The 113,787-nt window shown below is 37.6% G+C and overlaps 5 protein-coding genes across 8 annotated transcripts in view; 4 read left to right on the top strand and 1 right to left on the bottom strand.

Annotated features, from left to right (window-relative positions):
- The first annotated feature begins 1,710 nt into the window (after window positions 1–1,710).
- Window positions 1,711–41,228, top strand: tfdp1b (transcription factor Dp-1, b). Its single transcript, XM_026255027.1, has 12 exons — window positions 1,711–1,886; window positions 13,221–13,286; window positions 14,658–14,724; window positions 16,369–16,478; window positions 16,881–17,005; window positions 24,960–25,122; window positions 25,194–25,340; window positions 25,417–25,485; window positions 37,358–37,509; window positions 37,580–37,746; window positions 37,904–37,958; window positions 40,544–41,228. The coding sequence occupies exons 2-12, from the start codon at window positions 13,275–13,277 to the stop codon at window positions 40,665–40,667; spliced, it is 1,191 nt and encodes a 396-aa protein (XP_026110812.1). The 5' UTR covers window positions 1,711–1,886; window positions 13,221–13,274; the 3' UTR covers window positions 40,668–41,228.
- A 1,398-nt stretch (window positions 41,229–42,626) lies between these two features.
- Window positions 42,627–53,186, top strand: grk1a (G protein-coupled receptor kinase 1 a). The gene is made up of 7 exons (XM_026254959.1): window positions 42,627–43,422; window positions 45,182–45,309; window positions 47,201–47,358; window positions 47,453–47,536; window positions 50,588–50,712; window positions 51,885–52,086; window positions 52,612–53,186. The coding sequence occupies exons 1-7, from the start codon at window positions 42,721–42,723 to the stop codon at window positions 52,902–52,904; spliced, it is 1,692 nt and encodes a 563-aa protein (XP_026110744.1). The 5' UTR covers window positions 42,627–42,720; the 3' UTR covers window positions 52,905–53,186.
- Window positions 53,187–55,218: 2,032 nt separating this feature from the next.
- cenpe (centromere protein E) lies at window positions 55,219–81,815 on the top strand. Of its 4 annotated transcripts, none has more exons than XM_026254860.1 (57): window positions 55,219–55,374; window positions 56,143–56,249; window positions 56,323–56,412; window positions 56,576–56,694; window positions 56,936–57,055; window positions 57,135–57,216; window positions 57,304–57,371; window positions 57,450–57,524; window positions 57,636–57,687; window positions 57,944–58,031; window positions 58,118–58,247; window positions 58,334–58,453; window positions 58,544–58,696; window positions 58,779–58,926; window positions 59,079–59,178; window positions 59,603–59,954; window positions 60,111–60,167; window positions 60,290–60,478; window positions 60,624–60,698; window positions 60,795–60,863; window positions 61,211–61,342; window positions 61,426–61,603; window positions 65,329–65,474; window positions 65,556–65,849; window positions 65,930–66,151; window positions 66,238–66,396; window positions 66,540–66,749; window positions 67,077–67,157; window positions 67,460–67,543; window positions 67,625–67,918; window positions 67,999–68,220; window positions 68,306–68,374; window positions 69,358–69,441; window positions 70,466–70,621; window positions 70,775–70,996; window positions 71,227–71,415; window positions 71,490–71,708; window positions 72,193–72,414; window positions 72,502–72,660; window positions 72,888–72,977; window positions 74,030–74,113; window positions 74,197–74,313; window positions 74,403–74,582; window positions 74,690–74,842; window positions 75,196–75,276; window positions 75,358–75,465; window positions 75,555–75,737; window positions 75,821–76,036; window positions 76,434–76,640; window positions 76,724–76,927; window positions 77,214–77,348; window positions 78,111–78,223; window positions 78,339–78,436; window positions 78,710–78,818; window positions 79,570–79,823; window positions 79,898–79,954; window positions 81,310–81,815. In XM_026254860.1, the coding sequence occupies exons 1-57, from the start codon at window positions 55,319–55,321 to the stop codon at window positions 81,432–81,434; spliced, it is 8,106 nt and encodes a 2,701-aa protein (XP_026110645.1). In that variant the 5' UTR covers window positions 55,219–55,318; the 3' UTR covers window positions 81,435–81,815. The 4 variants fall into 4 exon arrangements, with proteins under 4 accessions (XP_026110645.1, XP_026110685.1, XP_026110617.1 ...); XM_026254900.1 differs by having other exon boundaries at window positions 66,537–66,749; window positions 70,466–70,615; XM_026254832.1 differs by having other exon boundaries at window positions 66,537–66,749.
- An 8,531-nt stretch (window positions 81,816–90,346) lies between these two features.
- On the top strand, window positions 90,347–105,518 carry tmem255b (transmembrane protein 255B). Its single transcript, XM_026201194.1, has 9 exons — window positions 90,347–90,523; window positions 91,262–91,404; window positions 91,609–91,671; window positions 97,200–97,289; window positions 97,388–97,465; window positions 98,729–98,814; window positions 98,910–99,069; window positions 99,799–99,948; window positions 104,939–105,518. Exons 1-9 carry the CDS (start codon window positions 90,469–90,471, stop codon window positions 105,161–105,163), a joined length of 1,050 nt encoding a protein of 349 aa, XP_026056979.1. The 5' UTR covers window positions 90,347–90,468; the 3' UTR covers window positions 105,164–105,518.
- A 1,875-nt stretch (window positions 105,519–107,393) lies between these two features.
- The window catches only part of gas6 (growth arrest-specific 6), a 20,665-nt gene continuing 14,271 nt past the window's right edge, over window positions 107,394–113,787 (bottom strand). The window contains exon 15 of the mRNA XM_026254808.1: window positions 107,394–108,026. Within this exon, the coding sequence (XP_026110593.1) occupies window positions 107,875–108,026 (152 nt within the window). The 3' untranslated portion in view covers window positions 107,394–107,874. The remainder of the gene's footprint in view (window positions 108,027–113,787) is intronic.

Here is a 113,787-nt window from a genome sequence, read left to right as displayed (position 1 = left end):
GTAATGTTGTGAAACATTGTGACAATTTCAAATGACTTTTCCATTTTAATATATTTTAAACTAATTCCTGTAATCAAAGCAGGATCGCACTCCAACATTTCATAGGCAGGTTTGCCTGCAAACACAGTCACCAAATAAATTGCAATGTAGCCTAGATGTACAACATTTAAAACTGATTAACGTTACGCTTTAGTACATTGGTAACTAAAGCTCATTTTCTAGCCATGTCATGCTAGTTAACAGTTAACATTTACAGAGAGTAATTGTAACTTACCTTTGTTAAAATGCTTTGAACACACCATCATGTGTGTTGGAGTGTTATCGAAGGTAACCTTGGCCTCCTTACCGCTGCTATCCATGCCATTCTGAAACATGGCTTGTAATATTACTTTTCCACGCTGGAAAACGAAAAAAGGATATTCCGTTCTTAAGCTTTATGCAACTTCTATCGTGAGAACGACTATTGCAGTTTATAACACAGTGAGTAAACGGTATCTTGAACACTGCGTTCTACCCTCCATGCAAAGAAGTATGGCGCCTAATGTTTGTGCCGCGGATTCCCAAAATGCTTTGCGTTCACTACTAGGAATACGTCATGATGACGACACATTAGCGATCTCTATTTTGATGATGCTTTCATACTTTTCTGGACCTTTACAGTGTAATTTACTTGCCAGTCTATGGGACAGTCACAAGCCTCCCGGTTTTCATCCAAAATATGTTAAATTGTGTTCAGTCGAATGAAGTTATTACGGGTTTGGAATGAGATGTGGGTAAGTGATTAATGACAAAATTTACATTTTGGGGTGGAGTATCCCTTTAAGTCATATCAGATACGTATTTTGTAGAGGTGCTCTCGGCCGATCGTTATGCGTATCTCCTCAGTAAAGCCGGTTTTCTAATCAGCGGTTAATTCCATCAGGTGCGTGATTTCACATAGAGCAGCTGTTACTACACAGAGCCGTTGTTAATAGAGAAGATGCGCAAATCACGTTAATTTTCAGCGTTTATTGGCCCATCTTCTCAGTTAACAACGGCTCTGTGTAGTAACAGCTGCTCTATGTGAAATCCACACCTGATGGAATTAACCGCTGATTAGAAAACCGGCTTTACTGACGAAATGCGCATTAACGATCGGCCGATCGTGATCGGAGCACCCCTAGTATTTTGATTTAGAATTTAGACATTATAAAAAATGCAGATCCATGTGTAAGATGATAATATAAAATGTAATAAATATATATAATAAAATAAACATTCCCTTTTCATTATGTTTTATAATTTATACAGATACCTGTTATATATGCCAATAAAATAAATATAATAACCATATTAGAATAATATATTACCTAATTTACTTATATTAGAGCTTCGTCACTTGCATATCTATGTGTGTGTGTGTGTGTGTGTGTGTGTGTGTGTGTGTGTAAGTGTATTCCAAACCTGCTTTTTGGAATACCCCCCCCCCCCCAGATGTAACAAAATGACATTAAATCACATGACAGCAGGGAGACAGACTAAATGTATCTTTAGAAAAGATTTGCAGTCTATTCAGCTTTCTTTTTAGTAGAGTTATAAATTAAACACAAATAGAGTTTTACATCTTCAGGAAAATGTATATAGAAAGGCTTACGTTTGCAAACTTTACATTTATAGTTTTTTTTTTTTGTCTTACGTATGATTCGTGAATGCGAGACGTCACACAGCGCGTATCCAACCGGCACGCGTCCTGTCAGGACACCGCCAAGCTTAGTTTGAATGCTGTGTGTCGCAGCTGAAGCAGTTCGCGCAGCCGATCTGAATCTTGCGCGATAAATGCAGATTTTGTCTAACTAATTGTAAATATAGACGCGAGTTATGGCGCAGCTGTAAGCGGGCTTGCTCAGGTAAGAGAAACGACGATTATCCGCGTGTGTTGCATAGTTTGTATGTTGTATGTGAGTGTAATGTAAGTTGAAACATTAGCTCGCTAGGTTCAATTAGCTTAGCTGTAACGTTAGCCGCGTCGAGCTAACGCGATACTGTCATCTGTGAACAACGCGTCAACAGCGCGATTCTCGTGGCCTGAGGATGGAAGCTTAATATGTTCACTTAACAAAAACATGTCAGAAAAAAGCAAATGCGGTTTATGTTTAACGTTATAGTACACGCATTATTCAGTGAGATCATAAATGTTCATCTTAATCTAATAAACATGTTGTTGATCTTATTAAACATGAGTTATATAACTTCATATCTGACAGAGTTTTCATAGTTGTGTGGTTTTTATTTTGAAGAAATGTACGTTAGGTCATATTTCGCATTAGTTGTCATTAGTTATGGGTTTTGTAAAGTTGTCAGGCATTTTACACAGTATTTTCATCAGCTGGCATTATTTTTACCTTTTCTCTTTTGGTTAAATGTGAACTCAAAGCATTCATCAGTGTTTTCAGGATTTTGATCGTGGCAAGCTTAAAATGTTCCCAGTGCTAACTTACTCATCATAATTGCATTTTTACTAGTAACAATTCAATTTTTACTATGAACTATGCCAATTAAATAGCTCTAAATCAATTTCTACTAGTAACAATTACATTTTCAGATCTAGCACATTCACTCTGTGTCTGCGAAACCACACTGTTGTAGCACATGCAGAATGAGAACTTGGCATTGTCTTGATTAAATAATCATGGAAAGACAGTAAGCAGTACATTTTTCTTTTCACCCATCCCATTAGCTCTGCTGCTCCCCCATACTATAGCAGCGTTTCCACCGCAGGAACCAGAAACTAAATAAAGTTCAGGGTAAAAAAAAATGCCCCTCAGAAAGTCCCTGCTGGTGAGGTGTTACTTTTTCAAAATTCCGGAACTTTTGGGGGTGGGACTTTGGCACTAAACATCCTGACTGGTTGAGTTCACGCCACATTGGTTGAGTTCAACCACCATTTATTCAGATTATTTTCAAAATATTACTGCGTCATGAAATGTAATTTTAAAAGTATTTCAGGTGAGAATGTAGTTGTTTAAAACTCAAATCTGTGGTTTATTTATAAAGACGGCGCCTATTTAAAAATGTGTTTCGTCGATCTCGGAGACTGTGAGCTCCACGCGATCATGTATCCATCTAGAGCAGCCTTACTTCGGCTAGACCTTCTGATATGTGCAGCTGTCTCTGATGTCTCTTTAGTGGTTAAACATAAAATATAATTTGTTTGGGTTAAATCTAACAAATAATATTTGGTCTGTATTCAATTTATCTATATGTTAAAATAAAAAAAGGCAAATTTATATAATATTTCGTTTCATTGTAATGTAATGTCTGTATATACACATATCCCTGAACTAAGTAAATTTCTGCAGCTATTATTATGTTCAAATGAAAACGAAAAGAGGCAGTGGTATTTGATATCATATTTCGTTTTATTGTAAATATACAGAGAGGAAAATTGCAGTAACCAAGATTAGCTGACGGATGTTATCAAGTACGCTGCTGTTTGCTGAATTACCAGATTTTTGTCATCGCGGACATAACACTGCTGAGTTTAATGCGCAAAGTCCAAACTATTGAAGATGCAAGTCCAAAATCAGCGTACTTTGTATTGAGAAACGCACACAGACCTATGCAACCAGTCTATTTGCCTAATCTTCCCGGTACTTTAGACCGTGGTGGAAACACAGAAAGCAACAGGTCTGGGGGGGAAAAAGTTCCTGGTACAGATTTTCCGGGTAATTTCGGTGGAAACGCCGCATATGACAAACATTTGCTTTTGCATGTCCTTGGTGAAAGTCTGGATTAGTGGTCGACCGATGCGTGTTTTTTGACAGCCGATGCCGATATCTTGGAAAGCAGGGGGGCCGATATGTAAAGTAAGTCGATATGATTTGTTTATTAATAAAATTATTAATATTTAAGACATTTGAAAACATTTGACAGTGGATTACAAAATAAATGTGTAAAAGAAACATACTTATGCTTTAGATGACAGTATTTTCACAAATAAATAAATATTTAATAAAAATATAATTTAAAAAGGAAGGAAACACTGTAACCAACAGAGCACTCAGTATTTTGGGAAGATTGTGTGCATTGGTAATCATATTTTTCAAATAAAGCCAGGGTAACCCTCCTTTTACATACAGCACACAGAGAAATTGACATGAATATGACAGTGGCCAAATGCATAAAGCACAGCTTAATTTAAAATCACGAGTTTAAAGTTTAAAGCATTCAATTCACACGGACCGACCGTCACAAAGAACACATGATCATGCTCGATAAAAATAAACACTTCACAAGCTCTCACAGCTGGATTCGACTAAGTTTGCAAAGTTTGTTAAATTAAATGTTCATTAGTCATTCAAAGATTTGTTTAAATTATATAAATGCGTATTTGCTTAATACAAATGAGAAAGTATTAATGTTTGCCTTTCTATTCCTAATACGCCTAATAAAAAATATAAAAGCAATCGTTATAATACTTTCTGTATACATTAATTCCATTGTTTAACCGTTCTATCTGATTATTAGACAGACTTCTATCCGTATTGGACAGGACTGTTAACAACGATGACAAACAAGACAGAGAATGTGAGCACTGTGTGCACTCAGGCACCGCCGCTCACAGTGTCATCAAAATAAAAGCCCCACCTCGAACACTTTGGGCAAGCAGAAAAACTTATTGGCCGATGCCGATATTTAAAAAATGCCAATTATATATCGGTCGACCACTAGTCTGGGTGGTCCCTTTGGTTTTTGAGACTGAGAACTCTGGCCATTCTTCCCAGAAACAAGTTGAATTATGGACTCATCTAACCACAGCACACATTTCCCATCTTTCTGACTATTTGAGATAAGCTCTGGCCCAGAGAACCCCAAGACATCACTGCATAGAATTGGTGTTTAGTTTTCTCCTAGAGTAACATAGATTCAAGTTGCATTTATTGATGCAACAGCAGTCTGTGGTAAGTGACAATGGTTTTCTGAAGTGCTTCTGAGTAGGGCTGGGATAAACGTTTATTTTTTAAATGATTAATCTAGCAATTATTTTTTTCGATGCATCAATTAATCTAACGATAAATTTTTTCAGACCGATTCGATTTTGATTATCTCCCCATTAATTGACTACTAACAATTTATACATGTTGATTTACATATCTGAATGAAAAAAACATGAATTCCTTAATATTGCAATATATGTTTATTGCTCTTAAAATTACAAAATAAAAGACTGACTAAGAATGCATTACTTTGCACTTGTATAGAGATAGCATTCAATAAAACCTTGAAGCCTTGAAAACACATAGCTTACTGAAACAAGCTTACTGAACACATAGCGCCTAGCTTACTGAAAAAAAGTTCTTCTTTCAGATGAAAATAACAACATCTTGATTTCTAGCATTCAATAAAAAAAGGTCACCCAAAATACTTGTTTAGAGCAATTGAAAGAATACAGTAACCAATGTAAACTTGAGGGCTTTAAGCTAATAAAGACAGTGCTTTTCCAAAAAAAAAAAAAAAAAAATTAACATTAGGAGCCAGCAGCCTGTCATGGAGAAAAAAAAAAATCTTCGAATGCTCCACTTTGGCGTTCCGCCCTTTTTCTATTGTGTCTAATGATTTTGGTTAATATGTACTAGAGAGAGAGAGAGCGAGAGCAAGACAGCGCTCGTGTAGTTTGAAGACTGTGAGTGCGCGAGCGTGCGTGAAACTTTGGTGTTTCGCCCTTTTTCTACGGTGTTTAATGATTTTGATTAATATGCACAAGGGAGAGAGAGAGCCAGAAGCGCTCATGTTGTTTGAAGACTGTGAGTGCGCGGCGCAACTATTCTAATATAAATATAAAAGCAATCATTATAATAATTTCTGTATATACATTAATTGCATTGATCAACCATTCTATCTGATTATCAGACAGACTTCTGTCCTTATTAGAAAGAACTGTTAACGATGAGGGCTGTGATGGTGGCTGTGACAACTGCGTCACCACCGCGGTTGTCTACTACCACCAGCGGTAGTGCATGTTACATCATGCACTCGAGGCACACTTGTTTTGTATACAAGTGTAATAACAGTTATAGTTGCAAATTGTTTTATTTAGAATTAAAGTAATTTACAAATGACCTCTAATGCCCTACACAGCGTTTCCTTTAGATTGGCAGGTTTGAGCGCAGGAAAATACAGTTAATGCATTCAGCAAACTGATTATGTGTTGGGCGATGGACCTTGTTGGGAAAACAAATACTACATCGCCGATCTAGTTCCATCTCCATTAATGTCACCCATTCACATTTGTACAAGTGTCTTCAAGTTCCTGTCATCGCAAACGCCTGTCTGGTCAGGTTTGCTAAGGCTTAGTTTGTCCAAACTGCCCAAATACAAATGAGGCGGTGATAAATGAAAGATGTTAACAATAAATGTGGCAACGATTCCTATTTCAAAAAGAGTGCATGCAGACGAGGAGTTAATGCGCCCCCGGCAGGGCTCCAAACTGCGATTATAAATATTAAATATTAAAATGCGAGTGAAGTTTTTGCTGAGGTTGCCACTGGCGACTAAGCATATGTATTTACATGTTATCTCTTAAAAAATTGCATGTAATGCCTTTTTTCCTGATTGTTTTGCATTCACATCTTTTGTCATGAATTCGAGCATCGAAATTTTAGTAGGAAAAAGAGTTTTAGGGGCCGTTCACATATCGCGTCTTTTGCGCGCTCATTTTCGTTATTTCCAATGTAGACGTGGTATGCGCGTTCATAATGGAAGCGACGCGGTTGCAACGCGCACACGGTGCGACGCGCTCACATTTTCCAGGCACGTCCGCACCCCATCGAGTTAAAAACTTCTCAACTTTTCAGAGAGCCGCAAGCGCACCGAAGGTCATGTGACAATAACTAACCAATCAGTTTCATCCTTTCCCGTTTCCATTTATCCTTTGCTGAAATTTCCGCGTCTTCATAGAGAGAGCACGTCATGGTTGCTTAGCAAAGGCAGACACCTCAGGGGCGCAACTGCGCGATATGTGAATGGCCCCTTAAACAGTCCTCATCTGCCGCGCAGCAGCACTGACACACACCTGATAAACGCACGCGAGAGAGAAATGATGGAGACTTGAAGAGAAAGTGCAGAAAAACAGCGTCTATTTCGTTCATAACTCGAACAAACTACAACAGGTAAAGCTGTCATCTGTGTGGATATTGGCAATATCGTTAATAGTTCTCGTTTATAATCATAAGGCTTCTTCTTAACAAGATATTAGTCCATGCTGTGTTCTGTTAATGCATGAACTTCATTATTTGAAGTGCACTTGCCGTCCAGTAATCGCAAAAAGCTTTGTGCTTTGTTACTTTTTAATTTACAAAGTATCAGCTTTAAAATTATTCCAAATTCATAACAAAATTCAAACATTAAATACAGTTTTGGTGCTCTTTAAGGGGCAGTACACATATCGCGCCTAAAAACGCGTGGAAAACGCAAGGCGTGCTGCTTCCTGATTTTTTTCCAAAAGCCTGCGCTCCTGACGTGTCTGCCGTTGCTAAGCAACCATGACCTGCTCTCTCCATGAAGACGCGGAAATTTCAGCAAAAGATAAATGGATTTGCAGCACTAAAAATCGCTTGCAGTAGCTCTGTTACTAAATTTATTTAAAAATGGCTATCCATATACAGCTATGATCAGCTTTTCCTTCATCTTGGCTGAGCTTTCAACGTTGGTACTGGAAAGGATGAAGCTGATTGGTTGGTTCTTGTCACATGACCTGCGGTGTGCTTGTGGGATTCTGAAAAGTTGAGATATTTTTAACTCGAAACGGTGCGGACGCGCCTGGAAAAAAACGAGCACGTCGCTTCCATTATGAGCATGCACGCCAACATTTGAAATAACGAACTTGAGCGCGCAAAAGACTTGACATGCGAACTATGCGGCAGGCGCGATCGCGAGTAGTGCCTCAGTTCAAGCAGCACGTGAACCTATCATACCTTGCTCTTTACTACTAGAGTACATAATGAACATGAATTAACATAAAAGGTAGGCTATTTTATAAGAGATTCTACAGTACAACACTTTCAAACTGCGGAAAACGTGTAAAGCTTGTAAACATTGCAACATAATATTAACCTCAGTAACCTTTCGGTGTCCATAAGCTCGTCAGTCAGCTAGAAAAATAACTAAAAAGAGGAGCATTTTGCTATATTTATGAGCTATTGAATTTTAATATTTTTACTTGTCTACATGATTCAACTCCTCCTATAAAATTTAATTTTACTAATTAAGAAAAACAGACTGAAAGTGTGAAAGACATGCACTCTTAAAAATAAAGGAGCTTAAAAGGTTCTTCACAGAACAATTTTGGTTCCACAATGGACCATTCAGTCAAAGGCTCTTTGAAGAACAATCTCTTTCTGACCTTTTCATAATCTGCTATTGTCTTCAAATGTTAAAGGTTCTTTATGAAACCATTTAGAGAGGAAAAAAAGGTTCTTCTATGGTATCATGAAGCACCTTTATTTTTAAGAGACTATGACAACATTTACAGGATGCATTGAGGAGGACCCCAAACTATACTCAGTGGCCAAGTGATGCTTATGGTCCATGATATTGGGACAGATTTTGTGTAATAAACAACACATGACTGTATATTTCAAGTTGGAAAAGTCATTTGGCTCCCACTTTAAGTGAACCTTCATTCCCAGGTCATCTACAAGATGGATTAAAATGCTGATAAAGTCAAGAAAAGATGAGACATAAACACGTCAGTATGATTAGGAAGTTAAAATGTAAAATAAATAATTTAAATAAAACACATAAAACATGTTTATTCTGTGGCACCTAAAAAAAATCATTTGGCACCTAAGTTTTTTTCTTATAGGAGCCAATGGCTCCATACTCGATTTTTTTGTTTGGAGCCCTGCCCAGGATGTATGCTTTTGCCTGGCTCTGCTTCGTGAGCCTCCACTGACTGCACACAGACCTTCCCAAACGGACAAGGCTTTTTTCAGTGAACCGTGTCTACACCGTACGAGACACCGGGTCGCAACAGGTGTGTCTAGTGTCTACCCAGGACATTTGAACTCTATGTCAGTACCTCATAAATAGTATGAGGCAGTTTACTGTTGGGGACTGTCATGTCATGCATCCAATGTAGCATCACCAATTGGTGGTAAAAATCTGCCACTCTTACAGCCCTACGAAGGACGACAGTAGCTAAACGAGAGAATGTGAGCTCAGTTGGGTGCGCTCAGAAACTGCCACTCTCAGTGCCGTCAAAATAAAAGTCCCACCTCGAACACATCGACCAAGCAGAAAAATGCCAAATATCGCCGATATATTGGCCTTGGTAATATATATTGGTCTACCACTAGTCCAATTTGTTGAATTTTACCCATTTTCAGTGTTTCAAAACCAAATGTTGATCACTTTGTATTAGTGCTGGGCGGTAGACTGGTTCATACTGACTACCGGTGTTTATTTTTCTTATGAATAATTATTATAAAATACCTTACAATACCAGTGCCATTTAAATAATGTTCGGAACGTGTCTGAGAGGGCTCTCTTTTCACTGTTGCACTGTGGCGAGGACACGGCTGTTTGTGTAACATACTAAGCATTAAGGTGAATGCGTTGCATGAGACAAAAAAGTAATGTAGCCAAAACCACTGCATAGCCGCTCAACATCAACTGTACATGCTTGTTGCTTTTATCAGATGATTTCGCGATTTATCAGATGATGACGCGATTACCTCCTAGGGAAGTGCGGTTGCTTTCCCCATACAGTGTATTCACATCAATAAACCAAGATTGCCTCACCTGGATTAAGTATTACGCTTTCTTTTTCTTATTTATTGGTATAACATGTGAAGCATAGTCATAGATGAAGTGGTAGGCCTATCTCATGCTAAGTGGCATATTTGGAGGAACCACTGATAGTAAATCAGATTCTTAAACTTTAAAGCTCTCTCACACTTGAAATAATTAACACTGGGTAATTCTAAACCCCAGGTAAATGGGATCCTGGGTAATCTTATTTTATGTTTTACTCAGTTCATACTTTACCTGGAGTTAAAGATTAAAGGGATTGTTCACCCAAAAATGGAAAATTCTGTCATTAATTACTCATGTCATTCCAAACCTGTAAGACCTTCATTAATCTTTGGAATGCAAATTAAGATATTTTTGATGAAATCTGAGAGCTCTCTGACACTCCATAGACAGCAAAGTAATTTTACAAAGTTACGAGAATACTTTTTGTGTGCAAAAAAAAAAAAAAAAAAACAAAAAAACACTTTTATTCAACAATTGTTCTCCCCGACTTTCACCTTTAATGTAAACTATAATCTGTACAACTCAATTAAAAAACTAACTGAAATCTGTTGGGTAAGGGGGAAGTAAAAATAAAAACTGAAATAATGTGGTTACATAAGTGTGCACACCCTTAAACTAATACTTTGTTGAAACACTGAGAACTTTTGCTCTTATTACAGCAGAGCACTCAGTCTTTTTGGTCATGACAGGGAACTACACTAACCTTTTCCACTGGTGGCACTTGCGCTACTAACTTTTTCAGTTACTTGGTGCAAAACATGATTTGGTTGCACAAATTATTTATAGTAATTACTGGATAATAATGAAACTGTATTGCATACAGATGTGCTTTTTATTTTACTTGCCATCTTTTAAATCACATGCCTTGTTCTATTTCTTACAGTACACACAGTGCATATCTCCGTCTTGTAGGTGGGGTTAGAGGGGCCCCGGTGCAGGTTGTACAGTGGGCCCTGTTTAAAATTGTTTAATTTGTACTGTTGGTTCATTCTATTTATTTATTTGTGCTATTTACATAATGTTTACATTTTTTAAGTTTGTTTTTGTTAATTTAAAATAGCACTGCATAGTCTTCACTGTAAAATAAAATACAGAGTCAAATCAAAATGTATTCAGACACCTTCAACATTTCTCACATTATAACAGTTTATTTGCTGTAGTTTAGAAATTGGTAATAAAATATGACAATAACTCAGAACAAATTCATCCTGATAATGTCAAATAACTTTGATAAAAAGATATGTAATGGAATCAACCAAAATTTCAGACAACTATCAATACTTTGTTGAACAGTTACCAAGCAAGCAATGCTTAATTTGGTTCAGTCTGTGGTGTGAAAAGGTTGCATTAGCAATTAAAGAAAGAAACACTTAAGCAAAACATGGTCAGGTCCCTAATTATTATTTTTTTTTTTAATCAATTTCTCTGGTAGCCTACAGTATGAAGAATTTTTGGGTATAATATTTTACAGATCACTATTTTGCCATACTTACATAAATGAACTAGTGTCCTGCCCCTGTTGAGCTCTATCGCTTTTTGCTCCTTTTTTTTATCTGTTTATTTAAACTGCGATTTGTATTTGTTCGTTCAGGTGCAGGAGGACGAAAACGTCCTGAAGGAGAGCTCTGTTCAGTATTGCTGTCTGTGAGACGCGGCTCTCTCGAGGGCACCGAACAGAGCGCGCGAGTAACCAGATGCCCAGTTCAGCTTTCCCGCATCGCGGGGCTGAAGCCAACTTGATGTGTTGAATGCTCTGAGCACGTTATAAATCGTATTCTTAAAATACACATTTCTGTTTTAATAAATGCTCATATTAAATCATAGCATAACACATAAGTACAAGGTACAATAATAATCAGTGATACATTTGTGAATCCAAAAAAAAATGTTGGTCGCAATGGCATTTCAGACGGTTGCATATGCGACCATTTTGGTCGCAGTGTAGTTCCCTGCATGAGTCTATCAGCATGGCACATCTTGATTTAGAAATATTTGCCCACTCTTCTTTTCAAAAATGCTCCTAATCTGTCAGATTGGTAGGGCATCTCCTGTGCACAACCGTCTTCAGATCACCCCACAGATTTTCAATTGGATTCAGATCTGGGCTCTGGATAGGCCATTCCAAAACTTTAATATTCTTCCGGCGAAGCCATTCTTTTGTTGTTTTAGATATATTCTTTGTGTTGTTGTTCTGAAAAATGAGCTCCTCTTCATCTTCATCTTTCCTGCAGAAGCCTGAAGGTTTTGTGCCAATATTGACTGGTATTTGGAACGGTTCATAATTCCCTCCACCTTGACTAATGCCCCAGTTCCAGCTGAAGAAAAACAGCCCAAAAGCATGCTTCATGCTTCACTGTAGTTATGGTGTTCTTTTGGTGCAGTGTTTTTTTCGCCAAATATACTGTTCTATTTTAGAATTATGACCAAAAATATCAACTTTGGTTTCATCAGTCCATAACACATTTTCCCACATGCTTTTTGGAAACTTAATGTTTTTGCTAAATTTAGCTGGGCTTGGAAACAATTGGAAGTGTTCCTTGCAACCCTACCCCATATATGGGAGATTATTGTCAGATGTTCTACATATCCAGTACTTGCCAGAAATACTTGCAGCTCCTTTAATGTTGCTGTAGGTATCTTGGCAGCCTCCCTGACCAGTGTTCATCCAGTACTTGGTATTATCACTGTTGAGCCATATTTTCTCCACTTGATGATGACTGTCCTAACTGTGTTCCATGGTATATCTAATGCCTTGGAAATTCTTTATACCATTCTTCTGAACCTTTTACAATGAGATCCCTTTGATGCTTTGGAAGCTCTCTGCGGACCACAGCTTTTACTGTAAGATGTGACAAAGAAAATGTTGAGAAAAGCCTACTAGAACAGTTAAACTTTATTTGGGTTTAATCGGAGGCACTTTTAATGATGTCTGGTGTGTACTGACTCCTGTTTAACATGAGTTTAAATGTGATTGCTTAATTTTGATCACAGCCAAATCTTTATTTCTAAGAGGGTGTGCACACTTATCCAAGCACATTATTTTGTTTGTTTACTTCAGATTAAAGTTTCAATTAAAGGTGAAAAAAGTTCTCAAATTATCTTTTCAGATAATTGAAATAAGACTCATATTTTTAGATCACAGAAACCTGGGATTTTAACGGGTGTGTTTTGACTTTTTACATCCACTCTAAGTGACCCAGATTTGGTTTTTGACCACTGAAAATGTATGACATTTACCAATTTGTTTATGGAGCTATATTTAGATTTATTTTTCCTGTTTATTACTGTTACTGCTTTGAATCGACCTGTATTATATAAAGTTATATAGAAATAAGTCTTCTAAGAAAGTAAATAGAGCTAGTTTTGATGTCTTGTTTTTAAGATTGTCACGCAGATTGTTTAATGTTTAATATTTGTGTTTTCAGCTGAACTGCAGTCACAAACCAAAGACTGACCACACGCTCGCCTGCACAGACATCATGGCTAAAGATGTGAGAACCACACTTATTACAATATTACTCAAATGTGTTTGTTGCAAACTAAAACTACATTTGAAAATAAAATTAAAACCAAATATCTGAAACTAAAATGTAAATTAATTTTTTTTTTTTAGCAAGGCAACATTTCTCATTTTAATTTAATTTTAAAGGGTTGCTATTATGCACTTTTCACTTTTTCAGTTGGTCTGTAATGTTGCTGTTTGAGCATAAAAAAAGATGTGCACAAAAGCTCAAAGTCCACTTCGAAAATAAATATTTTATTTAATAGAAATCACTTTTAAAAAATTACAATGAACGACTCGTTTGGACTACAATGCATTTTTTCTGGGATATGTGTTATTTGACGAAAAGGACAAGACCGGGTTTAGCTGGACTAGAGAAGGAAACAAGTGTTTTCACTATGTCAGGGACATGCTAGCTTTCCCAAGGAAGATTAATTTATAGTGGTTAAAATCATCCGGGTTTAAATCACGCTCAAATTGATTTGATATTGATGCAATATTTACACTGAAACTTGCAGGCGGCTATGGTAAGGGCATGACATTTCCTGACCAGACGTAGAGAGGAGCCAATCACAGCACATTTCATATTTCAGAAGGCGGGCCTTCATTTGATTCAGGAACTATTTGACCCGTTCATGCCAGACTTGGGACTTAACCTGATGTACTAAACTGAAATAAAAATTTATAAAATCTGTATCGACATACTGCTACAAAAAACTAATACAAATGACTTTTTTTTTTTTTTTTACTTTAGGTTAAAATTAGAAAGGAAAATATAGAAACTGATTCAAAATATTAATAACTATAATTGTCTCAATACTAAAATAATACTTGTTTACTGTAGCTTTTATTTCCTTGTTTACACAAGTTTACAGTTATATTTACTTGTTTACTTTACGTTTGGCAATTTTGTATTGTGGTTTAGTCTAAATTGAGCATTTAAGTAGGAAAATGTAATTCATATAAGGATGGATAAAATCAAACAAATCTAAAAGCACAGAAACGGTATGATGATATAATTATTGCTCAAGTGATCCGTGGTGTTCATGTTGAGCTGAAACTGACGCTGTATGTGTGGTTTTCCATGCAGATGTGTGCACTCACACTCACTGACATTCATGTCATTAACAAAAGCTACTAAACTTGCACATTTCATTTCTTATTAGATCTCACTGAGGAGCTGGTTTGGATGATTTTTATGGTTACACCAGAGACTACTAAACACAACCAGCAGCCAGTTATATCTCTGCATGTTTATGTTGATCCCAGCACATTTGATCATTGTAATCTTACAGAACGCGAGTCATCTGGTCATGAACATCCTCTTTAATGTGATTCTGTCTTTCTCACTGATCTTCAGGCCGGACTTAAAGAGACTAACGGAGAGATAAAGGTGTTTGTTAACCAGAATCAGAGTCCAGGGAAACGTGAGTACACGGTTACCATCAGTCATCAGTTCAGTGCATGACATCTGCGTTTCATACACAGTGTGATTTTAGAGGTTCATTACAATAACTAGTACCACATTCCCCTTCACAGTGATGCAATGATGGAAGGAGTAATCGTTCAAATACACATGGATTCAAGCTGAATTACAATAATCTGCAAACCACATGGGTTTGCTTTTCCAAAGCGACTTACATTGCATTCAAAGTAGGCCTTAGTGATAAAACGATAGCAGTATTTATCAGTGGTATACCTTAAATGATAACAACAGGAAAAATGTTCGATGTAGCCCATGATAGTATCACGCTTTTTTCATTTAACCCTTGTGTGGTGTTCATATTTTTGTTGTTCAGCCAGTGTTCGTGGATCTGGTGGACTTGCTGCATTTTTGGGTTTTTAATTCAACGCAATCAAATTTTATGTTAAAATACTCAACAGATGTTTAATTCATCCCAATTATAAGCAAAATAAACTGCAGATATGGTTAATATTTGTCCTTTATTTTTTGTTAGATCACATTCATGAATTAAAGTGCTACAACACAAAACTCACACTTACACTCTCAAACTCTCTCTCTCTCTCACACACACACACACACACACACACACACACACACACACACAAATACACATATAATAATAGAAGGCCCAGACATGAGGAGGACAGAGTGAAGGTACACACGACCTACACATTCCACACTTTTGGTAGCCCCGGGTCTAGTGGACCCGACCATCATGTATGTAATAAAAAATTTGTTCTGATATACGTTCTTCACAGAAAATGATCCAAGGCCAGTGAGTCTTGAGTTTGAAAAAATGAAAATGGGTCCCACAGACCCAAACACTATACAAGAGTTAAAGGTGCACACAGTGACCAGGAGCCTTTGAATCAAAAAAATGAATTTTAGTTGAATTTAAAACAAAACTTTGAATGTAGTTGAATTTTAGGTGTACGTCAGGGAGCCGTATCAGCGGTGCATGAGATTGCAGTGATGATGCAAGGTTCATCGTTGCATTTTAATGATTTTGTTAGTCTATCCAGTTGAGCCCACAAGATACACCACTGCTTAACATTCAAAATGTTAGACAAATATAGAAGCTCAATTCGGAGAGGATCTTGGTTGGTTAACCAAGCCATTCACACAGAGAACGCATGTTCAGTGCATTTTTGAGACCTACAACTATGATTGTTGCACTCAGGTCTCGCACAAGAGATGAGTAGAAAGCCATTCAACTCTTCTAACTTCAAAATGTCTCATTTTGTGTCTCATCTTTCTTAATGCAATCGTGTGATCGGCGCTTTTGGCTATTAAGCTATATATAAACAAAACAGCATCATGTATTTATATTGTTTATGCAATTTGCTAAATTGTATTTATAAATATTAGTTTAGATGTTATGCACTTTATTGCATTGAATAAACAGTTTAATGAGGTGGATTATTTTGCTGTGGTATCAGGTGACAGGCCAAATATTTCCTTACTGACAGAAGGCCACAGCTTGTTGGGCTCATGTGGTGACTGTTACTTCCTGACCAGTAGGAGTCACTGTGATTAAACACGCTGCACATGTTTATCAGAATTCATATCATGAATATTAATAAGATGTGTGTGTGATTGTATGCAGCTGCAGGTGTTCTGTCCTTCCTGACTGTTCGTCCAGCATCATTCACTGCAGTCAAACAGATTCTGCCCAAAACACTCACCACTGCAGGCGTTAACGTGCTGCCACATTTGGTAAGATGCTTACAGTCATGTTGTTTATTAAAGTCTCCATGTTTAAAAAATCTCCTACACAAGCATGAGAGTCACATGATGACACACAGACCCCTCTCTGGCCCGTCCCAATGTCTCCATGGGGATAAAGCCCTCCATTAACATTGTGTGAGGTGACCCGGGAGAGTCTGTGTAAGCAGATCACAGAACGCTGGAGTCAGCAGGATTACATTCCTCATCATCCTATTACACACCAGGTAGATGTGCTCAGGTGCTCGTGGGCCTAGACGCTGGACAAATGACCACTACAGACTAAAGAGTGTCAGAATCACAGAATTCAGTCTCCTGTACTTTCATTTGCATTGACTGTTTGTACTGAGAATCATAGTGAGGATGTTAATGGGCCTGTGTCTGTTCCTGCAGGTGATTGGCACCCCTCAGAGGACCAGTGTCCCCACCGGTGTCCTGTTGACAAGCCCGCAAACACCTACCACTCATATCCACACACCACAGACACAGACTCAAGAATCCTCGCCCTGGTCAGCTGGGTTAGTTAACCCGTCTGCTTTTTCACACACGTCCTTCATCCGTTACACTAACACTGCATCATCTGTGCACAACCATCTTCAGCCAGATGCATTACTCTTGTTAAAAATTGTGATTTTAAAATTTCTAGGATTTGCTGTGCTTGTTTGTGTGGCTGCACAAAATTTAGAGATTATTTTACAGTGTGGCTGTATAATGATGATAATAGTAATAGGAGTTCTTAATATAATATATAATAAAAATTTTATAATTTCTTATTACTCTAGGAATATAAATCTTAAGTTAAAAACAATATTTTTTCATTACTAAATAATGAAATTAAAATTAATATTTCTATTCAAATATTTAATTGTAAAAAAAAAATGCAGTATTCAAGAAAAATTATATATTTTTTGCATTACAACTAGGGGTGTAACGGATACGTACCTCTGTTTTAGGATCATGGTTCGATATGAGTTTGGTACAACAGGAAAAAGCAACATATCCCCAATTTTTTCCATTTACCGTATTTTCCGGACTATAAGTCACACTTTTTTTCATAGTTTGGCTGGTCCTGCGTCCTTATAGTCAGGTGCGACTTATTTATCAAAATATACTTGACATGAACCAAGAGAAATGAACTAAGAGACATGAACCAAGAGAAAACATTACTGTCTACAGCCACGAGAGGGTTCTCTATGCTGCTCAGTGCTCCTGTAGCCTACACTGAAGACACAGAGCACCCTCTCGCGGCTGTAGACTGTAATGTTTTCTATTGGTTCTTGGTTCTAAATAAATGCGACTTATAGTCCAGTGCGACTTATCTATGTTTTTTTTCCTCTAAATGACGTATTTTTGGACTGATGCAACTTATACTTAGGTGCGGTGAAAAATACGGTAGTTTGAATGGACAGTAGTGCTACGCACATGTAGTATAAGCAGTTTTTTTTTTTATTTGAATTAGATAATTTTAGAATTTCAAGATTTAAAGCAAAAACCAAATGGTTAGACTTTTTTTATTTGTGTAATCATGCTACATTAGACACCTGCACAAAACAAATAAGCAGACATGCTGAATAAAAAGGAAAATGATCTGCTTTTCTGAAAATGGCAAGTTTCCCTCATTCATTTAATAACCCACCACCCCAATGGTATGTACTGAAACTGTATATATTTGTTCCACTTTGTCGTCTTTTTTTTTAAGCTGTACATGTGGAAAGTGCAGTTTGATGACAACATGGCATGTTGTTTACTTGATGTGCTTACGCGCCGATAGCTAAGTTAACAACACAGAGATATTTGAAGCAGTTCTACTCACCGCATGCGGTTCCAACACATGATCGTGACCCTTTTTCGTTGGGACTGCATTATCCTTAAGAAATAAACGATGTGCAAATCCGGCGTCAAACTGGGCCTTGTTTGTAAAACAAGCATCTTCGAAATGCAGGGAACAAACAAAAACACTTGCACAACTCCGTTGATGCTCTGTAAAAATAAACTCCATCCACTGGTCCCTTAATGCTGTTTCTCTTTTGGTAATCTGTGCAGGGTTGTCTTGCCCTGGCAACCAAAAACACACTCCTTTTGTGACATTTCGCGTAGTGATCGACCGATATTGATTTTTTATAACCGATACTGATAACGATTATTTGCATATACCCGATAACCGATATGCAGAACCGATATTTATTTACTGTTATACTTCTGTTTTTGACAATTATTACAAAACAAATGAGCTGAGAAAAACCATTTTATTTATAACAATCACTCCCTCCTTGCATACAAAAAAAACTTTATATTTATACACAAATAAATAGAGGGGTCTGAGTCCAAAAAATTAAAGTGCACTGTTACTAAGTGTTTTTGTTTTAAAATAAAAGCTTTGATGAGAAAAAAAAAAAAAAAAAAAACAGGTAAAAAAATGAAGCACAAAAATGATTATAACATATTGGTGGGGGCGGGGGGCTATTTAGAAGTGCATAGCTATTAAGTAGTGTAACTTAATACTCCCAGTTAAGCAGAACTAGGTTGTAGTGTAGAAAACAGAGTCTTTCAGCATTCTGCCCTGTAAGTCTGCTTCGTTTGTTTTCATAAATGGCTCCCACTTCACTGAGGACTCTTTCACTGGGCACCGAAGACGGTGGGGGGCAAAGGAACTTTGTTGACAGACGAGCAAGAATGGGGAACCTTTTCACATTTTGTTTCCACCATTCAAGTGGCTTGCCCATCCTCCTATCAATCACTGATTCTGAAAGGTACTGCTGAAGCTCTCTTTCAAGGCTAGACCCACCAACTTCAGAACTAGTAGCATCAAGCAGAGTATCATACATCTCATCAATCAGTTTCTTCTGGGTTTCTTCTGTACGGGGCCTTTTTGAAACTGTGCTGGAATCATCTGACTGTGTTCCTTCACCTTGTGTGTTGTTGTCTTGCTCTAAGGTTTCTGTCTCCTCCTCAAGCCAAACATTTGCATTCAACAGTGTGGTGTCAGATGAAAAGGCATGTGCCTTGTACCTTGGATCCAGAAGACAGGCAAGGACTGCACATTTCACCTCCTCCACTTTTGCAAACCGTCGGGTGAGACTCTCCAGCATCTCCTGTCTCATTGTTTTAATCCCATGAGAGGAGGGACCTTGACTGCTAAGCAACATCTTCAGAACTTTGACAGATGGGATGATGCTGAACTCTCATAGTGACTCATCTCAAGAGTGACCTCCTCCACTGGAGAAAGTGTCTCAATAAGATTGCTGACAATACTCCACTGATCAGCACTCAGGCTAGTGAATCCACTATGCTCACTGGCATATATGTTCAGAGCTCTTCTCTGCTCTTGCATCCTGACCAGCATGTGCAGGGTGGAATTCCATCGGGTCGGGACAGCCTGAATGATGGCATGTGCAGGTAGCCCAAGATCCTGCTGGATCACTGCTAAACGCTGTTTAGCTAGTACTGAATGATTAAAATGTGTAGCACAGCTTTTCAGCACTGACAGGATATTTTGGACAGCTCTTTGTGAGTTGAGGCCGTCATTGACAACTAGCTGTAATATGTGGGCACTGCAGCTCATGTCAGGCAGTTCAGCAATTCTCATACCTTTAACAATGTTAGCACCACTGTCCCTGAGAACAAGAATCACTCTATCTTTGTCAATGTCCCATTCTTCCAGCATGCCCAAAAACATCTCGCTAATGTACTCTCCAGTGTGTGATCCCATCATGGCTTTTGTGTTTAGAATTACTTGTCTGCGAATCCACTGATCATCAATGAAATGGCATGTCAAGCTCATCAGGGATTCAGTTGTACCGGACCAGCAGTCTGTAGTAAAAGCCAAGTTATAACCTGCGTTATCAGGCTTAAGCAGTGCTTTAACCTTCTCAATGATACTGTTGTGAATACTGGGGAACATCTCTGTGCGATAGAACTTCTCACTCTTCAGAGTATATCTTGGTTCTGCAGTTGCCATGAGTCTCTGGAAGCCTTAATTTTGAAACATGGTGAAAGGCTGATTGTCTGTAGCTATCATTTCTTTAATCATCCTGTCCAGTGTTTTTGAGCGGACATCAGCCTTCTTCCACTTTGTCTGCTTTTCAAACATCATAGGAAGAGATGCTTGAATGTGGCTGGATGTCTTTGCCTCTTCAGCATCTCTTTTTTTCTTTGCCTCTTTAAAGATAGTGGAGTGATGTATCTTTAAGTGGTTCCACATGTTGGAGGTATTTTTTGTTGTTGTAGATTTTGACCCCATGCTTACATTCATTTGGCATTCTTTGCAAACTGCTACTCCTGCCATTGGCTGAGTGAAGTAAGTCCATACCTCACTTTGATTTTTTCTCCTTTCAGTCATCTTAAAAAAAGTGCTGAAAGTTAGCAGTTTTTCATGTTAAATTAAATCTTCAAATTACAATAAAAAATATATTACATTATATAATTTATATCTAAATTATACATATGATTTATAAGCATTATCAGCAACAATGTAAACAATAGGTAAAATAAATGTTAAAAGTCTAATGTTTTAAAATGGAGAAAATAAATGACAGGCGAGTTATATCACCTTTGCAGAAATGTAATTTATTTTAAACAGTTTTAGAAGGTTTATGTGCCATTTAATAGGTTTAAGAGTGAGGAATCATTCACTGGGTAATTTTAATTTAATTCACTGAATAATATTAGCTGGAATATATAACATTGTCAGGAAAGTAACAAACAAAATAGCATACATCATTTCATTTTCCAACTAGTGTTATTAATTATTATGTTTGTCGGTCTAGATCATGAAATGCTTTCTGACAAAGTGCTGTAACTTATCTATGCATTTACACAAAACAATTCAACTCAACCGTGATCGCGTGTGGAGATAATAAATAATTTCCACAGAGCTGCATTTATTTAGATTTGTATGAACTAAATAATGGTTATGTAGTAAATCAAATGATTATATAATTTAGGGGGTTTAAACGAGATGATCGTGTCAAAAATGTCATGCAGTGGCCATGCTTGCAAGTGAGGCTTCCTGATCATCAACCCATTCAGGTGCTGAGCAATATGAACAAACTTTTTTTTCCCGAGACTATATAAAGTTAAACAGCACTTGTCAGTTGGCATTTTATGATCTAGATTCAATCTAACGTTAGATCATGAAATGCCAACTGACAAAGTGCTGTTTGACTATAACTTAATCAACCGCGACTGCGCATGGAGATAATGAATAATAAAATTTCCACAAAGCGGTAGGCTATATTTATATGTGTATTAGCGAAATAATTATGTAGTAAATGATAATATAATCTAGGGTGTTTAAACAAGATAATCTTGTCAAAAGTTTCATTCAGTGGCCGTGCTTAAGCATCCTGATCATCCGTCAGTTGCACGAACTTTTTCTTCTAGACTAATGGTGAGCAAATACAACAGATAGAGAATTCAATTCAGTGCTTTTATTTTCAACATGCACTCATTCATGTCTGTTTTATTTAATTCATGTAAAGTTATGTCTTTATTGGAACAGGACATGACGAATTACACTACGTGACTCAATGATTTTGTCTCAATTGTTTAGAAACAAGCTGCATAAATTAACTGTATCAGGAATTTATGTCTCAGATCTCATTTGTGCATGTCTGTTATGTTAAATAAAGTTGATTAATTAAAGCAAACCAAGTAGAACATATACTTTACCTGTGCACTGAGTTGTTCTTAACTGATCTCCTCAGACGCCTGGGCTGCTATGGCGGAAATCTCAAAACGGCCACAAGATGGCGCCGTAAATCGGCGAATCCGATATTACAAAACCGAGACCCGATTATGGAAAAATGCTTAAATATTGGGAAAAATATCGGTAAACAGATACATCGGTCGATCACTAATTTCGTGACGCTCTCGCTCTGATCAGTGAATGTCTGTTGTGCTCTCAGTGCTCTGCTATACGGGAGCGCGCGCTCTTCCGGCAGAAGAGCCCTTAGGACCCATATAAGGAAATTCCGCTCCATCTAACGTCACACAGAGCCATACTCGAAAAAAACTTTCCGAAACTTGTGACAAACCGGAAGGAGTATTTTTGGAACAGAAATACTCCTTCAAACGTACAACTTGATTTTTGAAACTTTGTCCATGTTTAGCATGGGAATCCAACTCTTTAACAGTTGTAAAAAACTCAGTATGCATGAAATAGCATTTCACCCCCCCTTTAAGCATCTAATAGCTTCTGTTAGCATCCTGTTTGCAGAATAACTATATTTCAATTCAGGAATAAAGATTGGCCAAAATAAAACTCAAATAAAGAATTTTTCAAATTTTTGGCTTGTAGACTGGTGCATCTCGAGAACCAAAAACTTTCTCACACTGCTGATTTAAAACAAACAAGCAGTTCTTCAAACCATTGCGTGTCATCTGAATTTGTCATTCTTTTTTTGGGTTGGTGCATAGATCATCTGCTCTTTTGCTGTTTCCTGTTGTGCCAGATAGCGATGCATTTCTGTGCGCGCCACCTTCTGCATTAATCACCTGTGACTGACTGTATTCGTCCTCTGAGTGCATGAACAGAACCCTGAAGTCAGTACCGTGAAAGTTCGGGATGAATACATGTACTATTTCACACATTATTATAACTGTGAGGTTACAAAATAATATTTATATCTAAATTAAAGGGATAATTTGTCATCAACAAAATATTACACCATTTTCTTGGTTAGGTGAGTGGTCCCTTTTATGTGTTAATTTCTTTAAATATTAAACCATCAATTTTATTTTGACACAAAACTGTAAGGACCCTTAAAGTTTCTCTTTTGTTAATTGATGACAGGTTTGTAAAGATGGTTGGTGCGTTTCGTACCAAATTGCACATTAAAGTGATTCAAACACAGAGCAAATGTTGAGCTGCTCCCATGTAAGTGAACACAGTGCCGCTTCACTCTAAAACACTGCAGATATTTATTTAAATCACAGTTTTTGTAATTTTTTAATCAAGCTGAGCCCAGGGCTTGAATTTCAACATGGGTTTGCTGGTATTGCAAATATTTTACGTGTTCTTGCAGGTGCTGTACTTATAATGCTGGAAATTCCAGCAAAGTTTTCTGCGCGAAAGATGCTCAGGACTATGCACTTATTTTTAATTCTTGCCATTGTTCTCGTTCTATTTTAAACCATTCAAGCTCAATAAGCTGCAAAAGAGTACTTCGTTCAGAACTCGGGGTGCTCTCTGAAAGATAAAGCCACCTCTCGAACAATGCACATACTGAATTGAATTTTATTCTTGGCTTATTGCATATGAACATTATCATACACAGAATTGTTGAAATGCCCATCTTGGCAAGTATTTATGTTAACAGTTGCAAGAAATGCATGTGTTAAGGCTTGTTCACACCGGGACTAATATTGCGCGTGATTATCGCTGAAGCTTAATGCCTCGTGACTAAATGGGTGCCCATTTGCGCAAATCGCAAAAAGTAAAAATCTTAAAAGCATTTTTTTGCTGTGTAAAAAGTGACTAACCAATGAGATTGAAGCTTTTGTTTACAATCCTGGAGCTGCTGAAGTTACAGTAAAACACAACTTGGTGGTGCTCAAGCATAAAACGGTCTTGCCAAGCACACATTGATACCTAACGATGAAAAGGCAGTAAGTAGACCAAGATGATGCATCAAAGCATGATGAATGTAGAGCTGCTGGTCTCATTAGTGTCTGAATTAAAAGGGCTTTATGACAAACTCGACAGCGACTACAGAAATCTCAATAAGAGGGAGTTTTTATGGTGTGGGATTGCAGATCATATAGGATTCTGTGTAATGGGGTATTTCTGTTTTCCATTATCGTATTTTGCGAATGTCATAGAGTGAATTTACACGGTCACTCAACACATTGCCATCGAAAATCACTGGGATATGAACAAAAAAGATGCATCATATAACGTGCACGATAATTGTCCCAGTGTGTACGAGGATTAACAGTATTAGGTCTTTGAGTGAAGTCTTACAGCAGTCTAATGTTCTGAAAGTGCTATTTTACATTTGATAACTTCATTCAAGTTTTGAATACTTCTGATAGACCTACCTGGAAAACTTAAAGCGCTGTTTATTTCATTTGGATCTGAATCTTATTTTTTTGTGCTATTGCTTGTAATTTTTTGTTATTTCTTATTGAATTACTGATTGAGTTCAGAGTTTGAAATCAAGCTTCCTTGTGCTGTGTAAGCTACAGTGCAACAAAATTCACATTGCACCATCTAGACTTGTACACTTTCAAATTAAAGTGTCTTTCTAACAATATAAATATGAATCAACACCTAATTCTATAAATTGTTAAAAAAACAAACAAAAAAAATCCACACTGGAACATTTAGGGGAGATTGTCATTTCCAAAAATGCCCCCATCCCATTTATTTTTTTTATTTTTTTCATCTCTGTTCAAGGACTGTAAATCTCCTTTGTTCTTTGTTGTTTTTGCAACATTTAATATGATATGATTGCGAAATTCCATTGGCAGGCGCAGCAGGAAAGGCGATAAGAACGGGAAGGGTTTGCGGCATTTTTCCATGAAAGTGTGTGAGAAAGTGCAGAAGAAAGTCGTGACATCCTACAACGAGGTGGCAGATGAGCTGGTGGCCGAATTCAGCTCTGGAGACAACAACATCTCCCCGAATGATGTGGTCAGTTTATTTACTGCTGCCACACTCACTTCATTTCAGGCAGCCACTCACTCATGTTGTTTGTCCTCCAGCATGTGTACGATCAGAAGAACATCCGGAGACGTGTTTACGATGCTCTGAATGTCCTGATGGCCATGAACATCATCTCCAAAGACAAGAAGGAGATCAAATGGATCGGATTCCCCACCAACTCAGCACAGGAGTGTCAGGACCTGGAGGTCAGTCAGTAAGGAGGAGGCTTCATGTCATGTCTTGTTTTTTTGAATGTGTGTGAACTTGTTTTCTGTCCTGAAGGCCGAGCGGCAGAGACGACAGGAGAGAATTAAACACAAACATTCTCAGCTGCAGGAGCTCATACTGCAGGTACATCACTTCCTGTCTGTCACATCAGCAACAACACTTATATACAGCACACACACACACACACACACACACACACACACACACACACACACACACACATATATATATATATATTGATTGAACAATTTTGATTGAACAGCTTATTTAAGCAGTTAAAATAAATCTAGAGCAAGTGATCACTTTTTATTAAATGAACACATTTAGGTCTATATGTAACTGAAGCAGTCCAAAACAAGTACAGAAAGTGCATTCTGTCAACTTTTTAGTGCATGCAACTCATACTCATCAACAATTTATACTATGCAACCGGGTGTGCTGTTGCATACAAACAATACAGTAATACAGTAAAAAAAATAAAATACAGTACATTAAAACAATACAGTAAGTATTTTACAAAAAAAAAAATGGCATGAAACGATGTTCCTAATGACACTAAAAACCCTCTTAGATGGGGAGCTAGTTGCTGAAGCTAATAGGTGTTTCTTATATATAAATATAAATGAATACCAAAGACTTTTACACTCTCTCTGTCTATATTATGAAAACTGGTAAATACAACAGTGAAATTCCCTAATAGTAATTCCAAATGGCCATAGTCTGTTTTTCTATTCAAACATCAGCGGTCAAGTAAGTGCATTTATTCAGCGATCACTATCGCAAACAATACAGTCTCATGACAAAACACTTTCTTTATATCGCTAAACTCCAGCTTGTTAGTGTTTTCAGATCATCGGCGGCGACACTTCCGCAATGAGGAGTAAGCAAGTGCAAGTGCCAGATTGCTTAAAATAAACAAACACCGGGCAAAAAATGGATCAGTGTAACAGCAAAGCTATGATTATGGGATATTTTTGTATAGGGGCTGGGTGATATATAAAAATATATATGTATCTCGATATTGTCAAACTTCTTACAATATTCGATATGTTTGCATCGCTAAACTCTAATAAATAATAATAATAAACTTCTAAACTCAGTGCACAATTTTCCACACCACAATCAGTCAAGCTCATATCACCAACAAACATACAATCATTTACATCCTTCTCTTCACTCTCTGAGGCAGAAATCTCCAAACTCATCCTTTTAATCATCCTACTACTCCATCCTATTCCATCTCATCTCCTTCAAGCCATTTCTTCTGCACACCCTGAGGAAAAGAAGCTTAATTATAAGAGTTAATGGCAATGGGCTTTCAAGAACCATTTGTACCTGCACTCACTCACATCATTAACACATCCCTCCACACTGGTGTTTTTCCCTCATCATTTAGACCGGCTGGTGTAACTCCACTACTTAAGAAACCCAACCTCAACCCATCTCTTTTAGAGAACTACAGACCAGTTTCCCTTATTCCTTTCATTGCAAAAACACTTCAACAAGCTGTGTTCAACCAAGTCTCTTCATTTCTCACACAGAACAACCTCCTTGACAGCAACCAATCTGGTTCAGAAGTGGACATTCAACTATAACTGCCTTGCTCTCAGTTGTTGAAGCCATAAGTCTGGCAAGAGCAGAATCCAAATCTTCAGTACTTGATCTGCTTGATACTTGATCAGCTTCAGTACTTGATCTGCTTGATCTGTCTGCTGCTTTTGACACGGTTAACCTCCAGATCATCCTATCTACCCTACTGGCAAAGGGCATCTCAGGAACAACACTTCAGTTGTTTGAGTCTTACCTATCAGGTCCTTCAAAGTATCTTGGAGAGGTGAGGTGTCCAAGTCACAACATCTAACTACTGGGGTGCCTCTGGGATCAGTTCTTGGACCACTTCTCATCTCTGTCTACATGGCATCATTAGGCTCTGTCATTCAGAAACATGGCTTTTCATACTACTGCTATGCTGATGACACTCAACTCTACCTCTCATTCCATCCTGATGATCCAACAGTTGCTATTCGCATCTCAGCTTGTCTAGCAGACATTTCTTGCTGGATGATGGACCATCACCTTCAACTCAACCTTGCCAAGACGGAACTGCTTGTGATTCCAGCAAACCCATAGTTTCATCACAATTTCACCATCAAGTTAGGCACATCAACCATAACTCCTTGTTCAAGCTCTTGTTCTGTCCAGGCTGGACTATTGCAATGCTCTCCTGGCAGGTCTTCCAGCCAGTTCTATCAAACCTTTACAATTAATCCATAATGCAGCAGCAAGATTAATTTAAAATGAGCCAAAAAGAATACACGTCACACCTCTGTTTATCAATTTGCACTGGCTACCAATGGCTGCTCGCATAAAATTCAAGGCATTGATGTTTGCCTACAAAACTACCACTGGCTCTGCACCCTTTTACCTAAATTTATAACTTCAAACTTTTGGTCTGTACTATATACATGTATGTGACCCCAAAGAAAGAAGCATTTTTTTTTTTTTTCAAAATTGGTGATTTTCGTTTTTTTGCAGAATCTGTTGGTTGATATCACAAAGAAGCCTCTCCATGTTTGAGATAGCAGTATTGGTATATTTAAAAGTGTACATTTTGAGGTTGAAATCAGCTAGTTTGTCGGAGATTCTAGCACGCAGTAGGGACGTTTCATTGTCTGTCTGTATTTCCATACTGGATAAGCCGGCTTTTGTTTCTTTTGTTATTGCCCCCGCCCTCCGAGGGAAGCGTGGCTACTTAGTATGCAGCACTCTGGCCGGCTGTAGCTGATATCAAAATTCAATGAAGATGGACGCCGCAAAGATGAACGCAGACGAGCTGAACCGTGGCCGTTACACCGAAAATGCTTTGAAGTACTTCTTCGACAAGCCCGATGCTTATAAACAAGCGCTCACTGATTCTGAAGACGATCTGAGCGACGATGAAAGCGGCATAATAAGACTGTATAATATCCCTAATCTACAACTGAGCGAAGATGATGACAAGGAAGAATGTATTGGACTGGCGTCAATATCAGAGGCTATATCGATAGTAACATTTGATGGGGATAAAGACAGAGAAATGGGGAAAATCTGTAACATTTAGAGGCAAACAGACGCACAGTGCAAACTTCGGATCTGCAAGAATACTTTTCTGTTTCTTATGGGGTGAGTTTCCATAAACATCAAAGTTTGTCGTTTTGTGTTCATTCTAAGAACACACGTTATCTCATGTTTAGACCTTCCCATATCTACCTATTGTTATTAGCTAGCTCATCGGTTATCACAGAATCCTGTTAAAAAAGTCCTAATGCTACACAATGAAATCAATTCACCAAGTTTTATGTAGAAAACCAGCAAATAACATAAAATTAGCATCAATATGTACTTTTTGTTTACATAAACATTAAAATAATAACATTAAAAATGATGGCCACATTTGAATTTTTATAAAAGTCAATAAAGATAAATTACTGACATTTACAATGCACATTCTCCTTTATTATTAATAGTATGCGGTCCGATTTTTCCCGTTGTGTCTGTCGTTGCTATGCAGGTGGTATGGCTTATCTAAATGAGATGTAAATGAGCCCCATTGTCACTCGCAGCAGTGAGAACTGCACAATCTTCAGAGGCTATTTCTGGTTTTTGAGCTTTTTTGAGTGCCTACCTTCAAATGGCCACAACTTCTCCAAATATTATCAGATTTCCATGTGTTACACATAGTTGGAAAGCTTGGAGACTACACTTTCAGAATCTGTGAATAACTTGCCCCAGAACCGACTTGTGCCCCTACTTTCCGTGATTGGTCACATATATATATATATATATATATATATATATATATATATATATAAATATAAATGTTAGGGCTGGGCAAGTTAACGCGTTTTTATCGCGTTAACGCATTAATTAATTAACGCCGACAATTAGTTTATCGCGTGTTAACGTACTTTTTATTTTGAAAGTCCGTTGCTCACTGCGTTTCAATACACATAGCTAGACTGTAATAAAATAACCAAATACAACAGAAACCATGGTTCACAGGAGGGGTGGGATGTTTATCAGTAGGCTACTAGCTGCTTGGGATGAGCTACAGCGCAAAACAGAAAATCATGTCCAGAGTCGAATTCCATCTTTGTTTTTGTTTTAATTCTGCAGCACTCTCTGCACTGTGCTTAAAATGGCCCACAACCTTTCTGCATTTGGCCAGGACATTGTCAAACGCGCTGTTGTGCAGCAATCATATTTCTTGCACTATCTGTGCTAAGTGTGCTGACTTTATTTGAAATGTCCCACTGCTGTGCAACATGAATAAAATGTTTAGCGCACGTTTCAGCAAAATGTCTCTCTTTATAATCTCAATACAAATCTACTTATTTGTATTTTTTGTATTTTTTATTCTTTTATTATGTGTTTTATGTTCTGTCGCTGTCATTCTGTTGTACTGCGAAGCTTCTGTCACGAAAACAAATTCCTTGTATGTGTAAACATACTTGGCAATAAAGCTCATTCTGATTCTGATCTTAAAATGTGAATGACCTTGTGTGTCTTAGCAACTGGCTAGGTGCAGATGATTAAGTAAATGTAAAGTTGGAAGAATGGATAAATGAAGTTAATTTTGTCCACTCAACCTGCATCACTGAAAGATTTTTTTTTTTTTTTTTTGACTGAGATTCTCAGTCTCTTAAAGGAGATTGATGTTGTTACTCGGAAGGGGCCAGTTAAAATGTTATGATCGAGGTTCTGGACATATTTTTTTTTTTTTTACAAACTAAACAAACTTTAATGTTTATTTAATAAAACATTAATGTTTTAATGTTTTATTTACGTTAATGTTATATTTAATTTGATTACATTAATGTTTAAGTTAAGATTTACAAGAAATGTTAACTGCTACTAACTTTTAACTGCTGTAAAAAAGCATTTTATTTGTTTAAAGTTTTCTCAAACAAAATTTTATTGCCCTTTTGTTCATACAGCAGAACTTTGAAAGAATAAAATTACACAATACACTACTTTTGATTTCATTATTGAATTTTGCGCGCGATTAATCGCAGGAAATCATGCGATTAATCGCGATTAAAATATTTAATCGTTGCCCAGCACTAATAAATATATATATATATATATATATATATATATATATATATATATATATATATATATATATATATATATATATATATATATATATATTAGGGATGTGCAACAGTGATCAAGTACTCGAGTACTCGACCGCGACGATCGATCACGTAAACGATGATCAAAATTATTTTTATTTATTAAATTTTTTTATTGGTTATGGCAGCACGTTGGGCGGCGCCCTGATATCTGCTTGGTTAGCTTCCTACTTGATGCCTCAATAGACGTAAGAAGACAGATAATCATGGCCTCAAAATCACGTAAGTGATGGCTGGCTTCCCTTTGAGAAGAACTATGAAAATACAGTTCAGGGTAAGCTGTCACACAAATCTACAAAAAAAACAATGCGCTATCATTTAAAATGTGTACATAAAATATCTGGCGATAACAGAGCGGCAACTCAGATGAGCATTGAATCACCTGCCGTAAGACCTAAATGCAACGCAGGCAAAACCGAGAAGACGACAAAGCTGTTCGCTGAAATGGTGGTGAAAGATTTGCTGCCCATTAGTTTCAGGGACAGAGAAGTTTTACTTGTCCAGTGGTGCCTGGCTGTTCCTGCAACATCTGTTCCAGCGGAGCGAATTTATTCCAATAAATGTGAACAGGCTGTGCACTCGGCTCTCATCTGAGCACGTAGACCGACTTATCTTTTTGAATAGACATTTGAATGTTTCACCGGTCGTGGTAAATATAATATCCATTCTTTTAAATAATATTATTATTTCAGTTTTGAGCTCTAGCCATAGTTAAAATATCTAGGCTATTTGGCCTCTGTTTTATACCTTATAATAACCAGTTGTTTGGTTAAACTTGGTGAACTTTTTTTTCTTTATCTTTTTAAAAACTATGTTTCACCGCTGGATCAAAATATGCTGCTAAAGTTATACTGGAAGACAATGTTTTGTTAAAAAAAATGCAGTTGAATAAAGTAGCAAAAAAAGAAAAAGTATCTTTGTGTGTTAATTTTTAAATCACAGACAAATAATGAAATGGTCTTTATAAAATAAAAATGCACTGGATATATTTGTAGCCTAATTACATTAAACATATTTGTAGAGATGACGAAATCAAAATTATTTGTTTGACATAGTTTTTATCTATATTTTAAATCGTATTCAATTATTTAGCAATAATCAGTGATTTCCACGCTGTGAAATAATAATGTAAAGCGCAATCCGAGTTACACTTTCGGTCAAGTTCACATCTGCATCGGCGAATTTTTTTCAGATAAAAGTTGCAAGAGCTAGTGTCTGATTAATTCATAAGTCATAATGCAATTCATATGTCTTCGAACATGTGCAGGTTTATGGAAAATAAAACTTAACTTAAAAATAAAACTTTACAACTATTACACTTAATAACGTAGATGAAAATATAGCACACATCTGCCATACATTTATAATGAGAACTTTATAGGGATCTATAGTAAAATCTGTCCTTGACCATCTTTCAGCGCGCTGTCATTAAAACGCATCAGAGGTAGCTTGCGCGCTGGCCCGCTCTCTCTCTCTCTCTCTCTCTCTCTCTCTCTCTCTCTCTCTGTCTCTGTCTCTCTCTCTCGCTCGCGTTTGCGCTCTCTCTCTCTCTCTCTCTCTGTCTAACGCATAACTTAGCATTATATTGTGCTGATACAAGTTGTAATGTTACGTCTGTATCTCAGTTATCTGATTTATCATAGGATGTGTCATAGAATTAGATTCCATTTATTGGTATACTCTTCACCTCATGCAGATATTTCTTGCTCCTTTATTAATAACATTGCTTCATCATAATCATAATCTAACCTGTCCTAATCATGTGTACGTTTTCATAGATTTTCATGTCACATTATTTTTTATTTTTTTCCATTTTCATAATAATCTTCAGATTTTTTTTTTTCATTATATACATTATGACCATGCCCCCCCCCACATAAGCCCCACCCCCCATTAATCGATTAATCGTTTTTGAAACCTATCGATGATTGAAATGAGAAATTTCCCAAAATGCCCATCCCTAATATATATATAACCTCTAAAACTAGCTTGCTCTAATCTTTTTCTATTCTCTGTTTTATTTTTATTTATTATATTATTTAAAAGTTACGTTTACTTGCTATGTTTACTGTTATAGCACTTATCATTGCTCTTTGTTGTTTTTGACTGTCCTCATTTGTAAGTCACTTTGGATAAAAGTGTCTGCTAAATTAATAAATGTAAATGTAAACTCCAGCTTGTTTGTTTTTTAGATCATCTGCGGTGACACTTCTGCAATGAGGAGCGAGCGTTTGCATGCGCATGGCTGCCATATTGCTTAAAATAAAAAAAAAACACCAGAAAGAAAATGTATATATGTAACAGTGAAGCTTTGATTCGGGATTTGAACTCTTGGCAACCGCACTTATGAAAGCTTGTGTAGTAGAGTGGTGTAGAGCAGTCCGCAGTTACATGTTCCATTTTTGGACATTCGGCGTGTTCTTTTAGTAAAGTATGCTTGAGTTTTAAATATTTGATATTTGTGATATTTTCCAATTTTACATCGTTGTCAAAATTTTTGCGACATTATTGCTAGGGTTGGGTACCGAAACCCGGTGTCAAATATTTGTCCTGGTTCTCCGAAATGTACACAAGAAGCATGGGCGTCGCTAGGCTTTTTTAGCAGGACTATAGCTTTTAGCCCTATAAACTGTACACAAATTCGCGATCGCCTCTGAGTCGGTCCTCTTAAATTTAATATGAAAACAGCAGCAGACTTGGCGGAGCAGCACAAGCCAACTCAAACAGAAACAGAGGACACACGGTGTGTTTATCGATAGATTGTTACAATATCTTTATCTGTGCAGTTATTTGTCATAAATACAGTTTAAAAAAGGTCACAAGGGAGCAAACGGTTTCTCATCTACTGTAAAGTTTTCACTCTGTCCACTGCTCATCACACCACAGCTGTTTCCTCCAGCGACATTCTAGCCCTTAACACATATGAATACATACTTTTGTTTTACTTATTTAAATATACTTAATTTAATTATACGTACTCTATACATACACTACTGTTCAAAAGTATTAGGCAGTCTGTTGTCAGACTGCTTGTGCATTCAACAAACTCACTAGATTATTATTAAAATGAATGGCAAAATGAAAGTTTGGAAATGTAAACTGATATTTCCTACTGACGTACTTCAGCAAAAGATATAAATAACTGGCTTAAAACCCTTTTTTGGGGTGAAAATACTAATAAGACTGTACTTTACAAATGACTGTTGCTACTTTATAAAGAATGACCATAGTCATTCACAGAACTGATTTTAAGAAGGTGACAGCACTCATTTTAACTAAATATCAGAGTGATTGACAGAGATACAGAAGGAACATTATGTGTGGTTTTGTATTAAAGAGCCACACAGATGGGAAATCAAAAATTACCTGTATTACAGTGTATGATGTAGCTGTCCATCTGTGTAAACAATGTGCAAATAATTAAACCAAAAAGTACACGATATATAAAGTTATTGGCTTCTAAAGTAAGGAGTCGACTCTGAATCGCTGAAACGAGTCGCTATAGATTTCAAATCTTTTGCCCATCTCTATGTACGTCACTAGGAGCACTTTGCATAATAATCTCCGCCTACCGTCTTGGGAGAAACGGAACTCTGACCTGCCCCACCCCACACACAGACGCTCTGGTTGGTGTGAGAGTATCGTGTCGAGGAGACCGTTTGTTTTATTTTCACTGCCAAAGAATGAAGATCACAAGAACCAATGGCTACAATTCATTTTCACCACAATACCAGAGCAGTACAACAAATCCCTTTTGTTGTGTTCACAACATTTCACTGATGACTGCTTTTCTAATCTCTGTGAGTACAGCGGGATTTTCAAAGCGTTTGGCCATAAAAGATGGTTCATTACCAACTTAATTTAGAACAACGAGCATCTCCGAATCACAACGCGAAGTATGATTATGAAGTTATGTGTCTGTTTTCTCCCGAGCGTCTTTATCAGTATGTGTGCTGTCTGCAGTTTTTGTTTGTGCTGATCGTCATATACAAACACATCATTAAAATGAAGTGTAACTCCGTGAATACTCAACGAAGAGACATGAGAGAGATATCTATAGAAAGCTTGACTTGTCTACTTTAAAACTAAACAAGTGCTCCTAACAGATATTCTGTGATAAAGTAATCCATATGAAAACAACGCGATATTTCATATCAACTGTTTTTCATCTCTCCCTTCGTTATATCCAATGTGACCAAGCCCCCACGCTGAACGCGCTATTCAGATTTAAACTGAAGCGCGCGGCTTGAATACACCCACACAGAAGAAAAAGCAGCGAGACTGTTCAAGTTTTTTATTTTACTGTTTGCTTTGCGATGAGAGGAATAAGACATAATTCACCCCAAACAGATGCTAACGCATAGTTTACCGTGGAGGTGTGTGCGGAACAACCAATCCAAACCTGACTATGTTAGTTGACCAATCAGAACACAGTATGCTACCGAAAGGTGGGGTTTAAGGAAACTGAATCTTTTGAACAGCTTCGTGCGAACCGTTTGGGGATCTCTGAGAATTGAGGTAATTTTAAAATGATATTTTGACAAAATGACAATGTTTTTTAACCTTGGATGGATTTAAACCTAATGTACAGGACTTATAAACAGTGATAGGAAGCTTAGAATTTTCATCTTAAAAAAGCACCAGGCCCAGATTGTGTTACACCAGCCTGTCTGAAATCCTGTGCTGACCAGCTGGCCCCCATCTTCACACAGATCTTCAACAGATCGCTGGAGCTGTGCGAAGTCCCTTCATGCTTCAAACGCTCCACCATCATCCCCATCCCAAATAAATCCAAAATTACAGGACTAAATGACTACAGGCCTGTGGCTCTAACGTCTGTAGTCATGAATTCATTTGAAAAACTGGTGCTGGTCCACCTGAAGGACATCACTGGACCCTTGCTAGATCCTCTTCAGTTTGCCTACAGAGCAAACAGGTCTGTGGACGATGCAGTAAACATTGGACTGCATTATGTTCTGCAACACCTAGACAGACCGGGGACTTATGTGAGGATCCTGTTTGTGGACTTCAGCTCGGCCTTCAACACGATCATCCCCAACCTCCTCATGCCCAAAATAAATCATCTCTCCGTGCCAACCTCCATCTGTCAGTGGATCAACAGCTTCCTGACAGACAGGCAGCAGATAGTGAGGTTGGGAAAATACACATCCAGCACCCGTACAATCAGCACCGGAGCTCCCCAGGGCTGCGTTCTCTCCCCACTGCTCTTCTCCCTGTACACTAATGATTGCACGTCCAAGGACCCCTCTGTCAAGCTCCTGAAGTTTGCAGATGACACCACACTCATCGGCCTCATTCAGGACGGTGACGAGTCTGCTTACAGGAGGTTAACAGGAGGTTAAAGAGCTGGCTGTCTGGTGCACTCTCAACAACCTGGAGCTTAACATGCTCAAAACAGTGGAGATGATCGTGGACTTCAGGAGAAACCCACCTGCACTCCCCCCACTCACCATCATGAACAGCACTGTGACTGCAGTGGAGTCATTCAGGTTCCTGGGCACGACTATCTCTCAGGACCTGAAGTGGGACATTCACATTGACTCCATTGTGAAAAAGGCCCAGCAGAGGTTGTACTTCCTTCGCCAGCTGAGGAAGTTTAACCTGCCACAGGAGCTGCTGAAACAGTTCTACTCCACCATCATTGAATCTGTCCTCTGCACTTCAGTAACTGTCTGGTTCAGCTCAGCTTCTAAATCTGACCTCAGAAGACTACAGAGGATAGCCCGGATTGCTGAGCAAATCATCGGTACAACCCTCCCTTCTATTCAAGAACTGTACTTATCCAGAGTGAGCAAAAGGGATGTTAAAATCACTCTGGACCCCTCACATCCAGCACACTCCCTCTTTAAACTGTTGCCATCTGGTCAACGCTACAGAGCACTGAGCACTAGAACGACCAGACACAGGACCAGTTTCTTCCCTCAGGCAATCCGTTTTATGAACAGCTGATAATAACTGCGAACACACTACACTATTTATATTTATAGACACATACACTTATTTATCTAACACACATACTTAGTATACACTTACATTTTGCACATAATATACATGTACATACATAACTGCATTCTGTAATATACCTGCCTACAATTGTCAATTTGTATATTGTCATTCACTATCTACTTATTTGTATTTTTTTATTCTTTTATTATGTGTTTTATGTCGCTGTCATTCTGTTGTACTGCGGAGCTTCTGTCACGAAAACAAATTCCTCGTATGTGTAAACATACCTGGCAATAAAGCTCATTCTGATTCTTACTGGCTCTTTAAATAATGACCCAGGTCATGAAATACATTTATTAGCCTTCAGTAAGGGAAGCTTGGGAAATAAGAGCATCCAAGGAGCGTGTGAATGCTATGGATTTATTTTAAATATTTTTAATGTTCTTTAATGTTATCGTTTTTAGGCTTTATTTATTTATTAATTTATTTTTATAGAAGTATCGGTTCAGGCAACGTTTAGGCACCGGTACCGTTTTAAAAGTATCAAAATGGCACTGGTGTCGTATAAAACCCAATAGATATCCAACCCTAATTATCTGTAATATCCGATAATTCGCCCAGCTCTACCCTCTAGCGGCGAAAAATTACATATTGTGCCTTTAAGCACTTTTGATTTAACAACTTTTCATTACAAATGTCTTATTTAAAATGTGAAGTAAATTTCTTCTTTTTTTTCTTTCTTTTTTTTTTTTTTTTTAGCTTACATTTAATAATAAACTATCTTTTATTGTAAACTGCTCATGATAATGGATGATCATGGATGATGAAGTCAGATTTCTTGTGATTTGCAGCAAATTGCTTTTAAAAACCTGGTGCAGCGCAATCGGCAGGCAGAGCAGCAGAACAAGAGACCTCCACCAGCAAACACGGTCATCCACCTGCCCTTCATCATTGTCAACACCAGCAAGAGAACCATCATCGACTGCAGCATCTCCAATGACAAGTGAGCATGTGACTTGTCTTCAGCTCCATCTGCTCTTCTCGTCTCTGACACAGTGCTTCTATCTCTGCAGATTTGAGTATCTCTTTAACTTCGACAACATGTTTGAGATCCACGATGACGTGGAGGTGCTGAAGCGCATGGGCATGGCGTTTGGCCTGGAATTGGGCCGCTGCAGTGTGGAGCAGCTGAAGATCGCCAAGACCCTTGTTCCTAAAGCCCTGCAGCCCTATGTCACAGGTCAGAGTCGCCTCATCTGTGTCTGAACTGAATAATGACATTACTGTTTTGTTATATAAAGATGTTTTCAGAATTTATTTTCCTGTTTATAACTGTAAAGCTGCTGTAAAACACTCAATGAGCGAGTGAAACCTGATTTGTTTGTCTGTTTTTGTAGAAATGGCCCAGGGTGCCATTAACCATCTGATTGGAGAGCTTTCCCATGTGGGAACGTGAGTATCACATCATCTTTAACATTTTAATTTGATAATTGGATTGTTTAGTTGACATTTAAATAGCGATGTACTGAAATAAATATCAAACTATACTATTATTATAATTTTTACTGCATATTATTGCATTCTTTTTTTTTTTCTTTTTTTTTATAATAATTTTGAAATTAAGTTTCAAAACACACATTTAAATTGCAAATAAGCCAATACATTTTTGTAAACATAACATTGTTTTACTCCGGTTTGTTTATAGCTAATTTTTTAGTTTATGTTCATGAAATGTCTTTCATCAGGTAAATGTGTTGTCACATGACATTATTAGTCACCAGCTGTTTTATTGACATCTTTCCGTGGTTGAAACACTGAAATGACTCATGTCTCGTGTAATTGATCAGTCAATGAAGGCCCAAGTATACTTTATACTTTAGTTATTTGTTTTTGTGTCTGTGTACAACTGTGCCTTTCAAAATTTAGTCCATTTAAGGTCTACGTGTGTGCAGGCATTTGACACGTGCAAGTGCTCTGAAAATATTTGTTTGTCCTGTGTTGTAATTTTATCTGGTTTCATTTTGGAATCATTATTTTTAAGGCCATATATGGTTTGATCTCAGAGATAAGAGGATCTCAGTGCAGCTACATGTACAAATTGCTGAATCCTGGCCATTTTCAATGGTTAAAAACCAAATGTGAATTTGTTTATCTAGTTATGACTGTTGACAATGCAAAAGAATAACAGTAACCCAGGGTTTTAATTAATCCTGGTAAATCTTGGTTTACTGTTGTAAATATAATGTGTGAGAACAGCTACGCAAAATTCTTTCTTCCAAATATCCCTGAAACAAAGTCAAATATAGAATCTTACTAATAGACTTCTGCACGTTAATGTGCCTCAACTTGACCTCAATATTGACATATCAGCTTGACATAGAACACATGTCTGTGTGTTAAAATGCACATATAAAGTACGCCCGGTTACAAAAGTAGTATGGCACGCATACCTTTCTGGTAAGGAATTTAGCGTCAAGCACACTGTACACAGACTCTTGCGTGCGCGTGTAAAGACTGAAGTATGTTTTAGCCTTAACACCTTAACACCTGCTGTTAATTTTTGTTTATTGACCGATATTATTTTTTTGACAGCCGATGCCGATATCTTGGAAAGCAGGAAGGCCGATATAAAGCCAATAATTATTTTTTTTATCTAAGATATTTTTAATCATTTGACAATAGATTAAAAAATAAATGTGTAAAATAAACATGCTTATACTTGAAATGACAAAGTATTTTTCACAATTAAATAATTAATAGTATGATTAAAAAGGAAGTAAACACTGTAACCAACAGAGCACTCCGTATTCTGGAAAGATTGTGTGCATTGGGAATCATATTTTGCAAATAAAGCCAGGGTAACCCTCATTTTACATACAGCACACAGAGAAAATTACATGATTTTTTTTTTACATGACTCTTATATTATTTAAATCACACCGACCATCACACACGCAATCATGCTGGATAAAAATGCACACTTCAAGATCTCACTGCTGGATTCGACTAAGTTTACAAGATTTGTGAAATTTTATGTTCATTAGCCATTAAAAATTTGTTTAAATTATATAAATGCGTTGCTTAATGCTGACGGCAAATGAGAAAGTATAAAAATTTTTGCCTTCATATTATTAATATGAAAGCAATCGTTTCAATAATTCAACAATTCCTTTGTTTAACCATTCTTTCGGATAATTAGACAGACTTCTATCTGTAGAATCTGTCTATCTGTTGGACTGTTAACGACGACAGCGAACAAGAGAGAGTGTGAGCACTGTGTGCTTAGGCGCTGCCGCTCTCAGTGTCATCAAAATAAAAGTCCTGCATCAAACACTTCGGCCAGTCCTGCCAAAAAACATATCGGCTGATGTCAATATTTGAAAAATACAAATATTGCCCGATATATCGGTCAACTACTAGCAGTACCTAGTAGTAAAAGGAAGAGCTGATCGGTTTACGTGAAGCTTCGGTGATATGTTACTACACATTAAAGAGCCTCAAAACCACATTTATTTTTTGAATTTTGTTATGAAATTAACAATTTAGAACCTTAGAACCTTACTTTATTAAAAGTAATAAAGAACAAAGCTCATTGCAATTGTTGGATTGTAGGTGACTTAATGTTTGTTGAAGTTCACGCTTCAACTGAAAACAGCACAGACTAAAAAAGATTGTTCTTGAGATTTAAGAATCCTTATCAGAATTGATTTAAAAACAAATGGATATTGTTAATCCAGTACTAGCATCACACAGCTGGCATGTTTATCTGTCGTAGTTTATCTGCGTTGTGTGAAATAAATACTTGCGCAGTTAAAACACACCATCAAGAAGAAACACTAATTAAATGTCACCGTTTCAGTCATGATTTTAGAACTTCTTCAAAATTATTTCAGCTGTAAATTAAAATGGCTGTTTCAACTGAAAATGTTCGGTAGACAAAAAAGTTTGGTGCATTACTGCATTTAATGATTTAGCCAATTATAGCAAGATTTTAGTTCTAAACAAGATTTTTTTAACACACTGATCTGTGTCTCCAGTGACCGCGGTGCATCCAGCTCCAACGGGTCCCACCACAGCAGTTCCAGGGTGGATACACCCACATCTTACATGGAGGATGAAGAGGATGATGATGATGAGGAGGACTATGATGATGTTGATTAGGGCAGGTTTAGAGCTGCTGAACAGGATGGATTCAGAGTTTGAGCTCCTGAACCAGGAGCTGGGATCTTATGCAGATATGCTTACGCTCAGTTCTTGTTGAAACTCCATATGGTGATCCTGCTGTGAGGATTCCCTCAAAAGCTTCCCCATAATTCTTCAGCTCAGTCTATTATCTTCAGTAGCTTATGAGCAGATAAGCTCAATTGATCGTCTTTGTGCTGCTGCTTCTGCTGGCGGCTGTAACTTAAGGGCTACTTTTGAAGAAACTCCTACTGGGAGAGTTACACAGGGACTTCTAACATTGTTTGCCGAGACTGAATTTTCTACCCTGTTTTGTTTTGATTTGTTCTCATAGGCAGCTATTTTTGATATTGGAGCTTTTTTGAACATTTGTCGTGGCAGAATGAGCTCTGATCACCACAGCTCTTCAATCAAAGATGCCGTCTGATGGATCAACAACTCCCAAAAAAACATCTGGCCTTTTTTGTACAATGTAACAAATACTAAAGAAAATATAATTTTCTTATTTGTGTATATAAATTAAACTGAAAGAATAATTTATATGATTGTATGGTTGTTTTTGGTGTCTGAGTGATGCGTATTGTGCTCACAGTGAAATTGTGAGAGATGTTAATGAATGTACAATTAGCAAAATATCAAACCTGTATGACCCTCCTCATTTAAAAAATATTGAGAAAATATGAGGGGTAAATTGCAAACAATATGATTCGTATAATCCCATAATAGTGTTTACATGTGCAATAACACCAAATTTGATCTCTTATCTGTAGCAAGAGCAATATCAGGAGCAAGATGACTTTCCCTTCATACGGTCAATGTTCTTTTTTGCCATCTCTGATCACCTTAATCACATGGTGACAATTTAAAATGAATTTCCAGTTATTGTCGGTTTAATCCTTAAGGAAGATAAATATTTGTCTTCATGATCTTTGATTTGAATGTAATAATTTGCTCCTCTTTTGAAAAACATCTTCCTATTTTTAAATTGAATCCGTTCATTGTGGATAAAACCCAATCATCATACAGCATTACAGAAATTTCTCAGACAAAAAAGGTCTATTACCTGTTGTCAATAGTGTAGTGATGTATGATTAAACACAGCTCACACTGAAGTCACTTCAAACCAAGCAGTTTTTCTGCTGGTTAATGTGACGAATTCATGTCACCAACTTTAACCTGTTTTGAAATCTTCATATACAAATCCTTGTGTCCCTTATGCAAAATTCCAAGAAATGTGGTTTCCTATTGAAACTGATTTTGCCCATGAAAATTCACTGAATGGTGGTAAATGTGACTGCATCTTAAGGAACAAATTTTATTTCCAGAACCTTTACTCTCTTTACATCCTCTATGATGTAATAGTGCAGTTGTACAGATTACACTGCTCCTGCAAGCTGGTCTACTGGCTCAAACCAGGCTAACCTGCACATGGTTCATCTTATATACTATATTGACCAGCGAATAGCAGTAATTACCAGCAGGATATGAGCCTCTTTAGACATTCAGAACACTGTTGATCATCTTCATCCAGCTTTTCTTGTTTAAGGTGCTGGAAGGCAATCACAACATCCTCTTGATCTGGCCAAACAAAAAGTAGTGTTAGTCATAATTCTGCAATATTTTTTTATGTTTCAGAGATTAATTACTCTGGTGATGTTAATCAATCATTGCAGTTGAGTGTCTACATGAGTGTCTGAATGAAAATAATGATCAAAAGGTTTATACTGTTTGTTTTCGGTCACTTAAGTTCTGCAGAACCTCTATGACTAAATGTGCTTGAATCATTGGTTAAAATAATTCTGAACTCTGAATTATATGATGTATGACAGCTGTTTGGAGTGTCATTCTGTTGTTGAGCAATGTTCTCTTATCAGTGAGAGGTGTTAACCTGAGGAAGGTATTATAGAGTTAGAGGATAAAGCCTTATGAAAGATGTTGAGTCAGGTGGATCTGTCTGTGCTCTCGCTGTGATCCTTCAACTGCCAGTCTTGTTCTCCTTCCATCAGTCCACATTCAGCTTCTTCACCTTGCCATGGACATCGGAGGCCTGACTACGGTGGTGGCCAACTCGGCGTACATCTCGGCCCGTGGCAGTTTCGATGGCACAGCCAACCCAGCAGCCAACAGAGACAAGAAGTACCACGCCAAACTCAAGCTTCCCCACATCACTGTGTGTGAAGATCTGAGGGAAACCCTGGATCTGCAATTTAAGAGCATTTGTGTGGAGCAGCCCATCGGCAAACGGCTGTTTCAAGAGTACCTGGAAATCACCAATGAGTACAAGGGACCATGTCGCCTCTGGAAGGACATTGAGGCATACGACACCGCCGAGGATAAGGATCGAGCTCAGAAAGCCGCCAAAATCCTCCAGCGTTACATGGAGCCTTCTGCCAAGCTCTTCTGCCCGTTTTTACCCGAAAATGACATCACCAAGGTGAAAGAACGGCACCAGGAGGCAACAGATGACCTGTTTGTGGAGATCCTGGCCAGTGTGTTTAACTTCCTCAAAGAGGTTCCCTTCACGTTCTATTTAGAGACCATGTACTTTAAACGCTTCTTGCAGTGGAAGTGGTTGGAGATGCAGCCGGTAGCCGAGGACTGGTTCTTGGACTTCCGTGTTCTGGGTAAGGGTGGGTTCGGAGAGGTGTCCGCTTGTCAGATGAAGGCCACAGGGAAGCTGTACGCCTGCAAGAAGCTCAACAAGAAGAGGCTGAGGAAGAGGAAAGGCTATGAGGTATGAAAGCAGCTCGTTGCCTTTCATTGATATGAATTATGAGAGTCTTTCTTTTGGAAAAGGTGCCATTGTCATCCAAACTACTTACTACTGATAGAATGAACAAAACACTGCTCAAATTATTGGAAGTCTAACGTTAAAGAAGTTAGTGTGTGGTGAGGATAAAAAACTATTGGCCCCTGGTACTTTGGGCCTGAAATGGATAAATATTATGTCTAGAAAGTGAAATATGGTCATGAAATGATGACCTGAGGTCAGTCACACCCACACTTTGAATCATGGCAATAGTTTAGAATGATCTATTTATTATTGCTTGTTTATAGCTACTGTTGATAATATTTTTTCAGCGTCTTTGGCCTGTAGTGATTGATTTAGAGCAAAACCATTTGATCTGCTTTTCCCACAAAGTTTCTGATCTTCACCAAATTTGGCACTGATAGTCTATGACCTTTCTGGTACAATAAATTACACAGATAATTGATCATTTAATATTCAAAAGCATGTGTTTTCCGACTAGTCAATTCACCTGGGCGATCGCTTGTAAAAATAAAATCCAAACAAAACCAAAATGTTTAGGCACAAATCTCACCTTTTCCTGATTTTTATTTTATTTGTTTTATGAGTCATGGTGTGTTATAAGATAGGTTAATTGATAAGTATTGCTAGACTGATAATGGTAACACTTAGATAACTGGATGTGGATCCTGATTGACATGTTGGTTTTGTGCGATTTAAGCAGCTCAGACTTGACATTGATGATGAAGGTGAAGGCTTTACTGTGGGTACTTACTAGAGTTTCACTCCTACAAAACAGTCCTGTTTTAGATCCCAATGAATTAATGTCTTAACTTTCAGAATTAGTTTGTGCTTTTATCAGTTTTGGACTGGTAACGGTTTCTGTTGGAATAAATTCTGAAAACCTCCTGTGATCATAAATCTCTGGCATCATGTTCATGAATTAAAGCATTATGTTCCTCTTCATTCTTCATCAGTATGGATCAGTTCGCATGTGTTTAAATGTCTGACTCTGACGTGTCCATGAACATCAGTGAACAATTAGTGAACAGTGCTGTGAACCAGAGGCAGTATTAGAGCTGTTGAAGCTTTAGTGGTTTGGCCTTCAGCTGAAATGCAAGTCCAACACATTTAATTTTGGAACAGATTTGTAGAGGAAATCCTGGACAGGAACAACTCTAGAGATGATACTGACTGTCCAAGTGTGAATGAAGAACGCTGTCCATCAGATGAATCATTAGATCGTGATTCATGTTAATAATTACCTCATTTATACTTAAAAGTTTGAAAACAATGTTTACAGACAAAGTGCTGTGCTGTTTGTAAACATTCACTTAAGCATCATTAATGGTGTGTTCCTTCTGTTAGTCATTGGTTGAGAAACACAAACGGTGAAATGCATCCTGCGTAGTACATAATGCGTAAAGTAAAACTAGTGCACTGGTTCACGTGCAAATTATGTTATATAAAAATGGCATCTGCAGAACGATCATGTTAGTATACTGAGGCTGTTAAAATGTTTTTTATGTTTATTTATTTATTTTTGGTCCTTTTGAATGTACAGTATGCATTAATCTGTAAAAATATGCTATTATGCACTGTTGAGTCCAAATGTTAAATTATTCAAATGCATAATTTTTTTTAAATAAATTCTCCTTTATATTATATTATATTAACAACAATTTGACAGAAAAAAAAAAAAAAACTGAAGATCATCCTTCACACTAATGTTCTGTTCTCACAGGGTGCCATGGTGGAGAAACGGATCCTGGCTCGAGTTCACAGTAGATTCATTGTGTCTCTGGCTTACGCCTTCCAGACCAAAACAGAACTGTGTCTGGTGATGACCATCATGAATGGAGGAGACCTCAGGTCAGTCACGCACACACACTATGAATCATGACAGTTCTTTAGAATGACGTTTTCCTGGACAACTTTGCCCTGTAGTGATTGAATTAGATCAAGACCATTTGAGCTGCATTTCCCACAAAGTTGGTCTGATCTTCACCAAATTTGGTTCAGATAGTCTTTAGAACCTTTTTTGTTCAAATTAATCACATAGGTATTTGATATTTGAAAGCATGTGTTTTGAACCCAATGAATTCATTCATGGCCTGTATCTTGAAGCGAGATGAACAAACTCTGAGTTTCAGAATAAGTTTGAGCTGACAACCTGACAAACCCAACCCGGTTTAGATCGGGATCAGCTGTTGCAAAACACTCGATATAATTGTTCTCTGTCAACTCAAGTTTGATCCAGAGTTTGTGAGGCATGTGCAGCCAATCACATGGAATATGGAAACATCAGTTTGATTGACTCGTGAGAGTCAGTGCAATTCACTTGTCTGTTGAAGATGAAGATATGATGAAGATGAAGATATGATGAAAAAATATCATGAATTGAAACACATTTACAAGGCAGGAATTAACACTGCTGCAGTGAGAGTTTGAGAAGGCAGATACTGACTTTATCAATGCAAGTGAATCAACTGTATTAAATAATTAATATTACATGGAGCTCAAAAAAAAAACTTCAGTTTAAAAAGCTTTACATACTAAAACTTGTATTTACATGTATATTGTTATAGGCTATTCATTTAAATGCTAAGTTAATATTAATTGTTAACTATTTTATATGAATTATACATAATTATAATCTATAAAATATAAATATAATAATTAGTAGCAAAAGATTTGTCTTTAAAATTGTATCACTTTAAACTTTCATTTGTAGTGAGAGATAAAGAGGGGTGGCTTTATTGCGTCAGATATATGTTACTTTGTTCAGAGCTGATTGGCCCAGCTTTGGTTTGCGATCTCTTACTCAGAATAAAACCTGCTCGGCAGCAATGTAGCTTAAGTTACCATGATGACGAAACCCTCTCAAAACCAACTCACCTTCTTGAGCCCGAAAACACAGAGTTTGCTCAAACTAAACTTGAACTTAACCTGGGTAAAAACTGAAACCAGCTTTGTGCTACAAGTCACTGGGCAATTGCTTATATTCAATTCAATTTTAATCTAGTTTATTTGTATAGTGCTTTTTACTATACAAATCATTGCAAAGCAACTTTACCGAAAATTAAGTTTCTACAATATTTAGTAGTAGCTTATCAGTGGTCAGTTTATGTGCATATGGCAGAAATGTACCGAAAAATCAAAGACGTAATCAAACAGATGGTGAACTCTATTAACAGCTATTATTATATGATGCAATCACACTTATAGCAAAAATGTTGTAGTTCTGTATGTTATTTCAGGGTTAACATAATCTGAGGTCCTCTGAGGGGTCAGCATCAATTCTTATCAGGTGTTCTGGATCCAACCTTGAGTAAATCCTGTGGCAAAACAGAGAAACAAATAGAGACATAATTAGCGTAGCTGTGGTTCCAACCAACTAAAATTAATTAGTTTAACCAAAGCTAAAGAATAATAATGCGCATTTGTTCAGATATAACTGCAGTCCAAAATTATGAGATGCATTATTTGAATGCTTGGCCAAAGAGATGTGTTTTTAATCTAGATTTAAACAGAGAGAGTGTGTCTGAACCCTGAACATTATCAGGAAGGCTATTCCAGAGTTTGGGAGCCAAATGCGAAAAAGCTCTACCTCCTTTAGTGAGGTTTATATCACACCTGTGCTTTCTCCATTGCTCTGCTTCGCCTGTGATTGCTGCTTTTTTTTATTTTATTCTATTTTTGATGTAATTATTTTTTAATGGCTGTTTGTAAACATAATAAAGAGTAGATATCTTTGTCACAGGTACCACATCTATAATGTGGATGAGAATAACCCAGGGTTCTCTGAAACCAGAGCGTGTTACTATGCTGCTCAGATCATTCAAGGCCTAGAGCATCTACACCAGAAGAGAATCATCTACAGAGACCTGAAACCAGAAAATGTTCTGCTAGATAATGAAGGTGAAGATGTTAAAATGCACCACTCCTCAACATACACACAAATCTGAGGGCTTAAGAGCCATGTCAGTCATGCTCATCATGCTGGTGTTTTCAGGTAACGTCCGTATCTCTGATCTTGGCTTGGCTGTGGAGCTTGCAGATGACCAGCTTAAAACCAAAGGCTACGCTGGAACTCCAGGTGAAAACCTCCCTCATTACTTTCACAAAAGATTGTAGTTCATACATAGGTGAATCTCAATAAATTAGAATGTTGTGGAAAAGTTGATTTATTTCAGTAATTTAACTCAAATTGTGAAACTCGTGAATCAAATTAATTCAATGCACACAGACTGAAGAAATTTAAGTATTTGGTTCTTTTAATTGTGTTGATTTTGGCTCACATTTAACAAAATCCCACAATCTCAACTTATTAGAATACTTCATAAGACCAATAAAAAACATTTGAAGTGAATTGTTGGCCTTCTGAAAAGAATGCTAATATACTGTACACGTACTCAATACTTGGTAGGGGCTCTTTTTACTTTAATTACTGCCTCAATTCGGCGTGGCATGGAGGTGAATAGTTTGTGGTACTGCTGAGGTGGTATGGCCTTCAGCTCATCTGCATTTTTTTTGGTCTCTTGTTTCTTATCTTCCTCTTAAAAATACCCCATTGATTCTCTTTGGGGTTAAGGTCTGGTGAGTTTGCTGGCCAGTCAAGTACACCAACACCATGGTTATTTAAGCAACTTTTGGTGCTTTTGGCAGTGTGGGCAGGTGCCAAATCCTGCTGGAAAATGAAGTCAGCATCTTCAAAAAGCTGGTCAGCAGAAGGAAGCATGAAATGCTCCAAGATTTCTTGGTAAACGGGTGCAGTGACTTTGGTTTTCAAAAAACACAATGGACCAACACCGGCAGATGACATTGAAACCCAAATCATCACAGACTGTGGAAACTTAACGTTGGACTTCAAGCAACTTGGGCTATGAGCTTCTCCACCCTTCCTCCAGACTCTGGGACATTGGTTTCCAAATGAAATACAAAACTTGCTTTCATCTGAAAAGAGGACTTTGGGCCACTGGGCAACAGTCCAGTTTTTCTTCTCCTTAGCCCAAGTAAGACACCTCTGATGTTTTCTGTGGTTTAGCAAATTCTTTGACACTTCTGTGTGTGGTGGCTCTTGATGCCTTGACTTGAATTCTTGAATTGATTTTGCTTGACAATCCTCATAAAGAGTGCTTTTCTCTTGGTTGGTTGTACAGCTTTTTCTTCCACACTTTTTCTTTCCACTCAACTTTTTTAACATGCTTGGATACAGCACTCAGTGAACAGCAGGGGCATAGAATACGCGGGGGACGTGGGGGACATGTCCCCCCCACTTTTATCATCACGGAAATTCGCCCCCCCGCACTTTTTCGGGCAAGTGTGTTCGTATAGAGGTTTTCAAATGTGAATAAATATAGATTTAAACTCAAAGAAACAGGATAGTCTGCAAATGACCTGATGTTTTTTTTTCTGACCCAGAAGGCGAAATGAACATCACAGAGCGCTAAACACACCTGCAGGGTATGTGCGTGTTTCATTTATACTCGAAGCCGGAGGGCGCTCTCGCGCAGAAAGAGTCCACCTATCGCTGTATGAAAACAATTGTTTTCGGTTTTGTTTTTTTAAAGTCCAAAAAAATCTCCAGCAGGTGATAAATAAAATATATGAACAATGTAGTGCTAACTGACATTTAATACAGTATATAAACTATTCTGCCTTATTATGTGATAAAAAGTGTTTGTAGTATATAAACAAATCATAATTTGTTATTGTCCAGCAGTTATATATTTCTAAGCCAATTAAAAGCTAGAGATTAGAGAAAAATTAAAGCTGCCTATAGTATCCGCTACCAGTCAGAAGTTTTTGAACAGTAAGCTTGTTAATGTTTTTTTTTAAAGAAGTCTCTTCTGTTCACCAAGCCTGCATTTATTTTATCCACGTACTGCAAATCAGTGAAATTTTGAAATATTTGTACTAGCCTATTTAAAATAGCTGTTTTCTATTTTAATATATTTAAAAATGTAATTTATTGAGATTTCAAAGCTGATTTTTTTCATCATTACTCAAGTCACACAATCCTTCAGAAATAATTCTGATATAGCCTACTGATTTGCTGCTAAAAAAAAAAAAGAAAAAAAAAGGAAAAAAAAAACTTGTATTAAGATAATGTTGAAAACAACAGAGTAGATTTTGTTCAGGTTTCTATGATGAATAAAAAGTTCAAAAGAGCAACATTTATCTGAAATATAAATCTCTGTAATCATTGTAGAAATCATTGTAAAATGATGTCTTTATCATCAATTTTGATCAATTTAAAGAATCCTTGCTAAATAAAAGTATTAATTTCTATATATATATATTTTTTTTAAAATCACATAAATGCTGATCTGTGGATCCTTATAGTTATCAAAGAATGCAGATTTGTTTTTTACTCCTCTGTTTTAAATATTGATAATCAGCAAATCATCATATTATAATGATTTCTGATTAATGTGACACTGAAGACTGGAGGAATGATGCTGAAAATACACCTTTGATCAGAGAAATAAATTACCATTAAAATTCAAATAGAAAACAATTATTTGAAATAGAATAAATAATTCAATATTTTTGCTGTACTTTGGATCAAATAAGTGTGGGCTTGGTGAGCAGAAGAGATTTTTTTCAAAACATCTTACTGTTAAAAAACTGTTGACTGGTAGGCTATATAGATTACAGAAATGTTATATCGTAATGTTTTATGTGTCTGTGTGTGTGTAATTTCTGTCCCCCTCACTTCTGAAAAGATGGCTACGCCCCTGGTGAACAGTAAGCTTCTTTGGCAATGAATGTTTGTGGCTTACCCTCCTTGTGAAGGGTGTCAATTATTGTCTTCTGGACAACTGTCAGATCAGCAGTCTTCCACATGATTGTGTAGCCTTGGTAGCCCTGGTAAATCATCACAATTAAAAGAACCAACGACCTTAAACTACTTCAGTCTGTGTGCATTGAATTTAATACACAAGTTTTGCAATTTAAGTTGAATTACTGAAATAAATGAACTTTTTCATAACATTCTAATTTATTGAGATGCACCTGTATGTTCATATAAACACCATAATGTTAAACAAAAGCAGGATGACACTGGGTCATGAGTGCTGATGCTTTAAGGTTTATTCATAAAGACGTTCAACTCCCCTCACTAGTGTTTGTGTGTTGTTTTCAGGGTTCATGGCCCCAGAGCTGCTGAAGGGTGAAGAATATGATTACTCTGTAGATTACTTCACTCTCGGGGTCACGCTGTACGAGTTCATTGCAGCCAAAGGACCCTTCAGGACTCGAGGAGAGAAGGTGATATTCAGCATTCATTCTTCAGAGGATCTTCATTAGTTTCACATTTATGTTTTCAACAGATGCTTTTTATCCAAAGAGAACAAATTTTAACTTGAGAACTCAATGTCATGCTCTTCAGATACAAACTAATCCCACTAACATACACTATACACTTGATGTTACGTAGTGAACCTGATGTGATGTAGTAGAGTAATATTAATTTATTTAAATTTGAGCAAATTATATTTTCTGAACAAACCAAAGTTTTAGTGCTTCTTAATAGAAAAGTTGTGTGTGTGTGTTAACTTTTGAACCAAATGACCAAGAAACTACACTTTTAGATTTAGATTTTCCCACATTTGGAATTTTGTTGAAAACTTTTTTTCCTAGAGCTTGAATCATTGGTGAGATGGTCAGATTATGCTGGCTAAAATGTACTAAAGCAGTTTTGTTAAACCTTGTAAATGTGAATGAACTGGAACAGCAGGACATCTGGTGAGGATGTTTCATGCTGGTTGTATTGTTTGTGCTTGCATTATTACACTTAAGTAATCATTCAATTCAAAATTTACACTTAAGACTCTCATTAAATGCACATACTGATAAAATATGCTTTGGCTTTAAAGTGTCAATGCAAGGAATGTTGCTTTGAATAAAAGTGTCTGCCGAACTTTAAACTTAAACTTTGCCCCAACAGGCTGTTTTTAATCGTTTAATGACAGCAACACCTACTGGCTGAATGTGTCAGGTTAGGGTTAAAGGTTTAAAGGGGATTGTTCACCCAAAAATGAAAATTGTTGCATCATTTTCACACCCTCATGTTGTTCTTAACTCATACGAGTTTCTTTCTTCTGTTGAACACAAAAGAAGATATTCTGAAGAATATGTGTAATCAAACAGTTGTTGGTCCCCATTGACTTCCATAGTATAGGAAAATGCAATAAGAAGTTAAAAAAAATACGATCATCATCAACTGCTTGGTTACTCTTCAAAACATATTTTGTGTTTAGCAGAAAAAAGAAACCCCATACAGGTTTGGAACAATTCGTGGTCAGTAAATAATTACAGAATTAATCAACTTTACCTTTCTGACAGTTGTGTTGTCCGTACAGAAACACTAGTAAATGTGCTGCTGTTATCCTTGACTCTAGAATTTTGATTCTTTGTGTAACAAACATTGTGTTTTTCAGGTGGAGAATAAAGAGGTTAAAAAACGAATCCTGAACGACCCAGTGACGTACCCAGAAAATTTCAGTGAGAATGCCAAGTCCATCTGTGAGGGTGTTCTGGCAAAAGAAGTTGACAAGAGACTGGGCTTCAAGAACGGCACGTGTGATGAGCTACGCGCACATCCGTTCTTCAGCGAAATCAACTGGAGGAAACTGGACGCAGGTGTAACGCTGATGATAGTTGCATTTATTTGACCGTAATATTGTGAAATATTATTATTACAATTGAAATACTGTATTATTAAAATGTAAAATAATTGTTTTCTGTGTGAATATATTGTAAAATGTAATTTTATTCCTGTGAATCAAAGCTGATTTTTCATGCATTTTATTTTTCAGGATTCGCAAAAAAAAAAAAAGAAATTTGTTTTGAAATAGAAATCTTTTGTAAAATTATAAAAGTCTTTACTGTCACTTTAAATGAATGTAATGCATCCTTGATGATAAAGGTAATAGCTTCTTATATTCCCCAAACATAAAAAAAAAAAAAAAAAATTGAGTAATTATGCTGTAAATTCAGCTTTAATCACAGGAGTACATTATATTTAAAAATATATTCACATAGAAAATATCTATTTTAAATTTGAATAATATTTCAATATATTGCTGTTTTTACTTTATTTTGGATCAAATAAATGCAGCCTTGTTTGTCTTCTAAGTGCACTAACACCACTCTGGTGTCCTACAGGGATTCTGCCGCCTCCTTTCGTACCGGATTCCAAGACCGTCTATGCCAAGAATCTGGATGACGTGGGCGCTTTCTCCACTGTGAAGGGGGTCTGCCTGGAGGACGATGACAAGAAGTTCTTTGATGAGTTTGCGTCAGGTAACGTCTCTATACCCTGGCAGGAGGAGATGCTCGAGACGGGCATCTACGGTGAGCTGAACGTGTGGGGTCCAAACGGCACTGTGCCCAACGACCTGCGTCGAGAGTCCATCCTGGAGCAGCCACCCAAATCCTCCACCTGTAGCGTTTCATAATCACGCCAACACTGAACTGTCAAAAAAAAAAAAAACATAGATTTGCTTGCGCTTTTTCGATAGAGCTCATGGTGAAGGTTGAGTATTTGTGTTAGTGATTATTGATCTTATTGACATTCTTGAACTGTAAACTGAGTTCTGTTCAAGCATGATTAGGATTTAGGCTTTTAAACGGAACTGAATGACAAAGAATATCTGATGAGGAAATAATAAAAAGCAAAATGCTTTGAAGTCATTCTTTTGATATCCATAAAGCTCAGTAATAACATCTGTAAGTAAAATGAAACCTTGTGTTCTGCTTTTTTTTTTTTTTTTTTTCAAATAATGTTATCACATTGTATTAAACTTTTTGAGTTTATGCACACAGCGTATGACAACTTCTAAAAAAGTATTTTTTAGAATTTTCCCCTGACCTTGTTACACTTGTCAAAAATGGCAGCCTACAAAATTGCTTGTAAATCTGTAATTGTCTTTTTGTTTTGTTTTTTGTTTTATTTTACAAAAGTATTGTCGGCTTGTTTTTCAGTCAGCACAAGTTTTGAATTTCTTTTGAAGTTCTGGTTGATCGTAGGCCTCACTGATCTGAGCTCATTCATCTTAGTTTTTTAGGTTATATTGACAAAATTATCCATCAGTAATGCTTTTATTTCACTCAAAAACTGAATACTGTCCACAAATAATGTTTCTTTTTTCAGTCATAAACTGCAGGTGCATAAGCTCACATCAATGAGGCCTACGATCAATCAGTTCCAGACACACAAAACCTATCCTGATTAAAAGAAAGCAAGTTGACTAAAAGGATTGAATCCAATAATTGGTGATACTATTATCTTGGAGTAATAATCACATCTGTCCCTGATCTGAATGTCAAAATGGACAAATAACTGTATATTTGTGTTTATAACCAATTACTTGTGTAAACTCCAGTTTAAAAACAAGACTTTGGCTTCAACATCTGCATACTGTCTGAATTAATAATTAATAACTCATTTTTCTTTAATTTATTTTGCACCCTTTTCATCCTGAATTCAATGTTTTTGTCTTTGACTGGTCTTAGTGATTTATTTGTAATTGCTTTAATTAATGCCTTTATTGATTGTGATAACCCACCGGTGTTTTATGAGCCCGTCTGAGGTGGTTCTCAATGCAAGTGAATGTTGTCTGTGGTCAACGATCGGGTAAGGGGTTAGAGAATAGTCAGGTGCTGTTGACTAGTCCTGCCATTGTTGCCATAAACACAAAGACGCTTGTGCATTAATCGCTATTTAAGTGCCCTAGCAAAGATACAGGTAGCTCTACTTTTTCGAAACAATTTCTATTCATGTAAAAACCTGTAAATGTCTTTAGGTTGCATTGATTTTTGAGGTCCAAATCATCCTTTTTATTAATGTGATAGTTGTCATCATTATGATTTCAAATAAATGTTTTGCCATAAATACACCACAACTCTGGGTCTCTGTGTGTTTTGAGAATAATAAAGAAGGCATTTAAAGCAGGTTTTATTGTTATATTGCAGTTTAGTCCATCAGCCTGGGGCTTATTGTCACACTTTACTCCATGAAATACTAGCTAAAATACTACATTTAAAATGTATTCTATATTTACAACTGTTCTGAAAACCAAAACAATTGGAGAAACAACAAAAATGGAAATGGTAACATAAAAGTGATTAATTAGTTGTATAAAATTAGATCGATTAAACTATGAAACAACAAAAAACTTAAAGGGTTAGTTCACTTCCAGAATGAAAATTCTGTCATCATTTACTCACCTTCCACTTGTTCCAAACCTTTATGAGCCGTTAACCGTTTCTTTCTTATGTTGAACACAAGAGAAGATATTTTGAAAAATGTTAGTATCCGAACAGTTGATGGGCACCATTGACTTCCATAGTAGGAAAAAAAAGTACTATGTTAGTTAATGGTGCCCATCAACTGTTCGGATACTAACATTTTTTTTTTTAATATCTTCTCTTGTGTTCAACATAAGAAAGAAATTCATAAAGGTTTAGAACAAGTGGAAGGTGAGTAAATAATGACAGAATTTTCGTTTTGGAAGTGAACTGCTCCTTTAACATGCAAAAAGTAATTGCAATAAAAAGTATAATATTACAAAATATAAACAATGACACCGCTTTCGCGGAAGTGACAATTCCTCAATAGTAATATTCATGAGGCGTCTTCCACGTACATGCATATTCAATGAGTTTTCGTTTAAAATCGTGTAGGCGGAGTCGGGGAGTATCTCTCCTCTCTACATTCCACCGGAAGCTCGACTGAAATGAGTGACCGTTGATACGCGCATGCGCACAGATGGCTATCCAATGGAAATTCGAGTTGAAATTTTAAATCTCACTGAGCGCTCACTAGTCAGTTAACGTTAGTTTCAGTCAGTTTATCTTTGATGGAGTGAAAATGACGGAGGAATCCGCAGTAAAAGTTTGCGTTAGAGTCAGACCTCTTATTAAAAGGTAAGAAAAGCTTAATATTAAAAGCGCGGAGCTAAATGTAACATAAAACAGTCCTATGTTATTTGCTAAGATTTAAGAAAGTCTTCGAGGCGGAGCGAACAGATGGCTTACTCATAGAAAAGGTTGTTTTTATTATATTTCTGAAGTAAACCTATTCTAAACACAAACTATACTTCATTGTGTAAAGGTGATTTTAAGATTACAAATCTTTTCAAGATATTTTGAACAATTTTATAAGTGAAGGAATGACATCCTCTAAATTCTATACAAAAGGCAGTTTTTGTTATATTTCTTGTAACGTTATACATTTTAAAAACAATAGAAACAATAAAATATTATAATATTATGATATTCAATTATAATATCTTCATATTTTGTTGGTTTAACAGGTTTTAGAATTAGAATTAACTACAAGTCTGTCAGTCAACCAACAGCTCATTGCATTAACCATCATAACGCATGTCAAACCAAGTTAGTTATAATGTTATTTTCGCTCCGTTTGGACCCAATCGTTATTTAATCATCATAAATAAATAAACCCATATTGTATTTGATCAGTAGTTCTCATTAGTGTGTGAATTTGATTTGATGCGTATGCATGTCTTTGTATGCATATACGTTACATCTAAATGTATGAATTAATAAACTAAATAATAAATGTTCTCTTCCTGGTCAAAACAGACCTGAATGCGTTATGATGGTTAATGCTCTGTTTAACGTTGATTCTCAGACTCAACAATAATCTTATGATGATTTTGATGATTTAAGGGAGGAGTCTGAAAGCCCAGAGCCAGTGCAGCTCTACTGGAGAGCTGACAAACAGGCCATCCATCAGCTGGATGATGATGGAGCTCAGACTAAGAGCTACAGCTTTGGTGAGTTGAACATCAGCGGATCTTCTTTGACCAGTCGAGCCATGCTTTATGTTCTGACCTTTATGTGTTTCAGACCGTGTGTTCAGTGCTGAAGAGACCACTGCTCAGCTCTACCAGGACATCGCAAAGCCACTGGTCGTGTCAGCAGTTGAAGGCTATAACGGTGAGTCCAGAAATTACAGTAATTACAAATATTTATACAGAAAACAAATATGTATTTTATGTAGTTGTATATATGATCACAATATACATTGATGTGATTTGTACTTATGCATTTAATTTGCTTGGTCACTGTTGATTCTTAATGCATAATCTCGTATTTTCAGGCACAATATTTGCATATGGACAGACATCTTCTGGAAAGACCTTCACCATGATGGGAAGTGAACATAACCGTGGAGTGATTCCTCTTGCCATGGCTGATGTCTTCAAAACTATTAAAAATGTAAGTGTATTTTAATGGTACAAGATTTGAGATCTGAGTGGAACCCTTTTACCGTGAATAAGAGCTTAAGCTTATATTTCAGTCTTTTCCCCCACAAAGGATTAAATGAATAGTGTACCTGAATATAAATTTTCAGCAAATTTATATATATTTTTATCAAAGTATTCCTTTAATAATCAGTGTCTTTTTCCTTCAGTATCAGTGAAATAAACCATAGTTTTATTTCTTTGCATCTATCTAGTGTCCAAAGAAGGAGTTTCTCCTGCGTGTGAGCTACATGGAGATCTACAATGAAACCGTCACAGATTTGCTCTGCGAGAGCTGGAAAAGGAAACCTCTGGAAATCCGTGAAGGGAACTACGTAAGTTTCATCTTTCATTGGACTCACACTGGGGATTTGAAAGTAGTTTTAGCTCTTAACCTGCCAACTGTGTCCTCAGAAAAACGTGTACGTGGCTGATCTGACGGAAGAGTTGGTGACGTCTCCGGAACAAGCCCTGTCCTGGATCACCAAAGGAGAAAGTAAAGTTGCACTCACTAATCGTCCCCCATTCTTTATCTTTTTGGTATACTGTGGTACTTATTTCTTCATCACTTTTTTTCGGACAGAAAACCGACATTATGGAAAAACAAAAATGAACCAGCGTAGCAGCCGCTCTCACACCATCTTCCGCATGGTAAGAAGCGTGATGAACTAGACTTTGTTTGGAATAGTGCTCATCTCTGAAGCATCTCCTTTATTTTGTCCATGCCAGATCTTGGAGAGTCGTGAGAGAAGTGACCCGGCGTCCGGTGAGAACGCTGATGGAGCTATCATTGTGTCACACTTGGTGAGTTCAAAACAAACCAGGAACCGTTGGCGTGATATCATTCACTGATGTAATTTTGATAAGCAGCATTTAATGTTTAGTCAGTGTATTGTCGTTTCCATGTTCCTTTAGAACTTGGTGGATCTTGCTGGTGCTGAGCGAGCGAGTCAAACAGGAGCAGAGGGTAACGATTTGTTTTAGTCTTTTAGTCTGTTGCGTTTAAACCTTATAAGATTTTACTTATTTTGATTTCCTTTTTTATGAATTGATTAATTTATTGTTTTTTAATAAAGATTGTTTCCTCAAACTGAGAAGTTCAAAAGTTGGTGTTTTTTTATTTATTATTATTATTTTTTTTATTATTATTATTTTTTTTATATGAAATTTGAGCAAAAATTTGTGCGGTCTGTTAAAACCCCTTTCTTGTTCTTCTATTTCAGGAGCCCGCTTTAAAGAAGGGTGCAACATTAACCGTAGTTTGTTCACTCTTGGTCAAGTCATTAAAAAGTTATCCGATGAGAGTCAGAAGTGAGTTATTTCATGACCTACCATGAATCTGTTTTTGGTCAAGCTATAGCTAAAACATAATGTCTTGTTTCTGTTCCATCCAAAAGGGGCTTCTTGAATTACAGAGACAGTAAACTGACTCGGATCCTTCAGAACTCTTTGGGTGGCAATGCCAAAACTGTCATTATTTGCACCATCACCCCAGCCACAGTCGACGAGACTGTCAGCACCTTACAGGTATGAGAGAAGACCTTTTTTCCTCTAATTCTGGATTGATATAGGTAGAGGTATTGAATTTCTTTGGGTTCTTACTGTGGTTAAAGTTTGCTAGTGCTGCCAAGCGCATGAAGAACGACCCTCACGTCACAGAGGTCTCTGATGAAGGAGCTCTCTTGAGAAGATACCGCAATGAGATTGTTGACCTCAAAAGACGTCTGCAAGAGGTGAGAATGTGGTTCACCTGTTTGACAATCATCCAGCAATAACATGACCCATCATCTCCTCGCATAATTGTTTTCCAACTCATTTCACAGGTTTCCTCTGTCACACAAACAACTGCGACCGAGCGAGAATCCCTGTGTCAGCTTCTGCAGGAGAAAGACCAGCTCCAGAGAGAGCAGTCGGACAGGATTAAGAACTTAACCAAGCTACTAGTTACTGCCTCAAATGTTGCCCTAATCCCAAAGGTAACAGGTTTCACTAGTTTTAACACTAGTAAACCCCAGTGTTCGTGAAGTCGATGGATCTGATTGTTGTTTAACTATAAAGGTTCCAAAGAGGAGAGTGACGTGGGGTGGGAAGCTGCTGACGTCTGCTCGTCTTCTGAATGAGGATTTCGGCGCGAGTGACATGAGTTTCGCAGAGCCATACATCAAGAAGAGAAGAGCTGACTGCTCTCTGCCCGATGAGGGAGAGGGTATGACTGTATTATCATTGGAGAAAATTAGCTTTAGGTGCACTTGAAAATTATAGTGCTTTAGGTGTGAAGCATGTAAATGTGAACATGGTCAGTGTTACACCAGATAAAGGTTTGTGAAGCAGTTGCTCAGTTTTTATGTTTATGTACAGATATGGATGAGTTTGACAGCCGGTTTGATTTCACTGCTCTGGAGGAACCCAACATGGACATGGAGATGAGCAGCAACACTGTCCGCAGCTCCTCTGAAGGGTGAGGACACCATTATTCTCACTACAGTCCTTTACACTCAAAATAGCCCATTTAAAATGTTTACCTAGTTTTGTTTAATGCTAAAAATGAATGTTCAGGAGGGGACTGTTTTTGTATATAAACCTCAGTGAATAATAATACATCATATAGTATCTTCTGACAAACTTTTCCATGCATAATTTGATTTTACGTGGGTAGAAATAAATGGAGCAGTGAAATCACTTACAGTATTGCACAGGTCTGATCACGTTTTCATCATTTGCCATTAGTGAACTTTGAACTTTTTGATCAGGATAAACTCTGAAATGTCATCTCGTTTTCAAGGGGATCCAAACATATCAAAATTATAAAAAAAAAAACAATCTGTTTGATGCATTCAACAACAAACGACACAATGACAATTAATGAGTCTCCTCTCCTTCAGGAGTCATTACTTGGACTCGCCTCAAGCGAGCGAGCTGACGTTGAAGGTAGTATCTCTAGAGCGTCAGCTGGAAGCAGAAACTCAGTGCAAACAGAGAGCAGAGGAGATGAGCACTGAACTCCAGCTGAAGATCTCAGAGTTGCAGAACAAGCTGGATGCTCAAGCCACACTTTCAGAGGAGAAGACCATCTCTCAGCTGGAGAAACAGATGGAGGCATTGCAGAGTCGACTGGAGGAGGAGGTTCAGGAGCGACAGAAGGCTCAGGAGGAAACTTCTTCACTCGAACTTAAGGTGGCAGAGTTGGCGCAAACTTCAGAAGCCCTGCTGCACTCGCAGCACACATGTGAACAGGTACAACTGCTGTTGTACAAGCAGCTCTTGGTTTATATTTGAGGTTGGACAGGTATTTGAATAACAGTAATGGGTTTTGAAAACTTCTTTCTTCTGACCATGAATATGGATTTTTTTTATTTAATTTTTTATAAAACCACTGTGTTCTGTGTTTAGCTAAAAAAAGATCTGGAAGAGGCCATTCAGTTCTGTGAGACTCTTGGATTTGAGAAAGTGAGTGAACCACAATATCCTGCATTTTTCTTTGGCCTGTTAAATGTACTTTCATTTGGAAATGCCTCGAGTTACAGTAGTAAGATGGGTTTGAATGCCATTTTGAAATTTATTTTGTAAAGGATGCTGTTATTGCCGAACGAGACTCGATCAAACACGCGCTTCAACTGATAACTGAAGATCTGGAGAGTCTGAAGGCAGATAAAGACTCCCTTCAGAAGGATAAAGATGCTCTGCAGAAGGACGTTGATGAGAGAAAAGATGCAGATGAGTTTGAGAAACTAGAGCAGGAGAGCAAGAAAGAGTACGAGGTGATCACATCAAAGCTTTAAAACTTCAAATTCTCACTTGGATTATTCTCTTTTTTTCCAATACTAAGACTAAGTCTCTACACGTTTTTCTAAAAAAATCTGTGTCTGACAGCTCTTAATAATATTTTAATTCCTCTCCATACAGAGAGAATTGGAGGCGGAAAACTCCAAACTGCAGGAAGATTTACAACATTCAGAAGACATGATCCAAAAGCTGAAGGTCTGTTCATGTTCACTTGATGTATGTCTTGTAGATGGACTCATTGCTGCACTTAAAGACCAAAAAAATGTATGAACTTACTGTTGTCCTCCACAGGCTGACCTGGCCATGATGTCATCTGAGCTTCAGAAGAAGACAGACCTGAATACTGAGCTACAGAGTTGTGTACGTCACTGAATCGCTGCATTTTTATTTATTGGTGGTGTATTTACTTTTAATTACTGGGTTTTCAATGTCTGATGCTGACCTCTGGAGAGAATGTATGGCCATGGAGACTATTTATGCAATGTTTATCAACATTTGCACAGTTCTCTTTCCCCCTATGCATTGACAAAACTGTATGTTGACTCTAGAAACTGGCATAATGTGTGGGCATATGGATGTGGATTCTCAAAGACGATCTATATGCAGATATTTATATTAACTCTGCTGTCCTGTGGCTACAAACGTCCTGTATTGTTGTGTATTTATTTATTTATTTCATATTCATTATGCTGTATTGCATTCTGCAGAGTGACAAGGATCTTGTCCAGGAAGTGACGCGTCTACGGCGCTCTCTTGACGATGCTGAGTGTGTCAGTTTGGATACCAAGAAAGAATGGGCCTTCTTGCGGACTGAGAACATCTCCCTCAAAGAGAGAGATGTGAGTAGAGTGCTGCTCTAGGGGAGATCAGGGTTCGCAGGTCATAAGTAGTGGTTTATTTTGTGTGATTCTGCTTCAATCAGGCAACCCTGACTGCAGGCTATGAGAAGATGGAAGATGAGGTGAAGATGCTTCAGGACAAGCTGGAGCAGGAGAAGTCTCGCTTTAAAAAGATGCAAACGGATCTTCAGAAAGAACTAATGGGTGCTTTCGACGAAAATACCAAACTAACTGCTCTTCTGGATGGAAAAGTCCCAAAAAGTAAGTGAAGAACATACACAGGGACATCATGATCTGAAGTCAACGTGAAATCTAAACTGACTGATTGTACAGTACTCTAAATTTGTTTACGGTTCAGTTGTGAACAATTTACAATGATCATCAGAACATTTGAAATGCTGATGTTTAATTAAGGAAAATTTAACCAGCTTTAAGGGGATTATTTTTTTTTATTTTTATTTTTTTTTCCCATCCATTGAAAGTCAGATTAATACATTTTTCAAGATTTAAATGGCACTTGAAGACATTTAAAATGAAATCCATATTAATCAAGTGGCTTAATCTTAAGTTAACTCCCTCAGGAACCAGCGCCAACGAGTGCGGCATGGGACAATCTTTGATGGGTGAATGCGGAAGCGGGTGGCAAGATTCTATTGTGTGCGGGTTCCGGGAAAGTAAAATTATTTGCGGGACTCCCGCAAAGTGGAAATATCTAACAAAATAAAATAACTAGAAACATTAAACCTTTATTTATAATAAAATAGACTTCACGGAATGGGAGGATACTGACGATACCATAGACAGCGACTTGTAATTCGGTTCCGAAATAGTGAGATATTAAAAGGTCAAGTTGGATGGATTAAAAGCACACAGACAGGATGATGTCCTCCAGTGTTGGAAAAGACGACTTTCCAAGATTAAGCAAAGTAACACGCCATGTACTTTGCATTCCAGCTAGCGCACCATTGGAGAGGGCTTTCAGTATTTGCGATTGCATACTGGAGCAGAGACGGATTAAACTGAAGCTCTCAAAAGTGAACGACATGCTATTCCTTCATGGGCACATTAAGTAGTCGTACACATTATTTATTTTGCAAAATATTTAAAATTGGTCTCTTGTTATTTAGTTATAAGGATATTTTTTGTTTAATGTTTGAAGGAATTGCTCAGGCCCCATAAGCTACTTTTCCTTTGAACATGAAATAAATCCAGGTTTATTATTATTATTATTATTATTATTATTATTATATTATTTATTAGGATTATTATTATTATTATTATTATATTATTTATTAGGCTATATAGCCTAATTATTATATGTAGTTTTTTTAAATTTACCTTTTTTTTTTTTTTTTTTTTTTTTACTGTATTTCTGTGTTCTAAGTTCCTTGTCCGTTTTCATCCATTTAATTAAACGCAAATAAAACACAACATTTTATTTATAGTCAACAGAGAAGCAAGTGAAAAAATAACAGAGTAGCAGGCAGAATATGCAATGTATTTAAAAGTCTGTGCCAGTCTGTAATATACAGAACATTATAATGAGAACAGGATTTTTAAAAGGATGTTGTAAATTCTCTTTGCAAGGTCTTAATTTCGTGGTGGAAAATTGGGTGAATTCCCCCTTTAGTTGGCTCTTATGAGGGGGATTCTTTTAATTTGAGGGGAGAGTTAGGGTATTTTTAACACAATTTTTAAACCACAATTATCCAACCGAATCCCCCCCTCATTTTCCAAAATGAAATTAATTCCCTGTTCGGGATTTCATATTTATATTGTGAGAAAGATACTTAATCAAGTTTACATGTGCGTTCACGTCCTTTTGTGCAGATGGAGGGTTTCCCACATATTTATTTGGCGGTCTGCTGTTGTTTTTATCACTGTATTTCAGAAGGAAACTGACTATATTTAGAACATTTTTCATGTCGTCTTTCATGTAATGCTTGATAAGGCAGCGTTTGTGAGCTAAGCGCTGCTTTACAGCTGTTACTGGAGAAATCACTCTCTTCTGCTCTTAAAGCGCCTCCTGCTGGCAGAAAATTTATTTGCATATATATGTACTGTATATATGGGGGTGGGGAGTGCCACCACAAATAGAGTACTGTAGACATGTGCCGGTATTCGGTAGGCCTGTCGCGATAGTCGATAAATCAATTAATCGCACTATAAAAAAATGAACTAATTACAATTTTTTTTTTCTGCCACGATTAATTTCATTTTTACATTTATTTAAAAAAAAAATCTAACGTCATGATGTGGGGTTAGTCTGGAGCGCCGCCCGCGGCAGAAAACATCCTCTCCGATGGCACAGATGTCCCAGGAATAAAGAAATAACGTCTCGATAGAGACCTTTCATTTGCTTGTGGATGTTTGCGTTGCAAGTGATGCATCATTTTACTTGCACTACTTTATTTTAATACCGCATAGAATATTTTCCAAGTAACTTCGATGCCCTTTCTGTCGGAATCGGCCTACTTTTTGCTTGCTTTATTTGGCTTGCTTAGCTAAGTATGTCAGTAGGCATGCGGTTGCGTGTGTCAACATGCCCTGTGAGTTAACGGGCCTGGAAAAAACAAGTGCATCGCACCGCGTCTCCATTATGAGCATGCATACCACATTTGAAAAAACGAACTTGAGCGCCCAAAAGATGTGATATGTGAAAGGCCCCTTCATCGGTCACAATGTTCACTTTAGGTTAACGGTTAAACTGACAATATGAGCATCCCCAACTGGCATATAAACATAATATAACACACAAGATTAATTTTAAGACACACAAAGTCAACATGTTGGTATTTCTTGCTCTGAATCTGCCATAAAATAAAATAAGTTTATTGATCTTTGAAAAGCTGTATGCGTTATAATGCCATTATCATTATATTTGTTGTAACTGGTCGTAGAATGACTATTATCGTTAATCGCGATAATTTCTTGGACAATTTACCGTCCAGCAAAACTTATCGTGATAGGCCTAGTATTCGGTAATGCGATATATCACGGTAAATAATATGCACAATATTGTTATCGTGGGCACTTCTAAATACTGTGAATAATTATGTATTACAAATTATTCAGAATTTGGAATGCATTTTAAGAATACTATTCCCATCCGCTGGTCAAAATGTGCAACACCGTTGTATGCTGCTTGAAAGATGCTTGTGTGCTCTGATGTTTTCAGTTGTTTTGACGCAATGTATTTTGTTTAAAGTGCTATATAAATAAAGGTGACTTGACATTAGTTAACAAACTGCCAAAGACAAATTCTTCTAAACGTTCATTAATCTTAGATATTTCAATATTTAATAACACATTGTTAAAATCAAAAGTTGCAACTGTTATTTAATGAGTTCATATTAATTAAGACTTTTTTTTTTTTTTTTTTTTTTTTTTTTTAAGATGAATAACTTCTGTAGCAAATGTAGCCATTGATAATTGTGAATGTTAATGGTTAACTAATGAGGTCTTATTGTAAAGTGATACCTATGGGCCTTTATAATTCTTTTGCACTTTAATCAGTGTAAAACTTTTAACTTTATATATTTTTCTGTATTGCTTAATTGTATATAAATGTTCAGGTATCTTTGTTATAAGGTATAAGGTTATTTAACCTGTTCTACTGTATTATGACCCATTTTTGAGGCTTAATTCCAATACCGTGTACTGTGATGATAATATCATGAGCTATTAATCGCAACAGGAAAATTTGATACTGGCATATCCCTAAAATAGAGTGTACGGCTGTGGGGAAAACTAAGATGTTCATTTTAAATGGGTATTTATCGGATTATTCCCACTAGCAAAGTGCTGAAAATGCAAAAATGCCCATCCCTAGTTTGAATAGACAAGGGTGAGTCAGAATTTTTATGTTTGTGGGAGCTATTCTTTTAAGATTAAACCAGTTGGTGCCTGGAGTGTTTCAGTTAGTGTTTTATGTCAATAATAAAAAGTAATTTTTTTACTTTGTTAACTCTTTTCCGCTTTCACAGATCTGACAGATAATTTTGTGTTGGAGAAAACTGTCTGCGACTTGCGTAAGGAGCTTGATCAGAGTCATGAGACCGAGAGATGTTTGCAGACTAAGATGGAGCACATGGAAACACTTCCTGTTAAAGTGGATGAATTGCAGAGACAGGTTAGAGGAACTGCATGACATCATCTTTGCTAACTTTCTTTGCTTGTACAAGGCTTAGTCTCATCCATTATGCTTTTTCAGGTGTGTGAGCTGTCAGAAGAGCTGCGTTCTGTAAGAGAGGAGAGAGACACTTTGATATCCGCTCAGGCCAGTGTGAATGAAGACCATCAGAGACTGAAAGATGAGGCGTCTAAAGTTCAGGATCAGCTGCTGAAGATGGAGAGTGATCTGGTTGATGCTCAGCTGAAGGAAGCAGAACTGAGTCAACAGCTCACAGAGACGTCAGAACGGCTCCAAAACATCCAGACAGATCTCCAGCACGTCACACAGGAGAAGAGCACACTGCTCATGTCATTAGAGGAGGCCACACAGAAGGTCCGTTCACACTCATCACTACACACCGTTCCACTAACTGACAGATTGAGTGATTTAACACTGTTTTTACCGTGTGTCAGTCGGAGCAGTTGAGTGCAGAGCTGGAGTCTGTTCGTGGAGAGAGAGATGTGCTTTTGTCTGAGAAGATGGAGGAAGTTCAGAGAGACCCAGATGAGATGGAGAAGCTGCGACACACTATCAGCTCAATAACTGAAGAGCGTGAGCAGCTCCAAGAAATTCTACAGGGCCTGAGAGAAGAAAGAGACCAGCTCAAGAGCGACATGGAGGAAAATGTGGAGATGGTGAGCATTTATTCCTAAAAGCCATGACAAACATGATGATCTCATCCGATATCAGACCTTTTTTAAACTCTTTTCGTTCTCCGCAGATGATTGAGACTCAAGCAGAACTGAGAGATGCTCAGGAGAAGGTGAAGGAGCTTCGGGGAAGACTACACGACCTGGAATCTCAGAGAGTTCAGAAGGTCGAACATTATGAGGACCAGATGAACTGTAAAGATGGACAGCTAGAGAAACTACAAGATCAGGTGACTGAGCAGTTTGACGTGTAGAAATATGATTTATTTTTCTAAACCGTAGTAGATGCATCCACAAACATCTCTCAGTAGTTATGGCTGTTCTTTAAATGCTCTGTATCAAAGTGTGTCATGTTTTCTTGAATATAAAGCAGCTTACAGAAGAGCTCAGTTCTGCTGTTTGTGAGAAGGAGCCTCTGCTCTCTGAGAGCTCGAACCACCAGGAGCAGTCTGATGTGATGGAGAAGATGAAAGCAGAAGTCACATCTTTAACACAAGAACGAGATCAGCTTCAGGAGAGACTACGGGAGCTGGAGACAGACAACATTCAGATGAGAACACAACTAGAAAAGAAAAATGAGATGGTGAGAAGAATAATCATCGAGTTGTTCATTAAAACGGGTCGATCTCAGGTTAAATTTCGCAAAACCTCAAGAATAATTTTTTTACATTAGTTAAGGCATGCATTCTGCCATTTTTCTTTTTGGTTTGTTCGTAATTCTGATTATTCTCATCAGTGAGTTTCATTAAATATACATGTCTTTACAGTAAATATTAAAACCGGTTTCTCATTTTAGTCTCCACCTCTTCAAAAAGCTATTTTTTTTATGTGTGTGTGTGACGTGTTTTTTTTTTTGTAAATCCAGTCCAGTCCAGTTGATGCAAATTAAATAAGTGAGGTTTTGTTTCAGATTCTGCAGGCTCAGGCAGAGGAGCAGCAGCATTTGAACCAAGAAGATTCCAGTGAGGAGAACAATTCTCCGCTTCAACAGGTCTGTTACTGACTTTATTTTATTTTTATTTTTTTTTTATTCTACAAGGATGTGAGTGTTTGTGCCTTTTAATCACTCTGTCTCTTATGGTGTAACACATATCGTTGACTTGATTGCAAATGAATGCACAGACACTATTTAACTGAACAGAGATGACATCACTGAATTCAATGATGAACTGCCTTTAACTATCATTTTGCATTATTGACACACTGTTTTAAATGAATGTTGATCAGTTGCTTTGACGCAATGTATTTTGTTTAAAGCGCTATATAAATAAAGGTGACTTTGACATTCTGCAGATTCAGACACTCAAAGAAGAGCTTGAGACTTTATTAGGACAGAGAAACCAGTTGACATTGGATCTTCAAGAGACCTCTCAACAGGTGGGACATAAGCTGAAGATCTGAAATTAGCTTCATGTGACATTGGTCTTAAGCCTTATGAATATATTTGATGTTTCTCAGGTGTGTGGTCTGTCAGAAGAGCTGCGTTCTGTAAGAGAGGAGAGAGACACTTTGATATCCGCTCAGGCCAGTGTGAATGAAGACCATCAGAGACTGAAAGATGAGGCGTCTAAAGTTCAGGATCAGCTGCTGAAGATGGAGAGTGATCTGGTTGATGCTCAGCTGAAGGAAGCAGAACTGAGTCAACAGCTCACAGAGACGTCAGAACGGCTCCAAAACATCCAGACAGATCTCCAGCACGTCACACAGGAGAAGAGCACACTGCTCATGTCATTAGAGGAGGCCACACAGAAGGTCCGTTCACACTCATCACTACACACCGTTCCACTAACTGACAGATTGAGTGATTTAACACTGTTTTTACCGTGTGTCAGTCGGAGCAGTTGAGTGCAGAGCTCGAGTCTGTTCGTGGAGAGAGAGATGTGCTTTTGTCTGAGAAGATGGAGGAAGTTCAGAGAGACCCAGATGAGATGGAGAAGCTGCGACACACTATCAGCTCAATAACTGAAGAGCGTGAGCAGCTCCAAGAAATTCTACAGGGCCTGAGAGAAGAGCGAGACCAGCTCAAGAGTGACCTTGAAGACACTAATGGGATGGTAAAGGCTGAATTCAGCAGTAGAGTTTTATAGTGGTGTATAAATGATAACGTGAGGTGTGTGAATATAGGAAATGTTTTTTCAGCTTATGCAGGTTCAGCAGGAACACAGCAGCTCACAGACAGACACACAGCATGATGAACTCCTCCAGCAGGTAATCAGAGACCGTCACAAGCTGATACTGACAGGGGTGTAAAAAGTACTCCAATTATACTCCAGTGAAAATGCAGATACAATTTTACTCCGAAGTACAAGCATTTGGCCAAAAACATTAAAAAATAAAATCATATTGAAGCATTTTTCTCAACATTTTTTTCAAAGCATTTTTCTACAAAGTGAAACTGCTTAAAAATAAACACCATGTTTTTTTAAGATAGAGAAACAAAGGTTTGGTTAAAGGGAAAACAAAACCTGCAATGGCATCGGTCAAACATCTATCTAGTGCATAAAACAACAATACAGTGCAGCACAGTGGAATTCAGTCCCTTAACATGCCATCCCATATGTATATGACCTATTATTATTATTATTATTATTATTTTATTTTTTTTGAAAAAAAAAAATCCTTGTCTCTGCATGTAATGCAAGTGTATAACACATTCAGTAACATTTAATTTAAAGGAAATATTCCAACAAAAAATGAGAATTGCATTTAAATTCTCATCTTTGATTTTATTTGTGCTTGTGCATTCAGCCAATATATTATACAGACCGCTACAGAGATAATGAATAAACTTTGCTACCTGAATATGCTTTCACACATTTGATGACCAACCTTTGATACCAGACATTTATCTGATGAAAGTTGTAACTGAAGCTGAAATGTTTGTGCTTGATGCATGAAAACAAAGTCCATTGGTTGACGCACACATTTGAGTTGCCTTTTACGATATTTCATCTGTGCAAGATAAAATAAAAATGCTTAAATGTAATGGGTACTTTTCAAGTTGAAATAAAATTTTAAGGAGTACTTTTGCTTTTAATTGATAAAATTTCTAAACAAATGTAAGCAAGTACAAGTGGTCATTTTAAAATGTAATTGAATAAAGTGCAGATCCCTCTTATAATACTACAGTACAGTAATGAAGTATTTAACACTACTGGATACTGATGGTCATGGTGTAAATTGTCTGACAGATGCAGCAGCTTCAAGAGGAGCTGGACACTGTGAATGAGGAGAGGAACCAGTTAAAATCTGATCAACAGGAGAATGTAGAAATGGTGAGATGGAAGTGCTTTTGAATAGAACATGAGAAACCGGTTTTCCTCCACATGAGCACAAATACTGTTATTGGTATTCTTCTATAATTTCATGACATTAAAAAATGATAAACCTGCTACTAAATGTTGGGATCTGCTCAAGGCTGCATTTGTTTGATCAGAAATGCAGTTAAACAGTAATTTTGTATAATATAATTTTCTATGTGTAGATGATAAAATGTAATTTTTTCCTGTTCAAAACTGAATTTTCAGCATCATTAATCCAGTCTTCAATGTCAAACGATACTTCAGAAATCATTCTAATATGCTGATTTGCTCAAGAAACATTTCTGATTACCAATGATGAAAACCGTTGCGCTGCATCGTTTGAGGAAATCATAATACATTAAATTTTTCGACATTCTATGAATAGAAAGTTCAAAAGAACAACATTTATTTGAAATAGAAATCTTTGCAAAATTCCAAAGTCTTTACTGGAACATTTGATCAATTTAACGCCTGAATTTGGAAAAGCCTGTCTTTTAACCGGTTAAATGTCACCCCGTCCCGTATACGGGACGCCTACGTTGACTATACTATATTACAATCAAATCTAATCTAATGTTGACAAACTATATATCGTTGGAAAGGTCTAAGACTCCCAAATATATATTATACCAATATTTTTTGTCAAAAATTATGTAGGAAAAGTAATAGATCAATTTATGACAAGAGTGCACCCTCAGAAATTTGCATTACAAAAGGAGCTTTGACCTTTGTTTAAAAAAAAGATTTCCTCGTTGCCTTTTTCTCTATCACATTTTAGAAATCATCAGAAGTTATATATCACTTGAAAACATAAAATCTCAAAATTCATCCTTCAAAACCCATTTTAAAATCAGACAAAATGTTTTAAGTCATGAATTTTAAAAATTTAGGTTTGTATCATGCACATTCAAGTCTATCTTCAAAAACGTGAGTGACAGTTAACAGGTTAAGTGCCTATTTTAATAAATCCTTTTTCTTTTCATTTTTTCAAATGCAGATGATTGAAAATCAGGAGGAGTTGAGAGGAGCTCTTGAGAAGGTGAAAGATCTTCAGAACACCATACGAGAGCTGGAGTCTCAGCAAACTCTAATGGAGACCAAACTCCAGGACTCTGAAAACACATGCCAACAGCTGCAGGAGCTACAGGTTCAGGTAGATCATGATCATGTGACTGATTGACATGTACTTCTCATTTACTATGGTTTTCTGGTTTGACATGGACTGTTGATGAGTGTTATTTGCAACAAAAAAAAAGTGACTTGAGACCAAAAAGTTCAAACTGTTTATTTGCTTTGACCTTCACAGATGAAGCAGCTGAGAGAGGAGTTTGAGAGTGTGTGCCATGAACGAGAGCGTCTGCTGTCTGAACGCTCCATGAATACACTCAGTGAAACTGAGTGTATGGAGCAGATGAAGACCAGCATCCGCTCTCTGATGGAGGAGCGAGACCAACTCGGGCAGACACTGCAGGACCTCAGAGACGAGGTGGAGCAGCTGAGGAGAGAGCAGCAGGAGAGAGAACAGATGGTAAAAACGACAAGAGGAAAATTGAATTTCTTATTCTGGGCTACTCATCCTACAATGGCTTCTATACATCTGCATATAGATTTACAATCACTGCGCTTCACAAATAATCATTTTGAAATATCCAACAGTTACAGTTATGTTAGTATAAACCATCTGAATGTGTTAGTAGTTCCTGGGGGTGGGTTAATCATCTCTGGCTTTCATTTTAATGAAGTATTCCCTTCATTCAGATGGTCCAGTTGAAGTCCGAGCTTCAGGCTGTTTGTGCTGAGAGAGACCGTGTGGCATCTGAAAGAAGCGGAGAGATGGAGAAGATGAGCTCTGTGACTGAGGAGCGAGATCAGCTCCTGGAGACTCTACAGCAGCTTACAGATGAGAACACGCAGCTCAAGAGAGACCAGCAGCAACAGGACGAGACCGTGAGACCCTTTTCAATGTTGTTCTTCTCTGTTTCTGGTCTAGAATGTAAATCTAATTTCTTCATGATTCCTAGCTGGTCCAGGTGAGAGAGCAGTTCCAGTCGGCCTGCACTGAGAGAGACCGTCTGCTGTCAGAGAAGAACAACAGCGATCTGGAGAATACGATGCTAGAAGAACTCCAGACGAGCCTGGCTTCTGTCACTGAGGAGAGAGAGCAGCTTCTGGAGATCCTGAAGGTCAACAGAGAGGAGAAGAACCAGCTGAGGAGAGACCTGGAGGAGAAGGAAGAGACAGTGAGTGAATGGAGTCATTCTTCAGTCAGGTTTAATTTTGACAAGGATAGTCACCAAAAAAAAGAAATTTCTGCCATTTATTTACTCACTCTCATCATTCCAAACCTGTTTGACTGACTTTCTTTTGTGGAACTTAAAAGAAGATATTTTGAGGAATGATGGCATCCTAACAGTTTTGGTCTGTTTGACTTCCATTGTATTTTAGTCTATACTATGGAAGTCAATAGAAACTGAAATTGTTTGGTTTTCATCATTCTCCAAAATATATTTTGTGTTCAGAATAAGATTGTGAAAGGTCCCTTTAATCTTAACAAGTAAAACGGATTTACATTTAAACATGTCACATCGTGGCTTTTATCAAACCTCAAGTGGATTTTGCAATTCATATCTGTAGCCTATTTTGCATTGTTTCCAAAAATGTTTATTTTGGGTACAGCTCAATCATTATTTTCTTAAATGAGTGTGCTCATTTTTATTTCATCAGTTGCTGCAGCTACAAGAAGAAATCCAGTCGTCTTCTGCTGAGAAAGAACAGCTACTTTCTGAGAGGACAAAAGAACAGCAGGAGAAATTAGCAGAGCTGAAGATGGCTAACGCTAACATTGCCTCTCTGACTCAAGAGAGAGACCAGCTGCTGGAAACACTGCAGGGCATGAGAAATGAGAGAGAGCAGCTGAAGAGAGATCAATTAGAGAAGAGCGAGATGGTAACAGAAGTGGAATGCATACGATCAGCTTCTGTCTAGCATAGTTAGACTCTGATTAAAGTTGAACGTTTCTCCACTTTCTCACAGATGGTGCAGTTGAGACAGGAGCTGCAGTCCGCTTGTGCTGAGAGAGACCGTCTGACGGCAGAGAGAGATGCTGCATGTAATCCATCTGGCTCTTCCTCCAGTATGACATCTCTGAGTGAGGGAGGAGACCTTCAGGAGATCCTGCAGGGTGTTCGAGAGGTAATGAATACGCTGGTCTAAAGCAGGCCAACTGGTCATGAACAAAGGCAGAGCTTATCGGAGTTAACGTACAGTCCGCACCACTTGCCCCATCCGGTCGCCAGTGGTCGCTGTTGCTCGTGTTGCTGGAAATCACCAGCTCTCCATTGAAATGAATGGGATTGTGTCGCTTGTAGTGTGAACGGGGCTTTAGAGTTTTATTTTTACTCATTAAAATCTCTCTTCAGTTGATTCAGGTCCAAGGAGAGCTCAAACAGAAGAAACATCAGGTGTCTGATCAGATGAGTCCCACAGGGAAACAGAAAGCCCTTGATCAGGTGCGTAACTGTCTGTGTGATCTTTTCATTCAAGAGACGTTTAAGCACATAGTATGTATAGGGTTTCTGCAAGGTCTTAAAAACAAATTCCAGCTTTCAAAAGCTTTAAAGCCTTAAAAGATCTTAAATCTGAGCAGAAAGTCTTACATTTTTAAAGTACTTGGTCAAAAAAAATAAAGTATATTAATTCTTCTACTGTATTTTGTATTGTTTCAGTACAAATATCTGAACATCCTTAAATCAAGATACATTTACTTGAAATGTTAAATGAAGATGAACTTTGTGTTTTCTGAAAAATGTAGTTTTCTGACCCCAGTGGCAGATATGGAAAATATAAAAAAAATTAGTTTGAAGTTGTTGTTTCGACATTGTAATGTTGTTAATATGTTGTTAATACATTTACATTTAGAGACCATATTGGCATATTGTTTTCCTTTCAATTGACCTCTTATGTTTGGTTCACTTCAGTAAAAAGGTCTTAAGTCTTAAATTTATTTTCAATAAACCTGCTGAAACCCTGTATAATGTTGAGTACTGTTGGAATTAAATGTGTATATATTTTTTTTCTACAGTGTTTTTAAATGAATCCATCAAAACGGAAGCTGTCAAATCCAATTTCTTTTTGTATTGGTGCTGAATCTTTTGGTGAAGTAGGGGAATTAACATCTGCTTTGCTCACAGAATTTCATCATTACTTTCATGATTAGCTTGCAATGAGCAGTCAATTGGTTTTTAAAGGAACATTTAACCCAGAAATGACTTTTTTTTTTATCCTTTACTCAACCTCATATTGTTTCAAACCACAATCCCTTTTTTTTCGGTGGAAACCAAGATATTTTTAGACATTTTGGTCTTTGTTTTTGACTTCCATAGAACAAAAAAAAAAGTGTTATGGAAGTCAAAGGAAACTTGAACTGTTGATTGCCAACATTCTCCAAAACATCAAGTACTGCAAGAATTGTTAATGGAATAAAAAGTATAACAAGAATGGTTCTGTTCCTTACCATACCCGTTCTTCATGTTCTGTGTTTTTTCTTTGTGATCGCATCCAGATTCAAGCTCTCACTGAGGAGATGGAGTCTCTGAGGAATCAGAGGGTAGTGCTCAGGAAAGATCTTCAGGAGGCAACTGCGATTGTGAGGCTTCATCTCATCAGTGTAATGTCATCTGAGCTCCACCCTCACATCTGACTGAACTGATTTTTTCTTCTTGCCTGTAGTCTAAAATGTACCAGGATTTACTGCACGTTACTAAGGAGGAGCTGAAGCAACAGCAGAAAGAGAACGCAGAACTGATGGAGCGGAGTGCTGCAAAAGAGTCTCAGCTTCAGCAGCAGGTGAGCGCTGTAAGACACGGATTAACAATCCTCACATAAGACAAGTGAATGATTAAATACTGGAAATCTCTTATTCTGTTTCCTTTCAGTTGAGTCAAATAAGTGAAGATCTCTCAGCTTTACGAGTCCAGCACAACACCGAGATCCAAAACCTCCAATCAAAGCTCACCTCACTTACCAAAGTGAAGGATGAACTCCAGGATACATTAAAGATGACCAGTGAGGAGGGAGAACGACTGAGACAGACTCTTCAAAACAGTGAGGAGATGGTAAGCTTGTTACTCATTTCTGTGGTGCATGGTGGTCATTTCAGTTTGGACCGCTCACACTGCATTGAAAGCAGCTCGTTTCTTAAAGTAATTTGTTGCTTCTTTAGAGAAACCAGTTGACAGGGGAGCTCGAGTCGCTCACTGTTATGAAGGATCAGCTGGAGAATAAGACTTGTACTGAGCAGGTCCTTGAGTCTTTAAGAGATGTCACGAAAGAGAGAGATCAACTCAAACAAGAACTGGAGGGGAAAATGGAGAAGGTGAGGTTTTACAATGTTCTGAAAAGGGTGGTTGAATTAATAAATCGCACTCCTAAACCCAGGTCTTTTGGTGGGTGTGCGGTGTTTTTGGACTAAATGTTCTTTGTGGAAAAAGCTTCTATAGATTATTAATGTTCTTTACACTAAGAAAAAAAGGTTATTTTAAGAACCGCTCACTGAAAGGTTCAAAAATGGATCTTCTGTGGCATCGCTGTAAATACACCCTTTAGGAAGCTTAATTTATAAGAGTGTAAGGTGACTGTAGATCATATTCCAGTGCAGTTTGGGTGGTAGGAAGATGTTCACTGGTCAGTAAGTCTGTGTTTGTTAACATTTGTCATACCCCTCCACAGCTAACACGCATTGAAACAAAAGCAGACCAGCTGGAAAAGCAGAAGATCCTTCTGGAATCTGAAGTCCATTCCCTCAGTCAGGTGTGTGTCGTCTTTACATGTTCTAACCTAGAATAACCTGCTCCTTTAACTTGTTTTAAGCTAAGTTTCCTTGTGTTTCAGTCTCTCATTGAGGTGAACTGCAGTGTGTCTGATCAGAGTAACCTGCAGTCAAAACCCAGATCTGGATATCTGGTTCCTGAGATCGATGTGTCTGATGAGAAGATGCAGGTAAATGCTGATGTTGACTCTGTGTCTTCTTCTCAAGACTCTTTGATCCTTTTCAATAGTCTGATTTGAGGTTTTTCTTCCATGTGAAGGCGGCATTTATGAAGCTCCAGCAGATCATCGACCGTCCCACTAACACTTTATCTGACGTGAACCGTGAAGAATGGGCTGTGATCTTTCAGCTGGTGCCATTCATTCCAAAGGATCAGAGAATGGTCCACGACAAACACACCAAGAAAACAACCAGACTGAACCACGTGCTGATCAAGATTGCGGTAAGAGTCAGCAGAGACACGAATCACAACTGTGGATGTTTTGCAAACTTAAGAAATACTCACAGAAGGACCAACCATTATAGGAGGCGTACAGGAGACTGGCGCAGCGCTACAAGACACACTTTGAGACGGAGGTGCAGCGTGACGTGGCCTCGTTTGAGGAGTCTCGACTGCAGGACCTGCTCGTGCTCATGGCCCAGACTCCATCACAGTCTTTCCGATCTCTCCAGGATGACTTCCAGCAGCTCTGGGATCAGAGACGGTCATGTCTGTTGGAAAGACGTCAGGAGTACTTGCAGGTATGATCATGTTTATCGTTTATAAACACTAGCCGTGTCTTCACTATCGGGCCAGAAGTGAGGATGCTACTGCATCCCAGGGTTAGAGGTGTTTCCACGTTCACTTCTGGGGTCTGAGTGAGCCTCATCAGGGCTTCCTCTGGGCCAACAGCCAGGGATTTCTGACCTGCCGAACACCTTAATGCAAAGCAGGCCAACTGGGGCTTGAGGAGTGGTAATGAACAAAGGAAGAGTTTATCTGAGTTTGGAGACAGTCAGCACAGCTGCCTCATTTCCCATTTTTTCATATAACGCTACCAGCTATCAAGCTAACATCAAACTTGAAATATTAACTGTTTCAAAGTCACTTCGTTGTATTAACGTATCTTGTGTGTGTGTGTGTGTGTGTGTGGATTAGAAACTGGAGGCTGGACTAAAGGTTCTGGAGGACGGTTTAGCCAAACATGAAGTGATGGTGTCAGAGGAGCGTCAGCACAGGACTCGTGAGCTGGAGGAGCTCAGATCTCTACTCCGATCTCCTCAGGCCGCCGCTATTGTACAGCTGCATGAGCGACAAATCGCTCGGCGTACCAAAGCGGCGGAGCGTCTCAATGCGTTTTATTTTGTAAGCAACGCATATGTTTGTAAATGGTTTTGTGTTTGTGTTTGTTTTTCGCACCTTTTCTGACCATAAGTGCTTGTCAACAGGCTCTGTTGAATAAATGTGACTCTGCGATTTCGCCCCTCAAATTGTCCTCTGCCGAGTCTGAGCAGCGGCTGAAGGATCAGAGAAGAGAGACTATAACTCTGCTTCAAGCTCAACATGGCACCCTGCCCAAAACTGAGACTGAACTTCTGCAGGACAATCAGCGTCTGTCACTGCAGCTGCAGCAAACCCAGAAACAGATGGAGGTATGGAGAGCAGCAAAAAGCTTGAAGTCAGCAGGAAATAAAAATCACACTGTTTACTAAGTGCATTTTATTTTGAGTGATTTATGCATTTTCTATTCTTTTTAACCTCCTAATTTTTTTATATGTATATAACTAGAGCTTCTGACTAAAACGATGCATTTCTTATGGTGATGCAGGACTTTACCAGTTATTTAGTACACAAACTCTGCCATCAACACAGTGACAGTGTTACAGAACCTGTTGTTTTTAAAGGCATCCAGACTTAAAGATGTTGTTTGTCTGACAGGATATTCAGGAGCAGATGAAGAAACTGAAGGTCCAGGCTGATACCTCAAATCTTCAGCTTCAGGAACTATGTGGCCAGCTAAAAGAAAAAGAAGCCCTCATCCAGAGCTTAAAAGACAAACTTAAAGAGTCAGAGGTTGGTTAATAGTTGGCTAATACTTAGAGTTTGTGCTGGTCATTAAATGCTTGAGGTTTGAGTCTATAAATCAGAAGATCTATATTCTGTAGAAACATGCTGAGAGCCTTGCAACACATTTTCGTTCACCAGCACCATATTTGTATTTTTCCTAATTGAAAACCAAATTGGGGATGGGCATTTTTCAGAAATATTGTATTTGAGTATTTGGGCTCATAAAAAATAAATGGAAAAACGAATATTTAAATATTTATTTAAATGACGTTTTTAATGAGAGAGAGATAATTTTTTTTAATGTTTTTGTCACCATTTCTGAACAAGCTTATTAGGCATTATACACATTCACAAAAGTTTTATGTTATATCTCCGTTTTCTTTTAGTTGTAAAAGTGTGTAAATGTATATTAAAAAAAAAAATCCTCAGTCTACTAGTGTTTGGATTTGAGTTTCACCGATTCATTTGATCAAAAGTAATTGCATTTTGTAAGATGATTTTGATCAAATAATTCTAAATTGCAAGGCAGATGACAACATTCTGTAATCAAATAGAATCAAAACACACTCCACAGCACCACCCAGTGCATCTAGTTATCATTTGAATAGTGTTTTTATTTTTCAAATAATAATTACAGATTGAATATTTGACTCTTTGTGCACACCCCTATACTGAATATAATGTGATGTTCATTTTGTGACAGAATGCAGTTTTTGATTCTCTCAGAGTGCAAATCATGCTTGGCTTTCCTCTATATTTGTCCTGCAGGTTCTGGCTAAAAGGAGCATGACCCCAGGAGCCGCTGAGCTTGCCGCCCTAAAAGACAAACTTGTCAAAATGGAGCTGGATCACATTGCAGTCACAACAAGTCACGAGAACGAGTATGTGTGCCATCGCACTGCTGAAATGAGCCTGATTATTAGTCGCTTACTCCACTGATGTACAGTTTAGTCTGGGAAGAGGGTTTAATATGTTTCTGTGATCGTTCTATTCTAGAATTGCACAGATGAGCTCCATGCTGGAGCACCGAGCCGATGTCATCCGCAAGCTGAAAGAGACCCTGAGGAAGATGCAGCAGGACGATGAACAGTCATGTAAGACAGTTTGATTAGTCGATGTGGGATTGATTTCACAAATGACTGATTATGTAGAGCACAACTGACTTCCAGTGATTGCATGGGTTAGGTTAGGGTTGAAGAGCATCCTGAAAGCTCATGGAGACTTTTTTTTTTTTTTTTTGATGAATCATTAACCATAAGATCAAGAACATGAATCGAGAATGTGTTGTTGTGACTTTCTAAATGATTTGTGCACATCTTTCTTGAATTTTTTTTTCACCATTTAATCCGTGTAAATGTCTTCTACAGTCACAGATGGCGGTGAGTTTGACATTAAATTGGGCTCAAGCACCAGTGCGGTCACGTCCCTCAAAGAGAAGATGGAGGAGCTGCAGAAGAAGAACACTCAGTTTGAGGGGTAACCACACTGAAACATCACTTCATATCTGCTGTGGCCTGCACTTGTGTTTTTGACATTGACCACTTTCATGCAGGTTCAGATCTGTCCCTTTTAATTTCCTGTCATAAGGTTTTTTGTGGATTTTAAAAGGGTCTAAAAGTCTTGATTCACCCTTCCACAATTTAGGCCTTAATATTATTTATTTAATTCCCCGAGTAGAAAGACATTAATTGACATTAACAAGAAAATTGTGACATAAAATTTTTTAATGTATTGCAAAAATGTAAAATATTATAAATCTTAATATTTTGGTCTCTGTTCCAGTTCAAATATCTACACATCTTGAAATCAAGATTAATTGAGATGCAAAATTAATAAATTAAGACTTGTTTTCTGTGAAACTGAGCTAAATTTAAGTTTATGCTAAAACAAGAACAAATATCTGTCAGTGGGAAATGAAAACTTATTTTCTCTTTGGATAAAGTTGATTTCTCTCAAACCATTAACCAATATTTTTTATGAATTTCTCATAAAACAATACTTGTGTTATAGTAAATGTTTGTTGATTTAAGAATCTTTAGACATTTGCACTGGAAAATAAGACAAAAATACTGAGGGAGAACACTTTTTTACTTTTAGAAATGTACTGAAGTATTGTTCCATTCAGTTTATTCCTTAAATTTTCTTTTGGTCTTAAAAAGTCTCCTCTGTCTATAAGTAAGTGGCAGAAGCGTATGAATCAAACATCTTTGAACTGTTCCTTCTGTAGTCTGGTGAGCAAGCAGCAGGAGGAGATCAACAAATGGAAGCGGCGAGCGTACAAGATGAAGGAGTGCAAGCGAGACACTCCATGCACCCCGACCAAACGCCATCCTCCTCTGACAGAGACTGAAGTCAACTCCCCGAAGAGGACGTTCCTGGACTCTCCGAAGAGCAAGTTCTTTGACGTGCGCTCTAAAGTTCCCATTGGCCTCAACCATCCCACACAGTTCTTCGATAACTCCAATCTTGGGACGGTGCCAGGTATGCGATCGCTGCGTCTCATGCAGTGTGTCATACAGTCACACACTGATCAGTTACTAGTGTTTTCATGATAGATGTTTCCCATATGCCGGCTGAGGCCATCGTGGATTCTTCAGACAGTGATGATGAGGGTAAATGCACGTGTGAGGTGTTATGGGTGGTGTTTTTCACGCACTCCAGTGCTTTCAGGACAGTGTTTAACTGGCCGCAATGTGAAGCTCCCAAATCCAATACTTTCTGATTGGCTGTGTGTGTGGTATCATGGAGAAATTTCCCTTTAAGTGTGGATTTAGAAACCGTTCGTCACTCAAATATTGTCTGGTTAGGACACCGTAGGGCTGCATGATGAATCGTATTTTAATCACGATTATAATTACTGCATCTCAGGATTTATTAAGCATAATTGTCTGTGATATTTGTCCTCTGGTTGTTCATCCTGAAGACATTTCAGTGTAATTTGGCACTTACACTGTCTTCCAACAAGCCTTCATGGTTGTGGTCTCCAGATTTCAAGAGTTTAAGACCCCCAATGAGAGCTTTTCTCTTAAAGGGCTCTTGCTTTTTCACTTTGCTGTTCTCTACCATGCGAGTAAATGACTTTCATATGCAACTAAATCTTTAGTCTAGGTGACTAAATTATGTCTAATATTAGCCTATGGCTAATTTTACTCGCCAGTGAGTTGGAGGCTAAGAATAAGTTTAGCATAAATATATTCTCACTCACCGAACACTCTGAGCGCCTCAGTTTCACTCTCCATCAACCAATCTGTGCTTTTTTACTTTATGCATTTGACCACTGTCATATTCATTATTAATATAATAAGTGTTACCCTGGCTTTATTTGGAAAAATAGTATTCCCAATGCACACAATCTTCCCAGAATACGGAGTGCTCTGTTGGTTACAATGTTTACTTCGTTTTTAATTATATTTTTATTACATATTTATTTGTGAAAAATACTTTATCTAAAGTATAAATGTTTATTTTAAAGGTAAATCTTTTTTAATCTTGTCAAATTATTTCACATTTTTTAAATATTAATAAAGAATAAAGATTATATCGGCTATCCACCCCCGGCTCTTTCCAAGATATCGGCATCGACCTCAGCGATCAAAAAAAACAAAACAATATCGGTCAACCACTATTCATTATCCATTATCATGCAGCCCTAATACACTGGTGCCTGGTTTCTTCACTACTGTCACCTGATGGAGTTGGAGATCTTTGGCTTGGCTATTTGGGGTTTAAAAGACTATTTTAATTGCACTGCCACTACTGAATGAGAAAACATGAACAATGTTGATATGAATATTGACACTGGTGTCTTCTGTATAGATGCTTTACAAACTAAATAACAGAATTTTACATTAGCACTGTTTATTACTGCGAAAGCTGCTTTGACACTATTTGTACAATATAAAGTGCTGTAGATATAAATGTGACTTGACTTGGGTCCCTTACTCTCTGTCTGCTGTTTTTATTTTAGATACCAGTTCCAGCTCAGCCACTGCATCAGATGCAGCACCAGTAGACGACTGGTGGCAGATTCCTAATGCTTTGCCAGAAAAGCCTGATGCTTGCACAAATGCTAACGCTTGCCCAACACAGTGATCTGGACCGTGATCTTGGATCTATTTTTCCGTCTCTTTCTCTGTCTGTTGGAAAGTTAATTTGAGAGAAAAGTCCTTGGAGTCTAATCATTCACCAACTAATGAACGTTAAACGTGTCCTGAGATAATGACATGTTCTAAACCCCATCCACCATCTGTCCTGCTGTGGAAAATCAGAAATCTGGAAGCTCTTTATGATGCACCAAACTGATGTTCATCTCCACAGCTGGAGATGCACCACAGTGAACATCCAGTGAGCACTAAATATACTCGACTCTGCAGTCGTTGTCTGTGTCTCTTTTTTTGTGTATGTTGGATTTTTTTGTGTATGTTTTGGAGTTTTAATGTTTTATGTAAATAAAGTCAGTGTTTTAAATGTAAATGTGTTTTGTGTTGATTTGCATTTGTTTCTGCATAGACCTGCGTTTGCTTCCAGTTATTTACACTACATGCGCTAATTGGTGGGTGAGTCTAAGCAGGCAGTGATGTAGAAGCAGTCGTTGATCTTCTGCGGTGTTTAGCCACACTATTACGTCAAAGTGGCACATTTCACAATGTTGTTTTGGCAGATTGACTTCAATATAAGCTGTTTTTAGACTGAGTTTTTGAGTTCTGAATCTTACATGATGTTTTTATAGTATAAATGAACTCTTATGTCAAAAGATCAAAGGAATTTTGATTTCTCAGTTAATGACCCTTTTAATATGGGTCTATTCTTGTTCATCTTCATTTAATACTCAGGATTTAGATTTTTAGGGCTATTTTTTTGATATTCCTGAATTAAATGTGAAAGGCTTGTTTTCTCTCTGATCAAAAGCTAACTGGTCATCAGAGCAATGGTTTATCGGGGGAAGTTAGTACTTTTCTGCTTGATTAAAATCTACTACTGTGGTTCTTCTAATAGTGTTCTAGTTTAATCAAATATTTCTTTCCTTCATATATATATATATATATATATATATATATATATATATATGTGTGTATGTGTCCTTCTAAAAAAATTAGCATATTGTGATAAGTTCATTATTTTCCATACTGTAATGATAAAAATTTAACTTTCATATATTTTAGATTCATTGAACACCAACTGAAATATTTCAGGTCTTTTATTGTTTTAATACTGATGATTTTGACATACAGCTCATGAAAACCCCAAATCTAAAAAAATTAGCATATTTCATCGACCAATAAAAGAAAAGTGTTTTTAATACAAAAAAAGTAAACCTTCAAATAATTATGTTCAGTTATGCACTCAATACTTGGTCGGGAATCATTTTGCAGAAATGACTGCTTCAATGCAGCGTGGCATGGAGGCAATCAGCCTGTGGCACTGCTGAGGTGTTATGGAGGCCCAGGATGCTTCGATAGCAGCCTTAAGCTCATCCAGAGTGTTGGGTCATGCGTCTTTCAACTTTCTCTTCACAATATCCCACAGATTCTCTATGGGGTTCAGGTCAGGAGAGTTGGCAGGCCAATTGAGCAAAGTAATACCATTGTCCGTAAACCATTTACCAGTGGTTTTGGCACTGTGAGCAGGTGCCAGGTCGTGCTGAAAAATGAAATCTTCATAAAGCTTTTCAGCAGATGGAAGCATGAAGTGCTCCAAAATCTCCTGATAGCTAGCTGCATTGACCCTGCCCTTGATAAAACACAGTGGACCAACACCAACAGCTGACATGGCACCCCAGACCATCACTGACTGTGGGTACTTGACACTGGACTTCAGGCATTTTTGGCATTTCCTTCTCCCCAGTCTTCCTCCAGACTCTGGCACCTTGATTTCCGAATGACATGCCAAATTTGCTTTCATCCGAAAAAAGTACTTTGGACCACTGAGCAACAGTCCAGTGCTGCTTTTCTGTAGCCCATTTCCTGCACACGCCTGTGCACGGTGGCTCTGGATGTTACTACTCCAGACTCAGTCCACTGCTTCCGAAGGTCCCCCAAGGTCTGGAATCGGTCCTTTTCCACAATCTTCCTCAGGGTCCGGTCACCTCTTCTCATTGTGCAGTGTTTTTTGCAACACTTTTTCCTTCCCACAGACTTCCCACTGAGGTGCCTTGATACAGCACTCTGGGAACAGCCTATTCGTTCATAAATTTCTTTCTGTGTCTTACCCTCTCGCTTGAGGGTATCAATGATGACCTTCTGGACTGCAGTCAGGTCGGCAGTCTTGCGGTTTTGAATAATGAACCAGGCTGGGAGTTTTTAAAAGCCTCAGGAATCTTTTGCAGGTGTTTAGAGTTAATTAGTTGATTCAGATGATTAGGTTAATAGCTTGTTTAGAGAACCTTTTCATGATATGCTAATTTTTTTTAGATAGGAATTTTGGGTTTTCCTGAGCTGTATGCCAAAATCATCAGTATTAAAACAATAAAAGACCTGAAATATTTCTGTTGGTGTGCAATGAATCTAAAATATATGAAAGTAAAATTTTTATCATTACATAATGGAAAATAATGAACTTTTATCACAATATGCTATTTTTTTTTTTTTAGAAGGACCTGTGTATATATAGTATTGTTTTATTATTAACCATAACTTGGACGTCACGCAAGTTTATTTTTCAAATGTATCTTCCTTTTTCCTTTTCTTTTAAGACAAGAGGAAAAAAGAAAAGAAAAAACGATTAAGCATCCACCCTAGATAACGCATCTGCAATAATATTGTCTATTTCCCGGACATGCACAATTTGGAGGTTAAATGGTTGAAGCAGGAGACTCCAGCGCATTAACCTTCGGTTCGAGTTGTACATGCGAATGAGGAATTTGAGTGGATCATGGTCAGTATAGACCTTAATTGGATGTACCGTAGAACGTAAATACACTTCAAAGTGTTGAAAGGCTAGAACTAAAGCCAATGTCTCTTGCTCATTAGTGGAGTACTTTCGCTGGGCAGAATTACATTTCTTAGAAAAGAAACTCACAGGATGGCTTACATCGTCTACCACTGACTGTAAAAGTATGGCACCGGCACCTATGTTGCTGGCGTCCACAGCAAGCTGAAACGGTCTGTTAAAGTCTGGCGCAGCCAGCATGGGAGTAGTCAGAAAGAGAGCTTCGACGTTTTCAAAGGCTTTGTTACAGGACTCAGTCCACTCAAATTTAGTCTTGGGGCTCAATAAGTTAGTGAGGGGACAAACCACAGTTGAAAAGTTCTTGCAAAAACTGCGATAGTAGCCTACCATTCCTAATAATCGGCGTAGCGCACGCCAATCACAGGGCACAACTATCCTCCCCAAGTAAGTGACAGTGGCTTTTCCGAACTCACATTTTGCAAGATTAATTGTGAGCTTTGCATTGGAAAGCCTACGGAAAAGCTCTCAAAGTTGTGTTATGTGCTCAGACCAGTGTGTACTATAAAGGACTATATCGTCCAAATACGCCTCACAGATTTCCATCCCAGCTAAAACAAGATTTACTAAATCGCTGGAATGTGGCGGGCGCATTACGTATTCCGAAGGCCATAACTTTATAATGCATAAATGCATCTGGGGTCACGAAAGCTGATATTTGTTTTGCTCTTGGTGTAAGGGGCACTTGCCAGTAACCTTTTAGGAAGTCGATTTTAGTGACAAAGGTGGCCGAGGCAACACGGTCCACACAGTCATCCATCCGCGGTAATGGATAGCAGTCTGGTAGAGTGATGGCATTAACATGTCTGTAGTCGGTACAAAACCTGTAAGTGCCATCAGGTTTTCCAACTAAAAGGCATGGGGAGCTCCAAGGGCTAGAGCTAGGTTCAGCAATATTATTCCTTATCTTATACTCAACCTCTCATTGCAGAATGGTTCGCTTTTCTGGATTTACCATATATTGGTGTTGTTTAATCTGGCCTTTATCAACCTCATCTATGGCATGTTCCAGAACTGCTGTCACAGTCGGAACATCTCCGAATAAATCAGGAAAATCATCCATCACAGATAATATTTCAGCGATTTGAGAGGGAGTTAAATGTTGTAATCGATTTGCAATGACCGACAGCATAGCAGAGTTTTTAAGTCGATATTCAATCTCACATCTGGATGGAGGGGTCTCCACATCATCATCATCTACGAGTGAAGAAGGCAACACAGAGGACTTAAGACCGTGTACGATAAGGTTACACAAGTCAGTCTTAACATCTTTGTGCGTATAGTATGGTTTAAGCATATTTACATGACAGATGCGAGAACGTCTGTGCTTTTGCAACGGTATATGGTCCACTGAATTGTGCCTGGAATACAGAACCAGACACGGGTAAGAGAACCAACACTTGGTCTCCAGGTTTAAATGAACGGCTCTTGCCTTTCGATCATACCAAGTTTTCATGCCAGTTTGGGTCTTTTCGAAGTTCTCTCTAGCTAGTTCACGAGCTCTGTGCAGGCGGGTGTGAACGTCACTTATAAACTGTAATGTGCTACGAGAAGTAGGCTTGCTCATCCACTGATCTTTAAGGATGCTCAAAGGTGTGCGAATGTCGTGAGCAAACACTAGCTCCGCAGTGCTGAAACCAATTGACTCTTGTACTACTTCTCTAGAGGCCATCAGCATCCAAGGAATCGCATCCTCCCAGTTTGTACCCATTTCCAAGCAATATGCATGCAGCATCGATTTTAGTGTCTGATGGTAATGCTTGAGAGTGCCTTGACTCTCCAGATGGTACGCGCTAGAAATGCAGTGCTTAATCTGGAGCGACTTCATGACCAGGGAGAAGACATGCAAAGTAAAATTTGTTCCTTGGTCAGTTTGAATGACTTTCGGTAGTCCCACAGAAGCAAAGAACTTTAATAGACCCCTGGTTACGATTTAAGCAGTGATTTTTCTCAGAGGCACCACCTCCGGGAAATGAGTAGCAGTACACATAATTGTTAATAGATACTGATATCCACTTTTCGACCGTGGAAGAGGACTGACACAGTCAATGATTACCCTCTCAAAAGGCTCACTCAAGGCAGGTATGGGGTACAAAGGTGCAGGTGGAATTATCTGGTTTGGTTTACCGCTAACCTGGCAGACATGGCACGTTTTACAATACCGCCGCACATCACGCTTCAGCCCAGGCCAAAAAAAAAATGGCGAAGAATGCGGTTGAATGTTTTAGTCACACCTAAATGACCAGAAACACAATCATGTGTGACACTCAGAATAGCACATCTATTTTCAGCCGACATAACGATTTGCTCAATGTCATTCCACTCATTACTTTTCTGAGGTCTCCACGTCCGCATAAGCAAACCGTCTCTGATGAAATAGGCGGGGCTCTCACTGGCATGGTCTGAAACAGATTGAACTGCATTCAAACATGAAACAAGAGAAGGGTCTTTTTGTTGAGCATTAATAAGTTTCTCTAAGGACAACAAAACATCTGGCTCTTTTTTATTTATTTTTTTTTCCTTTCTCACCGTTCACCACAGGACTACCGCGGCATGGAGTGGAAGGGGGTTTCGAATAGCCTCTCACACTCTGTGGGGTGAGCAACAAAACTGTCACTTAGGTCTACATCCTTAGGAGGTACTGAATCCCTCAACCTTCGAGTCTGCGACCTAGTGATGACACTAGTGGGGAAAACGTCAGGGAATTTTAGTGAGCACTCATCAGGACACCCTTGACTGAGCGGCACTGACACAACCTCTGGTGGGACATCACCCCGACTCCACATGTTCCCACCGGCTAGGTCATTGCCAAGGAGGAACGTGACACCGGGGATTGGCAAAAAGTCTTGCACACCAACAACCACATCACCACACACCAAATCTGACTCGAGGTGCACGTTATGTAAGGGAACATCAAGAAAACTCATCTCGATTCCTCGAACAAGAACACTACTACCAGTTGCAGTCTTTTCGGACAATGGCAACAAACCGCGAAGGAGGAAGGACTGCGCAGGACCCATAGCAATTGCTTCCTCACCCGGCACAGATACTGTCCCATTCGTCAGGAAGGGATCATACATGGACTGGGCTTTCTCAGATTTTAACCCTGTATGAAGGATAGGTGATACTTTCCTCACAGGACTAACGAGACCCATTGGTTTCGTGGACTGTTTTTTTTTTTTTTTTTTATATCAAGCAGTCTGTGACTATATGCTGGGCTATTTACAATAAAAACAGTGTCGATCATCTTGTTTTATTGCGCTCTGTTTCCTGTCTGCATCAGAGGTCGTAGAGGGTTTAATTCTTAAGCGAAAACGGTCTCTGCTAATGTTATGCGTTAGAACGTATTCGCCAGCAAGGATAGCAGCTTCAGAAATTGACTCGGCCTTCTGCTCAGATAGATAGGTGGTCACTGTCGTTGGCAGACAGTTCTTAAATTCTTCTAGAAGAATTAGTTCACACAATTTCTCATGACTATCAACCTGTTGTGCCGAGCACCAACAATCAAAGAGGGCTGCTTTATCTTGACCAAATTCAACAAAAGTTTGATGCTCTGTTTTTTTTAAGTTCCTAAACTTCCGTCTGTATGCTTCAGGGATCAGCTGATAGCACCTCAGAACTGACGCTTTCAGTTCATCATAGTCACCACTCTGCTCTACTGTTAGTGAGGAGTAAACCTCCTGCACCTTTCCTACCAACACGCATTGCAGGAGGAATGCCCACGCCCTTCTTGGCCAGTTTAAATTGGTAGCGACGCTCAAAGTGTGGAAAATATTTTTTTGTATCTTTGGTGCGTTTCTCAGCAGACGTGATCTCAACTTCATAAGTTGCAGCTAAATTTAGCAATTGCTCTTAAAAATAAGAGGAAATCTTATTTCTATAAAAATCTTAAAAATAACTCCGTAGAGGGTTCCTTAACAAATGCTTCCTCTGTTGCCATGTTAAGCGCAAAAAGAAAAACTCAATGCAACAAGATCACAAAGAAATTATTATTATAATATTTTTTTTTTTACACACAAATACATATATAAGCACTCACCTAAGCAGTTTAACTGCGATCAAGCTACAAAGTAGCAAATATCTAAAGTGGTCAAACGAAAAGCACAGTGTACGCTACAAAGACCACAAATTTTTATGTCCACCCATAAAATTTAACTAATACACTAGTACTTCCAAAGTACCAGCGCTCACTAAATAGGCAATATGCCACAATATACTACAAACTATAAAACTAAACTAAAAGGTATTCTGATAAGCAAAATGTTGTCCAACTTCTCTAACTATACACAAAAACAAAACAAAAAATCCTAAATACCTACGCAATCTTCAGTGGCTTACTCAGCTCGAGGCATCTCATGCCCCCTCCTGAGATATCCACCAAAATAAAATAAACAAAAATGTAGCCAATCACAGACTCAGCTGTTGATTTCTGGAAAGCAGTGGGAAATCTGAAGTGATTATGTAACAATCTACTCACTGCAGTGCAGTAAATGCTTGCTCACGAATTAAATTTATGCATTTAGCAGACGCTTTTATCCAAAGCGACTTACAGTGCATTCAGGCTAACATTTTTTTTACCTAACTTGTGTTCCATGGGAATTGATCCCACAACCTTGCGCTGCTAATGCAATGCTCTACCACTTGAACCACTAAAGTCGATTAACAAATGCTCTCGTTTTATCACACGAAGTGTAGACTTTGTGAAAGATTCATTGTGCATATATTGTTATAACCAAGACTTTTATGACATCGCGATTTGCATTCTGCCATGCCAAACCATGCACGAAGCAGCCAGTGCTTGCTTTTCTGTTAAAAATAACAGTGGTTTGTAAATGTTGATGCTTAGCCTAAATAATTTTATTGAGAGCATTTATGCTGGAATGTTGTGGAGTCTAGGGGATGTTACGGAACCAGTAAATTTCTTCGATGTACTGAAAAAAATCTATATAGTTTACTTTTATGCCGTCTTGTGCGGGCGGTAGTGGGACATAACAGGAATGTTAGGGGTAGGAGCGGAACCATGTAAGATATATTTCTGCAGGAGTGGGCTGACGGGCGCGGGACTGAAAAATCCGTCCCGCACAGGTCTCTACCTTAAAACAAGCAGCGTTATTCTATGTGGTGATGTAATTTCAACTACAACAGGAAGAGAGGGCGGGACATATCGAGCAGCCTTGTCCCCTTTTTAAAGAAGCCAATAGCATTTTGATTATACTTACTCGAGCCAGAGACGCTGAGCTCAGTAAATCCGCATTTGACCGCCATACCCCCCTAGATTCATTATGAACCTCTTAGTAAAACAAAATGGTGGTCATATGATGAGGCGATGTAGTTGCAAAAGTTTTTTATAAATGGCGACTTGCTAATAATGATCCGTTCCATGCCATCGCCTCTCTGGACTGAAGCCAAAGTCCGGATATGCACCAACTGAAAGCATATTTACACTGTCTGAATCGTTCCCTATCACCTGCATTGTGCATTATGATGCATTAATTGTACAGGAAATACTACACTGTGAACAAGTGACCAATCTCAACCTTGATTGATCAGAAGATTGGATGAGAAGATGAAGTATGATATGATGTCAAAACATTTGTTGAGCCATTTTGTCAGAAGAGATGAACTGCAAGCTTTGAATGCTTATATCTTCTAAATGTGAATTTTGTTACCGTTTTGGAGCACGCTGTCTTATAGATAACTTTAAGACTGATGCTTACACCCAAAAACCTGACATTTTGATTTCAGGGGGACTAAAAGTCCTTGGTTTATGCTGTCAGAATTTGCATGCTATTTGCTTAATTAGCGACAATTGCCCATTTATAGTACTGGTGTTATCCTATGGTTTCAAGATTTTGGAGAAGGGGATGAGTTCCCATTGCGAATGGTTCGCAATATAGAGTGAACGCTCTCAGGGAACCTAGTAACCGGAGACGTTTTGTAGCGTCCCGGTGCGCGCTTGCTCTTCTCTCCTACCATGCGTCACCATCAGGTCAGTCGCGTGAGTTTTTGTTGTGAACCAGAGCCTCGATATCAGTCCCGCGAGCATCAATTTACCTGAGCGGAGCGGCGCGTCTTTCCGCTGCAGTACTAACAGGGGATTATTATAAATACGGAGGAAAAGCCTCTTTATAAACTTTATTTTGTGGATTAAATTCTGCGTGTGAAACATCAGACAGACGCGATGCAGCAGCCCCAGAACGCGCCGCAGACGAATGCGCAGAACGCGGATCCTGCAGGTGAGTCCCGCTCATCTGTAGCATCAGCTCATCAGTAATAACAGACCATCATGACTGTGACTGATTGACTTTGTTTATTTGCGTCTGTGTTGTTTATAAATGTATAAAGTTTCTAAATGCCACATTTGTGCATTACTTAAAGAAAGATTTTGTAATTAAACAAGTTTTGATTATAGTATATGTTCACTAAATGAAAAAATAAATTATAAAAACTTATTTAAACATCGATTTTTCTGACTAACTTTTTACTTTTTCTTTTTCTTTTACGTTGCAGAACATTCAGAAGTAACCTTCCAATAATGTTTGCAAAATTATAAAATGAAATGTGTCCTTAACATTTGCATAACAAAGAAAAAGCGTTTTTAAAACGTTTAAAGCTTGTTTATTTTTTTAATTATTTTTTTTTAATCAGAATTCAGGTTTTCTTAACTTAATGGGAATGTAAGCACATGTTGTCAGAAATAGTATAAAAGAATATATGTACATGTATATACTTGTACAACTCTATATATTCATGTGTAGCTGTGCAATGGTCAAGTCAATTTTATTTGTATAGTGCTCTTCACAATCATACTGTTATGTCTGTAATGTGTTTTTCATGCGTGTAATAAGTGTTTCACCACAGAGCAGGTTTTAGAGCTGGCCAACCATATTGTTTGCATTTTGCAATAATTTGAAATCCGTGTAAGAGACACTATACTTGTGCATGACTGTGTGCATCTTTTGTGTGATTGTCAGATGTGTTTATGAAGCGGCGACGGACAGCTCTCTGGTGTTCAGTGTCTCTGTTTGGACTCTCTGTTCTTGTTCTGGTGGTCGGGCTGCTGTCAGCCACACAGACGTATAATGTGGCTGTGTCTGGATACTATCCCGGGATTATAGTGAGTGTCTCCACACACAATTTCACATTTCATCACATTAATCAACTCTTTGTTTTGTCCTTTTATGCATGCTATAAACCACCAGGACAGCAGCAGGTCACAGCATGTTTGAGCCTTAAAATCTGTCAATATTTTGCTGAAAGTTTAAGTTATTAGCCTACATGTTAAATCAAGTATGTTGGTTTGTCCTCTTCTCAATGGCAGCTGAGTTTTGGAGCGTTCTTGGGTATTGTTGGTCTGAACCTGGTGGAGAACCGCAGGCCGATGGTGAGTACCGGCTCAAAACCAGCACAAATCTATCAGAAAATGACTTTATGCACTATTTTAGCCATGAGTAAATGGAGTATCTGCTCTCTGAGTGACATAATGGCTTATCCAATGCAATTACAGCCAGTGTATTTTCGGTGCTGTTTATTTCTGTTCCTGTGGAATATTTTTCATATAATATTACTCATGAGATATGGCATTTTTTCTAGGGAACACAAGGCACATCCGCTGTCAGATCGATGAGTGTGATTGGACATGTGGTCAGTAATCCTGAATGTGATTGGCTGATAGATCAGATGGTGCTTTAGTTGAATTAGATTAGCATAGATGATAAGATGAAACCGAGTCTCGCTGGGCTCCAGGAGCTGTGTCCCATCTTCAGTCCATGTCCTCATCAACTCAGTTAAACTCAAAGGGTTATAGAAGCTAGATGTTTGCTGTTAGTCCATTTAAAACTGACCAACATGATGCTAAGTGACTATATTTCTGTGTGGCTATAATGGTGTTTCATGTAGATTATTTTCATGGGATTACCATGCCAAAGAAAAATTTTCTGTGTCTGTAACCTTGGCAATGTGCTGTTGGTCCATGGGACGTGTATGTGATTTAGTCTCCTGTTGTGTCTTGGGCTCTGATCCCAGTACAGCCTTTAACATTTAATGAACAATACACACACAGTCATTCACAAAACATGCACACACTCCATCACACAGGGTGTTTCTATACTTCCATCTGACACACACACACACACACGCGCGCGCACACACAGTGACAGTAAAGTAAAACCAAGTGCTCAGATGAAGACATTAATGTGCAACAGTCCGTATCACACTGCAGCTTCAGCTTCAATTTCCTGGGCGTCACTGCAGACTCCATCCCAAGACCTCTGACCCCTCAGAGATTACAGGAAGTGGCTAGAACATTGTTGCCAGAGAGTTTCAAGGTCAAATACGGCAGAATTATGACTGTAATGGAATGAGACGTCAAGATGATGATTCAGATGTTATAGTATCGTCCCCTTCAGCCTTCAGAGAACAAGATCTCCCCAAACATCATCTATTATGTACCGCTTGGTTAAAGCCACCATGAAACTGGAGGATAAAGTGAGACACTTTCAGGTTGAGAACCAGTCACTGAATGATTGTCATGATGTTTGGTTCGGTTTAAGGTTCTTGAATGTTCTTCTGTTGGAGTCTTATTGCTGGATTGATGCTTTTTGCTTTATTTTATGGATCACTTTGGATCAACATGTTGATTTTAAATGAGCAATAAAAAATTTATATATGGAATAGAAGTGAACTTAAATTCAATGTGAGAAACGTTTTCAAAATTCTATCAATTTATGCAAGTCGTTTCTGCATTTTAGTTTCAGCCAAATGCTCTTCACAGGAGAAAATTAAGTGGTTCATTTTTAAGCTGTTTAATCAAAACTGTTCTACTTTGATAAAATAAAGACATTTAAAATGTTAACAAAATTATTGATTAGCATGCCATTAGGAGTAATTGAATCAGAATCATTAAGTTCTCCATGACTCATCATAGCTGGATCAGTGTGCATGTGCTTGAATCAATGAGATCTGTCATATTTCTCCTCTTCACCTTCATCTTAAACACTCCTCTGTTATGTCATCATTTTCCTGCCACACTTGAACATTTACAAGCAATTAAATGACCTGTACTGGATTCATCACAGCACAAACCAGTTCATGTGTTTCAGTGAGCTGACGCAGAGCTCATTTGCATCTGTTTTAATTGTTACTTAAGTTGATTCGTGGACGTAGTTAGGTAGTAGAGTCTGAGTCTGGCAGGTAACCAGAGAGCCGGTGTTGAGTTACTGATCGCTGACATGGAGCGTCACACATGCATCTTTTAAAGCATCGGTGTTCAGGGTTTGTAGGTTAGACGTTCTGTAACCTCTCAACCTGCTAGTCTTCAAGAAAGATGCTAAATTAAAATCTCATTTTGACCTGTCAGAAACTAATAAACAACTGCACATGAAAGAAGCTCATTAGTGGATGATTAATTTTGACATGGTGGAATAATTTGAATGAGTTAATAGTAGTTGTGTATGAATGTTATTGTAATATTACTGACACACACACAGCACTGAAAAATTCAAATCATTTACTATTATGTATTGCATCCACTTTGGTTTTAGGACTAATACCAATAGTTCTGTGGTCCTGAAGTCAGAGTATTAAGATATTCATCAGTATGGATGCCTGTTTTTTTTCACCCTCATAATTCTCAGTTAATATCTCACAGGAAGAAAGTGTGAATTGTGTGATAAAAACTCATAATTAAATGTATTCTATTTTTATATCCTGTGGCAGAAACGGGCTTTCATACATCAGTGGCTCTGAGTTTAATTGGACTGAAGTGTTTGGTTTAGATGGAAGTCAGTGCTGGTTTCTTGTCAATTGAGCTCGGAGGACTCGTTTTATTGGTTTGTTCTGCAGGTCACGTGATGTTTGGCTCGAATCATTAATCACCAGTGAATAAACTTGAGATTTAAATAGCGCAGTTAAGCAGGAAAATGACACGATCGTAAAGCTGCAGGTCCGTTTAGAAGCTCATTAACACGTGATTGATGATGTTCCAGCTGTGATGTGCTGTTAGCGTGAGAGGATATGTGTGTTTTACTAGCGCTCTGTCAGTCGTGTTTCTGCAGCAGATGATCGACACACAATTACTAGAGCTTTAGGACTGACACTGAACTTTAAATGTTAGCTGATAGATTGAACTTTATTTTGTGTAATGAAGTTAGTTGTTTTTTAAATGTTTTTCATCAGAATATAGCGCATTATAACTATAGCAGATCGACAGCAATAAACGGGAAAACAAACAGTAAATAATGAACAGTGTTAATGTTATAAAAATTTAATTTTAGCATAACAGAACACTTGGGGTGCTCCAATTTATCACAGAAAATCACAAAAAATAACATGAATTCGGACAGGCAATGGGCAGTTGTGACCTAATGGTTTGAGATCAGACTTGCAACCCCAAGATGGCAGGTTCGAATCTCAGATCCGTCAAGAATTGAAGGTGGGGGGGAGTGAATGAACAGCGCTTTCTCGATCAAGGCACAGAACACTAGGGGTGCTCCTCCAATTGCTCCATAGAATAGTCTATCAAAAACAGGATACAAAATAACTTCATTATTATTATAATGTTTTTCATGTAAAACATCTGCTTATAAGAGGACCTCACAGAACATAATACAATAATGATAAAATGCAGTTCATGAGGTCTTTAAAATTGTTTAATTTATATATATATATATATATATATATATATATATATATATATATATATATATATATATATATATATATATATGTATATATATATATTCAGTTTTATTTCAATGAACAAACATAGTTTTGTAATAGTTTTAGTTACCAATATCAAGTGACCATGTGAGGTTTCTCTCATATAGAAGTTGTAATAGTCATCTAGTGGATGGAGAGATCAGGATACATGTGTGAATGTGAGTTTGATCTGATCAGTATTTCCAGTAACATCTGCTCATCACCTAATCAAAGCCCTCGATTAAACAAACCTAGCACATGACTAGGTTCCTGAAAAGACACTGCATATGAGAGTGACCTTTCCTGTGTTTCTGCTGCTGTTCCAGCTCTGGCGCTCCAAGGGACCGTAAATCAGCCATACAGCCTTGTGCCAACAGACTGGAGCGGCACAGGGCTCTGCATTTATTTATTAATGCGGTCAGTCCACATGCAGATGCTGGAGTTACGAGCTCACGCTGGAGACCAGGAGATGATGGAGCAGCATGTGTTGTTGAGTGTGTGTGTGTGTGTGTTCAGGTATTCCCAAAATGTCCCCACAAAGATGACAAGATCCAAAAGCCTTGTCTTTGTTGGGACATTTTTTGGTCTCCATGAGGAGAACAGCTTAAAAATCATACAGAATGAATTGTTTTGAAAATCTAAAAATACAGAAAGTTTTATATATCAGTTGTCACTCTATATCTCCCAAAAGTAAGATGATATTTAAATGCTTTGAGGATCAAAACCAATAATGCAATGCAGAAAAATGATGATTGAGAGATGAACAAATAAATGACCATATTTGATACTGATTTTCTCATAAATAAATACATCTAAAACACAAAATGTCTAGAGAATCAAGTAAAGCTAAGCTGCTTTAGTACAGGAAGTGTTCATCTTGAAATATTACTAACAATATCTAAGTTAGTTCTTATGTTACTTAGTAAAGATTTCACAGCACTTATATAGCGCTTTGTGCACTGCTGTACACCGAAAGTGCTTTACAGTCAAAATCATGGGCTCTCTCCTCAACCACCACCAGTGTGCAGCATCCATCTGGATGATGGCACTGCACTTGTGCTCACCACACACCAGCCAAAAGTGGAGAGGAGAGAGGCAATGCATTGGATGGGGATTGTTAGGAGCTACACAGACCACAGGGAGAGCATCCACTGCTGGTCTCTCTAGCACCTCTTCCAGCAGCAACCTAGTTTTCCCAGGAGGTCTCCCATCCAGGTACTGACCAGGCTCAAACCTGCTTTGTTTCAGTCTTGGGCTGCAGGGTGATATGGCTGTGGCATGTGAAAGAGTCGCATGAAGCACAAGCTGAAGGTGGATGTTTGTTAGGGCTTGCACAGACTAGTCGAGTGATCGACTACTTCAACCACTAGTCGGTGCTTTCTGAAACAATCGACTACTTCAACATGCATTAACCATAATGCGTACAAAGTTTGCAAGTACGATGTGCTTGGCAAGAGTAATATCACCTATAATACTACATCATACTGTACATGTTTTAATATTTGTAAAAGGCAATGATTTGGAATATAAGCACAGCGCGCTCACCAATCAAACAGCTGCGTTGCGCGTCAGTCTCTGAAAAACCAAACCAGTTCTCTCTCAAGAGCAGGCTAATAATCAACTTAGATACAGTTTCTACTTGGCCTACATGTTAGCTTCTTTGTTTTGCTGGTTTGACTTTGCACAGTTGTTTAGTGAAGATAAAAAAAGACTCGCTTAAAGACTTCTGCGTAATGAAAATGTGCGCATTGAATTAATTCAGTCATGTTCAAATACTCAATAAACACTTGTAATGACATCTCTTTGCTTGCATGCTACATATATTTTTAAAAAATTCATAATTATTTTAGTTTGACATGGCATACTTGTTCAGTGATAACTATGGGATAGTCATAATTATAAAGTTTTTACAATTTTCATATGAAATTTTTGCAATAGGCAAAAATTTATTGATAGGAACTCTTTCAAGTCTTTTCTTTTAGTAGCATGAACCACGAGTAGTCGAGTAACATGAGTATTTTCTAAATAAGAAATCAACTAGCAGCAATCAGTAGTCGTGCAACCCCTCATGTTTGTACAAATTAGTTTTTCTCTCATATTTTTTGATTTTGGGGTTGAGATGTGATTCATCCGGTGATATAATGATGTTAAATCAGAATCCTCACGTGTGTGTCCTTCATACAGTGCTGATTAACACAGTGTTTGTGTCGTTAGTTGATGGCGTCCATCATCTTCATCAGTCTGGGTGTTGTGTCGTGTTTCCTCTGCGCCATCATTGATGGCATCATCGCCGCTGAGTTCATTGTGAGTATCCTGAGTGCTTACATGCTGCCCATGAAACTATCCATCCTGAGATGAGTTACTGTCTTACACACCGTCTCTCTGTGTGTGTTTGTGTGTAGGACAGGAGGCCTCTGATGGAGGGCCGCTGTGAGTTTTACTCAAGCAATTCTTACGGCTATGAAAACTACTACGCTGAGGTGAGTTCATCCTGAAGGAATATAAATCCACATAATGATGATTATTGGTTCGGGTAGGATTAGTAGATCCAGGATCAGGTGGACTCTCCGAATGATCATGGGCTCTGTTTCCTTCTGCTGGTTAGTATGAACATGACTTCAGTTTGATCTGACCATCAGAAACACTCTCAGAAACATATTTGTAAAATTCTACATATTTTACAAATATATTTGTAATATATTTGTAATATATTTGTAATATCAGTATTTTTGCTGCATATAATTATTTTTAATTTCAATTTATTCATTTTGAATAAACCTTTATCCAATACTCATAAGAAATAAAGGTTTTTCATTGACATTGATGGTTCCATGAAGAAAATGTAAATTCCAATTAACCTTTCCATTGGATTAAAGGTTCTTTATATTGTTCTTTATGATATTAAAATGTTCTTTACATTAGGAAAATCCCTAATTTGGTGTTTTTAGTCAAAAATGAGTAGCCTTTTAAAAATGCTTATAAATTTCAAATGCTATGTTATTACAAAATATTGGATTCAACTTGTTTTCTTTCAATTAGCAAATACATTTTTTGATTGATTGTAGGCCTCATGGGCGAACACTACACTCAGATTCATAAATCAGAATGATTTAATTCCAATTGAAAGTCTCCATGCAAGCATAGCCAGTGATCATGCACCTCAGTTTTTTTTAGTTAAAAAAGTGTTATTTGTGGATCATTTTGAGTAAAACATCTGAGTAAAAACATCTGAGTAAAAAAACAACAACATGTTTTGTAAATAATTTTGGCAGTATTCAGTTTCTAAGTAAAAAAAAGTGTTTACTGATAATTTTGCCAATATTCAGTTAAAAACAGGCGAATCAGCTCAGATCAATGAAGCCGACGTTCAGTCAATTAAAATATCAACATTTTGGTAAGTTATATCCTGTGTGAGCAAAATCAGTAAGTCTTAGTGACAAAATTCACTTGATTATAAAAAAAAAATGAAAAGATGGAACACAACATGAGGGTTAAGAATTGTTCACTGAAAGGGCTTTTGAGGAATCAAGCATGTTTTTTTATGTCGCATGACACTGAAAATCCTCTTTTAGAAGCTTTATTTTTAAGAGCGAAAGCAAATCTCACATCAGGGACATCTCAATAGGTCTGTCATAAGTCACAATTTTCCTTATGTCAAGTTTTAAGCATAAACTAGATTGATTCATGTGCTGTATTTGTAGTTAATTTAACTGTATTTTACTGTGTTTATTTACTGTGGTCAGGTTCCCTGTCATTCCTATGGTAATCAGTGTAAACTCAAGGTGAAGAGCAACACCTGCTACTGCTGTGACTTATTCCAATGTGACAGGTGAAGCACACGCATTAATCATTGAGCATTTACACCTGAACTATGTGTTATCCAGCATTTTACTGCATGAGTCTGTGTATGTGTGTGTGTGTTAGTGTGAACTATCATGTGCAGTACTATGAGTTTACGGGCGTGAGAAGCTGCTGGGATGTGGTGAATCTGTATCGTCTGCTGTGGGCCTGTGTGGCGCTCAATGTGCTCGGTGTGTTTCTCGGCATCATCACCGCCGCCATACTGGGAGCCTTCAAAGACTTGGTGAGTCTAGATTCATCAGACACAAATCAAGACACAAATGAAACGAGAGCGATTGCTCATTGCTTTTAGACTGAACTACATGACAGTTTTAGTAACTGAAAATCAGACTCGCTCTGAAAATGTATTTTTTTTTAAACTTATTTTTTAAACTATTTAAATTTTTCAACCTCAAGATTTTCAACCTAAAGATTGCATTGCAGTTTTAGTTGCTGGCAAGTTTGTTTTACACATTTCAGCTGCATTCAATTCTGGTTATAAACCTATTTAGGGTTTAGTTTTAGAGAAGTGCAGTCTCTCAGTAGTGACACTGCAATCACAAATAGTATCTGTTTTATTTGATTCTGATCAGTATGATATTGGATTTGATAGATGATCAAATCTTATTTATTTTATTATTAAATAATTTATAGTTTATTCATTATTTTATTATTATTATTAGTTTATTTTTTGTTGAGTTTTAATTTAAACAGTATTTATTTTTCCTTTCAGGTTACAAAAGTACTAAACATTCATTCATAATTTTTTTTACTGGACAGCATGTTTTGATAGCTTATTTAACTGATGTAAATTTTTATAATAATAAAAAAAACATTTAGATTTATATTTTCAAATATCATCTCTCACATAACAGTGATTCTTACTGTGTCAGTATCATAGCTTCCACATTCATGTATTTTAATGAGTCTGTAGTTCATGTAGACTTGTGTGTGTTTGTGTGTGCATGTTTAGGCTCCCACGGATCAAAGTCACATGACACCTAGTCCGGCTCCACCCCCCCACATCCTGTACAACCCCACCCAACACCTGATCACCTACACCGGCTTCTGCCCCACCGGACAAACTCTACCCGCCTACCCAAACTACCCGCTGCCCACACAGGTGAGGACCGCTAACCAAATATCCTCTCTCAGGATGGTACTCGTGACAGTCAGATTGATCAGGACACCAACATGACTGAATTATTACAGAAAATATTGTTCTTGTATGAGATTTTGTGTGGGTTTTGAGAGGCATTTGTCACTTTCAGATCTCAGGCTTCTGGAGGGGATGTAGACTTGTAAGAGTTAGTGGATGTAGGAGGAGTTAGTGGAATGCCTTGAATATGATGCAAACCTAGACCAGAAGGCAGTTTAGGGTGATAAAGAGAGGTGTGACCTGGGACTTTTGGGTTTGTTCGTGCTGCTGCATTCTGAATCATTTGAAGATCGACATGATGGAAGTCCAACCAGAAGCACAATGATTATGTGAGTGCTGGTAAAAGTGTAGGAAAGATTGGGGGTGGGGACATAAAGGCACAAAGAGTTTAATGTTTGCGTGTATTTGATGCACTGTTGAGCTTGTTGTGGAAATATGAATTGTGAAAAATATGGGATTCTGCAGAAAAAGATGAGGCAGAGGATGATACATACTCCGGTCAGATGTATCTTTTGATTTGTGCCATTTTCTCTCTGCTGCCCTGAGTTTGGTCCAGTGTTCACAAAGAACATCAGATAACCAGAGTTTAGAGGGGTAGTGCATGCAGGCCTTGAGGAGAGAGGACAGATTATGTCTAGACAAGAAGTTAAAGTGGAACATAAAGTGCCCTTTTCAATATTCACTTCTCTAGAGATGAACAAGTCAAGTCATTAAGGGCCTTACAAACACCAGCAAAGAATATTAAAGTTTGACACATTGCCATGGCAACACTATTGTACACCGAGAATAAGTTACGCCTTCTTTTATTTGCGTATACATTTGGACTGTGTTACGCAAATCTTCCCACACAGTGACGGAGACGTGCCTGTATGTTTGAACGAGGTGTTTTAAGAAAGCTGGATGAGTGTTCACTTTTATAAAGAAAGAATATCTCTTTGGGTTTGAGACTTTAATCTTTGTAACTTTACGGATCTTCTGTATGCAAGAACCACTTTTAACACTCCAAAGACAAAGGAAAACATGGAATCACATCATATTGACCCCCTAAGAGGGAGAAGGAGAGAAAGAAGAGGTGCAGCTGATCGAAGCGGTTGAGCTGAGATTGCAGTTAATACAGTGAATTTATCAGTAAATCATCGTATTAATATTTTGAAGTGTACAAAGAACGTGTGGACTGAATTCACCATCACTTCATCATGTGATTGACCCGAGGGAGACCAGATTGTGCCCCAGATCACTGTGGAATCTGGGGTTCTTCTGGCTGTGTTGGGAGTATGATCCACATCGGCTGTCAGGGAGAGAGCAGAATGAGGATCTGTTTTACACTTGGTGAAGAGGTCATTTTGCTGTTTTCACGGCCACTATATACTCAAGCCAAGACTCAGGCCTGCTACTGGCTGGGTGGTGAGAGTGTGTGTTAACTGTGTTTGTGGGCCCAATACAGCTGATTTTCCATATTTGTGTTCTGTGATTGAAATTACTCTTGACCGTTACAGAGTGTGAATTTTGATGTTGAAATAATTTAACAAATATTCAGAAAAATGGTGGTGAAAAATCAAACCAACCACTGTAATTATTTCATTGAAACTTTATATTGATTTATATTGAATTGCCTTTCAGTGATACTGTGCTTCAATTGTTACTGTGAGCTTTTATTTTATTATTATTATTCCTTTATTTAACCAGGGGAAATCTTGAGACTATAGGGGAAATCTTGAGACTTTTTCAAATGGTCCTTGGCCAAGAAGGCAGCACTTTAAAAAATAAATAAAAAATAAAAAAGGATGAACCTCATCTACAACAAACAAAGCATATCAAATTACACAGTAACATATCAGCACCACATAAACCATACCACAACACCTAACAAGGACAAAAGTCAAATACAAATAACAAACAAAACACAATAACATAATAATCAAGACATCCTACTAAAGGCAGTATGACAGCTACATGAAGCTACAGGTGCTTCTCAATAAATTAGAATGTCGAGGAAAAGTTATTTCAGTAATTCAATTCAAATTGTGAAACTCGTGTATTAAATATATTTAATGCACACATGCTGTAGTATAAGTTCTTTAAATTGTGATGATTTTGGCTCACATTTAACAATCTCAACAAATTTGAATACTTGATAAAACCAATAATAAAAAGTTATTTCCCTTCTGGAAAGTATGTTCATTTACTTTACATGTACTCAATACTTGCCTCAATTCGGCGTGGCATGGAGATCAGTTTGTGGCACTGCTGAGGTGGTCTGGAAGCCCAGATTTCTTTGACAGTGGCCTTCAGCTCATCTGCATTGTTTGGTCTCTTGTTTCTCATCTTTCTCTTGACAATACCCCATTGATTCTCTTTGGGGTTAAGGTCTGGTGAGTTTGCTGGCCAGTCAAGCACACCAACACCATGGACATTTAACCAACTTTTGGTGCTTTTGGAAGTGTGTGCAGGTGCCAAATCCTGCTGGAAAATGAAGTCAGAATCTTCAAAAAGCTGGTCAGCAGAAGGAAGCATGAAGTGATCCAAAAGTTCTTGGTAAACGGGTGCAGCGAAGTGTTTTAAAAAAACACAATGGACCAAAACCAGCAAATGACATTGCACCCCAAATCATCACAGACTGTGGAAACTTAACACTGGACTTCAAGAAACTTGGGCTATGAGCTTCTCCACTCTTCCTCCAGAATCTAGGACCTTGATTTCCAAATGAAATACAAAACTTGCTATCATTTGAAAATAGGACTTTGGACCACTGGCAACAGTTCATTTCTTCTTCTCCTTAGCCCAGGTAAGATGCCTCTGATGTTTTCTGTGGTTCAGAAGTTGCTTAACAAGAGGAATACGATAACTGTAGTTAAATTCCTTGAGACGTCTGTGTTGTGGTGTCTGTGGTGGCTCTTGATCATTTGACCCCAGCCTCAGTGCGTTCTTTGTGAAGTTCTCTAAAAATCTTAAATCCAGTTTGCTTGACAATCCTCTTAAGGCTGCAGTTCTCTCAGTTGGTTGTGTATCTTTTTCTTCCACACTTTTTTGTTCAACTCAACTTACTGTTAACATGCTTGGATACATCACTCTATGAACAGCCAGCTCATTGGCAATTAACTTTTGTGACTTACCTTCCTTGTCAATGATTGTCTTCTGGACAACTGTCAGATCAGCAGTCTTCTCCATGATTGTGTAGCCTAGTGAATCAAACTGAGAGACCATTTTAAAAGGCTCAGGAAACCTATGCAGGTGTTTTGAGTTGATTAGCTGATTGGCATGTCATCATATTTTAATTTGTTGAGATTGTGAATTGGTGGGTTTTTGTTAAATGTGAGCCAAAATCATCACAATTAAAAGAACCAAAGACTTGGACTACTTCAGTTTGTGTGCACTGGATTTATTTAATACACAAGTTTCACAATTTGAGTTGAATTACTGAAATAAATGAACTTTTCCTCGACATTCTAATTTGAGAAGCACCTGTACATTACAGAAATCAAAACAGAACAGAAGCCTATATACAATCACACTTATAGCTTAAGGTTTCTGAGATATACTGTATACTGTAATATAAAATCATTAAGTGGAAAAATAGTGCCTATTTAAAAAAAAAATTCTGCAAAGCATTTCAGGTTGAAGGAGCATTGTAACGGAACACAATTTTACCAAATTTAGATTTTACAGCAGGTGTAGTAAAAAGAATGCTTTTTTTAGACCTAAGATTGTATCTATTGTTTTCTACAAAAGAGAAAACTGATAAATAAGAAGGCAACAGTCCTATCACTGCCTTATAAATAAAAATAAGCCAGTGATGCTACTACAGATAAAAAGGTAGCAGCGACAAGTTCCTTTCTTGCCTTTAAACTAAAACAAGCCTTATTTCTATAATAAGAACTCTCAGCTTTTTATCAAGTTATCTACATGGGGTTTAAATGTGAGCTTTTCATCTAATGATTTCTTTAATGCCTCATACGGAGATCTAGCAGTACTGTATATAATAGTATCATCCGCATAGAGATGTACAGCTACATCTACATTTAAACAAATACCATTTATGTAGATTCTAAACAACAAAGGCTCTAATATGGAACCTTGAGGGACTCCAATGATTAGTTCTGCCTCCCCTGACATAATGCCTTCACAAGTGACACACTGATATCTAATAGACAGATAGTAGTTCATAATAGTTGGGTTCCCATTTTTAAAAAGTGGTGTTTACATGTGCTGTCTTCCAAGATCGGGATATAATAATTTGTTCCAAAGATAAATAAAAAATCTAAGTTATTGATTCAGCAATAATATTAGCCACAAGTTTCAGGAGGAAAGGGTCAAACCCATCAGGACCAGCTGACTTTTTTCAAATTATGTTTTGTAACGCAAGTAAAACCTTCTCCCTTAAAATTGTCTCAAAAGTAAAGACGTTCGAGCCCCAAAAATTGGTGTGAAAAAACCCTGGAGATGAAAGATGTTCTAGTTCTGGCTTGAAAAGGAATCTGGCAGAGGCAAAGTGATTATTTTATTTTTTGTTTTGTTAAATTCCCTATTGTTTCTATATTCTATCCCGCTTATTTTTGCCTTGTATTAAATTCACTAATCTTTGGGTTAGTTAACAGCATTTGTTTTCATTCTTTAATGCTGTATTGTAGTAGTATCGTGGGAGCCTTTATACAGTACAACATCTCAGTTTATTGAACCTGGTGTTGCTCTTTACAGAGCTCCATAAAAAGAAGGTAGAGGGCGCTACATATTAAAAGATTTAAATATTAGTCATTTTTGTTCTAGTAACAGATTTAAATATTGGTCAGTTTTTTTCTGTTAAAAGGTTGTTGGTCGGTTTTGTAAGTATGGCTTTAAATTCAATTTCATGATTTCAGGCAGATTTACTGTCATGATGTGTCAAAGTCTACACATAATGCTTTAATCTAGTAATTTCTGATGTCCTTTTTTTAGTGCTTTTTTTCTCACCCTGTAGCATCTGAATGGTTATCCAGCTTCAGCCACGGGCCAGTCCATTCCTGAGGTCTCAACCTCCACGTCTGACGAGACTCAAGCGGCTGCTCAGAGCGGGATGAACTCAGCTGTACCCACTCAATCCACGTCTCAGGACAGCAGCGGTTACATGCCGACTCCAAACGCTCCCTCACTCTATGCTCACTTATTAGGGCCCTTCGAAAAGCCTCCACCCTACGCCTGCTGAAAACATATAAATCAAGAACACTGACCTCTGATGGGCACTGCTGCTAATGACCCTAGAAAGTCTCCGTAATTGTGAATTATTCTTGTTGCAAATGTAATCAGTGTTGTTCTCTATTAGTTTCCAAAACCTGTTTAAACTGAATTTGAGCTTTTAACCCTCTTCTTTCTGTGGGACCATAGTTTTATTTATTGAATCATATCCTTGTCCTCCATCTCTCCTTAGTTTTACCATCAATTCAAGCCCGAAAGGGGAACAGAGTCGCGTGTCAGATACAGTGATTAAGCTCGTATGTGTTTTCAGTACACAAGCCACAGACGGTTAAGATAGCAGACTCCACTGTGTGACTCTCTCTCTCTCTCTCTCACACACACACACACACACACACACACACACACACACACACACACGATATGCAAAACTCTGCATTTGAATATTCAATCACAAATAGCAAGGTCCATAAAATGCATTGCTGTTCTGTTGTAAGTAATCTTAAAGATTCCTAAATGCATCTACTTTCGGAAGGCCAAATAAAGTGCTTTTGCTTTCGCATAGATACACACAGCATCTCCCTGACTGGCTGCTTCAACACTAACTGTGGTTACTGAAACCACACCTTCTTTCTTTGTGTGAACATTTGAGCGGCACTATCCAAATATTTCCACATCATGACATAAACATGTGGGGGCGTGTTTAAACAAGATGTTTCAGGGGGGTGTGGCATAGTCTTAACTTTGATTAAGAATATCTCTTTGGATTTGAGACTTCAGTCTTTGTAACTTCACAGATCTTCTTTATGCACCAAGAGATTGAAACACTCCAAAGAGAAAGAAAAAATTTAAATTGCATCATATGACCCCTTTAATAACAGAAACATGACTCTACTACTCTATTAGATTCACAAAACATTCCCAACTGCCACATTTGTCTTAGAAAAACAAAAGAATATTTAAGTTTGTTTTGTTATTTTTAAAAGTGACAGTTGTTAAAGCAAAACTTTAGAATTAAATGTATGAATGTTCTTTAAAATCACAACAGTCAGCTTGTCTTAAATGTTCATAAGAATGATTTTTTGGTATTTTCACATATTAAACATATGGCAGCATAACACTAATTACATGTACATTTTACTTTAATAAAATACCATGTAAACTCTTAGTCATTAATATCTCTCACATTTTACATCGGTAAATTTTAACCATATATTTGTTTACTCTTGTTTTTTTTAAGCAGCAAGCACTTGCTGCTTAAAAAAACAGGAGTAAACAAATATATGGTTAAAATTTACCAATTTAAAGTTTGAGATATATTGTATTAGATAAGGAAATAATATAGTATATCAAAACTTGTTTTATAATCAAGAAAAATATGATGTTAACCCTTTGATCTTTTGAACATTTCTGCAAGTAACTAGAATGAATGAAGTTTGCTTTGTCATACAATTGTCAAAAAATCTATAAACTTGGAAACGCCATCTGAAAATGTAATGAACAACTGTTCCATAGATTTCGCTATTTGCATTGTCCAAGTGTTTACTGCACAATATCAACACTTTTACCTAATTAAATTAATTTGCAATTTCATTGTTTTTAGGTTTATTCTGTAATGTTACTTTAAGTATTTTCACAAAATAGAAAGTTTCCTTTAAACTGCAAAACTATACATGAAAAAAAAAGCTGTTCAGAAATCGTTTTTCTGACATGTTCTTTTTAAATATTCAAATGAAGCATTATCCTATTTAAATATACATTTGCATACATTTCCAGAACAAAAATCTGAACTTTGGATAAAGCCAGGTTAAAAACTCTTTGATTTGGGTGACATATTAAAGGTTTTTCTTTTCTCTTTTTATTTTTGCATAAATCATAAAATACTGTAATAAATGCCTCAATAAAATACTTCAGAATATACATTTGAACAAAAAAAAAAAAAAAAAAAGTTTGGTGTAAATGATACAAATATGGAATGGAATTGAAATCTACAGACAATAATAGTTCAATTAACACTTGAATATTGAAAACGTCTGAAAGTTGTTATGGATGCATACTAGAAAAAAAAGGTTTTGCTTGTAATGTCTAGGCTTAATGTTTTTGTGATTTAAGTGTTTCTGCACTAGTGTCGTGCACTTCTGGCCTTTGCATCTCAAAATATCAGTGTAATGTAATGCTCATCAGTTCAGTTTTGTCTCTGTGATCTGCTGAACATGTGTGGACTTCAAGGACAGAATTCATCATCATAACAACACCATACGCCTTTATTAATTTTCATCAAGCATTTCAGTCTCACACACAGAGCAAACATGAACGAAATACAAAACAACTTCAACAATAAAAACAAGTTTAAAAAAAGACGAGCTCAAACGAGGGACTAGAAAAACTCCAACTCAAACTACTCGATGATGACGATGATGAAGTTGAGCACCTACACAGAGGCCTGAAGGCCTTTAAGGGTAGTTGGGTGTTTTTATTCATCCTCCTCTAAAGCATTTTACAGTGGCATATGTACAGATACAGTATTTTACAGCACACTCTCAGTAGCTTGTGTTTGATTGGTCTGATGTGAGTAATACATTGATATGCGGTCTGTGCTATATGTGCTTGATGTGAGTGTGGCGAAGGATCTGGCTTTACTAAGGCCTTTGTGGATCCATTGACTAGATCCAGATTAAAGCTCCTCCTGCAGTGGAAAGCACTTTGCTGGAGTTTCAGCTGCTGTTATTGCAGTGCATCTACCAGAGGGCAGGAGTGGGAGCGGATGTCGTTGTGTTTGTGTTGGGCCTCGTCCAGGTCCAGCAGCTGACCGTTGACCCACACGTCCATGCAGCCCGTGTAGAAGGCTGACACTGGAGTGGACACTACAGAAACATCTGCACAAACAAACATCATCAGGAACAGATCGACATATAAACCATCTGTAGATTCACTCTGAGCCATAATTCACATTCACCAGAGGCTGGACAAAGCAGCTTTGGTCAGCAAATAAAACCCTAAAGCATTGGCCAGTTTGCTGGTCACATTATAAGGAACTGCACAGTGAAGTGAGACTGATTTGTGGTTCAAATTCTATTAGGCACGTTTTAGGATCATTTGCAGATCGTTTTACAATTCTTTTGCAGGAAATAAGCCACAGCTGAATTTGCACTGGTTCAGGAAGAGAGAGGAAGAAAAAAAAATAGAGAAAAATCACATTGATGCATGTTATATTTTATTATTACATTCAAAAATAATGTAAAATACCAGAAAATAAAAATTATTTCAAACATTATAAAAATGTTTTTTTCCTCTCACAAAAATGTTTTAGTTCCTCTCACTACGCAACAAATCCTTTAAATGTAACTACCAGTATATAAAAGTATATAGCAAACATAAATTATAGAGGAATTTATTGTAAATAGCAAGCCTACACTATTTTTTTTTTCAAAGCAATATTGAAACTTCTGGCATATGGGAAATGTGTTTTGCAAATCAACTTGATGTAGCTCATGTGCCTCTCTCAATCAACACCAGTGGTGGACGAAGTACGAAGTACTTGAGTAAAAGTACTAGATTTTTTTATGTACTTAAGTAAAATAGTACCGAAAGATAGATTTTTCAATTTTATATAGACTTAATTTAATTTAATATAAGTAAATATTTTGTATAATCCTACTGCTCAAAATATCTGGGATTTTCCCAAAATAACCACTATATGGAGTCAAGATATATTTTTGTACTTGATATGGACTACGTTGACGAGAGTAATGTTCACTGTGAAGCTTACACTGTGATGTACCTGAGAGAAAACAGATGACCATCTGGTTTTCACCAGTAAGAAAAAAGTATTTTAGAGTTTGTTGTTTTACAGAACATCACAGTTATATATGACATGATAATAAGGCCTGAAGTTAGGAAGAACATTTTAAGGAAAATATTATTATATTTTCATTATGATTTTTTCCTTCTCAAACCTTGTCTGTGGTTTAAAAACACCCCTGGCCAAATGGGATGCATCTCTTCCCCTCTTTGATAATTACTGTATTTACCATGTTGTGAACATCACATCCTTTCTTTTTCCCCAGATATAATGTAGGTGGTTGAATAAAAATATTTTTTATCTATTTATATACAGAAATATATAAATAAATTACCTCAATTTAGCACCAGCAAGCTTGTTAGCTAGACAGTTAGCATCAGCTAACAATATTTACTTATTTCCTGTATGGTTATGAATAAACATTTATATCGGCTACTCGGCTAGTTAATCCAGTCAATATAAAAATGTATACTGTTTATAAACAATATAATAATAAACAGACATCATCTAAGATCTCCCGGTTCTTAATTGTGAATTCAGTTCACTGGAGACTCACACTAAACAGTTCATTTGATCGGTGAGTTGTTGACTTTAGAACAGCTGCAATCAGCTCATTCTAATTCATAAAATAATAATTTGGTGCGATTTGTTATCTGATTTAAAAGGTTAATTGAAAAGACTCAGCAGCATGTCGGAGCATGTGGTATATTATAAGGAGTAATGATATGTTTTATGAAATGTAGTGAAGTAAAAAGTACGATCTTATGTTTTGGAATGTAGTGAAGTAAAAAATAAAAGTTACTCAAAATAAAACTACTCCAGTGAAGTTGAAATTTGACAAATTTTGAAAACATGACAGTGAAATTTACTTAAGTACAGTAACGAAGTAAAGCTACTCCGTTACTGACCACCACTTATCAACACCAACACAAATGTTTTGTGTGCTTGATGTTAATTGCATTATATCAGTCATATCATGTTTCAAATCATAAAAACATAGCGTATTAAAATTGCCAGATTTTATAGAAAATGTTTTAAACTGCAAAATTAGCATATTAGCCTCCAGTTAACAAAAAATTATCTAACGATCTTACAAACAAAACTAACAAAGAACTTGAGACTGATGTAAACTGAAGCGAGACTAATGTGAGACTGAAAAGAGACTAATATGAGACTAATTTGAGACTACTCATATAAGAGTATGATGTAGGGGTGTAACGGTACGCAAAAATCATGGTTCGGTACGTACCTCGGTTTTAAAGTCACGGTTCGGTTAATTTTCAGTACAATAAGGGAAAGAAATGCAAACATTAAACTGCGGGTTGTTTATTACTATACACTTTTTTTTTTAAATACATTTTAATAAAATATATATAAAATTAAAATTGAATAAGAAATAGATAAAATACTCTGTCTCAAACCAATATCATATAATAAAATATAATGAAAAATATAAATAAATAACTATGATTACAGTGCAGCATTACCAATCCCAGTTTGTAAGCCTGCTTCACCAGAATTGTGCCTGACGCGGCGCTGGCACGCTGCTGCTGCTGTAGTTGACATAGAGGGAGACCACCGACAGACCAGGCTCTTGTCTTCATGACAACAATATCTATACTTCATGTTGAGCATAAATATAAAGCCTACTGATAAAGGACACCGTCAACAGTATTGACGGCAAAATAGACTATGTTTGACAGGTGCAATATTTGAAAATCGATAATTTATTTTTTAAATTACATTTATATCTGAATTTATGTCAACCTATAGACTTTCAAACATAAAAGTGTCATGAATTAATATGTATTTGTGTACAAAATGACAAATTAACATATTTTCCTCTTCTATTTTGCCTGCAAACGCTTCCAACATGCTTGCTCGTCGCGTGAAAAACAGGCGTCGGTTCTATTTCTAGCCTGCACACGTTTTCCGAATCTCATGCAGGCACTCTGCAAGCTCTAACCTGTTAACATGGGAGCCAAATTAAAAACGGACACGCCACGCAGCTGAGACGCTTGCGCCACGCATCCAGTGTGTCGCAGCCTTAGAATCAGCTGCAGGGTGGGATTTGCGCTGAACGCGGAGACTTCCGCCACTTAATATGTTCGTTTGGAAACACGAAAATGTACTTATGTTCTGTGCACAAAATACTGCATTCCCTCATTCGGTACACACGTGCACCGTACCGAAAGCCCTGTATCGAAACGGTCCGGTCCGAATACACGTACCGTTACACCCCTAGTATGATGTGAGACTAAAATGAGACTGCTGTTCTTATATGAGACTGATATGAGACTAAAGTAAGACGGCTGTTCTTATATGAGACTGATGTGAGACTAAAGTAAGACGGCTGTTCTTATATGAGACTGATATGAGACTAAAGTAAGATGGCTGTTCTTATATGAGACTGACGTGAGACTAAAGTAAGACGGCTGTTCTTATATGAGACTGATATGAGACTAAAGTAAGACGGCTGTTTTATATGAGACTGATGTGAGACTGCTGTTCTTATATGAGACTGATGTGAGACTGCTGTTCTTAGATGAGACTGATGTGAGAGTAAAGTGAGACAGTTGTTCTTATATGATACTGATTTGAGATGGCTGATCTTAAATGAGACTGATGTGAGACTAAAGTGAGATGGCTATTCTTAAATGAGAATGATGTGAGACGGCTGTTCTTATATGAGACTGATGTGAGACTAAAGTGAGATGGCTGTTCTTATATGAGACTGATGTGAGACTAAAGTGAGACGGCTGTTCTTATATGAGAGTGATGTGAGACATAAGTGAGACGGCTACTCTTATATGAGCCTGATGTGAGATGGCTGCTCTTAAATGAGACAGATGTGAGACTAAAGTGAGACAGCTGTTCCTGTCTGAGACTGAATTGACATGGCTGTTCTTAAATGAGACAAATGTGAGACTAAAGTGAGACAGCTGTACTTATATGAGACTGATGTGAGATGGCTGTTCTTATATGAGAGTGATGTGAGACATAAGTGAGACGGCTACTCTTATATGAGCCTGATGTGAGATGGCTGCTTTTAAATGAGACAGATGTGAGACTAAAGTGAGACAGCTGTTCCTGTCTGAGACTGAATTGACATGGCTGTTCTTAAATGAGACAAATGTGAGACTAAAGTGAGACAGCTGTACTTATATGAGACTGATGTGAGATGGCTGTTCTTATATGAGACTAATGTGAAAATAAATGGAGACAGCTGTTCTTATATGAGACTAATGTGAGATGGCTATTATTATATGAGACTGATGTGAGATGGCTGTTATTATATGAGACTGATGTGAGGCTAAAGTAAGATGGCTGTTCTTATATGAGACTGATGTGAGACTAAAGTGAGACGGCTGTTCTTATTTGAGACTGATATGAGACAGCTGTTCTTATGTGAGACTGGTGTGAGACTGAAGTGAGATGGTTGTTCTTATATGAGACTGATGTGAGACTAAAGTGAGATGGCCATTCTTATATGAGACTGATGTGAGACTAAAGTGAGATGGTTGTTCTTATATGAGACTGATGTGTGACTGAAGTGAGATGGTTGTTCTTATATGAGACTGGTGTGAGACAACTGTTCTTATGTGAGACTGATGTGAGACTAAAGTGAGATGGTTGTTCTTATATGAGACTGAAGTGAGATGGCTGTTCTTATATGAGACTGAAGTAAGACGGCTGTTCTTATATGACACTAATGTGAGACTAAAGTGAGACGGCTGTTCTTATATGAGACTGATGTGAGATTAAAGACGGCTGTTCTTATTAGAGACTGATATGAGACTAAAGAAAGATGGCTGTCCTTATATGAGACTGATGTGAGACTAAAGTAAATGGCTGTTCTTATAAGAGACTGGTGTGAGACTGCTGTTCTTTTATGAGACTGATGTGAGACTAAAGTAAGACGGCTGTTCTTATATGAGACTGATTTGAGACTAAAGTGAGACAGCTGTTCTTATATGAGACTGATGTGAGACTAAAGTGAGACGGCTATTCTTATATGAGACTGATGTGAGATGGCTGTTCTTAGATGAGACTGATGTGCGATGGCTGTTCCTAAATGAGACAGATGTAAGAATAAAGTGAGACGGTTACTCTTATATGAGACTGATGTGAGACTGATGTGAGATGGCTGTTCTTATATGATACAGATGTAAGAATAAAGTGAGACGGCTGTTCTTATATGAGACTGATGTGAGATTAAAGACGGCTGTTCTTATAAGAGACTGATATGAGACTAAAGAAAGATGGCTGTCCTTGTATGAGACTGATGTGAGACTAAAGTAAGATGGCTGTTCTTATATGAGACTGATGTGAGACTGAAGTGAGACGGCTGTTCATATAAGAGACTGGTGTGAGACTGCTGTTCTTATATGAGACTGATGTGAGACTAAAGTGAGACAGCTGTTCTTATATGAGACTGATGTGAGACTAAAGTGAGACGGCTGTTCTTATATGAGACTGATGTGAGAGATAAGTGAGACGGCTGTTCTTATATGAGACTGATGTGAGAGATAAGTGAGACGGCTGTTCTTATATGAGACTGATGTGAGATGGCTGTTCTTAGATGAGACTGATGTGAGAGAAAAGTGAGAAGGTTGTTCTTATATGAGACTGATGTGAGATGGCTGTTCTTGGATGAGACTGATGTGAGAGTAAAGTGAGAAGGTTGTTCTTATATGAGACTGATGTGAGATGGCTGTTCTTGGATGAGACTGATGTGAGAGTAAAGTGAGAAGGTTGTTCTTATATGAGACTGATGTGAGACGGTTGTTCTTATTTGAGATTGATGTGACAAAGTGAGATGGGTACTCTTATAT

This window comes from Carassius auratus, chromosome 1 (assembly GCF_003368295.1).
Source record: "Carassius auratus strain Wakin chromosome 1, ASM336829v1, whole genome shotgun sequence".
Taxonomy (NCBI): domain Eukaryota; kingdom Metazoa; phylum Chordata; class Actinopteri; order Cypriniformes; family Cyprinidae; genus Carassius; species Carassius auratus.
Note: the sequence above shows the minus strand (reverse complement) of the source record. Positions and strands in the feature narration are given on the sequence as shown.

What these genes read in the sequence shown, in the direction of transcription:
- grk1a (XM_026254959.1), top strand. Translation starts at nt 42,721, where the DNA reads ATGGACATCGGAGGCCTGACTACGGTGGTGGCCAACTCGGCGTACATC. An exon ending in GGAAGAGGAAAGGCTATGAG is followed by an intron (nt 43,423 to 45,181) that starts GTATGAAAGCAG and finishes CTGTTCTCACAG; the next exon opens with GGTGCCATGGTGGAGAAACG. An exon ending in TGTTCTGCTAGATAATGAAG is followed by an intron (nt 47,359 to 47,452) that starts GTGAAGATGTTA and finishes TGGTGTTTTCAG; the next exon opens with GTAACGTCCGTATCTCTGAT.
- tfdp1b (XM_026255027.1), top strand. An exon ending in GAATCAGAGTCCAGGGAAAC is followed by an intron (nt 14,725 to 16,368) that starts GTGAGTACACGG and finishes GATTGTATGCAG; the next exon opens with CTGCAGGTGTTCTGTCCTTC. An exon ending in GAGCTTTCCCATGTGGGAAC is followed by an intron (nt 37,959 to 40,543) that starts GTGAGTATCACA and finishes CTGTGTCTCCAG; the next exon opens with TGACCGCGGTGCATCCAGCT.
- cenpe (XM_026254832.1), top strand. Translation starts at nt 55,319, where the DNA reads ATGACGGAGGAATCCGCAGTAAAAGTTTGCGTTAGAGTCAGACCTCTT. An exon ending in ATGATGAACTCCTCCAGCAG is followed by an intron (nt 68,375 to 69,357) that starts GTAATCAGAGAC and finishes ATTGTCTGACAG; the next exon opens with ATGCAGCAGCTTCAAGAGGA. An exon ending in TTCAGGAGGCAACTGCGATT is followed by an intron (nt 74,114 to 74,196) that starts GTGAGGCTTCAT and finishes TCTTGCCTGTAG; the next exon opens with TCTAAAATGTACCAGGATTT.
- tmem255b (XM_026201194.1), top strand. Translation starts at nt 90,469, where the DNA reads ATGCAGCAGCCCCAGAACGCGCCGCAGACGAATGCGCAGAACGCGGAT. An exon ending in GATACTATCCCGGGATTATA is followed by an intron (nt 91,405 to 91,608) that starts GTGAGTGTCTCC and finishes TCTCAATGGCAG; the next exon opens with CTGAGTTTTGGAGCGTTCTT. An exon ending in ACTACCCGCTGCCCACACAG is followed by an intron (nt 99,949 to 104,938) that starts GTGAGGACCGCT and finishes CTCACCCTGTAG; the next exon opens with CATCTGAATGGTTATCCAGC.